This window comes from Schistocerca americana, chromosome 4, assembly GCF_021461395.2.
Source record: "Schistocerca americana isolate TAMUIC-IGC-003095 chromosome 4, iqSchAmer2.1, whole genome shotgun sequence".
Classification (NCBI taxonomy): domain Eukaryota; kingdom Metazoa; phylum Arthropoda; class Insecta; order Orthoptera; family Acrididae; genus Schistocerca; species Schistocerca americana.
Genome location: NC_060122.1, coordinates 313,690,290 through 313,834,468, shown reverse-complemented (window position 1 = coordinate 313,834,468; position 144,179 = coordinate 313,690,290). Strand labels below are relative to the sequence as shown.

At 40.1% G+C, this 144,179-nt stretch overlaps 2 protein-coding genes across 2 annotated transcripts; one reads left to right on the top strand and one right to left on the bottom strand.

The window, feature by feature from the left end:
* The first annotated feature begins 27,612 nt into the window (after window positions 1-27,612).
* Window positions 27,613-89,101, top strand: LOC124613444. The gene is made up of 5 exons (XM_047142146.1): window positions 27,613-27,648; window positions 37,675-37,794; window positions 48,052-48,329; window positions 63,025-63,207; window positions 88,870-89,101. The coding sequence occupies exons 1-5, from the start codon at window positions 27,613-27,615 to the stop codon at window positions 88,913-88,915; spliced, it is 663 nt and encodes a 220-aa protein (XP_046998102.1). The 3' UTR covers window positions 88,916-89,101.
* Window positions 89,102-93,321: 4,220 nt separating this feature from the next.
* On the bottom strand, window positions 93,322-119,928 carry LOC124613443 (vegetative cell wall protein gp1-like). Its single transcript, XM_047142145.1, has 3 exons — window positions 119,799-119,928; window positions 116,323-116,738; window positions 93,322-93,510 (listed from the first exon to the last, which is right to left on the bottom strand). Exons 1-3 carry the CDS (start codon window positions 119,926-119,928, stop codon window positions 93,322-93,324), a joined length of 735 nt encoding a protein of 244 aa, XP_046998101.1.
* Window positions 119,929-144,179: the final 24,251 nt, after the last annotated feature.

Below are 144,179 nucleotides of genomic sequence, written 5' to 3'. Positions count from 1 at the left end.
ATTCCGCTCTTAGGATTTGTAAATGATAATTTCGCTTCATTCCTATTAAAACCAACTTTAGCTTTGACAATCCAGATTATTCCCAGTATTAAACTTTCATTCAACTCCTTAATCACTAAACACCCCTGCCCAAAAGAAACATCATTTATCTGGAAAAAACAATAAACTTGTCTGGTAATTGTTTTACTACTTTCACAGTGGCAACTTTAGTTTTGACTCCAGTTAGAGGAGCAAAGTTCTCCCCATATTTCACTCTGCCTCTAAGCTCTTTTGATATTCCACAAATAGGACTTCAAGGGTCGACCAGGCAGTTACCCCTCCAATCATCAGGTTGTAGACAAATACACTGAAGAGCCAAAGAAACTGGTACAGGCATGCGGATTCAAATACAGAGATATGTAAACAGGCAGAATACGGCGCTGCAGTCGGCAACGCCTATATAAGACAACAAGTGTCTGGCGCGTTTGTTAGATCGGTTACTGCTGCTACAATGACAGGTTATCAAGATTTGAGTTTGAACGTGGTGTTACAGTCGGCGCACGAGTGATGGGATACAATATCTCCGAGGCAGCGACGAATTGGGGATTTTCCGGTTCGACCATTTCACGAGTGTACCGTGAATATCAGAAATACGGTAAAACATCCTATCTCCGACATCGCTGCGGTCGGAAAAAGATCGTGCAAGAAAGGGTCCAACGACGACTGAAGAGAATCGTTCAGCGTGGCAGAAGTGCAACCCTTCCGCAAATTGCTGCAGATTTCAATGCTGGGCCATCAGCAAGTGTCAGCTTGCGAACTATTCAAAGAAACATCATCTATGTGGGCTTTCGGAGCCGAAGGCTCACTCGTGTACCCTTGATGACTGCAAGATACAAAGCTTCACGCCTCACCTGGGCTTGTCAGTACCAACATTGGACTGTTGATGACCGGAAACATGTTGCCTGGTCGGACGAGTCTCGTTTCAAATTGTATTGAGCAGACGGACGTGTGCCGATATGGAGACAACCTCATGAATCCATGGACCCTGCATTTCAGCAGGGAACTGTTCAAGCTGGTGTAGGCTTTGTAAAGACGTGGGACGTGTGCATTTGGAGTGAAATAGGACGCCTGACACGTCTAGATACGACTCTGACAGGTGACACGTACGTAAGCATCCTGTCTAATCACGTGCATCCATTCCTGTTCATTGTACATTGCAACGGTTTTGGGCAATTCCAGCAGGACAGTGCGACATTCCACGCGCCCAGAATTGCTATAGAGTGGCTACAGGAACACTCTTCCGAACTTAAACAATTCCGATGGCCACCAAACTTCCCAGACACGAACATTATTGAGAATATCAGTGATACACTGTAACGTGCTTCGCCCTCTCGTACTCTTACGGATTTATGGATAGCCTTTCAGCATTCGTGGTGTCAGTTCCCTCCAGCACTACTTCAGACATTATTCGAGTCCATGGCACGTCGTGTTGGGGCGCTTCTGCATGATCGCGGGGTCCCTACACGATATTAGGCAGGTGTACCAGTTTCTTTGACTCTTCAGTGTATATGGACTCCCCTGTACATCATAGTTATCAATGTCTTTATCTTCATACAACAAATCCTCTTCTGTCTCTCTGAAACGCATATCTTATTCCTTATCTACAGACTCTCCACTTTTCACAGGCTGTAAGCTTTCCAAAACTATAAGTAATCTGCTGGCTCTTCATTAGCCTCAAAACTCATCCACATATCCTGAAAAAATTTCTTGCAAAAATCACTACCGTTGCAAATATTATCAAAATATCAGAAGAAACCATCAAAATCGTATCACTAATCACCTCACTTTGCTTACCAACATCAGAATAAGTGGACACTATTTCACTGATATTAACTGGTAGAAGCGGATCATTAAGTACTTCCCTATTCTTCACTAAACCATCTCAAGACTAACAATTGTACTCTTATCATCATCTTTCAACGTTCTTTCTTCTTTGATCGTGACATAAATCTTCCCATCAAATTCTTTATAAAACACAGTTTCATCATCAGTTTTCAACATCAGAACATAACCAACGGCATCATTACCTAAATCCTCATCAATAACATCACTATTCAGAGCACAAGCATCATCAACACCATCATTATCATCATAGCTACTGCCTATCATATCTTCTGCCCTCTCAAGTAGATGATTCTCAGCCTCAACACATTCACCCTCAACACAAATATGTTCACCATTCTCTCTATGTCTCTATATCATTCATTAACTTCACGAAACCAAACTTATTACAATTATCATGTCTAGGAGCTTCAGTCAGAACTCTGTTATTGCTACAAGATTCATCAAGTAAGTCCATGAAGACGTCGTTATCAAGATCAGTGTCATCCCTCTACTTCTTATTCTCTTCCTCATTCATTTCCCTTAATATATCTTCCCAAAATTTCCTGCTAAACTTCGTCTTATTTACTTGGAGTCAACTACTGTAATCTCTACCGTGTAACTCCTCTGAAGATTACATCTTACTCTCCTAACATTATGAGCCTGATTTTAGGATCTGTTTTTTCTCACCCCAAACCGACAAGCTCCCCATGCGAAGTTTAGTTTTCTGATTGATTCCATCTGTTAACAAAATTCTTCTCATCAAAGCTTTTGTCGTTACCCTCCCATTGATCTACTTCTTTACTCATGACACCCTTCATCAGCCCCACGCCTAACATTCATATTATTATTTCTAATGTCAGCATCCCTGCAATTGTCATTCCATTGGTTGTCCCTCCCATTCCTATTATCATGAGAAGTGTTCCTGTTATCGTTTATTCTGTCTCTGTCTCCATGATGATCATTGAGCCACCTCCCCCCCCCCTCCCCCCTACCCAATTGTGATAAAATCCATGTTCCTTTTGCCTATCCCTCTGTCCCTCATTTAGTTCCCATAACATATCTATTTAAGCAAAATATCTTAAAAAACTGTTCAACATAGTCATCCGGTACGTATATTAACCCACACTATACGTTATATAGCAGTTGCCTCTTTGATGCATTTATTTGTACTATTTCACCTGATAGTGTGTCTAAGTGTACAAGTTTTTTAAGTTACTGTTCACGAATACCTTTCATGCAAATGATAACTTCCTCGAGACATGGACAATTCAAGAATTCTGATTTGTTCCTAGCTTATTTAGTATAGGACCAAAATTTGTTCACAAATCATTTTTAAAATTCTGTGAAAGTCATATATGTATGTATACTTTAGTTAGCTCATAATGGTGCCTCCCCATCTAAAAATTTCCTCAAGAATTTAATTTTTAAGTTGTCCAACAAAATAGTCTCTACAGGGTCAAATAAAGTCCACAGGGTGAAGCTTGTTTTCCCTGGGAAAATTCTTTATGTTTATACTATTCCATGTACTACCATTGTTGCAACAAAAATTTCTGGTTCTAACATTTTTATTGATATCATCTATTTTTGCCGTAGCGTTTGAAATATTACTAACCCATGCACCAATATCACCGTTGACATCTGACAGTTCTTTATGAAGTATTCTGTTTGATTCACTCAGTTTCAAATTAATATTGTCGCTTTCATTTTTAATAATAGAATGTAAGGTTTTTAAGTTCCTATCATTTCTATCTATATCATTGATCAGATCATTACCTACCTTCTCAGTTTTATTTTCTGCAGAACTAATATGAAGTTTCATACTTACTATGTTCTCCGTTGACACTCATTTTAAAATTCACTTTCTAACACCTCAGTTATCTCTATAATTTTCTCTACCTGAACTTTGACATCATATAAATATTTTCTGATACTTTATTGTTCTAGACCTAGACTCTCTAAGTTTTTATCCAAATGGTCAAATTTGTTTCCTTGTTGATCCCACTTTTTGTCTAATATATAACTCTGTTTTTCAAGTTTTTCCAAATCTGACTGTGTAGCTTCTCACTTCGTTTCTCCAGTTCCTCCACAATGAGTCTCGCAAGGATATTAAGAAGGTTGCTACTATCGCCAACTATTTCCTCATGACTAAAAACTTGGTCAGAGGACGGATATTGTCTAAATCTACACCTACAGCTTCTCCTCTTAATTGTATATCACTATCATTCACTTGAACCTTCTCCTCATTATTTTGTATCAAAGTTACTGCCTCCTCCACTTCTTGGCTGTGGGCCCTACTGTCATCGCACATGATGAAAATATTATACGAAAACACACAAGAAAAGAAGAAACTCCCTAAACAAAACGTTGTTCATGACCTACAGAACTGCTGATGTTGAAGGAAAGATAAAAATATAGTAGCAAATATAACTCGGAAATCACGATGTTCAAGATCGCTGTAGCAATAGTACTGACAGTTCCACAGGCCAGTTTCCCTGTCCTTCTAATTTTTTGGTTCTAGAGTGTTTCAGCGTGCAGTCTAAAATTTTGCTTCCGAAATAAAATCATCTTTTAGTCTTGGTGTTAGAATGGTACTCCTGAAACTCACAAGCTAACTTCAGCACTCTGACTCAAATTCAATCACGATACCAGCTCCCAGTAACATATTGCTCTGTAGGTGCCTTGGTGGGGGTAATAATTCTCAAAAAAGTAAAAGTCTTTACGAATATTAGTCTTGAAGAAGGTAACGGAAATAAAAGTTCTTGTAGTCGAACGGGTATAATTCAAATTTCGAAGGAAAACATTGGCGTGAACTTAACTTGCTTCCTGTAGACTTCTTTAAGTGATGATGGGCCATAGAACACCATGGTTCTCCATTAACATGAATGGTCAAAAAGTAATTCAGGTGTACTCAGAGTTAGAACTCTGCATGTTGTTTATTTCTTGACTTGATGTAACGTCACAAAGTACAGTTCAAACTCTACATTGTGTTGCCACCCTAGAGGCATTTCTCGCGGGTCTTCCATACATTCACTGACAATCAGAACATTGTTACATTTAGTAATTTCGTTAATTATATTCACAGAAGTTCTTCAAAATTACAGAAGATGTTATCATTCTGCGGTTACAATTGGAATATATGAACTAGGATACATGGTCAAATACATATCTATGGTTCTCATGGAAAAATTAGTGAAATGATTCAGATACACAATGCGGATTACATTTTTGTTAACTGCACTGGAACTACATAATCCCAAGTATTCATACCATGTTTCCTGCTTCAAATACGTGTACAAATCATTTTTAGTGTGATTCAATATGTAATACAGGTGCCTAAATATACACTTTTTTTTACATTATCAGTGTAGTTCCTTATTGGGAATTACAGTAATTACGAAGTAATTAGGTATCGTTATGTTACACAATGGTATAGCAAGTTGACAGTATGACAAACAGAGTTGTTACAGGTTTTTAAAATTATAAAACACAGAAAAGCACTTCTCTTGCCATCCAATTATTTGTAAACGAATAGTGCTAACTGCAACTAGACGAATCGACAGAACATGTTCCTACTAATGAATAGATGTACTACTACCGAAATGAAACTGTTGAAAATCACACTTCAGAGCTCAAAAGCACTGCATGTTTCTTACCTAATAACGCAACAGTTAATCAAGTGATTTTAATTAGTTTCGAAATCGTATGAAAAATGGACTGTTACGGTTCAGACACCACACACCACAGGGACGGATGCTTCCCTGACCCGTCCGATAACTAGAAATATATCTGTACTGAGATCAAGGCAGGGTCTGTGCGTGGAACTTGCAACGACGCTACGGCCTACAATCCTCTCAGAGCAGACTGCACGTGAGTCAAGTGATCCATTTTTCTGCTGCAACTACACTACTTCTTCTCACAATAGGTTTCAGGAGTCATTTCGTGGTAAGGAAGACACCTTGCTGTGGTTGTTGTGGCCTTTAGTCCGAAAAATGGTTTTATGCTACGCTCCATGCCAATCTGTTCTCTGCAAGCCCCTTCATCTCAGCATAGCTGCACCCTACATCCATCTGAACCTGCTTTTTTGTAGTAAAGCACTAAGTTTTTGACGTCTAAGCTTCCGTCAATTACCAATTAGGCGAGCCACACTGAAATGTGTGACACAGTCCAACTCCCAATTAAAGAATTCTCAGTGCTGGCGTTTACTATCCGTGATAAACTCAAATCCGTGCAACGCTCGATAAAATTACTATTAAGTATTAACTGAAGCAAAAATATTCATGGTATGACTCGACTGTCTGAGTTATTACTCAGCTCGATGCGGATTTATTCCACGTCGCCAGCTCTACACATGAAAATCACAAATTTAACTGCACCAAAGACAAAACTATTCTAAGTGTTAGCTGATGCTGCCGCGAAAAACTGGTAATTACGTGAAACTGAAGGATCCAAACCACGGCGCAGAAAGGCACAGATCCTGCCTCAGAGTGCCTCGGCCAGTATAGCCTAGATCAAAGATAGCTGCCTGTTTTTGTAAGATCGGTTTCGCTCCCACTGGAATTCCCGAGCATGGACATCATTCAGAGCGTCAGAGAGATCACCAGCCTGAATTACAACTTTTGATTCAGGAATGCGATCTTACGGCTGGGGCTGTCAGTAGACGAGCACTGAAAAGTTGTTTGAAATGATATACTACAATAAAAAATAGATTAAGAAGTTCGCCCACAATCATAGTCAGTAAGATTGCACAACTCAAATGAAGACAGGATCTTCAGTTTTTTTAATTGTGCTTTGAATACTTACAATACATACATAAACGGCACATCCGTTTTATAGGAAACGATCTCCTTTTTCCATTACTGTCCATGCAGATTTATATCTCTGTGATTGAATTTAAATTTCTGTTGAAACTGAGAAAAATTCTGATTGATTAATTGAAATTAGCCATTTAACTTTAAAATGTTATAATCTAACTGTTGATTATGAAGTGTGTCTACGGTATCGACTACATGCTGCCATGATGTTCATGTAGCTATCTTGGGTAATTCATTATGCTGACTTTAATTAAACATCTGCTTGGATCGTGTCTCATTGGCTACATAACTACGTAAATAAACATATAAGTAGCTTACTCGATGCGTTTAGATGTGCTCTTTTATACGGTAGGTCAATCTCTTTGGAAGATCAATTATTACGCTTGCTATTAAAACTATTGTGATAGTTCGTTACATGTACATTCTTGGGTCATTGACTAATTAAATATATCATGTGGACAGTCGATATATATATATATATATATATATATATATATATATATATATATATATCAGCTACATCGAGTATCTAGTCTTTGTGCGCTCTGTAACTGCTCGCATGACGTCACATTTGGACTCATGCGAATTTGACAGTATGGCGTGAACCGGCCACAACTGCCTGTTACAGGACCGACCACCACCGCCCTCCGCCAAACATAGAATTGTGCTCTATCAAAACTATGGTTCGGGGGTTTTGCTACAGTACGTAAATGGCGTACTAAATTATGGAACTACCGGTAATATTGGTAGGGAAGGAAACATGAATGAATATGTAAGAGATTAAATGGCAGCCAACGATTTCGCTTACTTTTTTATTTATTTGGTTGTTTGTTTTGCACATAATTAGAGCCGCACATCATTGAGTATTAGTCCATTGTGTATCTTATATTGTTACAAAATGTAAATAACAATTTAAAAGTAATAAAAGTTGCCTGATGGATTAACTTCTGCCCTTTTATGTAACCAAAGCAGTTACCTTTGATGTAAGTCCTGTTTACACGCATAAACATAAAAATACATATAATTAATGTTATTTAGTACTCAATAGAACTTTCATCGTCGTGATCAAAGGCTATAATTTCCTGCTGTTATTGACAAATCCAGATCTCGTTTTTAAATAACAGCAAAAAAAAGTTAAAAGTGTTCAGAATGCAACCATATTTGCTACGCAAATGTAAGATCACTCGTTCCACACCATTACGGTCTATTATGCAAAAGATACATGGCACATGTAACTAACTAACTAACCGTAGCTTCGACGAAGTATTGAAGCGATGTCTCATACATTTTAATTTTGCAATTTTTTTCATTTTACCCTTTTGTTTTTGAGGAAATTGTGTTTATCAGCGCTATATGAAAAATCTGTATTGTTTCCTTTAATTTTATCACAATATCCTTTTATTTCACGTTACAAATCAACAGTTTTAGAATAAAATTGAATTAAAAATTGATTATTTCAATTTTGCTATAAATACTGTTTACTTTTTATGTAACAGACAGAAGGATAGCTAAGTAGAACAAAAACGTTCCGTAGGTTACACTCAGTTTCTAGACGGTTCACCACTTCCAGTTTCTAGGAGACGGTAGTAAGACACTGATCACATATTTTTAAAAAGCTATCGTTGTGAGTTAATGCCCGATAGGTACGCAGCACACCTAATGTACAGGTAACGTGGGTGTCACCTTATCTGACCAATGCTACTAGGAAAACTACGTAGGCTACTCGTACTTATACAGTAGCGTGAAATTCAAATCAACGGCCCTCTGGCCGAGACACCGCGCTGACAAGGAGACCACAAAACAATGGCATGTTTCTATTTTTTTTATATTTGTGGTAAGTGAAGATTAAAGTTCAAATATCTCTCGCCCAAAGTAATTCGATGTAACTGTCTAAAATTCTCTTGAAAATCAAGTTCTCAGTTTTTTTAGTGTCTTCAGTGCCCTGAATCAAGGTCGATTTTTCAGTGGCTAGCGTTACTTGGGTATAGAATGCATGCCTACGACAGGGGAGGTCCGGGAAAGTAGCAGTGGTAAATTTTCAAACAAAGGTACGAGCATTTACATGAAGCTTAAAATTCACAAATATGAGAAAATTATATTTGTGATATTATTTTAATGTAAACAATCTTTTATAAAAGCTCGGTAATTTAGAATTTATACACTGACAGGAAAGTAATCACGTCACCAAGAAGGAGTTGTGTGACAGAAACGAAAGTTGGTAGGCGTGTTTCTACAGCTGAAACGTGATGTCTGTTGAGATCTCGCACCAGTCGCGTAAGAGGGGTGCTAGTAGCGCCACTATGAGGATAAAAATCAGGTTTTCTGTAAATACACGCTGTAACGATCGTGAGCGTTAGTTACCTTTGAGACTGGACGTGGTCAGTTGATGTTAGTCAAGAGTGCTTTTGCGGTGACAAAGTCGCCATTATCAACACCTCATTGAGTTTGAGCGAGGTCGTGTAATAGGGTTATGAGATGGTAGGTGTTCCTTCTGCGATATTGCAGAAAGACTTGGCAGCAATGTAGTCGCTGTACATGACTGCCGGCAGCGGTGGACAAGAGAATATGCGGTCGCAAGAAGACCGGACCGTGGACGGCCACGTGGTACTAACGAGAGGGAAGACCATCTTGTTCCGCATATGGCTCTGGCTCATCGTACTGCACCAGCAACAGCAATATGAGAAGCAGTTGGCATCACACTGACACAACGAACTGTTACAGATCGGTTACTTGAAGGACAGCTCGCCCTGTACCATGCATTCCACCAAGCCCAGACCACAACCATTTGCGACTACAGTGGACTTAAGTGAGAGCTGATTAGACGGCTGGGTGGAGGTCTATTGTGTTTTCTGTTCAAGGCTAGTTCTGCCTCGGTGCTAGTGATGGTCGTGTATTAGTTATAAGGAGGACATTTGAGGGCCTACAGCTAACCAGTCTGTGTGCTAGACACACTGGACCTACACCAGGAGTTGTTCTCTTGGCTGTGATTTCGTATGGCAACAGGAACATACACCCTGGAGGCAAAACTGTACGTCGATCTGGCCATTCGACTTGTTGAGCTGCCATCCATGAACTGTATTCCAGGGGGTGTTTTCCAACAGGATAATGCTCGTTCACGTATTGAAGTTGTAACCGAACGTGCTCTACAGAGTGTCGACGCGTTGACTTGGCCTGCTCGATCATCAGATCTGTCTCCAATCAAGCACATATGCGACATCACCGGACGACGACTGCGTCATTCACGAACAGCATTAACCGTCCCTTTATTGACCGACCAAATGCAACAGCAATGCAACACCATTTCACAAACTGAATTCCTGCACCTGTCAATATAATGTACGCATGTCTGCATTCATCATTCTGACGATTACACTGGTTATTAATGTACTAGCCATTTCATATTTTCAATGGCTTATCTGGCTTATCTCACCCTTACATGAACCTGTGGTCTTGCAGTGTTAATCACTCAAATATGATTAGTTTTTGGTGCTGCACCTTTTTCTGTCAGTGTATCTGCAATTATAAGGGATTTTTTCGTGTGACATGTAATTGGAAATAAGAAGACGTGCGTTTTACTTAAAAATAACAATTAGATAACCATTAGTTAGCATATATTCAATGAATGTTGTGTTTAAATGTCATAAATATTCAGATTGAATCAAACAAAGAAATAAAATTAATGTCTGAAACGAGATTCGAAGCAGTGATTATGTCTCGAGCCCTACCAATTTTGCTCAATCTTCGTGTATTTTACTCTTCACGGAAATGCTCATAGATTATGTTCGTCCGTTTAAAAATTTTCTTCAGCCTAGAATCGTGCCCAGGGTCCCCACGTAGCAGGCGAGTATTATCTCAGAGCGTCACGCTACCTGTCGAAAGTACATGGTATTAAAAACGCATCCAAAACCTTGAAAATCGTTTTTCCCGAGAGTTTTCTGAGAAATGCATGGAATGGAAAAAACAATGAAATGCTTTGATCGACTGATACTTGAATGCTGAACTTCACGTGCCAAAGCCGGCCACTATGACCGAGCGGTTCTAGGTGCTTCAGTCCAGAACCGAGCTGCTGCTACGGTCGCAGGTTCGAATCCTGCCTCTGGCATAAATGTGTCTGATGTCCTTATGCTAGTCAGGTTTAAGCAGAAACTTCCTGGCAGATTAAAACTGTGTGCCCGACCGAGAGTCGAACTCGGGACCTTTGCCTTTCGCGGGCAAGTGCTCTACCATCTGAGCTACCGAAGCACGACTCACGCCCGCTACTCACAGCTTTACTTCTGCCTGTAGAGATGGTAGAGCACTTGCCCGCGAAAGGCGAAGGTTCCGAGTTCGAGTCTCGGTCGGGCACACAGTTTCAATCTGCCAGGAAGTTTCATATCAGCGCACACTCCGCTAGAGAGTGAAAATCTCATTCTGGAAACATCCCCCAGGCTGTGGCTAAGCCATGTCTCCGCTATATCCTTTCTTTCAGGAGTGCTAGTTCTGCAAGGTTCGCAGGAGAGCTTCTGTAAAGTTTGGAAGGTAGGAGACGAGATACTGGCAGAAGTAAAGCTGTGAGTAGCGGGCGTGAGTCGTGCTTCGGTAGCTCAGATGGTAGAGCACTTGCCCGCGAAAGGCAAAAGTCCCGAGTTCGAGTCTCGGTCGGGCACACAGTTTTAATCTGCCAGGAAGTTTCATATCAGCGCACACTCCGCTGCAGAGTGAAAATCTAATTCAGGTTTAAGTAGTTCTAGTCTAAGTCTAGGGGACTGGTGACCCCAGGGGTTAAGTCCCATAGTGCTTAGAGGCTTTTGTAACATTTTGAACGTATCATAAACATAAAATATTACAAACATCCGATTGCCGTGTAGTCGTTTTGTGATACGTGCAGACATGCTCTGTCTACATCCAAATTAACATCTCCATCTACACGTATACTACACAAGCCACCGTACGGTGCATGACCTAGGGTATTCTCTACCAATAACAGTCATTTATTTCTGTTCCTCTCGAAAACAGTGCGAGGGAAAAGCGACTGTCTACAGGTCTCCGTAATAGCACTAATTTCTCTCATCCTTGTGGTTCTTACGCGAAATCTACGCTGGTGGCAGTAGAATCGCTCGATTGTCAGCCTCAAATACCGCTTCTCTAAATGTCCGCAATAGTCCCTCGCGAAAAGAGCGTCGTTTTTGCTTCAGGAATTCTTGTTTTGAGTTCACGAAGCATTTTCGTTATACTTGCGCTCTGATCAAACCTACCGGTAACAAATCGAGTAGCACGCTCTCAATTGCTTGGATATCTTCCTTTCATCCGACTTGTTGGGGATCCCCAACACTCGAGCAGTACTCAGGAATGGGCCACACTAATGTTCTATACGCCGTCTACTAGATTTGCTAAACTTTATTAAAATTCTCCCAATAAAATGAAGTCGAGCATTCCAATTTGGTGTTTTGGAATCCTGAAAAAAAAGCACCTGCCAATCAGAAGAGAAAGCATTACATTATTTATTGACGCCTCCCGTACCTTCTGCTGTGAACTGCACGGTGGCTTTAGGTGCGCATGTGCAAGTGATTAGATTTTTATGTCGATCAGCTTAGCTAAACCAAGAGGATATGGATGCGAAACATGGATGATAAACGATTTAGATTAAAAGAAAATAGAAGCTTTCGAAATGTGATGCCACAGAAGAATGCTGAAGATTCGGTGGGTCGATCAGATACCTAATGAGGAAGTACCGAATAGAATTGAGGAGGCAAGAAATTTATGGCACAACTTGACCAAATTAAGGGAACTCTTACGGGAATCGTCACCTTAGTTTGCGCGAGTAATGAGTGGATGGGCAAATATCTATTAGGTACATTAAGTATGTAGACTGTGGACAGTTGGGAATGTGGGTCTCATAGGGGGCGTGCAAGGGATAAGTAACTGCAGTCGCGCTACTCATCTGTGTCCTCGGTCGCTCAGATGGATGGAGCGTCTTCCATGTAAGCAGGAGATCCTGGGTTCGAGTCCCGGTTGGGGCACACATTTTCAGCTGTCCACATCGAGGTATACAAACAACACCTGTCGCCAGCTGAGGATTTCAATTAATTATCATTTATTCTAGAGAAGTTGCACGGTCATCAATGGTACCTGTTCTTTCGAGAATAATTACTATCTTCATGTACAGTTAAAGGCTACCCAGCCATTGACCTTCGTCTGTGCGAATGCGCACAGGTTGCCCGAACTCTTACGGGAATTGTCACCTTTTGGGCGCAAGTAATGAGTCGATGGGCAAATATCTATTAGGAACATTATGTATGTAGATTGTGGACAGCTGAATGTGGGTCTCACAGGGGTCGTGCAAGGGATAAATCCCTGCAGTCGAGCTATTCATCTGTGTCCTCGGTGGCCCAGATGGAGCCGACACGGTAGCTCAGCGTGTTCGGTCAGAGGGCTGCGTGCTCTCTGTAATTAAAAAAAAAAAACTGAGTAAAGGAATCAACGATCAACTTGAACAGATGTCTTGTGACGTCCGTCCAGACCAAACACAACGAACTATATCGAGAAAAAACAACGAGATGGATGGAGCATGTGCGATGTAAGCAGGAGATCCCGAGTTCGAGTCCCGGTCGGGGCACATATTTTCAGCTGTCCTCATCGAGGTATATCAACAACACCTGTCGGCAGCCGAGGGTTTCAATTAATTATCATTTATTTTAAATGAAGGGATCGGTTGGAAGGACACATTATTAGACATCAAGCGATCACCAATTTAGTATTGGAAGGACGTGTGGGAGGTAAATATCGCACAGGGAGAGCAAGAGATGAAAACAGTAAGCATATTCAGAAAGATGTAGGTTGCAATAGTTGTTCATAGATGAATAGGCTCGCAAAGGATAGAGTAGCATGGAGAGCTGCATCAAAAAAGTCTTCGGACTGAAGACCACAACAACTTTGGTGCCATTTAAGTTAGATGTTACCGACTGAGGTAGCGCAGTTGTCAGCAGTCTGGACTCGCACGAGGGAGGACGACTGTTGAAATCCCCGTCTGGCCATTCAGATTTAGGTTTTACATGTTTTTCCTAAATCGCTCCAGGCAAACCTTGTATAGTTCGCGTGAAAGGATACGGCAGATTTCCTTCGTCATCTTTTCCGTAATCCGAGATTGTGCTCCGTCTCTGTTGACCGAGCTGTTAAAAAAAATAAATAAATAAAAATGGTTCAAATGGCTCTGAGCCCTATGGGACTTAACATCTGAGGTCATCAGTCCTCTGGAACTAAGATCTACTTAAACCTAACTAACCTAAGGACATCACAGACATCCATGCCCAAGGCAGGATTCGAATCTGCGACCGTAGCAGTCGCGCAGTTCCGAACTGAAGCGCCTAGAACCGCTCGGCCACAGCGGCCGGATGACCGCGCTGTCCACAGGACGTTAAACACTAACCTTACTTCCTTCCTTCTCTAAATTGCATGTTTCTGTACGCCATAATACGTTCTCAGTGCACTGGAAACTATCGGTTTATTTCCCCAGACTGCAAAAAGAAACTAATTACTTGTATAATGACGATCAAATATCTCTTTCGTCGACAACTGGCTGGAACGGCAAGTGTCGACTGTCGACCACCTTTCTTCCTGATCAGATTTGTCAATAAAAGCAAGCTCCGTCCGATCATTATTTCTGTCGTTGCAGTGAGAGAATTCCTCATATACGAGGGTAATCCCAAAAGTAAAGTCTCCTATTTTCTTATAAATACATAGACTTGTTTATTTCTACAATCGTTTAGATTAGTTTACAGCTTGAACATTTAGCTATTTTCCGACATAATTACCATTTCCGTCGACGTATTTTTGTAGACGCCGTGGCAATTTTTGTATGCCCATGTCATACCAGCTCGCCGCCACGCTGTTCAGAAAATTATGAACCTCTTCTTTCACCTCGTCGTCGGTGGTGAATCGCTTTCCGGCCAGATGTTCTTTTAACCTAAGGAACAGGCGCTAGTCACCGGGCGCCAAGCTAGGACTATAGGGTGGGTGCGTTATTTTGTTCCACTGAAACTGTTGCAGGAGAACAACGGTTTGCCGAGCGATGTGTGGGTGAGCGTTGTCATGAAGAATTTGTGTACGCCGTTGCTCAACATTCCTCTTCTCCGGTTCTGAATTGCCCGTTTGAGTTTTTTTTAGTGTCTCACAGTACCTGTCAGCATTAATTGTGGTCCCAGTGGGCATAAAGTCGACCAACAATACCCCTTTCCGATCCCAATAAACAGTTGTCACGAATTTGCCGGCAGACTGTGTTTGTTTGAATTTCTGCGGCTTTGGCGAAGAAGGATGCCGCCACTGGCGTGATTGTTGCTTGATCTCAGGTGCGAAGTGGTATGTCCAGGTTTCGTCACCCGTGACAATTGAGTCCAGAAAGTTGTCCTGTTCGGCTCCAAGGTGGTGAAGAAATGCGCGGGAAGCATCAACTCGTTGCAGCAATGTGGTCCTCAGTCAGCTTGCGTGGCACCCATCTTGCGCACACCTTCCGGTAGTTCAATGTTTCCGTTAAAATTCTGTGAACGGTGCTTCGGGAAACCTCAGGAACCAACGTGCAGAGATCATCCAGGGTGATCCGCCGATCTTCACACATGCTTTGCTCAACCTTAAACACTGTCTCCTCAGTAACTGACGGTCTCCCGCTCCTTTGTTCGTCGTGAATTTCGGCGCAACCAGCTACAAACTCTCTCCACCACTTACGAACATTTTTGACATCCATGCACGACTTACCATACACTTCCGTCAATTAGCGATGGATTTCAATCGGCAATCCAACGGGAGCTCCATTCTCAACGGCTGCCAAGCCGAGACTGAGCGCCGCAGCGCGGCGTGCGCATGTTTACACACAGCGCGTGAAGCACTCTTCATGACAGTGTGACCAGACCAACTGCCACACAAACAGAGTTCTGTACTTATAAAAAAGTAGTAGACCTTACGTTTGGGATTACCCTCTTATTACGTGTCAGATACGTCAGCAATTAGATAAAGACGAAAATAAGAAGAGATTATTTTCTTATCATGCCATACTTTTCTGAGATAAGAGCCCGCATTGTCAATATAATGAAATCTCTCGTATTGCAGAAGAAGCTAGGTTGTCGGAGGTAGCTGTGACAATGCGGATAAGCGAACGTCAAGCGAAGGGTAAGGTATGTTTTCGTACTCAGCAAAAAGCTAGAAAGTCGATAGTGTCTAGTAGTAACCAAGTTCAAGTTACAAAAATGGACAGAAACCTCGATTTGCAGAGAAGGTGGTTGCTGGCCTCTGACGCTTTCATATTGTTGGTTGGAACTTGACTTATTCTCGCCTTTGTGTAAATAACTCTTTTCCTCTCACATGAAATTTTAATCACTTCAGTTATTCATGACATACTTGTTTTTCTGACGGATTTCCTTCACAATATTTAGGGACGTTAATTTCTAATGTTGACACAAATTTGAACGGAATATATTAAATTTCATAATAACATCTCTCTATATATACACTCCTGGAAATTGAAATAAGAACACCGTGAATTCATTGTCCCAGGAAGGGGAAACTTTATTGACACATTCCTGGGGTCAGATACATCACATGATCACACTGACAGAACCACAGGCACATAGACACAGGCAACAGAGCATGCACAATGTCGGCACTAGTACAGTGTATATCCACCTTTCGCAGCAATGCAGGCTGCTATTCTCCCATGGAGACGATCGTAGAGATGCTGGATGTAGTCCTGTGGAACGGCTTGCCATCCCATTTCCACCTGGCGCCTCAGTTGGACCAGCGTTCGTGCTGGACGTGCAGACCGCGTGAGACGACGCTTCATCCAGTCCCAAACATGCTCAATGGGGGACAGATCCGGAGATCTTGCTGGCCAGGGTAGTTGACCTACACCTTCTAGAGCACGTTGGGTGGCACGGGATACATGCGGACGTGCGTTGTCCTGTTGGAACAGCAAGTTCCCTTGCCGGTCTAGGAATGGTAGAACGATGGGTTCGATGACGGTTTGGATGTACCGTGCACTATTCAGTGTCCCCTCGACGATCACCAGTGGTGTACGGCCAGTGTAGGAGATCGCTCCCCACACCATGATGTCGGGTGTTGGCCCTGTGTGCCTCGGTCGTATGCAGTCCTGATTGTGGCGCTCACCTGCACGGCGCCAAACCCGCATACGACCATCATTGGCACCAAGGCAGAAGCGACTCTCATCGCTGAAGACGACACGTCTCCATTCGTCCCTCCATTCACGCCTGTCGCGACACCACTGGAGGCAGGCTGCACGATGTTGGGGCGTGAGCGGAAGACGGCCTAACGGTGTGCGGGACCGTAGCCCAGCTTCATGGAGACGGTTGCGAATGGTCCTCGCCGATACCCCAGGAGCAACAGTGTCCCTAATTTGCTGGGAAGTGGCGGTGTGGTCCCCTACGGCACTGCGTAGGATCCTACGGTCTTGGCGTGCATCCGTGCGTCGCTGCGGTCCGGTCCCAGGTCGACGGGCACGTGCACCTTCCGCCGACCACTGGCGACAACATCGGTGTACTGTGGAGACTTCACGCCCCACGTGTTGAGCAATTCGGTGGTACGTTCACCCGGCCTCCCGCATGCCCACTATACGCCCTCGCTCAAAGTCCGTCAACTGCACATACGGTTGACGTCCACGCTGTCGCGGCATGCTACCAGTGTTAAAGACTGCGATGGAGCTCCGTATGCCACGGCAAACTGGCTGACACTGACGGCGGCGGTGCACAAATGCTGCGCAGCTAGCGCCATTCGACGGCCAACACCGCGGTTCCTGGTGTGTCCGCTGTGCCGTGCGTGTGATCATTGCTTGTACAGCCCTCTCGCAGTGTCCGGAGCAAGTATGGTGGGTCTGACACACCGGTGTCAATGTGTTCTTTTTTCCATTTCCAGGAGTGTATATCTCTTCCCATACCACCTACCTTGACTTATACATAAAACAGTGTAATCTGTTCTTATTAACAAGCCTTATTGTTTTAAGCTGTAAGATGCTACACTGTTTATTGCCATTAATTATGCGTCTTGGTCAGATAGTCCATATGGTACCCACTCCAGGTACAAGAAGTCACTCTCGCTCTGCCAACGGCCTTGTCAAAGAGGGGAGTGGAAAGAGTTTCAGGGCACTCTCTTGCCCTTGGGGTGGGAAACTGCCCCAAAAAGGCACTAATCACGCCGTGGGGCTGAAGAAGACAGTGGATACAGCTGCGTAAAAGTCATGAAGATCTCTCAATTTGCAAAGGATTGCGGATTAGTTTCTCCACTCGGATCTTGGTACGGATCTGCCAAGGGAGCGGCGACCGTGAGAAAAAGATGGAATAACCAACAAACGATTGTCTTTCTATGAATCACAACATGAAATGTCAGAGGTTTCAAAGTTGTAGCAAAACTAGACACAAATCTAGAGACAGTGGGACTAAGTCAAGTGAAATGGAAAGAAAATAAGGATTTCTGATTAGATGAATAACGGATGATACCAACAGTAGCAGAAAACGATAGGCTTCGTTATGAATATGAACGTAAAGCAGAGAGTGAGCTACTGAGAACAGTTCAGTGATAGTGTTGTTCTCATCAGATTCGACTGCAAACCAATGCCGACAACGATAGCTCAGACATACATGTCGACTTCGCAAGCAGAATATGAAGAAATACAGAAAGTATATGAGGATACTGAATGCGTGATTCAATATGCAAAGGAAGATGAAAATCTAATAATTATGGGGGACTGGAATCCGGCCTTAGGAGAAAAGGTAGAAGAAAAGGTAATGGGAGAATATGGGCTTGGAAGTAGGAGTAAGAGAGCAGAAAGACTGAATTCTGTAATAAATTTCTGGTGCTAATAGCGAATGCTCTGTTCAGGAATCACAAGAAGAGGTGGTATACTTGGAAAAAGTCTGGAGACATGGGAAGATTCCAGACGGATTACGTATGTTCAGAGATTCCGAAATCAGATACTAGACTGTAAGGCATACCCAAAACCCAATATAGACTCAAATTATAATTCAGTAATGATGAAGAGTAGACTGAATTTTGAGAGGACACTGTGGAAGATACAGTGCGGAGGTAAGTGGAATGCCGAAGTACTGGGGAATGATGAAGTGGGTTTGAAGTTCACGACGGATGTGGACGGTGCGTTAAGGAACATCACAGCAGACAGTACAGTTGAAGAGACAACAATAAACAGATCAATCACAGATGTTCGACAGACAAACATAGGCACAAGAAAGGTGACACCAATGAATCCTTGGGTAAAAGAAGAAATGATTCAACTGACTGACGAAAGGAGAAAGTACAAAAATATTCAGGGAGTGACAGGAATACTGTAATATAAATCGAACAGGCATGATGAATAGAAAGTGCAGGGCAGTCAAGGCGAAATGGCTGCAGGAAAAATCTGCTGAAATCGAGAAAGAAATGATCGCCAGGACTGACTCAACACATAGAGAAATCAAATCAAAACAGCCTTCGGTGAAATTAAAAGCAACGGTTGTAATATGAAGAGTGCAATGGGAATTCCACTGTTAAATGTAGAGGAAAGTGCAGGTAGATAGAAAGAGTACATTGGAGGTATCAGTGAGTGGCAGGACTTGTCTGGCGACTTGATAGAAGAAGAAACTGGAGACGATAAGAATGGGGGTTGCAGTATGAGAGTCAGAATTTAAAAGAGCTCTGAAAGACTTGAGATCAAATAAAGCAAAGGGGAAATTGCAACCAAACGCCTATTCACGTAAGTGTGTAGAAACTGCAGACTTTCGGAAAATATCATCCACTCAATTCAAAATGGCAGATAGGTGCGAAAACAATCACACAATCTGCTTAACGGCTACAGAAGACTGGAAAAGAAAACTGAGGATCTGTAACGTAATGCTCAGTTTGGCTTTAAGAAAAATGGGCTGCTTATGAAGGAACGGATCCAAAGGAACGGTTCACAAAAGTGAAAGAAAGGACTGAGGAGTGACTTCTAAGGAACGATTGTTCACCGTTCACTTCAGACGCGGTTGGTCTTGTTCCCAGAATGGTCGTTCATCATTCACCGCAGCTATTCTCATTCCTCGTTCTAGTTTCTCCGTTTCTCGTTCCCGCCTTGGTCTCGTTCGGCAGGTCTCGTTCTTTTCCCTCTTTCCAGTTCCATAGCTGCTGTTTAAATCTCGTCTTGTGGTTCTTTGCATACCATACGAAGCGTCTACGACCTCTTGTTTATAACTTTTTTAATTATATAACATACATAAAAATTAAATAGTATGTCATAAACATTTTTCGGCCGACACAGAGAGAAATCTGGTTCTCTCTTTTGTCATTTTGTTCGACTGTAGAACACATACCTACCACAAGACAACTTAATTTTTTGTTCGTAGATTTTCTTAAGTTTCATCAGCTTGATTTAATGACTAGTTTCTTAGATGCTTTTAATCATTTTTTAAAAATGGGGTGGAAAAAGTTTACGTAAAGCTTGCGATTTTCGCAACGCTTCCAAAAGTAATACGTGACTGTTATGGAGCTTCTTATTTTTCAAGTTTGGCTGTTTCCTTATGCTATCCCCTAACACAAAAATATTAGTTGAAAGTGGTTTCAGCTCATAGGAAAAGGGGAAAAGTTTCCTGTCCATTTGAACAATCGTAAAATGATATAAAATAGAATTGACTTGTTATCTCAAAAATTACTGTTCAGAGGTAGTTTTTCAATAAAAATTTTTCTTACGTTAAGCTTTGTTATTGATACTGTATTTTTGAGTTAACTTTAAAAACACAATCTTTAAATTTAGAATTTACTAAGGATGTAAGGCAAATGTGACAAGAAAATCAAATTTTCTTTTAAAAATATTCTTGGATAAACCTTTTTTTTTTGTCTTGGAACCTTATCGGGATACTCAGACTCTGTGGCTCATTCCTTGTAAGTTGCCGGCCGGTGTGGCTGAGCAGTTCTGGGCGCTACAGTCTGGAATCGCGTGACTGCTACGGTCGCAGGTTCGAATCCTGCCTCGGGAATGGATGTGTGTGACGTCCTTAGGTTATTTAGGTTTAAGTAGTTCTAAGTTCTAGGGGACTGATGACCTTAGAACTACAATCCCATAGTGCTCAGAGTCATTTTTTTTTCTTGTAAGTTATTTATTACAGTGTTCCATGAGTTCGACACCTGTGTTAGCTGGATAATTTACAACTAGGTGTAGAGCGTTTTGCATGTCACCTTGAAGAATTTGTCTTAAAGAAATTGTCTCTCAAATCAAATCTGCTTAAATATCCTCTTATTTTATTGGAAACGAACTTTTCAGTACTATTAATCATAATTTTTGGTATTTGATCGATACCTACTTGAATTCTTATATATTTTTGGCTGCTGGTTCTGATTCACGATTCAATGCAGTGATTCAAAGGATTAAGGCGACTTAACGGTGGGCAGAAACCATAAATGATTTTTCAATTTTTATAAAGCGAAACACTATCAACGACCTAATATATACTCTGAGCGAGTACAGAGAGACATTTGACGTTTAATATAATATTAAATGATAAGTGAGGTTGATTCCCTGCATGAACTTTGCTCTCTCCTGATAAAAAACTGGTTATCTTTTTCGATGTCGTCAAGGTTTTGAGAAAACTTGACGTTCCGATGTCTCCCAGCATATTTAAGTAGTTGCCGTCTTAAGTATGCATTTTCTCAGCTCCTGGGTCAGAATTCGTGACTTTTTCCGAACAAATCACTTCCTGTTCAGCTGGGATGGAACTTTGATGCGCACTTAATTTACACTCCGCTGACCGTAAAATGGATGTACCGTGTTAATGTTGGATTCACGGATGGCAGTTGACTACCAGTTATTTCACGCTAGAATGCCCGCACAAATATATGTTATTTTCTGTAAAAGAACTGAAAATTAAGGCGCTCAGTTTGCTACGACTATAAGCTTCCCTGCAAAGTGAATGACGATTGAGATGGCCCGTGCTCGTTATAAACAAGTTCTGTAATCCATACTTCCGTTCAACCTGTTCTATGCTTTCTGTACTTCTGGCCATTGGCCCATCATGTCACCCGACTAATGTGAATCATCTACAGTTCCTCCCCCCGCCTCCCCCCTTCTCACATGTAGAATCTAGCGGTGTAAAGCCCATGTAGCATGCTCCATTAGAAAAAAGAAATGGTGAACGAGTAAAAATCAAGTTTCCAAAAGGAATGATTTCCAGTGAACTAGTTGCTTGAATGAACAAGTTTTCCCATCTCTTTCAGGCATCAGAAGAGGCAGTTCTGACTTGGCACTTGTTTAATGGAAGCAAGATTGAAGAAAACCCAAGATACGCTGATAGGATTTGTCGTCTAGAAAAAGCGTTGAGCAACGTTTTGTTGGAAGATGATCGATATTCTAAGAAAAATAAGAGTAAGATACAGGGAAAGGCGAATGGTATACAGTATGTACAAGAACTAAGAGGGAAAAATGAGATTGGAAGATCATGAAAGAACGAAGTACTTGGATAAAAAAGGTGTAAGACACGGATGCAATCCTTCGCCCCCACTGTAAACTCTCTACATCGAAGAAGCAATGACGGAACTAAAAGAAAGATTTACAAGTGCAAGTAGAAATCAGGGTGAAAGAAAAACAGTGACAGGATTCGCTGATGACGATGCTGTCCTCAGTGAAAGTGAAGAAGATTACTGGATCTTCTGATTGGAATGAAGTGTCTAATGAGTACAGAATTTGGACTGAGGGTAAACTGGAAAAAGACAAAAGTAACGAGAGGTAGCAGAAATGAGAATAGTGAGAAACTTAACATCAAATTAGCGATCACAAAGTAGACAAAGTTAAGTAATTCTGGTACCTTGGAAGCAAAATAACCCGTGATGGACGAAACACGGAGGGCACAAAAAGCAGACTAGCACAGTCAACAAACATAGGCCTCAATTTGGGGAAGAAACTTCTGAGAATGTACATTTGGAGTACAATACTGCATGGTAGTGAGACGTGGACTGTGGGGAAAACGGAACAGAAGAGAATCGAAGCATTTGAGATATGGTGCTACAGAAGAATGTTGAAAGACGAGGATTGAGGGTTTTCTCCGCAGGATCGGCGAAGAAAGGAACACATGGAAAACACTGACAAGAAGAAGGGATGCATAATAGGACATGTGTTAAGGTATCGGGAAATAACCTCCATGATACTAGAGTGCAGGCCTACTGTAGAGGGTAAAAACTTGTAAGTGGGCTGTTTAGGTTTTTATGTTGGTAACGTCACGTAGCGCTCTGTATGAAAATCACTGGCTGACTATGTAAGTAGGCTGTTTAGGTTTTTATGTTGGTAACGTCATTTAGCGCTCTGTATGAAAATCACTGGCTGTGCTGTGTGCAGTCTGTGGGTGGTTAGCATTGTTGGAATATTCGCTATTGTGGTGTTGGGCAGTTGGATGTGAACAGCGCGTAGCGTTGTGCAGTTGGAGGTGAGCCGCCGGCAGTGGTGAATGTGGGGAGAGAGATGGCAGAATTTTGAGAGCGGACGATCTTGACGTGTGTCCATCAGAAAGAGTAAATCTGTAATCCTGGATATCATGAACTTATATATTTATATAATGACTTTTGAACATTTTTAACGTAAATACGTTGTTTGTTCTCTATCAAAATCTTTCATTTGCTAAGTATGCCTATCAGTAGTTAGTGCCTTCAGTAGTTAGAATCTTTTATTCAGCTGGCAGTATCGGCGCTCGCTGTATTGCAGTAGTTTGAGTAACGAAGATTTTTGTGAGCTAAGTGATTCATGAAAGGCATAGGTTATTGTTAGTCAGGGCCATTCTTTTGTAGGGATTATTGAAAGTCAGACTGCGTTGCGCTAAAAAAAGTATTGTGTGTCAGTTTAGTGATGATCAGAATAAGTAAAGAGAGAAATGTCTGAGTACGTTCAGTTTCGCTCAGCTGTTTGAAAATCAAATAACGTAAGAGGTTTATCAGCACAGTAATTCATAAATTTTCTAATGGGAGGTTTCAAACTGTAGAGGAAGACAGAGATTGAAATACACCCAACAAATAGTTGAGGACGTAGGTTGCAACTGCTGCTCTGAGATGAAGAAGTTGGCGCAGGAGAGCAACTAGTGGCAGGCTGCATCAAACCAGTCAGAAGACTGATGAATAAAAAACACATTAATTATTTCAGTCTGAGCACTGTATATAAAACCGTTATCAATCGTCGTCCTGCTATGTTAATGGCTGCGAGCTGGAAAATTTCACATGAACCCCGGTTGTAACAGCCAAACAATTATTCTGCTCCATTTTTCCTATCAGATTCTTTTAAGAAATCTACACTGAAATCTCCAAAAACTACTGTCTCTTCTTGTTTGTCAGTTTTCTCAATAACGCATCTATATTTCTCATAAATGGTTGAAAGTTTCCTAAAGTGGATCTCTAGACTGTTACAATTACAAAACACTAATTGTAAGTATACAGTGTTCGGCCAGAAAATTAGGATCGCCGACCTATTTTACCGATATAAACCTGTCCAGGCGATAGCGTGCCACCTGACGAGGACAGACTGCTAGTCATACACGTGCATCGTGCACGTAGTACCAGAGAGCGTGCTGTCCGTGTGTAGAATGGTTAAGGCGCGCAGTCTGAGTCTGGCCGAGAGCAGATTGTGATGGCCCGGTGGCTCGGCTCGAGCATTTCGGAAACTGCACGACATGTCGGGTGTTCGAGGTGTGCTGTGGTGAATATCTTCAACAGGTCACGAAACCAAGGTAAAACAAGGCCCAAACGTCGTGAAGTTGAGGGGCCATCGCTCATTACAGATGTTGTAGGTTGGGACAGACAGGACAGGAGGCGAACTGTGGTGGAACTAATATCAGGCTTTAATGCTGGGCTGAATACGTGTGTATCTGATCACACAGTGCTCCGAACATTCCTTACGATGGGCCTCCGCAGCCGACGAGACATGTGCCACTGTTAACACCACGACATCGGCAACTACGAGTGAAATGGGAATATGACAATCGACACTGGAAGCTGGCGCAGTGGCAGATCGTTGCATGGTATGATGAATACCTAGACCTTCTTCATCTTACCGATGGGAGGGCGCGAATCCGTCGTCTTCCAGGGGAACATATCCTTGACACCTGCACTACAGGACGCAGACAAGGTGGCGGCGGCTCCATTATACTCTGGGGAACATTCACATGGGCATCCATGAGTCCAGTGGACCTCGTGCAAGGCTCAGTGAGGGCCAAGGAGTATCGTACACTGGTTCAGACCACTTAAACCCCTCCCTGAGGTCATGTTTCCCTACGGCAGTAGAATTTTTCTATAAGATAAATCACAATGTCACAAAGTCAGGAGTGTGGTGGAATGGTTCAAAGAATACGGTGGCGAGTTCCAATTGATGTGCCGCCTCCCCCTCCCCCCCCCCCCCCCCAACTCACAATTGTGAACCCGATCGAACACATCTGGGATGTAATTGAATGTGGCTTCAGAGCTCATCGACCCTTTCCCCGGAATTCGCAGGAATTACGTGACTTGTGTGTGCAGATGGTGTGCGAACTCGCTCCAGCGATCTACCATGGCCTCGTTGCTTCCATGCCATGACGCGCCGCCGCGGTTATCCGTGCCAGAAATGGACATATCGGCTATTAGGTAGGTGGTCATAATGTTCTGATTGGTCAGTGTAAATAGCTCAAAGTCTGGTTGGTGTCCAAAAACTGTGCTCGAGATCGAGGTATAAAACCTCTCCCAGCCAAAGTTCCTCTAATTGAGCTACCCGTGCCTTACCCATACTTCGAAGTAAACCCCAGGAACTAACCTGGCATCAAATGTTTTATACTCTTTAGCAGAGGGAAAGATGCCTGTTAAGTATTTTTTGACAAGTTAAATCCTTGTGTCAGACATCGTCTGGAATACCTATTTTTAAAGAAGTGATCTCTCATTCAAATAATCCCAGCTTACCACATGGAATAAACCAGAACTTTTTCAATCTGACACTTTTTATTAACACACAAAGTGCACAGAAAAGTACGCAAATGATATCTACTTCAAAACAATAATCTTGGATAGTAATATTTCGGTGGAGGAACTGTTTCCAATCTTTGTAGCAGTGCTGAAGAGACCCTACTGTAGCCCGGCTTGCTGCTTACGCCCCTTTGCGCTTAGCAAGTATTACAAGATGTCTTTTCGTATGGTTTTTCATCTCGAGAACCATGAAGTTCAGTGTGAAGTCAGCACTGATACTGCACGCAGTGGGAACTGTTGTCTCGTAAACTAAATAAAATAGCGTGGAAATATCAATATAACAACTGAAGTAATTCAAATAATTGTTACATTATGAATAACAATGACAAACAACATTCAACACTCAATAATCATTCAAATTATAATAAAAATTACAACAAGTAAAATGTCAAGAATGATGACGTACGCCGTCCGTTGTGGCCGAGCGGTTCTAGGCGCTTCAGTCTGGAACCGCGCGACCGCTACGGTCGCAGTTTCGAATCCTGCCTCGGGCATGGATGTGTGTGATGTCCTTAGGTTAGTTAGGTTTAAGTAGTTCTAAGTTCTAGTGGACTGATGACCTCAGATGTTAAGTCCCATAGTGCTCAGAGCCACTTGAGCCACTTGATGAGGTACTTCCAAAAGTCACACAGCTGTGTGAAAGTGCTTTATCATTAACCACAGGTTTCACGTCAGTATATACGTATCTTCAGGTTTATCATGGCTATATTTCCATAATACAGATGGTCAATTGCGGAGTCCCAGTTTTTGGGAAATTATCCACGTTAGAAGTCAAACCACAATACTGGTGTGTTATAATAAAATTGAGTACACGCAAAAGATGCTTGTAAAAACAAAGCATGGCTATTAAATGAGCCAGGCCGGATGGTACAACGTAGGATGTATTACGAGATTCGGTAGACACCAACTGTATAAAACTATTGAAGTAAAACCTAAAATCCCGTGCGTATTGCTAACAGGCCGATGTGGCGTATACAACCCATGGAAGCTAGCAAGACTGTATACGGTGGAAGTAAGTACATTACACGAGATTTTAAGGTTTACTTCACTGGTTGTATACAGTTGGCATCTACCGGATCTCGTAATGCATCTACTGTGGTGGTGTCACGCCTGGCTCATTTAGCAGTCATGTTTTGAGTATTTTTAGAAGTATCCTTTGGGTGTACTCAATTTTATTATGACAACCCACGATTGTGATTTGAATGTAAACGAGGATAACTTCTCGAAAGCTGGAACTCCGTAATTGTCCATCTTTATTACGGAAATATAGCCTTTATAAACGTCGAGATGTGTTCTATCCTGGTGTGTAGCCGTAGTTGCGAATAAAGAACCTTCATACAGCTTTTGAAATACCTCATCATTCTTGACTTTTTTAACTGTGTAATTTCCTTGAGATCCACAAAACACTGCATTTCAGTTCATGTCACATATATTTAACTGTATAAATCAGTACTCTAGACCATGATTTCCCAATTTTTTTTTCTGACTGAACGCTTTGAGAATCCTGGTACTTCGATGCAACACGTTGGTTATTTTGAAGGTTGATCAAAATTTTTAAAGTTGAGCAAAACTTGTTCATTGAGTGATTATTTCAATTTTAAATCATATCTAATGACACAGAAAATGTAACAAAACTTCAAACAATTATTAGTATCGTTAAAATGTCGACAAAACATGCAATGTTATTAGCAGTTTTTCGCCAAGTGTTTATTCACCTCCGGCGAAAAACCAATGATCACGTGCTCTAGACGCAGTTATTCCATATAATCAAATTCAATTTACGAACCTAGAACTATTTTCGTAAATTCCCTGCTCATCATACGGCATCAGGTATTTCGATAAGAGCTGTCAAAAGTGTTGCGCAAGGATTTTTCTGATAGCAACATTATCTGGTAGGTCCCTTGATAAACTCTTGGCTAGTCATAAGTATTTAAACAGCTGGCTCAATACATTCGGAATCACACAGGCTAATATGGGGCCGCCGAGAGGTGTGAAGACTGTCTTTCTGGTAAGTGTGGTTGATCTGATTTTATTAGATAAATATGGCTGTGTTTACATTTATAGTTACGTTGCAATCTCTGTTGACATCTAAGCTACTAGGTACGGAAAATTTCAGAGTTACACTAATATTCGACAAGGAATAATTCTAGCCATTTTTAAACCAATAATCGTAACAATAATCTAAACTGGTGTATGGGAAATTATGATGAGATGATAGGGTGGTCCAATATATGTTAGCATCATGTTTGTGTGCAATAGTAACTTAGTTTCTGTGTAAGTTGCTACTCAAAGCACCAAGCAAGGACAAACCGATCAGTTTGTTGATTAGACATGTCGATTTTGTTAGATACTTCTCGTAAGTCTGCCATCCAACGTTCGGAAATCGGTGTCGAGCCCTCGATCCTCATCTGATCGATGTCAAACTGTCAAACTATTCTTTTGTTCTACAGTTTTATTTCTGACATATGAAATGTTGGTGCGAATGTGACATTATTACAATTCAAGATCGTCAAGATTTTCTGCTTCTTTTCAAACCGTTGATTTCACCCACATGGTTGTAAAAAAAAAATATAATTTTTGCTGTAAGTTTCCTTTTTAGAAATTACATCTAAAGTTGCTAACATTTACTGACAGCAGGGACCAATTTTTATTCATGGTGAGGTAAGTATTATGGGAAGATAGTTTTCTTGAGCCAATTCCACGAAACGTGAGGTGCATATACTGCATCATTTGATTTTACACACATCTTAGGAAAGAGCCTGTTGAAATAACTGAACTAACTCAATCGTAGCACAAGTCGAAAAACCTCATTCAAAATGGTATATTAATGAATACCAGAAAATCAAAATATCAATTTCTTTTCAAATACGTTGCTTACAAAAATTCCCAAGTCCTATTCCTCAGATCAAATATTATCTTTTGATATGCGTAACAATGATACTCCATTTAACTTTTAGTTTGATAACATAACAGTATATTTCGTTTCTTTATGTCTGTCAATCTCTTAAAAATTTGGTTCACGTGCATAATCAAGCGGCACATTGTGATGGACTCCCTTTTATGTTATGAATTAGTGAACCAAAACATTAACTGACCATCACCCTGAACTAAGGAAATATTAATCAATAGCTGAGATGCGAGTAATGTCGTAATCGTCACATATGCTTGTAACACTTGTATCTGTCAGCGTGTTTATGTGACACAGACGTTATGTTAGGAACATATAAAATGTGCCATTTGCTAAATTTTTCTGATTTTGAACACTGAATTTTTGGTTTTTAGTTATTCACTTGGAGAACGGATTTTTTAAAATATCTGTCAGATGTAATATGACTGCACTGAAATGTTTGTGTGAGAATCTATAGCTTGCAAACTTTAATCTTGATTCTTCAAATTCCCAAATCTTTATCTTGAAACAGTGTTCTGAATTATTTCCTACTTTCAAGAAGTATTGAACTTCATGTATTATGCACAATGTTATCTTCATGGTGATGGGCAACTCCGTCAGTCTTTTATTGATGTAGATTCATAGGCTAAATGAATAAATGTAATAGGATACCTATAATTACTATTTCTTTTGTTTTATGGCAATAACTGTTAGCATACGGTGTTAACATTGCTTGTATTTTGTCTCATCACATTACACACTATGATACAATAATAAGCTCGATAATTTTGTTATTCAATAGTTACCTCCATCTTGCATATTATGTCTAAAATTGTTTATTGTCTTACTATTTCTACAGCTCTCCCACATCGTTCACCAACTTTGACTCCTACATCCACCACTCTCGACGTCCTAGCCGCTCTGTTGAGTAATGATCTACGTTGCCGTCTCCTCCAACTGTTCAGCGTCCCACGTCGCTCACTATGTGCTTGTCCCCAGTGGCATCACATAGTGTCTCGTGATTTGCCGATGATTGAAATACTCTTCGAAACAATTCCCTTTTCTTATCAGTGCTTTATTGTCACCAAACTGTTATATGAACATGGGGCTGAGATTAGAGTGAATTTAAATATTCAGTGAACTTCTAATTATTTGGCAATCAATAAAAATGGGAGACGACATAACGAAAATATTCTTAAATAACCTTTCCCTTAATTAAAAAAAAAGTTCATGGTTTTTGAACTTCCATAATATAATTGAGAACGTGAAAACTGAATCACTTTAACTTGAAAGAAAAATCTGTAAAACCATAACTACTGTCCACATTTCCCTGACTCATTCTAAAGACTAACAATTGTGGGAAATCTAACTAACCCACCTATACAATTGGTGCCTTACGCATTATGCCTTTATAACTGTAAAAGTGTTTGAAGTTGGCTGACTTAGAAGCCAACACCAATTAAAATTTCTTTTCGTAAACTCATTAACATTTATATACTCATTATGAAATTGGTGTTGGCTGTTGAAACGTAGTTACTTATTAGATGACTTGTACTTCTAAGAATGAAATAAATATCCATTACTGCTATTAGACAGCGAAACTCCATTTTCTATCATGTTCTTCCTAATGAAAGGAAAATAAAATATCCTTGTTCTTCGTCTCATTGTTGTGGTACTGATGGTGCGTTAACACTGTAAATAATGTGACTAGCCGTCTCTGAAGTGACATTGCTACCTTGTCCATCCATATTTTGTTCATGCACATTTCCCTTCTTGTAACCTTGTTTCGTCATCTTAGTTACTTGTAATTTCTTTTCGACGACGTAATATTTGGATTTCAGCATTCCCTTTCCTTATACAGGGTGCGTAAAAACGAACTGACCAAAAGTGTACTGCACAAAGACCATCAATCAAAGGAATTTGAATACAGAAACTAGTTGCATATTTTCGGCGCTACAGGAAGGTAACTGAAATCTGACATATGCTCGTCTTTATTCAAAATGAAATGTATTTCATATAAACTGAATACGAAAACAAAATGTTTGTACAAAGTGTACAACTTTGCTTCCGCCATTTTTTCCCCAACATTTGAGGCTTTAATGAAACAAATTGGTTGCACATGTGTCATTCAAAGTATTTTCCATCGCTGGCCACTACTTTCTCCCATCTTTCTGGCAGTGTACGAATCCCGCGTCGAAAAAATTGTTCATCTTTTGAAGCGATCCACGAATCGATCCAATTTGTGACTTCTTCATGAAATCGGAAGTGTTGGTCAGCCAGACCATGCGCCATTGTTCTAAACAGGTGATAGTCATAGGGAGCAATGTCTCGAGAATACGGCGGATGGGGTAGGACTTCCAATTTTAACGTTTCCAAGTACGTTTTGACCTCTTTTGGAACGTGGGGTCAAGCGTTGTAGTGCTGCAAAATCACTTTATCGTGCCTCTCGCTGTATTGTGGCCGTTTGTCTATTAATGCTCTGCTCAAACGCATTAATTGCGTTCGATAACGAGCACCTGTGATTGTTCCACTTGGTTTTTAACACCTGATATTACACAAACCGAGCTGGTCCCTCCAAATCCAGAGCATAACCTTGGAGCCGTGAATAATCGGTTTGGTCGCCGACGTGGAAGCATGGCCGGGATATCCCCATCTTTTTTTGCGTTTAGGGTTATCGTAATAAAGCCATTTTTCATACCCGGTCACAATGCGATGCAGAAATCCCTTCCGTTTTTGCCTCTTAAGCAACTGTTCACAAACACACAAACGCCGTTCAACGTCTCTTGGTTTCAGCTCACACGGGACCCAAGTTCTTCTTTCTGAATCATGCCCATAACCTTGAGACGTTTTGAAATAGCTTTCTGTGTCACTCCCACTAATCGTGCCAATTCTTCTTGAGTTTGACGTCAGTCTACATTCAGCAATGTCTCCAATTCTGCATCTTCGAAAACATTCTCTGTTCCATCACTATGCCGGTCTACAACGTTAAAATCATAGTTCGTGAAGCATTGAAACAACTCAGCACACGTTATTTCACTAATAGCGTCCTTACCATACGTACTTGAGAGCATTCGATGAGACTCAGCCGCCGTTTTCTCCATATTGAAACAAAACAGTAACACCTCCTAAGCCGTGGCGAGCTGGCGCCAGTCTTATTTTGTTCATGTGTCGTTGAGATTGACTGTGGTTGAGGTAAGCTATCTTTGCTTTTCGCGTGTCGTATCTTGCGGCTTCGCAGGCGAAGCGGGTTGGTTGTTAGCCTTCGACGGGTAACCCTCGAGATCTCGTGACATTAGCGGGGAGACGAGTGTCAACGGCTGCCGAAAGAGCGTGGTGACCGTTACACGTTATGGTGTGAAATTGGTTGGGCGTTTTGGCGACATGGGCAGCTTGGAGATACAAGTTCTGTGACTTCGCTGGCAACAAAATTTGAAGAGAAGCGGTGAAGCTGTGGAACCCGCTCCCTCATATTGTGTACCTGATGTAGAGTAAGTCGTTGTAATTGTTTGTTCACCGACGCACTCAGAGATTTTAAACTTTATTATTATTGTGAGACTTTCATAGTCGAACCTTAAGACGGCATGGAAGAGTTCAGTTGGCCTAGTTAAATGGTGCCCATTTTTTGAAAATTTTCTCAGAAGTTTTACTAGTGCTTTGTGCCTCTTGCAATCAAATGATTTTATGTTGCTCTTTTTAAAGCCTGCACTCCGTTAATACAGTTGTTCATGTGTAAGTGAGTCAAAGGTTCTGCCGAGTGTTTCTATGTTTCAGAGATATTGGAATGTCTTTGTGATCTGGGCAGAAACTTTTAACTGTGCCACCGCCTTGGCGGGGAGTGAAATGTCATCCGAAGTCTAGGCCTGGCAGTGCTTAAGAACCTGGCCACTACCGGAGGTGTTCACATATCCCATTCCGAAGTTTATTATTTATCTTCCTTCCGTCTAGGCGGGTTAAGCTTGTAGATTTATAATATATTATACGTAGCCTGTTTTTATATGAACTTGTTTTCTTAGATATTAAGGACTGGCAACTGGCTAAATCTTAAACTGTAGAGCATCTGCTGAGTTCCTTGTGCAGCTTTTTCTAGTAACTTTTTATTAATATGTCTGAGCACGTAAAAATTTATTTTTTAACGATCAATGTCTCTTTTGTAGTTTTTTTTATTGAAGTGAGTCTATCATGTTATGTAATGGCATCTTAGTTTGGCACTAGTGTTCAAGTGTTATTAAGTCACCCTTTCCCTGTAACTGTTTCACTGTATCTATTTGGAGGGAAGTCCTATATGGGAGTTTGAAGTTCTCAAGTTTGTCAGTAACCCTGTTTTCTTATTTATTGGCGACTCCATAGTGTCCTGTGCACTACGACTAGATAATGGGTATACTTCGAAGGAGAGACAGCATTGGTCGTATATTTTTGTTTATTATCGCAAAATCTATGTGATCGCCGTAAGCTTATTGACACCAGTGCTTACTAATTTAAGTTATATATTACAGCACTGAAGATGGTCACTAAGTGACCGAAAATCGATTTTGCGATAATAAACAAAAATATACGACCAATGCTGTCTCTCCTTCGAAGTATACCTGTTTTCTTAATTTGCAATTGTTTGTTAGAGTACTGAGTACGTTGGGTTTCTAACTGTATTTGCAAAGTTTTATCTAGTGGCTCGTTCACAATTTGTAATTGTCAGCTTTTTTAAAGGGGTAATGACAATAAACTGTCTTAATTATAAATTGTGACTACCAACCATGATTCCACTCCGCTTTCTATTTTATGGTATTTAAGATATGATGTGTAAGTGTGGTACGATTAAGGAATCACGTATCACCTCCCGCAAATGATGAGAATTAGGCTCGTAAACTGACATTTTCAATAAAGAACAACTTTATGATGCAGACAAAAGTCGACTAGTGTTTGGATGAGGTTATGTTGACAGAGGTCCAAGCTAACTGCACGACATCTGCGGTCTGTTTCTTTCGACCGCTACTTACCGTTGTCGCCACCTATCGGCAATCGGCGGAAGCAAAGTTGTACACCTTGTACTAATCAATAGTCACGATGAGAACAAGAGAAACTTATGGCATCACATACAAGTGCACCGTACTTAGCTGACGTACTGTACAGCACTTAGAAATGAAAACAATCAAATGTCCATGTTGCATGCTTCAATATGTCCTGAAGGGTCGACAGAAGCGTCCGATCCCACGCGTCGGCTTTGACCCGTGACGTAAGGGTGTTGTCGTGTGTGACGTCATGACGGCGCGGAGATTGGTTTGAGTGTGGCTGTCTCCGGTTCTGTTTTATCTTATTTTATTTACTTTTCTGATCTGTTCGTTCTATCTCGTAAGATTTTTTTAAAATTTAAAAACACTTATTACTTATTTTAATTATCTGTTTCCTCGAATTTCTGTTTTAGTTTATTATATTTATCTTTCTGATCTGTTCGTTCTATCCCGTGAGATTTTTTTTTTTAAAGACAAAAAACACTAATCAGCTACTGAAGCATCTTTATCTTCTATGGGTTGCAGGGGTTACGACCCCTGGGGAGGTGGGTGGGTATTCACACATGGCTGTCTTCACTTACACGTTGTAGCTACGCAAGGCGTCTAAATTTGTTTATATTTAGTTTGCTCCCCACCCAAAACACCCCATTTCCCGCGCGTGTCCCGTTAGTGTCATTAGTCTTCTTGTGGAAAGTGTGTGTGTTTGTTTTTGTTTCCGCCATATTTGTGACGTCATGGGTCAAAGCAGACGGGTGGGATCGGACGCTTCCGTATTTCCGTCCTGAAAAGGACACCACTTAATTAACATCAGTATATTGTACCAAATGTTCAAATTTACCACCGTTTTCACGTCTAGCGCCGTAAATATTCAACTGCGACCCCTAGTTGCTGTGCTCAAATTTCTTCGTTTGATGCTGCCGTTCTGCCCTACACTCTTGGTTAAATTGTTTTTCCGCAGACTATAATTTTTTTAGTTCCATCCTTTCTCTTTCACTTTTCTTCGGCATACGCTGTAAATCGACTTTGAAGATATTCCACTCACCTTGGTGTTTAAAAACTGCCAGATCACTGTTTCAGATAATACATACATGCAATAAGTTCTCCAATTCAAGGCTTTCGAAATGATAAACAGATAACATAGCCACACAGCCAAGAGAAACCGTCGAGAGAAACTTATGCGAAACGGATCTCGGGAATGCAGGCATTAATTATATCTAACATCTACTTATTTTCGTTTTGTTCAGTACTTTGTACGAGTATCTACATCAGCATCTGTACTCCCCGATGGTACCGTTATCTCTTCCTGCCTTTGTCTACATCTACATCTACATCTACATAGGTACCCCGCAAACCACCGTACGGTGCGTGGTGGAGAGTACCCTGTACCACTACTAGTCCTTTCCTTTCCTTTCCTGTTCCACTCGCAAACAGAGCGAGGGGCAATACGACTGTCTATATGACTCTGTATGAGCCCTAATTTCTCGATATTATCTTCGTGGTCCTTATGCGCAATGTACGAGGGTTGTAAGTAAGGTTCCCAATGAGCTACATCCTCGAGGGAAGATGCTGGGCTAAATCCGACAACAGTGCAGTGCGCAGTGATTCCCCCACTCTCGAGCCCTCCCGTCCGCGATTCACTACGTCGCTCAGTCTTGGCTTCGCAGCTGTCAGAGATAGAAGTGTCGATCGCCGCTCCCGCGAAGTGCGAGGTTCGAACAGTAATCCGGTTTCTACACGCAAGGAAGTTACCGCCGATGGAGATTCATTGGCGACTGACTGAGTTTTATGGTGCAGAGTGCATGTCATTCAGCACGTCCGCAAATGGTACAGGACTTTTCCTGAGGGTCGCTCGTAAGTTCAGATGAAGAACGGAGTGGAAGACCGCCGGTTTCGGCTGAGATGGCTCAGAAGATTGGAAGGTCACTGTCCGTGAACTTGTTGAACGCATTCCTGAAGCTTCCAATGGAACAATTGAAAGAACTTTAACAGAAACGTTGGGTTATCGCAAAGCGTGTGCTCGCTGGGTCCTCCGGATGCTGACTGACGGACACAAGGTGCAACGCTTTGACTGTGCTCACAAGTTTCTTCAACGAGGAGAAGTTGTTGGACTCTATCATCATGGGAGATGAAACGTGGGTGTTTCATTACATCCCCAAAACAAAAGAACAATCTCGTCAGTGATATCACTCCGGTTCACCGCCACCAAAGAAATTCAAACAAACGCAGTCGGCAGTAAAGGTTATGGCGACTGTGTTTAGGGATAGGAAGGGGGTACTCCTCATCGATTTCATGGAACCTGCGCCGACAATAAACTCAGAGAGATATTGTGAAGCATTGGCCAAACTCCGGCGAGCAATTCAGAATCTCCAGAGAGGACGACTGACTGAGAGAGTAGTGCTTCTTTACGAAAACACTCGACCCCACGTCGCTCATCAAACACAGGAGCTTTTGAAGAAATTTGGATGGACTGTTATGCCCCATTCCCCGTACAGCCCTGACTTAGCCCCCAGCATTTATCACTTCTTCTCCAAGCTAAATGAACACTTAGGAGACAAACGCTTCAAGAGCGACGATGAAGTCTGAGCCGAGGTCACACACTTCCTCAACAGGTTGGCGGGAGATTTTTTCTATTTAAGAATACAAATGCTGGAGCACCGTCTACAAAAGTGTGTCGAAAAAATGTTTTCTATTTGTAAAAAATACGGGAATCTTACTTTTGGTACAACCCTCGTATGTTAGCTGCAGTAGAATCTATTGGCAGTTGGCTTCATGTGCTGGCTCTCAAAATTTTCTCAATAGTGTTTCACAAATAGAATGTCGCTTTCCCCCCTGGGATTCGCGAAGCATATCCGTAACAGTTACATGTGGTTCGAACCTACCGATAACTGATCTAGCAGCCCGCCTCTGAACTGCTTCGATGTGACCTGGTACTAACCCGAAACACTTGAGAAGTACTCAAGAATAGGTCGCACGAGTGTCCTGTATGCGGCCTCCTTTACAAGTGAACCACTCTTTCCTGCAGTTCTCCCAATAAACCGAAGTCGACCATTCGCCTTCCCTACCACAGTTCTCACATGCTCGATCCATTTCATACCGTTTTACGTTACGCCCAGATATTTAAACGACTTGACTGTGTCAAGCAGGCCACTAGTAATACTGTAACCGAACATTACAGGTTTCTTATTCCCATTCATCCGCATATTGTATTTTTCCACATTTAGAGCTAGCTGCCATCCATCACACCAACTAGAAATTTTGCCTAAGTCGTCTTGTGCCTTCCTACAGTCACTCAACTTTGGCACCTTGCCGTACACCACAGCTTCATCAGCAAATAACCGCAGATTGCTTTCCTGTTAAAAAAAAAAGTTCAAATGGCTCTGAGCACTATGGGACTTAACATCTGAGGTCATCAGTCCCCTATAACTTAGAACTACTTAAACCTAACTAACCTAAGGACATCACACACATCCATGCCCGAAGCAGGATTCGAACCTGCGACCATAGCAGTCGCGCTTGGTTGCGGACTGAAGGGCCAGGAACCGCCAGGCCACAGCGGCCGGCTATTAATACCATGTACTCAGCACGATGGAAGATTGCGCAACATCTCGTACTTCATACAAATATTTTCCGCCAGAAGCATTTCCTGACTCAGCACCTGAAGAGACATTTCGACAGTGCGAGCGGGCAGCACGGCTATGGTGGCTGGCATCGATGCTCCGGTGTGGCCACCAAGCTTTCAAGGGCTTCGCACCAGGCGACCTGCGAGGTAACGCAGGCGCCAAGCGAGACTCGTCCGTGTTGCTGTAGCTTTAGAGCTACATTCCGTAAGATTCTCCCAATAAATCTCAGTGTGACATCCGCTTTTCCTGCTATTTGTTTTATATGATCTCTCTAATGCAGCGCAAAGAAATTTCAGGATACCAGACAACGATAATGTAATTATTTCGTGTATAATCAGTATTAAATGTAGCTACAAGCACAGGCCATATACAAGCTAGGAAACGTTTTTCCCAATGAACAGTAATAAAACGCTACCGGAACCACATGTTAAACATAATTTCGGATAATGATCTGTGAGCCACACTGAAATTTCTGTGGGTTGTTATGAAAAGCTGTGTAGAGCTGGTACCGTTCTGTGTTGCAGCTGCTGAGTGCCGCCCTCGTCAGTCCGGCCGTCGGTATAGCGCCGCGGCGGTTCCCAGTCACTAGGCGGGCAGTCTGCACGGCGCCTGGTGAAGTCATCTGCACCACCAACTGCACACGGGTCTCTATTATTCCATCTCACTGTTTGCGATTCTGCTGTTTCTGACGGTGTGGTGGTGGGTAGTCTGTTATTGCCCGTTGTGGCAAATCTGTACATGAGACACTTTGATGCAAATGTAGTAGGATCTGCAGAGTCAAACTAAAAGAGTTTCTATCGATGATTGGACGACACGTCTGAATTGTAGCCTCATGGAACGAGAAATCTGGCCAAGTATGAGTATCACTCGCACACTGAGGCTTCCTTACAAACTTAAACACACATACACACACACACACACACACACACACACACACACACACACACACACACACATACATACATACAAGCACACATGATAAGAAGGGCTAATTTCAATAGTGGTACAGGCCCATTTTTGTTCATTTTGAGATACAGAGTCCTAAAGCGCTGAAAAATCTGCAGTTGAGATACCATAAATATTCAAGCATATGACATTTTGCTAGAGATGAACCTTTCTTTCCGTTTGTTTGGATCATTAATTTCAGAAGCGTTTTAGGCAGAAATGTGGAGGTAATGGACTTGTACCACTATTGAAATAAGCCCTTCATATATAGTTCATCCATCCCGGCAATCTAGAATCTCAGTGATTTTGGCTCGTTATCGATATCGGTACTGGCGAGATACTGATCCCGGGAATTCCAAGACCGTATAAAAAAAAAAATTCCTCAGACTAGCCCCGACATCCAAAAGGAAGCGAGCAGTTTATGTATGTAAAGAGAGGCAGTTTAATAAATTATTCTTTATACACTTATTAAAACATGATTACAACTTACGTGTTATGTTTCCGTGGAGTGATGTTCGTCTATCATGTTTTTGACGGTAGAGAATGTAATGTATGTTCAAATGGGAAAATATAGTTTTCTGTGATATAATTAAAATCAGGAGAAAGAAAACTGGCGTTCTACGGATCGGAGCGTGGAATGTCAGATCCCTTAATCGAGGAGGTAGGTTAGAAAATTTAAAAAGGGAAATGGATAGGTTAAAGTTACATATAGTGGGAATTAGTGAAGTTCGGTGGCAGGAGGAACAAGACTTTTGGTCAGGCGAATACAGGGTTATAAATACAAAGTCAAATAGGGGTAATGCAGGAGTAGGTTTAATAATGAATAAAAAAATAGGAATGCGGGTAAGCTACTACAAACAGCATAGTGAACACATTATTGTGGCCAAGATAGACACGAAGCCCACGCCTACTACAGTAGTACAAGTTTATATGTCAACTAGCTCTGCGGATGACGAAGAAATTGAAGAAATGTATGACGAAATAAAAGAAATTATTCAGATAGTGAAGGGAGACGAAAATGTAATAGTCGTGGGTGACTGGAATTCGGTAGTAGGAAAAGGGAGAGAAGGAAACGTAGTAGGTGAATATGGATTGGGGCTAAGAAATGAAAGAGGAAGCCGCCTGGTAGAATTTTGCACAGAGCACAACTTAATCATAGCTAACGCTAGGTTCAAGAATCATAAAAGAAGGTTGTATACATGGAAGAAGCCTGGAGATACTGAAAGATTTCAGATAGATTATATAATGCTAAGACAGAGATTTAGGAACCAGGTTTTAAATTGTAAGACATTTCCAGGGTCAGATGTGGACTCTGACCACAATCTATTGGTTATGAACTGTAGATTAAAACTGAACAAACTGCAAAAAGGTGGGAATTTAAGGAGATGGAACCTGGATAAACTGACTAAACCAGAGGTTGTGCAGAGTTTTAGGGAGAGCATAACGGAACAATTGACAGGAATGGGGGAAAGAAATACAGTAGAAGAAGAATGGGTAGCTTTGAGTGATGAAGTAGTGAGGGCAACTGAGGATCAAGTGGGTAAAAAGTCGAGGTCTAGTAGAAATCCTTGGGTAACAGAAGAAATATTGAATTTAATTGATGAAAGGAGAAAATATAAAAACGCAGTAAATGAAACAGGCAAAAAGGAATACAAACGTCTCAAAAATGAGATCGACAGGAAGTGCAAAATGGCTGAGCAGGGATGGCTAGAGGATAAATGTAAGGATGTAGAGGCTTATCTCACTAGGGGTAAGATAGATACTGCCTACAGGAAAATTAAAGAGACCTTTGGAGAAAAGAGAACCACTTGTATGAATATTAAGAGCTCAGATGGAAACACAGTTCTAAGCAAAGAAGGGAAAGCAGAATGGTGGAAGTAGTATATAGAGGGTCTATACAAGGGCGATGTACTTGAGGACAATATTATGGAAATGGAAGAGGATGTAGATGAAGAGGAAATGGGAGATACGATACTGCGTGAAGAGTTTGAAAGAGCACTGAAAGACCTGTGTCGAAACAAGGTCCCTGGAGTAGACAACATTCCATTAGAACTACTGACGGCCTTGGGAGAGCCAGTCCTGACAAAACTCTACCATCTGGTGAGCAAGATGTATGAGACAGGCGAAATACCTTCAGACTTCAAGAAGAATATAATAATTCCAATCCCAAAGAAAGCAGGTGTTGACAGATGTGAAAATTATGAACTATCAGTTTAATAAGTCACAGCTGCAAAATACTAACGCGAATTCTTTACAGACGTATGGAAAAACTAGTAGAAGCCGACCTCGGGGAAGATCAGTTTGGATTCCGTAGAAATATTGGAACACGTGAGGCAATACTGACCCTACGACTTATCTTAGAGGCTAGATTAAGGAAAGGCAAACCTACGTTTCTAGCATTTGTAGACTTAGAGAAAGCTTTTGACAATGTTGACTGGAATACTCTCTTTCAAATTCTGAAGGTGGCAGGTGTAAAATACAGGGAGCGAAAGGCTATTTACAATTTGTACAGAAACCAGATGGCAGTTATAAGAGTTGAGGGGCATGAAAGGGAAGCAGTGGTGGGGAAGGGAGTGAGACAGGGTTGTAGCCTCTCCCCGATGTTATTCAATCTGTATATTGAGCAAGCAGTGAAGGAAACAAAAGAAAAATTCGGAGTAGGTATTAAAATCCATGGAGAAGAAATAAAAACTTTAAGGTTCGCCGATGACATTGTAATTCTGTCAGAGACAGCAAAGGACTTGGAAGAGCAGTTGAACGGAATGGATAGTGTCTTGAAAGGAGGGTGTAAGATGAACATCAACAAAAGCAAAACGAGGATAATGGAATATAGTCGAATTAAGTCGGGTGATACTGAGGGTATTAGATTAGGAAATGAGACACTTAAAGTAGTAAAGGAGTTTTGATATTTGGGGAGCAGAATAACTGATGATTGTCGAAGTAGAGAGGATATAAAATGTAGACTGGCAATGGGAAGGAAAGCGTTTCTGAAGAAGAGAAATTTGTTAACATCGAGTATAGATTTAAGTGTCAGGAAGTCATTTCTGAAAGTATTTGTATCGAGTGTAGCCATGTATGGAAGTGAAACGTGGACGATAAATAGTTTAGACAAGAAGAGAATAGAAGCTTTTGAAATGCGGTGCTACAGAAGAATGCTGAAGATTAGATGGGTAGATCACATAACTAATGAGGAGATGTTGAATAGAACTGGGGAGAAGAGAAGTTTGTGGCACAACTTGACTAGAAGAAGGGATCGGTTGGTAGGACATGTTCTGAGGCATCAAGGGGTCACTAATTTAGTATTGGAGGGCAGCGTGTAGGGTAAAAATCGTAGAGGGAGACCAAGAGATGAATACACCAAGCAGATTCAGAAGGTTGTAGGTTGCAGTAGGTACTGGGAGATGAAGAAGCTTGCACAGGATAGAGTAGCATGGAAAGCTGCATCGAACCAGTCTCAGGACTGAAGACAACAACAATAACATAATTAAAATGTAACAACTTTCAGCTTTTTATTTAACTTTTACTGTGAAACGTAGCTTCTTGTCGGCTTTTATGATTCTAGATCAACAGGAAGCACCCTGTAGATTCTGATGAGTGACTTTTCAAGTATCAAAATATGTGACACAAATAGCCGTATCTTTCAATTGAAGTGACTTAGAAACTTAAAATTTGTACGCCTCCAAGGGACCATGGACCTTAATATGTGACATAAATCTGAACCTGATACGTCTACTTGTTCCTGAGAAAATGGGTTCTCAACGATCGGACAGACGACAGACAGACAGACCGACAATAAAGCGATCCCGTAAGGGTTCAGTTTTTACAGATTGAGACACGAACCCTAAATCCTTGACGAGTTTTCGGAGGGGAGAAATTCTATCCACCTCGACTGAACTTGAGAAAGGGACCCACCTTTAAGCGAGGTGTTGGTGGAGAGTAGAACGTACGGGATACATGATGTCCCAGGAGGAATGGTCAGTATTCAAGTGATATGACAAGAAACGAAAAAGTGTGGTAAACATCGGTTCTAAAATGCATATATTAAGAGCTGTGAGCACTTCTTCATCTTTGATACTCTTAAACAAATCTATTCTAATGCAGGTTCTCCGCTTTCAATGGTTCAAATGGCTGTGAGCACTATGGGACTTAACATCTCTGGTCATCAGTCCCCTAGAACTTAGAACTACTTAAACCTAACTAACCTAAGGACATCACACACACCCATGCCCGAGGCAGGATTCGAACCTGCGACCGTAGCAGTCGCGCGGTTCCGGACTGAGCGCCTGAACCGCTAGACCACCGCGGCCGGCGTTCTCCGCTTTCCACATTTTTGGACGAGGTAGTATGGACCAATATGAGAAACAATTGTCTAGTAAAAATGAGCTCTAAAATGCATACAGTAAGAGCTATGAGCACTTATTCAGTAGCAAAGACGACAAAATGTTCATAGCTCTTAAGATATACACTTTAGCACCCATGTTTACTGGGCATATTTTTTTCTAATTAAGATCCACACTACCACCTCTCAAAATATGGAAAGCAAAGAACATGCGGTAGAAGAGATCTGTTTCGCAGTATCGGAATGAAGAAATGCTTATAGCTTTTAAGATCTACATTTTGGAGCCCATGTGTACCGGACATTTTTGCTTAGAATGATCGTTCCTATCATATCCCTGAATACTGGCCATCACTTCAGCGGCACCCTGTGTAGAAAAACCATGTACACTCATCTGGCTATCACCATGTGTCAAAAGAAATTCTGTGCTCTCATCCGTAGTGCTCGAACCCTCTCAGACAAAGAAATTCTCTCCGAAGAATTACGACACCCACGTCTAGTGTTCTGATGAAAGCGTACTCACATCGACAAACCGAGTGGGCGTTACAGCCAGAATTAACAAAGCCATGGCCCGGCACACACTTTTAATCTACCTGCATGTTTCAGTCAGCGTACACTCCGCTGCAGAGTGGACCCTGTGTCTAAGCCATTTCTCTGCAGTATCGTTTCTTCCAGGAGTGCTAGAGGCATGGCGGAGAAATGCTGTGAAGTTTGCAAAGTAGTACAGAGTTTCTGGATGTGACAGAGCGAGGCGGATAGCGCCTTGGATGGCTCAGCTGAAGAGCACATTCTTGCGAAAGGCAAAGATCTTACTTTCGGCACACGGTCTTAATCTGCCAGGAAGTTTAAGAACTAACGACACCTGAGAAAATGAGAAGCCAAGAATCTGCTTGATGCTGGCCGAATCTCAAAGATGGCTAGAGTCTTCCGGAAACATGGTATCCAGTGCATTTCACTCCCGTCATCGAAGAGCAAAAGTATTCTTCATGATGGTAAAGACGATCTACGGCCCCGAAAGCCGGGTGTGTACCGCATTAGTAGCGAATGAAGAGGGGTGCAAGGGACATCAACGACAATTCCGACTCAAACAACCAAGTAAATTAACTGTCTCCGGACACTAGCTCAAACACAGTCACGAAATAAAATACCAGGTAAGCTGTATCTGGGTGAAAATGGCAAGTTATTAAAGACTCGAAATAAATATGTCGGATAACCTAATAAACTGGGCCGTAGGTTTCAGTTAAAAAAAAAAAAAAAGGAAATGATAATATGGTGTCAGTGGCCGGGAGGTCCCAGGATGGATGTTCGGCCGCCAAGTGCAAGTCTTATTGAGTGCGACGCCACACTGGGCGACTTCCGCGTCGACAGTGGGGATGAAACGATGATGACAGCACAACACCCAGTCCCTGAGGGGAGAAAATCTCCCACCCCAGCCGGGAATCCAATGCGGGCCCCCGTGCGTGGCATTCCAACGCCCTGACCATGCAGCTAATGGGGCGGACTTCAGTTTCAACAAACCTTGGGTTTCGGCACTCAGTTACGAAAGTCCGCGCCGATCATCTTACACACCAGTGGCAGTAAACGTTGAGAATTGGCGCATTTCACAGAATAACAGAGCGGACTCTGAAAACAAATGAGCATCGAAGGAAGTAGCAGGTGCCGGGAATCGAGCTCCGCTATAAATAGCGGTACGATAACAAGAGTACTTCACAGCCTTTTTGTAGTTCAGGCAGCGAGTGTGCGTAGTAATATAGCTCTCAGCAGTTAAAGGAAATGGCTGAGTTCGATCGTCGAAATACTGTCTGTAGAATGAAAGAAGAAAAAGCTCTCCTGGACACCGGTGATAACAGCATTAACCAATCACGCCGAGAAAACCTGAGAGATCATATGGATCATAGGTTATTTGTGCACTATATTTGTGTACTTCAACTTTCAATTGAGTTTCTGCGGTCAAACCGATTTCAGATTTGCAGCACAGCTTTTATAAGATTTAAAGATGGCTGCAAAGCTGAAATTGGTTATTTATTCAAATAAACTAAAAAGTGAACAAAGTAGCAAAGTCTACAGCTTATTTTGATATCTTCGCCAACGGACTCTTACAAGTTCAAAGTGAACTCATTTCGTATATCACGTTATAACCATAATTTTTTCTAGTTAATTAACAAACGTTATACCACATGATCATAAAAAAATCAGTAAGCAAATATCTACTATAGTACGTACTGTTAAGGGAGATGAAATATTTCAGCGTTGTCCATAATTCGGCCAAGGGGAGGCTTGCTGTAGGTCCTTTAGGTCGAAGTGTAATTTCTTGGTTTACAGTACTATAGAAACAAAGATGTAGCTTTCTGAACCTCATCTTGAGATGAGACGGAAAAGTCAAGAAAACTGTTCAAGGGAATAACAAATACTTCAAAAAGTTGCAGTTTTATGAGTTATATGCAGTACACAGTCACGTGTTCTACAGTATCCACAATGGATAACCTTAATCTCAAAAATTAAGGTTTATTGCAGCCAATACGTGTTCATGCACAAATGACCTCCGCTTATAACAAAATGGGAACATGTGAACAACCGACCAGATGTGGCCCCCTGATATCGGGTACAATACATAGTAACATTTGTACAGACACGCTGATATCGGGTCCTATAATCGTAATTGCCAAGGACCAATACGGATATTGAGATTTGTCGGATCTGATATCAGGGGGCCCTCGAGGACACACATTACCGTTCAAGGGACCCAAAATAGATGGCTACCATTGAGCTGTGTTCACACGTTTCTATTTCATCACAGGTGTACTGCTGGGAGCTGTGGTACATGCACAGCGGCGCAGTGGTTAGAATTAATGGCTGAGGTGCCGCGGGACGCCATTTCAAGTCCGACCATTAGCAGTTATTTGTTATTTCGTATTTATCGGTTCTGGAAGATTCTCGAAACACAGGGTGATAACAATTAAACTTTAGCTGCTTTAGTAGACGAAAAACTATTTACCGTTTGGGTACCGACATTTATAGGAATGGTGTTCAATCTGTGCGCTACATGATTTGTGTTGTTTTTAGTTTGTTGCAGACATTGGTCGGGGCAAGGTGAGCAGAGTTTTACCTGTAAAGCTGTTTTACCAAAGCAACAGCAATAGTGCTGCTGCTCCTTGCGAGTATTGATACATTAAAGGAATAAGGAGAAGTCTTCTTTCCGCACTGGTGTTGAAGAACATGATTCGGAAATTGGAATCAACTGTCGGCTTGGGATTGGTATCGCGAGAGGCCGACGGCTAACTGCATCACAAATTGTTGAAGTTACTGTTGCCATGGCTGAGAACGGTGGACGCAATGTGCGATCTTCAAAAAATGCACCGGTTTAACATTCCGTAGTACATCGTTCGAAAAGTGCTCCGAACAGTTGTGAAATGGTACCTCTAGTGCGGATGGTCGCAACGTTTGTAACCTGGAACGTAAACATGGCACGTAATTAACAAATTTTACTCTCTCATGTGGAAATTAAAATGGTTTCTTTCAGCGGTTTATTCGCTATATCTCTTCAGTATGTCCTTAACAATGTTTCCACAAAGTTTCATTGTCCTGTGATCACTCGTTTGTCGTGAGGGCCCTGAAGTAACGAAAGTTTAATTATAACCACCCTGTATCTTATATCTGTAATGTTTGTATGTTTGGAGTATTCGATGTTTGCATAAATAGCAATCGGGAACATTTTATGTTGGTGTAAATAGCTTCCACTGCTAACTGTTAAATTTCATTGACGATTTGGTTTACGGATTAGGACTTGAGCCCACGCTATCTAACTTTTTGTGCATGAAAAATATCAGCTTTTCGTTTATTTACATCATGAAAAAATGTCACAAACTGGTTAATACATTTATTCCTTTTGGTGCATTGACATTAACTAATTTCATGCGTGCGTGGTATCGAACATTGTTCTGTCTCGCATGTTGATACCCATTGTAACATGACTATATCATGTAAATAAGGATACCGGAGATCCAGAAAACGCAGGACATGTACTATGTCTTAATCTTCTGCTTGTCATCAGGGAGAAAATTTTTAAAAAAATCTTGAATGTTCTACATTGTGAACAGTTTTATTGTTGTTATCATTATTGTCATTAGTACTGAAATAAACGTTCTGGTTCATGTTCACGGTGACCTGAAAACAAGCAAAAACGTGACACGTTTGACTACAGTATACTCCTCCGGTCAGCTATTGTGCAGTTTGCATGTTGTTAGGCCCACTGAAGGAGTGGAGTTATATGTGACGCTGTGAACAATGAACTGTTGGAAGATAGCTGTCTCCAAATGTGTGTTGCACGCAGGTCCATTCGCTCGGCAACTGCTTAAGATGGAGCAAAATTCACTGACGGCAGAAATTCGTGTCGGGTTTGAAACCGATTGTCATTCACCAGGCACGCCGCTCATCTAGATTCCCTGTCAGTTAGAATCTCTTTTCGACCAGTGTTTTTAAGCTGTATTACACCATTCCTTGTGCGTCTTGATAAACTAACATATCAGGCAATTTGATTCTGGTGTTGTCATAGACACGTCCAAACAAGATAACTCCATTCTGTCACTGCTTTATGCCGATCCATCTCGCAGCGCTGATTATGTACGGGTATAACCGACTTTAAATACACGCCCTTTCACTGCTATGAGTGGTGGAGGGTTGGGCGACCGACTAGCAGTACTCCAAAGAGGACGGCGTGCTGTTTTCTAGTGGCTGACTACTTTTTTGTCCCTTTGAGCTTACTACTGAAATCTTGATTGTATTGTTATACTGACAAACTGGAGTGAGAGTTGGAGTCGGAGGGGGGTGGGGGAGGTGGTCGCCAAATACATTAATCGCCAAGGCCCAATTTATTTATTTCTCTTTTGAGCCATCAGTCCTCTGACCAGTTTGATGTGGCCCTGTCACGAATTCCTCTCCTGTTCTAACCTCTTCATCTCTCAGATCTCTCAGCAGCACTTGCAATCTACGTACTCGGTTATTTGACGGAAGTATTGCAACCTCTGTCTTCTCCTACAGTTTTTGCCCTCTACAGCTCCCTCTAGCACCATAGAGGTTATTCCTTGATGTCTTAATATGTGCCCGATCATCCTTGACCTTCTTCTTTTGAGTGTTTTCCATTCAGTGTTTTCGTTTCCTACTCATTCCTTACCCCGTCAATGTACTTAATTTTCAACTCTCATCTGTACCACCACATCTCAGATGCTTAGATTCTCTTTTGTTTCCAGTTTTCCCATAGCGCATGGTTCACACCATACAGTGGTGACCTCCAAACATTCATTTTCAGAAATTTGTTCCCCAAGGCCATCAGGAACACAAACACTTGTAGCTGACACTGCTTCCAATTTGGATGAAGCAGTAACAGGTTCCGTTCGGGATATGATTGAAGTCACCTCCCAAAATATCGCATGAACTGCTCTACGGTAGCAAAAGAAAATCCATATCGTTGTAACAGAAAGAATATTGAAATGCGATCACCTCTGCAACAGTTCCGTTACGTAGATGTTTGGAGTAAGTATATGCATAAGATTACGCAATAACTGCCGGAACTTTTTTTTAAATTTATTACGTTTCCTGAGTGTATGTTGCACTGTTTGCACAGGTAGTGTTGTGTTTAGGCGATGGTACAGGTGGGTACATTCCTACGGTGGTGGCAACATGTGAATCCAACACGAGGTGCAGCACGGAGCAGGCCGATTGCGTTGCAAAAGAGGATTCTGACTGCCACCCGCCCGCCGACTTCGCGTGCCACGACGTCGGGTTCTTCCCTGACCCCTACGACTGCCAGAGGTTTCACGTCTGCACTGAAGTCAACGCAGATTCTGAATCTTTTTCGTGCTCTGGCGCTACGGCGTACAATCCTCTGACAGCAGACTGCAGGTGAGCCAAGACAAAAATACGACTTCTTCTCACATTGTGTTCCAGGACTCATTTCGTGGCAAAAAAAGACACTTGGTCTTGGTTGTTGTGGTCATCAGTCCGCAGACTGGTTTGACGCAAATCCCCAGGTAGTATGTCTCTGCAAACCTCTTCATTTTTGCATAGATAGTGTAATCTTCTGAACCTACTTACTGTAGTAAATCCTTGGTCTCCCATTGCAATTTTTACCCCCTCCCCCAAATACACTCCATTACCAATCTGCCGACTCTGTGATTCTTTGGGATGTATTTTATGAAACAATTCCTTCTTTCAATCTATTTACGTTATAAATGTTGAAACGTCCCCTTAGAAAAATTTATGAATGACTGTGCTGGTAAACCCCTTACGTTATTTGATTTTCAAACAGCTGAGCAGGACTGAACGTACTCAGACATTTCTCTCTTTACTTATTCTGATCAACACTAAAGTGACACACAATATTTTTGGCGCAACGCAATCTGACTTTCAAAAACCCCTACAAATGAATGGCCCTGACTAACATTAACCTATACGTTTCACAAATCACTTACCTCACAAAAATCTTCGTTACTCGAACTACTGCAATACAGCGAGCGCCAATACTCCCAGCTAAATAAAAGATTCAAACTACTGAAGGCACTAAGATTTTGATAGAGAACAAACAATGTATTTACCTTAATAGTATTCAAAAGTCACAATATCTATATCAGTCCATGATATCCAATATTACAAATTTACTGTCTCTGTCCAGATCAGACGCTCTCAAAATTTTGCCATCTCTCTCCCCACATCCACCACTGCTGCCGGCTCACCTCCAACTGCGCAACGGTACGCGCTGTTAACAGCCAACTGCCCAACACTACAATGGCGAATTCCAACAATGCAAACCAACCACAGCCTTCACACAGCACAGTCAGTGATTTTCATATAGAGCGCTACATGGCGTTACCAACATAAAAACCTAAACAGCCTACGTACAATGTCGTTTTTCCGCTATTCGATTTAATACCTCCTCTTTCGTTATCCGGCTAAGCACCGAATCTACGACCTTCTCGTGTAGCATATTTCTAACGCTGCTTTTCGATTCTTGTTGGAACTGATTGTCGTCTACATTTTAGTTTAGCACAAGGCTACAGTTCGGACAAATTCCTTCAGAAAAGACTTCCTAAGACTTATTGTTTTTAGTGTTAATAAATTTCTATTCATCAAAACGCTTTCCTTTCTGTTGTTAGTGTACACTATACCGGGAGTCCCTAAAAACACCAACAAATTTTAGGGACAGGTTCAAAACAAGAAAAAAATATGTGATAAACAATGGCCTAAAGCACATATTTTAAGAGATATGAGCATTTGTTCATCTTCTGAACTAGGAAACACATCTCTTCTACTGAGAGCACTTTGCTTTACGTGTTTGGAAGGAGGTGGTAGGGACCAAAACAAGAAAAGGAATCGAGTGAACATGGGTTCTAAATGCATACCGTAAGAGCTATGAGCACTTGGTCGGTGGAAGAGATGTGTTTCACACTAGCGACGATCAACAAGTGCTCACAGCTCTAAAGTATGCATGTTTACAGACTTTTTGTTTTGTTTTGGTGAATGCGTCCTTCTCCCAAAATACAGAAAGCAAAAACCTTGCAGTAGAATAAATCTGTGTCATAGTATCGAAGATGAACAAGTGCTCATATCTCTTAAGTTGTGCATGTTGGAGCCCATATTTAGTAGACATGTTTTACTTTTTTCTATATAATATATCTGTTCCTAATGTTTGTCGGTGTTTCTTTGGGACACCCTATGTATCAAATGACAGTGTGTCCGAGAATCGTCATACCTATCGGTTAAAACACTTTACTGTATACTGGATCGTTTTTTCTAGATATTTTTTTTTTATTTTTGTATAAAGTACCAGTCCCCAAAGTTTGTCGTTGCTCCTTTAGGACAACCTGTATATCTTAATGACAGACCTGTATATGACAATGCCAGTGTGTCCCAGAAGCCTCCGTACCTCTAGGTCAAAACACTTTACTGTATACTAGATTTCTTACATTTAATAGCTATCGATCTAACGAATCTATAGGTGCACCATCGTGCCTTAAGCAAAGATCACTCCATGTTCTCCTTGACATCCTGAGGAAAATCTCAGAAGGTGTGCTTCGAAGGGCATTCTCAAGACTTTTGTAGAATTCTACATTTGTCTTGTATAACGGTTAACGGCGTAGGATATAATTATTCCCAAAATGAGCTGGCTGCCATAGTGATTTAAGTTACTCGAGGTGACGACTTCAATGGCTCTACAGATGTTGTTGGAGTTATCGAGATAATTGGGATTCCAAACACTGGCAGACAATCGAGATTTAGATTTTTGTGATTTCTCTGAATAATTTTGCCAATGTCGAAATTGTTCCTTTGAGAAAGAAAATCCAATTGCCTCCCGAATTCTTTTGCAAAACGAGCTTGTGTTCCATGGTGTCATCGCTGGCGAGATTTTAAACCGAAAGGTCTGACTACAAGTCAGGAAGGAGTTCGTAAACATGATGTTAGGATAATAGTGTACACGGATGTACCAGAGATGAGAGATGCTCCACGAACGTAAATGTGAACCTTTGAAAGAAAAATGAATTGCTCGTGAAATATTGTTCGGAAAATTTAGAGAGTTAGTTCAAATGGTTCAAATGGCTCTGAGCACTATGGGACTCAACTGCTGAGGTCATAAGTCCCCTAGAACGTAGAACTACTTAAACCTAACTAACCTAAAGACAACACACACATCCATGCCCGAGGCAGGATTCGAACCTGCGACCGTAGCGGTCGCGCGGTTCCAGACTGAAGCGCCAGAACCGCTCGGCCACCAGCGGCCGGCTTAGAGAGTTAGTATTCGAGGAAGGTTGTGTGACAGTTCCCCTGACTCCATTGTACGAGTATGTCTCAGCTGGCGATCGTGAGAATTCGCTAAGACTGGTCAAGGGCTGGAAGTAGATAATTTGATAAAAGACACTTCCACCTTGCTCTGTAAAAACGCTTGTTAACTTCATATACAGGTGACTTTGAAGTCGGTAAACCAAGAGGATATGATTGGCTTCAATTGTATAAACTTTGGGTAGTTTAAGCTAGGTGTTACCATAAGCCGTCGAAACTGCCTGGTGCACTGGAAACTGTTGCTGTATGTCTCTGAGCAGGAACATCATGCAGTTCTATAGTCACAATCAAAGTAGCTTTCAGCGACTACTAGTCAAATCGGAACTATGGAACAGCTTTCGTTCTGATCATATTTATCAATAAAAGCAAGTTTCGTGAGCTCATTACTGATGGCATTCCGGCGTGAGAGATTCTCAGTTATTAGAGGTGAAGGAGATTAGTGTTTAACATCCCGTAGACATCGAGGTCATTGTAGACCGAGCAAAAGCTTGAATTAGGGAAGGATGGATTAGGAAAGCGGCCAGGCCCTTTCGAAAGAACCATTCCGGAATTTGCCTTAAGCGATTTAGGGAAATACGAGAAAGCTAAGTCTGGACGGCTGGACGTAGGTTTGAGGCATCGACCTCTTGATTGCGAGTCCAGAGTGCTAACCATTGCTTCACTTCACTCTGTCTCAATGATTAAGTATGAGCTGAGTAGTAAACTCTAGATAAAGGCGCAGTGACGAATAGTAGGAAGAAGTTATTTACCAAACAAGCGTCACTCCATTGAATAACAAGAGGCGGCATTGTTGGTATGTTGTATCGCTATCGCTCAAACTGCACAAGAATCTGGCGTCTTGGATATAGTTGTGACGATAAGGATAAGAAATATCAAGGGACGGCGAAGAAAATATTCGTACTGACCAAAAAGTTAGCGAATCTAAAGTGGCTACTACGGACCAAGTTTGAGTTACAGGAGTGGAAAGAAGTCTCAATTTACGGGGAATGCGATTACCGGCGGCTGACGCTTTCACGTTGCTGGTTTCTAAAACGTCTGCAAGAATTAGCCATTACACTTCGTAGCCAGAAGCACACATAGCGTTTTATTTCCAACACCTCTTATCCGACAAAGTCATGTCTACGAAGCTGCAATTGCCGTGCTGTGCAGAGGTACGATGCAATGATGCTTTCACGTCTGAAGGAACGTTGCTTCCTATTTCTTCACAAAACGAGCACTGAAACGCATCGGCCTATACCGGGATTGCTACTTACAATAAAATGTCCCGTCTGTACGGGAATAACACTAAATGGATGTACGAGTGCAGGTATGACACATGGAAGGCGACATGGGGAAGTTTGAGTCTGGTCGTGAACCGTCCTCGGATAGCCAAAGTGGGTTGGGCGACGGGTCGCAAATAGGGGAAATCTGGGTTAGAGTCCCGGTCTAGCAGAAATTTTCACTGTTGTCATTCCGTTATACAGCTAGAGGTGATCCATATTCGCAACTGTGAGTACATTTCATAAATATCGTAAATTTGACTGAGAGTCTTGGTAGAGTTGTGCGATCATTATAAACAAGTGCCATCATTATAACAAAAAAACTATAAGATACTTTAAAAAATCTGGATGATCATAGAAAAACAAGTACTAAGTATTTTAAGTCCCTTTTATTTTATTCCTTAGCAAGGGCTTTGCCGCAGTGGATACACCGGTTCCCGTGAGTTCACGGAAGTTAAGCGCTCTTGGGCGTGGTCGGCACTTGGATGGGTGACCATCCAGCCGCCATGCGCTGTTGCCATTTTTCTGGGTGCACTCAGCCTCGTGATTCCAATTGGGGAGCTACTCGACCGAATAGTAGCGGCTTCGGTCAAGAATACCATCATAACGACCGGGAGAGCGGTGTGCTGACCCTGCGCTCCTCCTATCCGCATCCTCCTCGGAGGATGACACGGCGGTCGGATGGTCCTGGTAGGCCACTCGTGGCCTGACGACGGAGTGTGTATTATTTTATTCCTTATTACGCGTTTCGGGCTCTGCCAATCTTCAGACGACTATTTTAAATACGTGTTAAATATAACTTTGGCAAGTATGTCAAAAACCATCATGAAGACCATAGAGTTAAACAAGATAACAGTAGTAAGTAGATGCGATGATCTGACACGTTGTGCAATGTACGCTCAGTTGCGTATTTTTATTCTTACACAAGCAGGCGTGCCTCGATGTCCAGACTTGTGTTATTTACTCAGATTTTCAGCTGGCTTCTCATAATTGTTCATTTTGCAGAGTAATAATTTTTAACCTCTTGTTTCGCCCAGCAGAAGAAAATATTATTTTATAAATGTGTTTGGACAACGAGGTACGCAACTGTTCGTACTGCGCACATCACGTCAGGTTATAGTATCTAGTAACTGCTGCTATTATGTTTAACTTTATGGTTTTCTTGGCCGTTTTTTACGTACTTGTCAAAGTTATATTTTTATTAAAACTAAATCATGACCCCAGCATGCAACATCTTCAAAGTCGCATGATGTTTACTACATTCTTGGATACGCAAATGATTAGAGTTTCAGTGCAACCAGAGTAAGTACATAGGTGTAAGGCATCAGTATTATGTATGGTGCGGTTCTTACTCAGAAATCACATTCGATTGTTTTCTGTTGTGAGGTCGCGTTATGCCTCTTGAAAACGCTGAAACTCCTACAAGTACGTATCGGAATTCCAAAGCTGTAGGGTAGTGGCTTATCAACACTGTGATTCGCTGTTCGCATCAGTATGGATTCCAAGACTGTCATGTTGTTGTGATGGGTACGTCCAAACACTATAACTCCTTCTTCTTATTTTATCATGTCTCCACGTCGACCGATGTTACTGCGCTGATTCCGTACGGCGAACTGGTATAGACACACACACCTCCCTACCATAACTTGGGGCCGTTGTTTAGGCTCACCTGAACGGCTGGTACCAGTTACACTGTACCTCAGATCTTCAAAGCACCTAAATGCTCTTTTAGAGCGGGTGACTCATCTGTTTCCGATGATGAAATTCTTTTGGTGTTGGTAGCGTGTGCTTAAACGGAATGGGATTAGTCGCAGGTTACAAATTTTGAGCTGTCCGATGTAGTGAGCGTGCGTAGTTCAGTCGATAGCTATTGCACACGAAAGACTTGTGTCGCATTTTATGGAAATTGGTCTCTTGTTTAAGTCGCCATGTTCGAATGGAATCTCAGTTCAGCTTCACAAAGAGCACTATTCGGCCGTAGCCTCTTGCGTTTATCGCGGATCTGTCCCTCAGAGCAAAGTCCCAACTGACTAGACAGGTGACTGATGACTCCTATACACAAAAAAAGGTAAAAGCACAGACCGGCAAAATTGTAGACCAATATCTCTATGATCTGTTTTGCTGCAGAATTCTTGAGCATGTTCTGAGTTTGAGAGCAGTAAATTTATTTGAGACTGAGAAGCACCTTTCCACAGTTCAACATGGATTTAGAAAATAATCGCTCGTGCGAAACTCAGCTTCCTCTTTTCTTACGCGATATACCGCGAACCATGGATGAAGGATAACAAGCGGGTTCTATATTCCTATGTTTCCTTAAAACCTTTAATACTGTGCTCACTGCATATAGTTGACGAAGGTCCCAGCACATGGTATAGGTTCTCAGATATGTGAGTGGCCTGATGCGTTTTTATGAAATAGACTGCAGTACGTTGTTCTGGACGGCGAGTGTTCGTCAGAGATAAAGAGTGTCGTCAGGAGTGCCCCAGGGAAGTGCGTTAAGACCGCTTTTCCTCTCTGTACACACAAGCGATCTGACTGATACTGTGTGGAGGAATCTGCAACTGTTTGCTGATGACTCTGTTGGCACTGAGTGTCTACAAGAGGATACAGGATCACTTACACAGAATCCCTATTTGGTGTGATGGATGGCAGCTTGCTCTAAATGTGGAAAAATGCAAGTTAATTCAGTTGAGTAGGAGAGACAATCCTGCAATATTCAGATACGGTATTAGTGGTATGCTGCTTGACACAGTCACGTCGATTAAATATCTGGGCAGAACATAGCAAAACGATATGAGATAGAGTGAGCACGTAAGGACTGTAGTACGGAAGGAATGGACGACTAAGGTTTTTTGGGAGAATTCTAGGAAAGTGTAGCTGATCTATAAAGGAGACCGCACGTAAAAAAACTAGTGCAACCCATTCGTGAATGCTGCTCGAGTGTTTGGAATTCGGATAAGGCCGAATTAAAGGAAGACATCGAATCAGTTCAGAGTCTGCTCCTAGATTTGTTCCCGGTAGGTTTACTCAACACTTGAATATTACAGAGATGGTCCGTGAACTCATGTGGGATTTCCTGGAGGGAATCGGCATTTGTGGCTGTCTGCAGGACTATTCTTCTGTCATCAACCTATATTTTGCTTAAGGACTGTGAGAACAAGGTAAGAAAAGTTAGGGCTCGCACAGAGGCGCACAGATATTCGTTTATCCACCGCTTCATTTGCGAGGAAAATGAATAGGTAGTAGTGGTACAAAGTACTATCCGCCATGCTCCGTATTGTGGCTTGCAGAGTATGTATACAGATGTAGATCTTCTTGTGACTCCAATGGATAATGAAATACGGTGTGTTATATCTCGCTGGGAACACCTTTCGATTCATACATACTATAGTATTATATTTCTAGTCGAAAAGTGGGCGACATTTGTATACAGATGTAGAATTTTGTGTGACTCCGTTGGCTAACGATATACTTTGTGTAACATCTCGTCGGAATCGCATTATGTCTTCTTTCATTTCATTTGATAAGATTACATATTTCGCTCAAAAATGGGCGACATTACAGAAAACATCTAAGAAAAAGCCTTCTTACAGGAGCCTGTTTTGGAAATTTTCTCGGTATATACCACTAATGAACACTCGTGAACAATTTAGTATGCACAGCCGGAAGATGCGCTCCTTCTATAATTATTGACGGATATACATTGTTTCCTGGTTACTTGTTTTAAGGCAATACTCGTCATCATTGTCATCAACCATTTTACGTGGTCTGTTGGGTAAAAGTCTCCACTAGACTTCTCTCCTCAACACAGTCTTCACTCATGTGCGTCCATGTTGTTACAGCATATCTACAATGTCATCTATACATTTAGTCATCGTGTCGGTCTTTTATTAATCTTTGGAATCCAGCAAAGAGCTTCGCTACTTCTTCCATTATCTATTTCCCCGATTGTTGGTCCTGCTCTCTTTCAATTCATTTTTATTTCGGTCATTGCTGTACTTTGCAATCCAGTACGATTACCGATTAATTTGTTTTTCGATCTTTCCTGGTAATTACCAAAATTCCCGTTTCCATTGATCCATGGTTTTCGAATGGTTTCCGTATTAAAAGACCATAGCTCGCTGCCAAAAATAAAATCTGGTTGCAGAAGAGTTACTCTACTGAGAATGCCATTTACATGTTCATTCGCCATATTTTATAAGCAATAAATAATAAGACGGCGCAGGTCGGTATTTTTTGCGACCAATCTAACGTATTTGTCTGTGTGAATCACACTATTCTCCTAGATAAACTGAAGTTTTATACGGTTAATAGTATAGTCAATAAAAAGAAAATGTCATAACTAACAAAAATAATGCAGAAAGTTGTACTTCGTAATTAAACCAATATAGTCCGGGGACGCAATTCTGATTGGGAAGCAATCACCTATGAGGTTCCCCAAGACTAAATCTTAGGTCCACTATTATTCCTCATATGTGTAATCGAACTTCCATCCAGCATACAACAAGCAGAATTAGTTATTTTTGCAGGTGATACTAACACTGTAATCAATCGAGGAATGCCTACAGAAACATAAGAAATGGTAAACAACGCTCTTAAAAGTATCACTGAGTGATTTTCTGCGGGTGGTCTCACTCTTAATTTTAAAAAGACACAGCATATTCATTTTTGCACATCTAGGGGAATTACACCAACGATAAGTGTGATAAAATATGATAAGGAAATAAGAAATAGGATGGAAACTTCAAAATTCATATGTGAGAATTTAAACTGGAAATGGCACGTTTTAGAACTCTAAAACAACTTAGTTCAGCCACATTTACACTTAGAATCATTGCAAAACTTGGGGAGAGAAAATCAGTATGTTGGTATATACTGCATATCAATAAAGTCATATGAAATAATGTTCTGGGGTAACTCATCTTTAAGAAAGGAAGTATTTGTCGCTCAAAAACGTTCTGTAAGAGTAATATATGGTGCTCACCCGCGATCATCTTGTAGACATCTACTTAAGTAGTTGGGCCTTCTGACTACAGCTTCATCGTATATTCATTCCTTCATGAATTTGGTTGTAAATAATCCACTACGACGGTACAGTTCAAAAGGAACAATGATATATGTAATTACAGTACCAGAAGGAAAACTAACATTCATTACTCCACATTAAGATTGTCTTTAACACAAGAAGGGGTTCGAAATGCCGAAAGAAAAATTTTGATCATTTACCAGCGATATAGAAGTGTAAAAGCAGAGTAAAATTTGAAAACAAACTGAGAATGTTTGTCCTTGACAGCTCCTTCTGTTCGGTAGAAAAATTTCTCTTACTGTAGTGTGTAAAAGGTGTTGGGTAGGAAGCAGTAACTTGCATCTGTATATCTTCTTTCGTTTTTGTACGGAACTTCAGAAATGTTCAGCATGCATCCATATCTACAGATTAATTTGCAATGCGAATGTGAAATGACTCGTCTCACATGATTACGATTTTCGTGGACTAAGATCCATGGAACATGAAACTAATTAATTGACTTACAAGCTTTTCAGACTTTTTCTGACCAGCCTGTATACACTACGAGGACTGATAACAACGCCAAACACAAACAAATCTAATGCGCCCTGTTAGTCATTCTACCTGCCACAAGGAACTGCAACTCTAATCGTTTCACACCCGTCAATGGTGTGTACATGTACGAGGTCACATTGACGTCTGACCATGTCTTCTGGATGCTTCGCTTTCTTTGTCAGGGAGTGAATACATATAAAGGTTTATTATTTTATTCAGGACTGTAATTTTTAGCAAATTTGGCATATATTTTTCAGAATAAAATTCACTCATCAGTTTCAAATATATTTTATTACGCTTTACCAGTTTCATAGGTGACCATCCAGTCTGCCGAGCGCTATTGGCAAGCGGGGTGCACTCAGCCCTTGTGAGGCAAACTGAGAAGCTACTTGACTGAGAAGTAGCGGCTCCGATCTCGGAAACTGACATACGGCCGGGAGAGCGTTGTGCTGGCCACATGCCCCACCCAGTGACGCCTGTGGTCTGAGGATGACACGGCGGTCGGTCGGTACCATAGGGTCTTCATGACCTGTTCGTGAGGAGTTTAGCTTAGTTTTACCAGTTTCGACTTACTGATTCTTTATCTCCAGAAATTTAGTATTGGTTTAGCACATGTTATTCAGTTGCTTTTGCTAAATGTTTTGAATATCAATTTTCTTCTACTCTTTGCGATATTACAGCACCCTTACTTTAATTTTGTATTCCTTTCTAAAAATATGTACCGAATTTGAAAATGACAATGTCTTAAAATGTTACTACTTCTATAATTTTGTTTGTTACTGAGCAGGAACTGCACTCTTAAGAATCCCTTGCTGTTAGTTGACGTTTTTGGATTCAGCTGTTGGTTGCTAGACGGATATTATCATAAAATATGAGTGGAGAATTCCGGGCAGCCCGAATACTTGGTTCGGGCCTCGACGACCACTGTGCTAGGCCGAGCTTCGAAAATATATTGTCCCCCTTATATACGATGATTACTGACCTTTTCTTGTTAAAAACTACTGTGCCAATTTACTGGATAGGCAGCAGACCTGGATACTAGACTTTGCTAGTTCGGCGAAATCTCGTTGTCTCACGGCCGGCGATTTCAGTAAAACGAGGCCAGGCGTTGTCAGGAAGCGTCAGCTAACATTCCGTTCATGACAAAAATTTTTGCCATGACTTGATTTTTCAACCATAGACTTTTGTTACAAAGAATTTAAAACAACCTTTATCTATTGATTAAGTTGTTCAAATGTTGTTATTGTGGTGTTCAGCGTATAGACTGGTTTGATGCAGCTCTCCATGCTACTCTGTCCTGTTCAAGCCTCTTCATCTCCGAGTAATTACTGCAACCTAAGTCCTTCTGAATCTGTTTACTGTATTCATCTCTTGGTCTCTATGATTTTTAACCCATACGCTTCCTTCCAGTACTAAATTGGTGATCCCATTATGCCCCAGAATGTGTTCTACCAACCGATCCCTTTTTCTAGTCAGGTTTTATCACAAATTTCTCTTCTCCCCAATTCTATTTAGTACCTCCTCATTAGTTGCGTCATCTACCCATCTCATCTTCAGCATTTTTCTGTAGCAGAACATATCAAAGGCTTCTACTCTTTTCTTGTTTAGACTGCTCATTGTCCATGTTTCACTTCTACACATGGCTACACTCCGTACAAATACTTTCAGCAATGACTTCCTGACAATTAAGCCTATACTCGATGTTAACAAATTTCTCTTCTTCAGAAACGCTTTTCCTGCCATTGCCATCCTACACTTTATATCTTCTTTACTTCGACCATCATCAATTACTTTGCATCCAAAATAACAAAACCCATCCACTACTTTAAGTATCTCATTTCCTAATCTAATTCCTCAACATCACCTAATTTAATACGACTACATTACATTATCCTCGTTTTGCTTTTGTTGATGTTCACGCTGTATCCTACTTTCAAGACACTGGCCATTACGCTCAACTGCTCTTCTAAGTACTTTCCTGTCTCTGAAAGAATTACAATGTCATCAACAAACCTCAAAGTTTTTATTTCTTCTCTCTGGACTTTAACTCCTACTCCTAATGTTTCATTTGTTTTCTTTACTGCTTGCTCAGTATACAGATGGAATAACATCGGGTATAGGCTACAGCCCTGTCTCAGTCCCCCCTCCACCACTGCTTCCCTTTTGTGCCAATCTACTCTTATAACTGCCATCTGGTTTCTGTTCAAGTTGTAAACAGCCTTTCGCTCCCAGTGTTTTACCGCTGTCACCTTTAAAATTTGAAAGACAGTATTCCAGTCAACATTGTCAAAACTTTCTCTAAGTCTATGTTACAAACGTATGTTTGCCTTTCATTAACCTGTCTTCCATGAGACATCGTAGGGTCAATATTGTCTCGCATATACCTACCTTTCTTCGGAACCCAAACTGATCTTCCCCGTCGTCGGCTCCTACCATTTTTTCCATTCTTCCGTAAGGGATTCGTGTTAGTATTTTGCAGCCATGACCTATTAAACTGATAGGACGGTAGTTTACACACCTGTCAGCACCTGCTTTCTTTGAAATTTGAATTATTGTATTTTTCTTGAAGTGTGATGGAATTTCACCTGTCTCATACGTCTTGCTCACCAGATGGAAGAGTTTTGTCATGGCTTGCTCTCCCAAGGCTATCAGTAGCTCTAACGGAATGTTGTCTACTTGCAAGACCTTGTTTCGACGTAAGTCTTTCAGTGCTGAGTCAAATTCTTCACGCAGTATCACATCGCCCTTCGCATTTTCATCTACGTCCTCTTCCATTTCCATAATATTGCCCTCAAATACATCTCCCTTGTACAGATTCTCTATGTACTCCTTCCACCTTTTTGTTTTGCCTTCTTTGCGTAGTACTGGTTTTCCATCTGAGCTCTTGATATTCATACAGGTGGTTTTCTTTCTTCCAAAGGTCTCTTTAATTTTCCTGTAAGCAGCATCTATCTTAAGCCTAGTGATACTTGCTTCTACATTCTTACATTCGTCCTCTTTCCATTCCTGTTTAGTCATTTTTCACTTCCTGTCGATCTCATTTTTTAGGCGTTTGTATTCCATTTCCCCTGTTTCAGTTATTGCATTTTTACATTTTCTCCTTTCATCGATTAAATTCAATATCTCTTGTGTCACCCTAGGATTTCTACTAGCCCTCGTCTTTCTACCCACTAGATCCTCTGGTGCCTTCACTATTTCATCTCTCAAAGCTACCTGTTCTTCTTGTACTGCATTCCTTTCCCATATTCTTCTCAATCGTTCCCGAATATACCTTCTGAAAGTCTGTACAACGTCTAGATCTTTCAATTTATCCATATACAATATTCTCAAATTTCTTTCTTTTTGTAGTTTCTTCAGTTTTAATCTGCAGTTGATAACGAATACATTGTGGCCAGAGCCCACCTCTGCCCCTGCAAATGTCTTACAATTTTAAACCTAATTTCTGAACCTCTGTCTTACCAATCTGAAACATTCCGGTGTCTCCAGGCCTCTTCCACGTATACAACCTTCTTTCATGATTCTTAAACCAAGTGTTAGCGATGATTAACTTACGCTCTGGACAAAATTCTAGAAGGCGGCTTCCTCTTTCATTCCATATTCACCTACTACTTTTCTTTCTCTTCCTTTTCCTGCTATCGAATTCCAGTCTTCCATGACTATTAAATTTTCGTTTCCATTAACTATCTGAACGATTTCTTTTATCTCTTCATACATTTCTTCACTCTCTTCATCATCTTCTTCACCATGGTTCATGGGGATGGGGGTGGGGGGGAGGCTATTCATGTAAACTGTACATTTACGCCTCCTTTCCGTGAAGTATGTAAACATGTTCTACTGTGGTAGGAGTGGGCTTCGTGTCTATCTTGGTTACAATAATGCGTTCAATATGCTTTTCGTAGCAACTTATTCGCGTTTCTATTTTTTGGTTGATTATTGAACCTGCTCTCGCATCACCCATATTTGATCTTGTAACTGTAACCCTATATTCAACTGACCAGGAGTGTTGTTCCTCCTGCCACCGAACTTCACTTTTTCCCACATTATCTAACTTTAACCTGTCCATTTTCCTTTTTAAATTTTCTAACCCACCTGCACAATGAAGGGATCTTACATTCCACGCTCCGATCCGCTGAACGCCAGTTCTTTTTCTCCTGATGACGACATCCCGAGAAGTCCCCGACCGGAGATCCGAATGGGGGAATAATTTACCTCCGGAATATTATACCCAAGAGGACGTCATCATCATTTAACCATGCAGTAAAGCTGCATGTCCTCGGGAAGAATTAATTCTGTAGTTTCCCCTTGCTTTCAGTCGTTACAGTACCACAACAGCAAGGCCGTTTTGGTTGATGTTACAAGGCCAGATCAGTCAATCATCCAGACTGTAGCCCCTGCAGCTATTGAAAAGGCTACTGCCCTCTTCAGTTCCACACGTTTCTCTGGCCTCTCAACAGATACTCCTCCGTTGTGGTTGCAACTACGGTACGGCTATCTGTATCGCTGAGGCACGCAAGCCTCCCCACCAACGGCAAGGTCCATAGTTCATAGGATGGCTGTTCATATAAGCTGTACATATACGCCTCCTTTCCGTGAAGTATGTTCAAGAAATTGACTAGAATCGTCATGCAGAAAAAGCATTCACTTTTTATCAGTGAATCATTGAAACCAACTAGCTCCCTACAGAAGCGTATGTAGCGAAACAGTATGCCAACTTTTGGGCTACTTCAATTCAATCAACGCTTTGATTTGATAACGACGTAGTGATATCCATTTTAACAACATCAAAATCCTTGGCAAGTGTTACATATTTTGCAATATAATGTTGCATTTCTTACCATTTTCGCTTTACCTAAAGCTAACAGCTTTCTCACAACCTCTTTAGTTTTGCTTCTGATATTAATCCGTCTGCAAGACTTCTCAGACAAAACTCGCTTTATGTTGCCAGCCTGACGAAATCCGACCGAGTGTGCACGGAAGGCCCTGTTGTGCCTTGCTCTCAGCCGGGGCAGATTGGTATTGTTCCAGAGAACCCCGCCATCTACTACATTTGCGTGAAGCAGGAAGACGAAATCGTCCCGGAAATGTACAGATGTCCTGGCAGCCAGATCTTTGACACTGCCGTTGCTGCGTAAGTATCCATAGCAGTTTTAACAAAAATGGAACAAATACATTTCACATGAAGTTTGGCGTTAAACACATCTTTTGCATACTGTCGAAGAACCTACAATTTGCAATGTAATTATTCGACCATTTACTTGTAGCTTTCACTACACTGTCAAAATCGCTGTTTTTTACCTTGCTGGTATAAAGGATTTTACAGACGGAGAATAGCCCGTTTTAAGTATAAGAATTTTTTTGATGATACATCCGAGAACTATCTAGGAAAACCAAGCGTTATCTACCACAGATTTAAAATCATCCCTAAAGTTTCCTTAACGACAGTTTCTCGTAATAATAGGTGTGGTGTTTGCCACTCAATATGCTTTGCTAACAGATTCATTCGTATGTTATTACACGTTCTCCAATCTGTATCTACATCTAAATGTGCATGAACACTCAGAAATTCACGATTAAGTGTTTGGCTGAGGGTTTCATGGAACCACCTTCAGACTAATTGTCCACAGTTCTGCTCCGGAAAAACCGCGCAGGTACAACGAACAATTAAATTAACCCGCCTGAGCTTTGATTTCTCTTATTGTAGTATGATGATGTAATCACCTTGTAGGTGGGTGTCAACAAAATATTTTGGCATCCGGAAATTTCGTGAAAAGATCTCGCCGCAACGGAAAACTTCTTATTAATGATTACCCCTATTTCGCGTTAATACAAAAATAGATGCACTTCTTTTAATTTCGAAGTGTCCTCTATCAATACTATTCGATACGGATGCCACACCCTGCAGCAGTACTCCAGGAGCGGACGAACAAGTGTAGTGTAGGCATTATGCGCGTCTACCCAATTTAACTACTAACGTGTTTTCTATAATTCTGTCTGTCTGTCTTTCTCTCTCCCTCCATCCTTCCTTCCCCTAGGTGAAAATAAGAAGATAGGGAAATATAGCATTACACACCACATGGTCATTACTTTCTACTACCCACCCAGACACTTTATAATAGGTGTTCCTTCCCTTTCCATGCAATTTATGGGCAGACGGGTGGCAAGGCCAACGTCTTAAGAAAAATGTTGCAAAGTGCAGGACAACCTCCAGATGATTAGGACAAGGAGGAAGATTTCGATCTGCGTTCTGAAACAACGAAATGTTGTATAACGTTACGGAAGAAAACGATAGGTCCGATATTGTTTGATTAACCGGTCGTCCCTTGGCTCGATCGATTGTATAATCTTGTGGGGTAGAAGATACCACACTTATGAAGCGCAGTTAATCTACGAGGGAGAGCACTAAGAGAACACTCGTCCCGCTGCTCCGTTGCTATTGTGCGATTGCTGGTCATATGGTTTTAAGTGCCTCCCAAAAATTATAGTTATGTTGTTAAGTTTTTGACTGCTTTCAGATACATGCCCTACAGTTTTCGTATACATCGACATGCCTGCGCCGCGGTTTCGTTGCATGCCATCAAAGGGTCCAAAACGAAATGGCGCACGCCATTGATGAAGAGGAGTGTCGTGTGGTGATCAGTTTTCTGATATTCTGAGAGGGAGAACGCCGCAACAAGACCAAAGTGAAATGATGGATTTTACTGTGAAAAAGCATAGTTATATGACACAAGCGTTAGGAGGCGTAGGCGTTTATAATCTGGTCAAACAATTTGGGATGACGAGAAACGAAGAGTCATACCAACTCTTGTGAATCACAAGAAATTTGGAGGCCTGCTGCTCGAAGTTCTGCGTATTACAATCAAGGCGACAGTGTAAAAAGTGAAACGCAGTCATGAATCAGTTTTCAACATCTCGCACGGGGTTTTGAACATGAAAAGGGTCGCCGCTCGCTAGAGTATGCGGTTTCCAATAGAAAAAGCGCGCCGAACTGAGGCACGAGCGTAAACGTGGCAACATTGTCACAACAATCCAGATTACTTCTTTAGCTGGCTATTCACCATGGCTACAGAGAGGAGGTAGCGTAGAGATTAGCACCCTGAACTCACATTCGTGAGCACAACGGTTCAAACCCCGCCCGGCCATCCTGATTTGGAATAAAAAGTTCTCGAGTTTTCAGCCGATTCAAGTGATTAAAATTACACGAGCCTTCCGCCAAGCACTCCTTGGTCATTGCCAACCACTTTTCCATCGCCAAGGCGTGCTTGGCCGAAAGCTTGTGTAATGTTAATCATATGACGCGGCTGGAAACCGGAGAACTTTTTATTCAATGTTACCGCCAAGAGACTCTGTATTCTTGGACCCTGATTTCCTTACATCACTTAAGGCTATTGCCGCGATGGTTCCTTTGAAAGGGCACAGCCGATTTCCTTCCTCATTCTTCGTTAATCAGAGCTTGAGATCCGTCTGTAACTACCTTGTTACCGAAGGGACACGAGATGGTGTCTTTGAAGAGATCACGGGTGATTTCCTTCCCCATCGTTTCATAAGCCGAGCTTGTGCTTCGTGTCTAAAGACTGCGCCCTCAGCGGGTCTTTAAACTCTAATCTTCCTTACTTCTTTTCAACGGGACGTTCCTTCCTTCTTTTAATCACCATGTATGAGTGCTGGACGAAACACCGTGACAAGGAGACAAAGAAACCAACCAAAAAAGTAGAACGACGTGGATTCATCACTACTCTCACTGGGCAATCTGAAATTCAGTATTTTTTGGGACTGTCATGATTGACGCTAACACATTATGCTTGTAAGGGCCACATCGTCATACGAGCATGCTTCCGCAGTCTCCTGACGAGGTTACAGGAGATCGTCAAAATGAAGTGCCGCGGAAGCTGTCTGAGGGGCTGTTTATACTGCATGACAACGCCCCACATGATAAAGTCACACGTGCTGCTTCTTTGGGGTATCAAATCTTATATCATCCCGCCCCCCTCCCTGATATTCTCCTGAGATGTCAAACTGTCACGTTCGCAGTTGGCATTAGGTGTCGTATGAAACATTTGATATGTAATATTTGTTTTTGAAGACTGTACCTACACACTGCAAAAACGCAGTTGCAAATATCTACCGAAAGACTGGCGAAAATATGCCTGACAACTCTTAGGACGGATACGCCGTGTATAAATACGAATATTTGAGCAATGTAGGAATGTGGCAGGTGCCAATCGCAATTTAACATCTACATCGCTAATGATGTAACATCCTGGACTGAAGATAGCTTCCCTCTCAATATACAGTTCGAAAACTATAAATATGTTAAGACTCTAGGCTGAAGATCAAGTTAGAGTTCAAGAAAGTGAGACTAAATTTTAAATGGATGGTCAAAGCAGTACCAGACAATTTCTGATTACACCTTTGAAATTGATTTTAACGCGAAAACTAAAGTAACAGGTGTCCTGCGAAAAGTTCCTGTACGATCAGGTATCGTCACCTATGGGAATGTTCTCACGAATATAAATTTTCGAATTCCTTGGGTATAAAATACTTGTAAGGCAGACAACTATTTAATTAATTAGACAGATACCTATCGGAAATAACGCGGAGCGGGTGCAACATCTGTCAAAGGAAAGGATAGAAAAGGAAATCAAGTGAATTTCAACAAGATGATTGTTCAATAGCAGTAACTGCGCAACTGTCCAGTAGTCGAACTCCACTGTCACATGATTAGTACAATGTTAATTAAGTCTGTTTTATTATAACAAGACAAAACCATAACATCCAGTTTAGGTACGACATTAGTCTGAATCTGTTATGGCTGAGACTTAGTGCGATACACAGTATAGTCACTCTCCAGAAATAATACTGTCCAGAGCTAAGTCCGTTAAGGACGTCAGCGAGCTGTTACGGCTGCAACGACTGATGTACCTACTGAGTGATGACATCTGATGAAGATTGTAGAATGCTGATTCAAAGACAAGACAAGACTGCTGCTAACGCTCTGGAGCACTAGTATAAAATAGCCGCGCAGATTGATACTAGGAATCTGTGTGAATAGTTGCAGCTGCTGAGTGGTATCACACTTCCAGTCATTGGTTTCTCGGGCAGAGTGATGTCATCTATCTGCAGTATTACAGCACATGACGCAGACGTGCAAAACACTACATCTGCCTCTAGCACAGTCTGAGAAAGACTGTTAAAGTTCTCACTACTTTGGCTTTACCTTGATGAAGGCCAGACCCTCATGTGACAGGGGTTGTGACATGTGGCACACATCCCGCCACGTCCAAGGGGTAGAGACGAAGCTTCTTCTTTTTCGGATGCTGCTGTCGTTGCTGAATGAGGTCCACCTCCATCCTGGCCTTCGCACCATCACAGCTGGGTTCTGAGTCTATCAGTTCTGGTGGTGGCAGGGCATCTGTGCTGGTAGGCTGCTCTGATTCTGTGGTTTCCCCTTCGTTTACAAGGTAGAAGAGTCCCCACCTGAAACAGGCCTGTAATTCCTGGAATGAGACAAAGTATCAAGTCGTGGTTGGAACTGATCCACATGTTTGTGTCATATATCCTCTCCTGCCATCAGTGTGACATACATCACACTACACAGGCGACAGACCACAGCCCCAGTATACCACTTCTCCTTCCATACCATATCTTAGAGTAGGACACATTGGCAACCACCTCAAAAGCATTCTTCCGAAGCCACTGGTAATGGTGCTACTCCAAGGATGAGGTGCAGTAAGAAAAATAATGGTCTTCATTTTCCGTCTATTAAGCATGTTCATGGTAGATGTGTCCTTATGGGAAAAACTACTGTAAAGAGAAGCAATCACCATCAAGCCCGTCTCTTAATTGTATTCAGCAGTGAGTTTTATTTTGAGCCTTGAAAGTCCAAACGAAGTGTTCCAGGAACCATTTTGACTCTGGACGAAATGGCATGCTACGAATATGCTGAATTCCTTGAGTAGTGCAGAGAAACTCAAATTTTTAAGCAGTGAACTGGGCGCCATTATCTGTAACATTAGCTGTTGGGAGACATTTCGCTCTGAAGACCTGTTTCGGGATGCAGACCGTTTGGGATTCCCTGTCCTGCTCAGCCTTTCGACGTAAGGATAGATAGTGTGCGCATCCACAACAATAAGCCAATCAGTTCCCAGAAGTAGTCCAGTGTAGAGGATATGGAGTCGAATCCAGCGTTTCATTTCCTGTGACTAAGGAAAGTTAGATTTTAGTGATGAGTGTGGTGCCGGCCATAGAGTTATGTACATGGATATGTTTTGCCGCATTATGAACCGTGAAACCCAGTTGCTGAAAAATATTAACTCCCATTATTTTGGTCGGTGTTTGTGATGGCGTCAGCAGCAGCATTGCCAGCAAATGTTTGTTTTTATATAGGGTAATCACTATACTATGACCTTTCGTTTTGATCGGCTGATCAGTATAACTCGCAGCCTTGAAATTCGACCAGCCGTGGAGAGCCAATAAAGTTATTAGTAGCACTATTTATTGTCTCAATTTGAAATCGCGCATTTCGTCAATTGAATCAACATCGTCGAAAACCGCTTTAGTACCTAGAGAAATGATAATACGAATACTGTCTTCGACGTCATCTTCTATGCAGCCATCCATCTATCTAGTCACCCATGCAAGTAGAGTACATGACAGGGTGACGTTGGTTCTGTAGAAAAACCACTGACTTTTTCCTCTCTTTTCGACAATGTAAACACTTCATATTTTTGTCATAACATCACAGTCTATCATGAGTAACGAAGCACCGAATACGAAACTTCGCTTTGGATGGCTAATTTCCAACAAATTTCAACTTGTTGACCTTTGGAAAGATGGAACTACCCCATACAGTTTGGTGGGTTCTACCTTCTGTCTATCATCACAAGTGAGAGATTTGTTGGCACTATGAAAGTCTGTCTTAAGAACCTCGTTACTCCGCGAGGGAAAGCCTACTCTGTTTCCTTTGTTTGTTGAAAATCTAAATAACAGACAAAGATTTTTCCAGCTTGCCTAACGTCTTTTCGCATCCCTGCGTCTAGTGCATTAACAGTAAGCACATTCCTAAACAGTGTATCGGCATAAGCAACATTACTGCCGTGATTTCCCTGCTTTAACTTATAATCCCTAGTGAAACGTTGGAGTATAGCTACCCATTCCCCGAAATATGCCCTATGAAACTTGCGGCGTACGCTGCCAATAGAATCTTACTTTCAAAATATTCAGTCATTTGTCCTTCACTTCGGCATAAACCAACACATATGAGTTTTCTCACAGAAACAGTTGTTGCACCAATTCATAGATACGAGTACCAGCATTGGATATTAAAAAATGCACATTAGGTTACGTCACCTGTTATGCAGTGTGTCGTGAAGTGTTGCCCGTCTGGCAATGTAGCTGGACCAAGTTTCCTTTGCAGCACCATATGTGTGGTATGCTGGTGGCGTGTGCTATACTTACTCTTTTTCCGTCGGCCCCAATCATCTAGCCTTCATAGTAGCTTGTCATAGATAGAACTAATGCTTCCTCCCCTGTGTTGTCTATAGCGATAACAGAGCTCGCTTCTTCATCAGTGTCATGTTTGGCTGTCCCTAACAGCTTAGGGGTGAGTTGTGGCTGCTGGTGACAAATACTGATCAAAAATTTTCCTTCATCACCTAAAATTCTTAGATCGTTAATGGCATGTAGATTTCCTTTGTGAGCATGCAGTTGACAAAATCGTCTCGATTGATGACCGAGACTCGTATCATTGATAATGACACGGTAAAAATGTGGATAACAACATCTTCAATGGTAAACAATTGCCCAGAGCAAACTTTGTCATGTGTGGTTCTTGGAACAGCTTAATCAATGTGGAGCTCTGATCTTCCACAGCCATTCATTCCTTGTGATGCATAAAGAAGTCCCACCCAAGAATAACATCATGATTGTATATGTTAAAATGACAAATTCTAAGGGCTGTGTTCTTTCAATGATAGCTATATTTGCAATAGATGTTCCTGTCAGCTGGACTGTTTCCCATTTGCGACCTTCAACACAGACGCTTTCGTATCATGGAACATGGTCTTCATTAGCTGGCGACAGTAAGCATTCGAAATTAGAGAAAAAGAAGCACTGAGTCTACTAGCGCCCAGACAGACGTCTATGAAATTTCCTGTCGTCTTGGTATCTGTTTTATATGGGTGATTCGTGTCAGTCCCATCTCCACAGACTGTGGCCTAGCTAAGATTTTTTGAAGTCTACTGGTAAGCGAGTGGCTAGTACCTCTGTATGGTGACGAGGGGAACGACTGCAATCAGCAATAATCATCTGCTGTCGACCAGTGTGAATAGGTCTGTTTTGATGTTTGATGTCTTGCAGGTTAAACAGTTGTTGAATACTAGTTTTCTTTCTCTGCAGTAATGCACAGTGTGGCCAGCATATCCAGAGTGAAAACTGGATTGACACGTTCTCCTCTGGCCTTAATGTATCTGTACTTGGTGGAAAAAATGGTTACGCCTGCTTGGTCGGATGCTGGGTTCTTGTTAGACAGTGTCCGAGTTGGCCGAGTCCATTCTTCAGGGCGCATTTCAGTCATGGTGGGCGAGATGACAAAGAGTGATCCACCTGTTCTTCAATACTCTCTTGTTTCCTGACTGTGGGATTGACGTTAATGGCCACTATCTCTTGTGTACTTGGTCCAGGAGCTCTGGCTGGCATAAAGTGCTGTGTCCTTTCTCTTTCAACCTAGCTTATGAGTGAAGCGAGGTCATGGTTGTCTTCCACAATTTCCACATGAACCACACTGGGTAGTCAGTCATACCTCATTCATCAGGTCTTTTCCGTTGCATTTCCTCGATACCCTGGCACCAGTTGATGAATTCTTCTGTTGTTAGGATATCATATACCAGAGAAAGCTTCTGCAACTCATTTCATCAAATGGCAGATGTCAGGTTCTTTCTTTTTCAGATTAAAAACGTTGCAAAAGACCAAAACATTCTATTTGTGTGCAAGTGTCGTTTCACCATGACGCTAGGCCCCATTCTTTAGCTGTTTTTCTGATAAGCTGACTTGCTGTTGACTGTCACGAAATTTTTTCTTGAGTTGAATGAAAACTCTACATCATGAAATTCATTACTAAAAGTCTTTTCATTCCTTTATATCTTACCTTAATACTATCACCTTCAAAAAATTGATAATTCCAGCCACTAATTAATTTCATGTATCTGTCTTGTAAAATAATCTTAAATCTATTATCAAGCTCTATATAAATGTTTTCTTCGTGTGTAGTATTCAAACATTCAAAACCAGTACTGCAACATATTAAAATTGTTAGTGCTGCTGAGCTTCTTCAGTAGAAACTCCATTTATATAGCGAAAATTTTTATTAATATAAAATTTAAACCATACACTCAAAATTTATGAAATTATTTGATCAGATAATATCCATATGGCAATGTATCCATTTTATTTTCTAAAACATATTTTTTATTTTCATGTGGCCTAAGTGACTTTTTATTTATTTTGAGTGAGTAAATTTCATGTTTAATGCTTCATATTAAATTCACAGCTTTGTGTTGTTCTCTGTTGTGAAACAGACAATCTTTATAATCTTCAATACATATTTTATGTTTAACAACACATTTATTAACTTCTTTATATTTTTTATCTTTTTTGTCACCAACATTGTAAGCATAAATTTTTGCCCTTAAACCACAAAACTACTGCTTTGTTTGTCCTCTACATTATATCTTCATTTTCCTAAACATTCTTGTTTACTTGGGAAATGTGTATATTATCTGGTGGAAAGTTACTAGAATGAAATTTGTAAATCATCAATTTCATATATTCATAAAAATCTTGTCAATATATATATATATATATATATATATATATATATATATATATATATATATATATATATATCGCTAGCTGTAGCGTAATAGCAAAACTGAATATCTTCACTGAATTTTGGTTCATAAACTTATAGTGAAAATCATATATTAGTTATTTAGATAAATTAAGGGTACTCATTACAGTATTTGTATGTTTTGTTGAACATAATTTCTGTTTTATTCATATGGATTACAGCAAGATTATCATTAAATATTGTTCTCCTTTTGAAGTTTAGCTTTGATACAAGGTTATTACACTTATCTCTACCTGAAACTAATTTTAAATCTACTCTATTTCTTATGTTCTCCATTACCTAAAGAAAAATAGAATTATTTACTAACTTACACAAACATTTTTCGAAATCATTCTTTGCTTCCATTCTCATATCTGTGTTAAAATCTGCATATTTGTTTAAACAGTCAGATTGTTTAAATTGTAAAACTCTGTGTTTATTTGTTATCCTCAGTCCTAGAGACACATACGGTTTAAGATTTCTATAGAGAACTACATAATTATGCTTGTCTTCTGGAGTAGCATTTTCACTACATGATGGTAAAACTTTATCTAAATTATGCAATTCTTTTTGTTATTCTAGATTTACTTCAAATAGATATCTAATTTTAGAAGTATTTTTGTAAAATTGAAAATATTTGGTTCATCCCATTCAAGTCAACCATATGGTAAATATTGATTCATGGCATAACCATATGAATTATTTGCATTTAATATGCTAAATAATTTGACATTTTTTTACATCATATTCTTTCATACATTCATTGTTTGCTTTAACATGTCATTTACAACATTGCAATGTACCGCCTCTTGTACCTTATCAACCATTAAAACATATCACAATTGTGTAATAAATCAAGTGGTTGATCTGGTATTTTTAACATCACATCAAACGATAAACCTTGTGCTGTGCAATACCAAGATGGACCTAAATCGTAAGGTCTTATACATATTATCCTAAAATTCTCAAGTGTATCAGCCAATAACAAAACAACAGTTTTATGATATAGATCATGATATTCAGCAAGATTTTTCATATTAAATTTTTGCCATACTAATTTTACGTTTTTGTAATCTTCATCCCTTATTTCACGTTTAGTTTATTGTAAAATTCTTCTCTTCGTGAAATCTGTGTTCCTTCAGATTTTCTCCAGCTGTTCATGTAATCATATTGACAGACACTTTGTGTATTGTATACTGTGTATTAAACCAGGGACCTAGAAGTGACGGAGAGGATTCGTTCCGCCATAGCCCTCAGTGGTTCACAACCCCACAACAGGCCACAGCAGTCCACCTACCTCACCACTGCCCCACACTAAACCCAGGGTTATTGTGCCATTCGGCCCCTAGGCCCCCCCCCTCTAATCCCAGGAAGTCTCATACCAGATGAGTATAACACTAAAATGTTTGTATGGTAGAGTAATTATGGTGTACACATATGTGGAGACAATGCATGTGCAGCAATCGCCAACATAGTGTAACTGAGGTGGAATAAGGGAAACCAGCCTGCATTTGCTGAGGTAGATGGAAAACCATCTTTCAAACCATTCACAGACTGGCCTGCACATTGCACCTCGACACTAATCTGGCAGTCAGATCTTTGATGGGGACCAGCATGCCATGCCTCTCATGAAGAAGCTTGTTATTCTGTGCAGCTAGCCGGTTGGACTTGAGAGTCACCTTTCTTGATTACTGGATTGAATAGAATTTGTGGAAACAAGTTTTTAAATATTTTCCGTTAATTTCTTTTTAAAATTTAATAAAAGTCTTTCAAGGCTTGAAGATATAAATTTACACATCTCAATAAACCTCATATTCAAATTTTCTGTCTTATTTCCAAAGCTAATGTATCTGTCCTCATTGTTTGTTATTAAATGATATCCATTCTATCATAACCAAGTTCTTTTACAAACCAATGAGAATCATATCATGAGAGACTGTGTAAACAAATTGGAAGAAAAACTTGAATATTTTAGGTTTATATTACAATTCAAACATAACAGATCTATAGATTTTTCATAATGATATCTACATAATGAGCATATATTAGAACTTGTATGTCTTGTTTGTTCTTCAGACATTAATCATCTCATTACTTCAAAATTTCAGAATAAGTTCTTACAATTTCTTCATTTTTCATACATTTAATAATTTTTCTTTAAAATTGAAGTGCATCAAACACTTATCAGAAATAAGTTTTACTCCTTCATGTTTTGTAATTTGACTCAAATCAAACATACATAAATTTCTGATAAAACAGTAGTTTGAGTTACCTCTATTCTTAAAATAAAGGAGATTAACATGTTTTTTCTTTTTCATTTTGTTATTTTCCATCAAATGAATAAATATTAATAGTTACATTAAATATATTCTTTTTCTTATATTATCAGCCTCTGCAGGAAATTCAAAATTCTCAAATATTTGATTAAGACAAAGAGCAACATTTTTATATTTTGTGGTTCTATCCACATTTTTATTTACTGGGTATAAATCTAATTTGACAGACCACAGAAAAGCTTTTTGATTATTATTTTTTACAATAACATCGACTTCCTCATTTTTCATTGTTTCTGGTGACTCAGCATAAGACAAGCCCTTAATGGAATGCATCTATTAATTCCTAATTGCAAGAAAATAGTTCTATTTAATTACCACTATTTCCTTGTGTTTGAAAATTAGACATTTGTGATTAAATATTTTGTTTACCACTCTTAAATTTTTAAGTAATTCTCTCTTTTTCTTTAATTCTACAGTTTTGAGTTCGAAATCTAAATTCCAAAATATTCCCACATGCATGCATTCTGTACACAAATAAGTTTAAAATTTAATTTCAACCATTGATATATTTTTTAGAGAATATTTCATAGTTTTCATAATTTTTGGTTTTGAAACATTTAAGAAGCAAGTTTAAATTGTTCTTGAAATTTATAGTTAGTGGTCTGTAGCAAATACTTTAGCAGCTGGTTAGTCTCTACTTGTTCTTCTGCTTCTTAAATTCTGAAATACTTCAGTAGAAAAAGAAACTATTTTTTTCTGGTGGTTTACTTTCATTATTTTGAAAATTGTAAAAATCATATCCAACTTTAGAATAAAATAATAGTTTCCAAAGATTTCTACTCTGATGTCTATTAAGAAATGTAATTAGATCAGCTTTATTTAATTTAATACATCGAATTAAATTATTACTTCTATAATAACCACAAAGTGAGGAAGTCGTGAATTGGTCTATTTTAGTCTCTTACTTAATATAAAGATTTTTGTTAAGGGCTTTTAAAAAGACTCAACCAAATTACTTATTTTGTATATTCTTAAGTACGTTTTGTCCATTTACTTGTATGTTTGTCTGTACACAATGGATTTGGGTAAAGTAATCTAAATATTTATGACAATCAACACCTTCTTTGGTGTGTTGCTGGTCTCAGTCTGTTGTTCATCATTTGTACAGAATCATTTTTTCCACAAACAGAAGGAATTCTTTTACACTTGTAAAGTCTTATTGGGTATTCCTTTATACATTGCCTACACATTGTTCTATAACCATATTTTGTGTGTTTCTGTGGAGTAATATTGTGAGTTGACTTCCCAGTTTTTCAGTATTTACATGACTTCCATTAATATAGCAAATTTTTTACGAAATTTAAAAATGTATTTGTTCTCGATTTTGCAATGTATTTTTAAGAGGAACTGGAACGATCTATCTTAATTTTAGCAAATAGAAGGAACAATGTTTCTAAAACCATTAAACATATTGCTCTGAAATTTGGACTGCATGTTCAGTGAATATTTCTCTACAAAGTTATAATGCCATGTTAAGAAATATTTATTGGTTTTTGTTTCAGAATTTTTTTAAACAGATGCTTATTTTTTCTCTAAAATTTTGCACTTTTTCATCTATAACCCTTGAATTATACAATATGTTTTTACAATTTCTTATAAAAATGAAGGTAAATAAGTAAACAATATTGTGTATAAATTTCATTGATATACTGTTAGCAGTTTTTGAGAAAATGTTCCTCAAAAATGAAAATTTTAAAATTATGGAAAATGGCATCCGAAGTTTTTTAATACATTCCTGTCCCATATGAAGGATTATCCGCATATTCTTCTTTTTGCAGTGTTAGTTTCCTTCTCACTGGTCTTTTCTTCCCTTTTGCTGCATGTTGTTGGCTTTTGTCTCTTCTTCCTGCAACTCTTAGTCTTTCTTCATCCAGTAGGCACATTGTGGAAATGGTGTTGTGTCCAGGTTGGAAACCTAAACGTTTCAGCACATCATATTTCATAATGTTTCCTTCACTGTATGTTGCCACTGCATCATACACTCCAAAATGCAATGTTTTTATCTGTACAAACACTCTTTTGGGAATTCAAATCCAAATTAAGTTACTTACACTTTCATTTAGATTTTGTGTTTTCCTGTGTAAACACTTTTCCAATAAACCTGGCTGTGATAAATCTCTGAATATGGGCTGAATTACATCTATTACAGCATTTGGTAAACTGTTTTTATGGGCATATTCCTTTCCTGATTGATACTTACACCTTGAGTCATCACCTGTGGGGCACAGTGCATGTTGTGGGTGCACATTCGTTGATGGAGAAAAAAAAATGATGCCCATACTGCTCTCCTCATATGCTCAATGCTTCCTGTATTTTAACTAATTGCACACCCATAATACCTCTGCAATCTATAAATTGCTTCATTTGTCAATCTTCCTTGGAGGAGTCTTACCATCACTAAGCTTCTGGGATCTTCATGTCTGGTTTATTTTGTGCAAGCAAGCCCCCATGCACTTCTGCACATGTCCAATGAACTCCTGTTTTTTAATGTGAATTTAATTGCCATAATGTTTGAGTTCCTCTACAGCTTTATATCCCTTAGAATCACCATCTCCTAGTTAGTTCGTGTATCATACATTATACCACTCCTTTGATCTGGAAAATGTTAATTTCACTCCCTCTACTTCTATTGCTCGACTCGTGGCATGAAAGTTTGCTTCACAACTTTTAATACGTTCGTCCTTGGTATTGCCCTTACATCTAAAATGTTTTGAGAGAATAGCAACATGAATTACTTTGCAGCTGTGTCCACTGGTAGCTGTCACAACTCAATTTAGAGATTTATGACCTCTACATGGCCATAATCGATCTAAACCAGCAATTAAATCTCTACAATTCCCTTTATCTGTCACAGTTTCTCCAACTGCTTTCTTCATTGTTGCTTGAAAAATATCTCCAGCAGAAGATCCCACCAACTCATTATAAAATCCAAACTTGGTTGGTAGTTTTGGCAAGTTCATAATTCCACATAACACTGTCCCTGCAGCACTGCCCTTGCCAATGCAACGCAAGCCATACATTAGCCTAACATTTATATCATACACCTTCTGTCCACTATTACTATTATGAGGAATACTGTTAGAATTAGAAAACGAAACTTCTGGATCACATTTGTTACGCTTCAATAACATTTTACATGCAAAAACAAATGTGTGAAGTTATTTTCAATTCCAGTCCTCTTTCTTTGCAAACTTGGCATAATGCGTTATGTTTCAAAATATTAGAGAGCAAGAGAATGTTACTTATTTCATTCACATAATTACTGTCACTTTCATAGTTTTCAAAGTTTTCTTTGCTGTCACAAAATTTCTTACTGGAAGAATTTCTATCACATTTATTTGGAGTAGTCGGTGAAGCAGTCTGGGCAGCACCTCCCTTCGAAACAACAAAAGATTTCTTCTTCTACTCATTGAGCCTTTTCTTAAACACTCGACTGCTGTAACGGGGCATATTGATATCCACAAACCAAATACGTAAAACAGGTATGAGCAAAATTCGTCAAATACGCAAAATTGAACAGCTAAACAACACAAACCAAACTCCACAAGTCAACACACACGGTATAGAGTTTAAGTTTACCGGTAGGAACAGTTACTTGTCACAGAGATAAAGCCATACAACGTTGGAAAACAAAACACTGTCTAATTCCGCAAAGATACCCTTTTGCCAGCCAGCGAGCGGCTCTGTCAGAGGTGACACACCAAGTCGCTTCAACTGTTTATGTGGTGCGTCAACTTTGCAGCAATAAAAAACACAGAATTCGTTAGAGGGGTGGAGCTTGATTTGTGTTATTCAGAAGATTCCAATAATTTGATAATGAAAAAAGCCCAAAAAAGATTAATTTTGTCATTTTCTTTGTTCTGGCTCGCCTTAATACAATTGTTACCTCAGGAATTAATGTTCATTTACTGCAATCAGTACCAAGTAGTGACAAATCTCTTGTACCAGCTCTAACTCCATTAAAGCACTCAATGCAGAATTCGTTCCACTAGGCATTCCTGGAAATTTTCAAGTTGTAACTCTTTGTGTTTTACATTTAAAATCGCATTCATTTATCTCCACATAGGAAAGTTCATTATCGAATAAATGTGTTCACTTTTAGTAAGCATTGACTACACCATTTAATAAATAATTTTTTAGATAATCCTATACTAGATATCCTGAAATTGAGGATATTCTGAAATTAATTGCAATTTATATGTATTGTATCATCAACAAATAACAAAACTTCACCACAATGTCTTTGATATACTCCATCTATTTTTTATAAATCTTGATGTAAGAATGGTAACCAGTTAGTTATTAAACTTCCTGGCAGATTAAAACTGTGTGCCCGACCGAGACTCGAACTCGGGACCTTTGCCTTTCGTGGGGCAAGTGCTCTACCATCTGAGCTACCGAAGCATGACTCACGCCCAGTACTCACAGCTTTACTTCTGCCAGTATCTTGTCTCCTACCTTCCAAACTTTACAGAAGCTCTCCTGCGAAACTTGCGGAACTAGCACTCCTGAAAGAAAAGATACTGCGGAGACATGGCTTAGCCACAGCCTTAGGGGATGTTCCCAGAATGAGATTTTCACTCTGCAGCGGAGTGTGCGCTGATATGAAACTTCCTGGCAGATTGAAACTGTGTGCCCGACCGAGACTCGAACTCAGGACCCGAGTTCTAGTCTCGGTCGGGCACACAGTTTTAATCTGCCAGGAAGTTTCATATCAGCGCACACTCCTCTGCAGAGTGAAAATCTTATTCCAGTTAGTTATTAATTATGATTTCACATCTTTACCTATCGAAATCCACTTCTGATAAAAATATATAAACATCCATCTGTAAGTAGTAAGTGATCAACATGGTTCCATGATTCAGTCCATTCAGATGACATACTGGTACAGTTTTTGGTATAATTCATTGTGTTGATGTTATTGCAGCATACGAGCTGTGAATAGCATTAATAGCACCTTGAGTAAATACTAATTTTGAATCATTATGGCAAGAATACATTATTGCTTCATAGTCATCACTGTGTTCTAGACCTAATGAATGACCAATTTCATGAACTAGAACTTCAGATAGACTTGATTTAGCTTATGGCATGTTCCCATCGATCTCCAAATACCACAACTATTTGTTATCTATATGTATTTCCACTGGATCATTTCTCATATCTGTAAAAAATTCACCACCAGCATTACCTTTTCCATGTAGGTGTTCTGAACAATGGCGACAACATATCTCACAACTATGTACTCGTTTTTTATTTGTTATTTAAATATTGTTATCCTTATGAAAACCGAATGTCAATATACTTCTGCTATAATTGAAATGTTGCCTTTGTTATATGGAATACTGTCCTGGTTGCATATTTGTAATGCCATTTTATATGTTTGTCATTCCATTTATACATATTGGTTCTATAGTCAGTATTTATATCTCATACATCACTTATAGGTTTATTTATAAAGTATGGAGTCTCCTCACTTAACTAAGCATTTATTTCAAGGTTGTGTGTGTCCTGAAACATCATTAATGCTTATCTCAATACAACATAAATCGGTTCAGGTTTTTCCCCTGTTGCTGGAATATTCAAAAAATCATTTAAACGTGTTATTGCTGTCTCCTATCGTCTCCAGTTACTATTTTGACAAACAATAAATGTATAAGTTTCTTGATTTATATATAATTAAAAATGTTATATCTCATAAAAATTATTTTTATTAAATGGAGTCAGTCGCAGAGCTCTTCAACAACAAGCTTACATATAATAAAAAGGAAGTGTTTATGATCATTGATGACAAAAGAAATCCATGGTATTAGCCAAAAGATGTAGCTGAGACATTACAATAAAATTAAATAAATGAAACATTTAAAAACAGTGATGATGAAGATAACATATTTTAAAATTCAGAAAAATTGGGACAGGTTAAAATGAAATGAAAAATCAACTATTTTTATCAATGAAGTAGACCTCTATTCTTTAATTTTAAAATCACAAAAGGGAGAAGTCAAACAATTCAAAAAATAGGCTATGTATGAAATACTGCTATCATTTCATAAAGATGGAGAGTATAAAAGAAAAGAAATGTATTAAAGCGTAGTTGCTCACTTAGAAAATTTAAATAATGCTAAAGATGAAGGAATCAGAATGAGAGATGACATATAGAACATTTAATTGAATTGGTTGATAATGTTGTAGAAATAGTACAAGAGAGAAACAGAGGAACAGGTACACTATTACCTTCTGATGATCCTCAAATAGTCCATCAGAATTTGAGAGCAACTTTTATTCATTTCAAAATATTTGATATAAGCTTTGGGCATAATTGTTTTGTCATTATAGTGCATAGAAGAAGTTTGAAAAGGCAAATGTATAGAACTGAGGATAAGCAACCATATTGTGAAGAAATGTTTAAACTTAATTATGATCCCAGTTCAGTGAATTTATTTGGAAGAATGAAAGTAACTTCAAGAATTGTTTGATTCCACAATTACTTCAATATATTGCATGAGTAAACGCAAGAATAATTGATGAATGCCATAATAAATCCTCATTACTTATAACAATTTCTCATCCTGCAAATTTTTTAACAATACTTCTACACACTGGACAAGAACAACTATCTACTAACCATTTACCAAAACATTCTTTATGAAATGAATGATTATTTTGTTTTTACATGTTGATTATTTTGATCTGTTAAGGATATAGAACAATATTCATCTGTAGTATATTATATTACATAAGGTTTTCTTTATTTTTCTTATCAATTATTCATATAAATTTCGAAAGTTTAAAACATTATCCCAGTTAACTTTATTCTAAATCCCATTATAAAATCGTGAGTCATTATTTGTTCAACTGTCATATTATCCCATTTTAACTTGTTTTGAAATTCTCTTATAAATTCTTCAGAAATGTTTTGTGACACTTGTATAGTCTGTCAGTCAAATTTGTTATGAAATTATCTCATAAAATTTTCTAACAACTGTTTCCATCTGATATTGGATACCATTCTATTTTGTCTTCAAATTCTCATATAAAATATGCAGATACTGTTTGCTTGAGTGATACAGTACACCAGCCTAATGTGTCCTGAAATTTTTATATGAAGTTTTCAAACAATTTTTATCACTTTGATATTCCTTCCTAGTTTATTTTGTATTGTAATATCTGCTACAAAATTTTGTTAGTTTTTGATATCTTTATATATGGCGGCAATTTAGTTTGTCCTGAAATTCTTTTGTAAATCTTCACAAATTTTTTAATATGTTAATATATAAGTCCAGTCTAATTTATCTTTAATTTCTCTCTTGAATTATGTTCAATCAAATCAAGGAAATGAATTTTTCTTTATTATGTAATTAACACAATTTTCTCCAAATATTTCATGTGTTAAATACAATTCATATAATCGTACAAAATTTAAATTTTTTGACATAATGTGAATCATTCATGTATGTAGTTCTTCCTTAGCATTTCATTCATTCACATCATAGTTACTGTTGTTATTGCTAATATTCTATTATTGTTACTGCTAATAAGATCAACAAGTTGGTGCTTTGTCATTTTAGAATAACTTTCTTTTCCTTGTTGTTTTGCTCTAGCTTCTAATGTGCTTACTTTTAGCCTCTCCATTTATTTTTGTGAACAAAAATATAAAACTATCCGATTCCAAAAAATGGATATTTTTGTTAAGAAATGTAAATGTTTTTTAAATGGAGCCAGTTCCAGATACAGCTAATAATGAATCATCATTATTGTTATTCAGGAGAAAAACTATCATGTAAAGTTAGGTTTTGATCCAAACATATTTGGATTTCTTTAGTTGAAAAGAAAAATGTTTTTTAATATTTCTTTATGGTATTCCAGAGGAAGTATCATCTGAAGAACTTACAATGTTCAAAATTGTAGTGTCAACTAATGATATTTTATACTTCATTTATGAAGTTTTTCAGGTGGTCAAAATTTGTGCACTGACAATGATGTAGATTTTCATGATCATTAAATAAATTATGAGAATGTTGTACAGAAAAATTATATCATATTTGTTGCAAAAACATCACATTGAATGACTACCCATTTCTTGAAGAAAAACTGACCACAAATTTAAGTTGTTGCTTGCCTGATTTTATAGCATACATAAACAAAAAATATTTCTCTTCCATTTAGACTGTAAAAATAATTCACATTCTCAGTTGTTAATTGATCTTTGAATGTGGATAATCATCATCAGGGTAACAATCAGATATAAAATATGAAATTGTTAATTTTCTTATTCATATGGTATTTTGTTAATGACAGGAAAATAAATTTATTAAATGGAATGAATTCCAACCACATCAACTTCAGAAAAATATTAGGATTGTTCAAACAGTAACTGATGGAGAGACTAATCCATGCTTTAAAGCTAAGGATGTTGTACAAACTTTAGAATATAATCAAATACATAGGGCATTTATGTATATTGAAGCAGATAACAAAAAAATTTTGAAAATTCATGACCAGCCATCTTGGCTACTCTGTCTTATAATGAAAATAATAACACATTCATTAATAAACCTTATGCAAGAGGGCGAGTGCCAATACCCCCTTAACACACAATGAAAGATAATCACTGTATTTAACAATGGATCTTGTCTGACGTCTTTAACCTTTCAACTGCTCTGGATGTGTTAATGCATGCACCTTTGTACCTGTCCCTGTGGGCTCTGAATCTGTTTATGTGCACCACCAGGTCTTCTACCTACACATAGAGACACTCAGAATACCAGGTGGAAGGACTGGTGGCACATGTAAACACGTTCAGAGCACACAGGGACAGGTACATAGGCACATGCGTTAACACGTCCAGAACAGTTAAAGGGTTCATTTTATGGTCTAAAAAAGCAGAACCCAAACAGTACAGAACAGCATAAAAATGAATACAGAAATGTGAGTTGGTGTTGGGTTGGGTTGTTTGGGGGAGGAGACCAGACAGCAAGGTCATCAGTCTCAACAGATTAGGGAAGGGTGTAGAAGGAAGTTGGCTGTACCCCTTTCAAAAGAACTATCCTGGCATATGCCTGGAGTGATTTAGGGAAATCACAAATACGAAGGGGAGTATTTAAACCCTTAAGTTTTAATGAAAAACATATTTATGTATACTTAATTTTTATTAAAAAATAAAAAATATAATAATGATAATTTTACATTGAATGAAGGCAATTCCAAACACATCCACCCTGATGAATTAATTTCTGAATGGATAATAAAAAGAAGTTCTTGTGATAATTGACATAAAGGATAATTAGTGGTTTAAAGCTAAAGATGCTACTGAAATATTTTAATATGAGAAACCTCAAAATTCTTTGAAATCACATATAGATGAAGAAAATGTGATATATTTTTCTGATTTTAAAAAGGTCCTTTTAAAATGTACATTCTCAAACAATATTTATCAGTGCATCTGGACAATACAAGCTGAGGTTTAGATGAAATATACCTCTTGTTGAAAAATTTACTAAATGGGCAACTAAAGAAGTTTTAGCTTCAGGTAGAAAACACTGTCAAAATGAACTTCAATGAACAATTGAAAACTTACTAGAACAAATTGAAGCTTTAGAAACTGATAAAGAAATGGCTGCTTGTGTGATGAATAAAAGGAGAGAAGAAATCACAAAATTAAAAAGACAAGGGGAAGTGCTTGTAGAACAAAGGATTGAATTTCAACCACATGTAACTTTACCAATGAAAGATATTAATTTGAGAAATATGTTTGCTATTCTAGGATTATTTGATTGTGAATATGAGTAACACACCTTCAAATGGTGAAGATATAATAAGAATAGAATACAATCCTTACTCAGTCAACTTGCATAATAAAATGAAATAGGAGTTGAAATAAAATATTAAATTTTACAGAAATTACTTTTAATTTATTAATGGATATACTGAGCATCAACTTTTACAAGACATAAGAAATCTTGTACAAAATTATTTTATTTTTATTAATGCAACTATTATTGAATTATCAAATCCCAAACATTTAACAAAAAGTTTATCACATTTCTATTTCAAAACTGATTCAACAAGTTATACATCAGGATATTTTGTTTTCTGTAATTCTTAGTCAAAAAATTTGCTTCAATATCTTCCAATTTATATGTATCTAGATCAGAATGAATTACATCTTTAATTTCAAACATTTCTGTTAACCGACTTGTTGTGCATCCTTTTTCAAAAATTCTTTTAATTTTACTAATTCCAACTTAATCTTCTATTTTAAATTATGCTTTATCCTGAGATACTTCTATTGGTTTCATTTTTTATTACTGTATGTTTTGTAATATTTAGAAACTAAATCTATTCGTTTATAATTACCTTGTGGAACAAATTTTTTCCACATTTGTTCTTCGAATGTTCTGTTAAATGTTTCTACTACAGATGCTTTTAATTCTGTAAAATTGGGTAGTGATTAATATTATATTTTTTCATCATTTCTGCAAAGTCTTGATTACAAAATTCCTTATCATTATCTCTTTTTACATTTCTTGTTGTCCGTTTTTTAAATATTTTTTCAAAAGCATCAGTTTTTTTCTGCAAGGTTTACAGGAGAGCTTCAGTGAAGTCTGGAAAGTAGGAGACGAGGTACTGGCGGAATTAAAGCTGTGAGGACGGGGCGTCAGTCATGCTTGGGTAGCTCGGATGGTAGAGCACATGCCCACAAAAGGCAAAGGTCCTGAGTTCGAGTCTCGATCCGGCACACAGTTTTAATCTGCCAGGAAGTTTCATATCAGCGCACACTCCGCTGCAGAGTGAAAATGTCATTCTAGAAACATCCTCCAGGCTGTGGCTAAGCCATGTCTCAGCAATATCCTTTCTTCCAGGAGTGCTAGTTCTGCAAGGTTCGCAGGAGAGCTTCTGTGAAGTTTGGAAAGTAGGAGACGAAGTACTGGTGGAATGAAATATGTGAGGACGAGGCGTGAGTCGTGCTTGGGTAGCTCAGATGGTAAAGCACTTGCCCGCAAAAGGCAAAGGCCTCGAGTTTGAGTCTCGATCCGGCACACAGTTTTAATCAGCCAGGAAGTTTGTGATATCAGCGCACATACCACTGCACAGTGAAAATCTCATTCAGACCTCCTGTCTAAAGGTTTACTCTGCATTACTTACGTTGTTGTCCACCTCGATAGATGAGTGGCGCCGACACAGTAGATCAGCATGTTTGGTCAGAGGGTGAGCTGCCCTCTGTGATAAAAAAAATTGTGAGTGTATGGATCAACAAAGAACTACAGCGTGTGTCATGGGACGTCCACCCCGAACAAATACAACGAACAAAATGAGAGTTAAAAAAAAAGTGGTCAGCACGACAGAATGCTATGCAAAGAGGCGTAGGTTCGATTCCCGGCGGAGTCAGAGATTTTTTCCAGTCAGGCACTGAGTGTTGTGTTGTCCTCATCATAATTTCATTCCCATCGACACGCAAGTCGCCGAAATGGCGTCAACTAAAAATACCTGCAGCAGGCGACCGGTCTACCCGACACGAGGCCCTAGCCACATGATATTTCATTTTCACTACGTTGCTGTTACTGCACTTAACGCTGCCATAGCCACAAGTAAGGAGACATCAAACAGATCTGTATCATCACACTTTGGCGCTGCAGTTAGCATATTTATATATCTTTCTTTGGTTTTAAGAATCTGTTCTCTATAAGCAAGGATACTATTGTACACTGCAATCTTGTCGTCCAGAATAAGTAAGTACCAGGAATAACCCCCTATTGCTGTTATGGAGTTGGTTTGCTTGCATACAGCAGCTATAGAGCCTTGTCGCAGGTCCACATACGATCAGGCAACAGCTACGAAAAGGATGTTGACCGTAGAGACTAGGATCAATTTTCAACAATTTCTTATTAGAAATACGATACTTTAGTACGATAACGATGTGTGGCAATATTTATATTCACTTGTACTGATCTGTCTGTGAACTCTAGTCTGGTAATGAATCCATTGAATAGTGAGCAACTGGTAGAATGTGTAGCTGGGCTTTTCCAGGCTGCGACTGATACTGTCGAACAACCACTGAGGCGCCCTCTCTGTGTCTGGCTGTGTTCCGTATCTGCTGGCGGACACAGCACCTTTCATTGGCTACTGAATGTCATTAAAAGGTACTTCTTTCCAACGAAACAGAAATGTTGCTTCTGTTCCAGTAAATGTGTCTTTGATTTACTGAAACACTTTCGAAATATTAAGGGTAATACGCTGATATGTCAAAACATTATGAGCACTGCCCATCGTGACGTTAAATGCCGCCTGGTTGTGTTGCGTGCACGTGACACAGTCACAAAAGTACGTAAACAGGGCAGACACGGACTGGGGAGTGCTCTAGCGGAAATATGGTATGAAAATGGGGAAATCCAATGTGATAAGCGATACCGACAAAGGGCAGATTTTTATTACACACAGTCTGTGAACGGGTGTGCCGAAAACGGCAAAGATGGTTGAACGTTCGTGTGCTATTATGAGCATCTAGGGTAATAGGTAGAGGGACAGTGAAAATACCACTAGGCGTTAAATGATTGGACATCCGTGACTCTTCACAGAACGTGCGGTTCGGAGGCTTGACTGCTCTGTAAAGTAGGGTAGATAGTGATCTGTGGCATCTCTGCCGAAACAGTACAAAACTGGTGTACGCACAAGTGTTTCGGAGCGCACAGTTCATCGTACATTATTGAAGATGGAACCACTACTACGTGTTCACGTGTTGACCCAACGACAGCGTCAATTACTGTTGCAGTGGGCGCGATATCGTCGGGATTCGACCGTTGATCAGTGAAAACGTGTCGGCTCTTTGTGTGAATGACATATTTGCTACAGTAAGTCAATGGTCCGAATCCCGTTACTGTGGTGCACGGAGGCTCGAAACGTGCAGCACGCCGTGGACGAAGCGTGGTGAGAGGGGTATTAACTATGGCAGATATTCTCCTGCGCTTGCATGGCACCTGTGATAATCATCGAAGACATACATGCTGACAGCTGCGAATCATCTCCATCCCTACATGCTTGATGTCTTCCCCGACGACAGTGTCATCTTTCAGCTGTATAATTGTCCTTGTCTAGAAAGCAGAAACGGGCTACAGTGGTTTGAGGGGTATTAACATGAAGTCACGTTGATGTCCCAGCGACCAAATTCGCCTAATGAACATCCTACTCAACACATGTGGATCTTCTTGGGACGTCATCACCGCGTATACAAATCGCGAATTACATGACCTGTGCGTAGACATGTAATGCCACATACCTCCACGAACCTACTGACAAACTATCGGATCCCTGATACACAGAATCAGTGACGTATTTCAATCCAAAGACGGACAAACAAGCTATTAAGCAGGTGTTCATAATGTTCTGACTCATTAGTGTGTTGAGTTGCGCTCTACCAAAACTACGGTCCGGTAGTTTTGTTACAAATGACGTAGTAGATGGTAGGATTACCGGTACTACTGATAGAACTGGGAGGCAAAGAAACATAAACCAACGTTTAAGAGAGAAAATGGGAGCCGACGACGTCTGTTTGTATTTTTGTATGTTTAGTAATTTGTTCTCCACATAATTAGTACCGCACATTACCCAGAGATAGTCCTCTGTGTATTATATATCCGTATTGAATATAAATTGCGGTTTATAAGTGGTAAAAATTTGTTGATCGCGTAACTTCTGCCCTTTTATGTAACCAAACCAATAACGTGCGAAGCAAGTGTAGTTTAAATGAACTAACGTAAAAGATTTATATAATTATTGTTGCTATTTTGTTCTCAATACAACATTTTTCACATGAACAAAGACAGCAGTTTACTGTTGTTATAAATGGAAAAATTGTTTATGACGAACAGAAACTTATTTCATACAAGTTCGAAGTGCTGAAGTGATATCTAATATATTTTTGTTTTGCTACTTTTTAGTTTACCTTTTTATTGAGGAAATTGCATTTTCTAGCGCTATATGATAAATTTATATTATTTTCTTTGTTTTTATTAGAACATCCCTCTTTTCAAGTTACAAGTAAACAATTTTCAAATAAAACTTGAATTAAATATAGAAAATTTCAGTGTGCCGTAAATACTGTTTATTCTGAATTAACAGACAGGAGGATAACTGTAGAACAAAAATGTTCCATTGTTTACCCAGCCCTTTATATATGCTCACTCAGTTTCTAGACAATTCACCGCTTCCAGTTTTTAGGGGAATCTAGTGAGACGCTGATCGCATATGTAAAGAAAGCGATCGTTATGAAGTACACCCGATTTGTATGCAGCACAGCCAACGGACTGGTAATGTAGGAACGATATTAAATGACCAAAAAAGAGAACTACCACAGTCTACACCTACTTGTGAAATCTGTGGTAGCCTACGATAGTTTTACAACTCTAGCAATATGACTTGGATTCCGATATGCATAGATGTAAGTTGAGATCAGTGATGAGGTAACAGCTAAAACTCGGACTTATGTAGAAACAGACACGAGCGCTATTCAGGATGTATGATTAAACGAACAGGCCTCCAAGTTTCCTGTGTCGTCATTGAAGTTTTTCTTTTGCAGCTGTGTTGAGACCACATCCACAACCATGGCGATTATGGGAATCTAACCGGTAGCTACGATATCACGAAGCAGCCACAACCCTGATTCGGAGCAGTCATCGTGTTCAGATGAAGTACGACAGTCGAGTGGATTGGCACCGTGTGCGATGTTGGTTTATCTCACATCCTGTGTCCACTGAGAGTGTGTCTTCACTTTTGCCCAATCAAGGGCCGTAATTATTTATTTTAGCTAAAATCGTTAATTTATCAAAGTATATTATTTAAAGTATACGAAATAAATTATTTCATTATTTTTATGTCTGTGTAGGATATGTTTACAAATATTGCCGTTAAACATCGGAAACCAAAACATTATGCCTTGCTTCATTTTCTCTTACTGAAGATGGACGATGTTAGTGGAAACAGAAGACTAGGGAACCTCCTGCAAGAACGTAGTTAACTAATTGAAAAATGAAAAAATGCATGGCTGACGTCGTGTTTAAATGGAAATGGTGGATGCTGGAAGTAATAAAATCAGCGCACACTCACTTCAGAGTGAAAATTCATTGTGGAAATAACTCTCCAGGCTGCGGCTAAGCCTTGTCTGCACAATATCCTTTCTTCCAGGAATTCTGGTCTGGCAAGGTATGCACGACAACTTCTTTGAAGTTTGGAAGGCAAGACACTGGCGGAAGTGAAGCTGTAAGGGGGAGTCGTGAGTCATTTCGGGATAGTTAAGTCGGTAGAGCACTTGTCCGTGAAAGACAAAGGTCCCAGGTCCGAGTCCCTATTCGGATCACAGTTTTAATCTGACAGGAATTTCGAGTCACTGGTAGTCTATATTACCTAAGTTTCCAGCTGTCCATAGCTAAACAGAAATCCTTATCTGATATTGTGAGGTAGTGATGAAGTAGCCATTGAAATCACGTAAAAATGGTTCAAGAGAAACTACATATACTAAATTTTCCTTTGCATCACACACCCAAAATGACAACAGTCCAGTAAAATTGTTTTCTTTCCTCAGCACGCAGCATAGCTCAGAATTCACAGTTCTTCCAACTCATGGTTAAACATGAACCGGATCAATCAGATATCAATCAGACATTGAGTTTAATGTCCTACGCACCACACTGTTTTTACTACAAGCGGCACACAAAAACTTGGTAAACTGGAGCGGGACGAGACATTACTTGTCTAATTTTCACCGAAGGCTCAAATTTGTTTAGTGAAAATCAAGTGCGCCCACGGTAACTTAAAAGTTCCGTCTCAGTTGGACCGAATCTTCTTTTGTTATAGATGATGAGAATGATTCAGGTCTGGTATGCGGGCCACATCTACCGCTTCCATCTGTTGAGGGAATCGGAGTGTTCACGTGTAGACTCAATGTCAGTGACAAGATCAGAGGTTTCTCTCCGTTTTGCGATTGATGTCACTGTCGAGAGGCTCCGCTCAGTTCGTGTGTGCTCATACGTGTTGAGGTGAATAATTTCTGTGTTGTTTCTCCTTGCTTTTCTGTTCTGCGTGTTCTTCGGTCTATTTGACATTAATAATGCCAAATTGGGGTGTCGCTTTACGTGTAAACTACATTCAGATAAATATTAATAATTTTCTCAAATATCCAGAGACATATTACCTGTGGGTTCAGCTCTTTAGAAGATCTCATGGCGACAACGCTAAAGCTGCTACTGTCTGTAGCATAATTTTAAAGATCGCCAGGCCGGATTATTGAAACTCACACAGATGAAGATCCTAAAGTGGACTGCAAGGCGTACACTGTACCTTTTGCATTACAGCCGTTCATACTGCTGCTCCATTCTCTACTCAATAGGCTTCATGAAAAAAAAATTGCTTTGTATAATCGCAGGCGCTTCACTTAGTTGCTAATATCACTGCTAGTGTGTAATTTAGGACCCGTTAAACACAAGATTATTTTGTTCAGGCACTTATTTGGAACATATCACCAAAGTTTATTGTTCAGTTTATTTTCTTCTAAGAACAGTTGTTGCAGTTTGCTACGCAGCTCGTAAGCTAACGTATGACATATTTTATCTTAGTTAAGTAATGTTACATCGCATTTTCACTGAACTAGTTTCTTTCCTTTTATTCATAAATCTAATATTAACCATTTTCATCTCTGAAAACGGAGGTACTCTGGAGATGTACTAGTTTAAAATCTTTTATCCTACAAAAATTAAAATTTCACTGCACCACATACTTATCTTTGTAACAGAAGAAAAGGGGTTTCTGAAATAAATAATAAAAATTTTGTAAAAACTCGAAAATGTATGGTTAACACACTAGATAGACTTCATCTACGTAGAAAAAAGTGGAGCAAAGGAAAGAAACAGAAAAAGGCCGTAGAGAAGTGAAATTAAATCGGTGCCATGCCTGCATTTTGGTTAGGTGTGACGATTAATCTCAAGCGACTATATAACTGTGCATGTGTCAGGTAATGGGAATTGTGACGTTTTCTTGTTACTTCACATCTGCGTGCAAAAGTGTTAAACACTATTGATGACTGTGACTAGGCTGACCAGACGTCCTAGTTTTGCCAGGACAGTACTGGATTTCACATAAATGTCCTCGCGTCCGGAGAAGATCTTTCGGGACACACAGTTGTCCCGGTTTTTAATCGAGAATCAAAATGCGTCCAATATGTTTCTCATTTAACTAAATATTTGTGAAAAAACATGTTTTCTAGACGTTGAAAGTTATAGAAATACATATTTTCACAATACCCTCCTACAAGGCCTACAACATTTTGTTGAACTCGTCTTATGCCTAAGGAAATTGTAAGAGGTATGTTGAAAAGAAAAGCAGATATTACTTACCCCCGCCTCGAATTTGCCTTCCCGCCACTTTATTTACAAGTAAAACCAAAACCGAAGCCGGTATAAACGAGTATCACTTGAACCATTTCTCCTAACGGGACCGTAACCATGTGGGAAAAGGAAGCATTGCGGTGGGTACTAGCAGTGCTTATTGAATATCGTTTGGTATATACGCATGCTTGCCCTAAGAGTCAGCGCTCAAACGAGATCGTAAATTTTACTATGAAATGTATAATTTGGGTCCGATTACTGACTAGTAATATCACACAGTTTTTAGAGTTGAAAAATTGTACCCAAGGACATAGTTGGTGACTAAACACTGCAGAAAATACATCCAAGCTATTAAAATGAAAAAGTATGTATCAGTCTTTTTTATTTCTGAAGAAATTTTCAGTTATCTGTAATGTCCATACACGTTCCTTTCCAATTGACAAAATGAAGATATATTCTTGCTATGGGTTTTTCAGCTGCTACGCCATCATAGACCTATAATCTACTGTTATCTGAAACTTTCTGGCAGATTAAAACTGTGTGCACAGTTTTAATCTGCCAGGAAGTTTCATATCAGCGTACACTCCGCTGCAGAGTGAAAATCGCATTCTACTATTATTTGTTTAGCATTATCACGGTAACTGACAAGAAAGGTAAGCGTAAATGTAGTAATGAAGTCAAGTATAAACACAAGTCTCCCGGTTTTTTCTCTTTGAGATCTGGTCATCCTAACTGTGATGCAGAAAATGCATTTAACGCCCAGTTCAAATGTTGAAATTTGTATGAATTCCTAAGGGACCAAAGTACTGAGGTCATCGGTCCCGAGCCCGCCGCTGTGGCCGAGCGATTCTAGGGGCTTTAGTCCTCATATAGAACGTTTATTTCAGTGGTAATGACAGTAATAACAACAACAATAAAACTCTTCACAATGTAGGACATTTAACATGTTTCTTAATTTTCTCCCTGATGACAAGCAGAAGGTTAAGACATAACACATGGCCGGCTGGTGTGGCCGAGCGGTTCTAGGCGCTTCAGTCTGGAACCGCGCGACCGCTACAGTCGCAGGTTCGAATCCGGCCTCGGGCATGGATGTATGTGATGTCCTTAGGTTAGTTAGGTTTAAGTAGTTCTGAGTTCTAGGGGCTGATGCCCTCAGATGTTAAGTCCCATAGGGCTCAAAGACATTTGAACCATTTCATCGGTCCCTAGACTTACACGCTACGTAAACTACCCTAAACTAACTTATCCTAAGAACAACACACACACCCGTGCCCGAGGGAGGACTCGAACCTCCGGAGGGAGGGCTTATGCAATACTATTGAAAATTAGATTAGAAGTTGTCTGATAGAAAATATTGAATAATGGCGTGTACTGTGTCAAGAGCAGTCATAATTCATAGTTTCACTCTTGTCGTGGCCGTAGGAAGCATGTTCCTATCGTACCCACACTTCGCTACCTTGCCATTCAGTTTTCGTAAATGAGTGTTAATTTAAGAGGGGTAGTGTCATGACAGAACGGGCAAACATGTACCACGTTGCTACCGCTTCTCAACAGCGACATCATGTGGAAACGCGAGATCGCTCCCGAAGGCATGAACGCACCTGCATGTGTAATGTCGGGAATGAGTATTCCAGCATACTGTTCGGGTCGGGCTAGATACCCTCTCCCTCAATGCCGACGGCTGGCTTGGAGGACGGCCGCCGCATGTCGTAGGCGGCGAGTGGCATCTGGCGGCCTCTAGCGGAACTTCTTTGTAGCTTGCGATTCTTGTTTTTGATTCCCGCGTTGATGCGTCGAGACTTCTTTTCCGCTGCACAGCCAAGCCAGGTGGCTACGTTGTCCTTGCCGGAGAGTGCGCAATGTGGCAGTTCCTGCTTGCTTTTGTTCCATTTGTGATTGGCGTGGTTATCACACAGCGATAAAACATAACGCACTGGACTATTTTGGGACTGTTCTATAGAATGGGCACGTGAAATACCGCTTTAAAAATAATTTAGTTTGTTATGGGGAACAAACCTGCACTTCCCTTCGATTGTCAAAATTCATATGAAACCTTCAGTTGTAATTTCTGTTGCACAATACGCTACGGTCAATGACCACTGTCAAGCATAGCTGCCATAAACGGCGGGAAAGTTATACCATAATTTTTGTCTAGAAGCAAGTCCACACTGACAGCTAGTAATACACTGACCTGTTGATAAGTGGTTATAAGTGTATACTAGTGTGATATGTGATGGAGTGTGCATTGAAGGAAAAGCAGAGCAGAAAGAAGTGAAATGAAACTGGGTGGGAAGGTGGTGGGTGGGAGAATGTGAAGGATGGAATAGACTATTTTCATGTAATTTATTCAGTTATTTTACATAGTGTTTGGTTCCCAATATTTCTTTGGTCAGTTAGAAACTGTTGTGTTAATGCTCCGTGTATAAGGAAATTTTCTTGGAAGGGGTGGAGGTGGCTGTCTTTACTGAGTCTTATGATATTCATATACTTTTCAATGTTGCTTGATCTATGATATTCTTGTCTTAGATGATCTGCGAATGTTGAATAGTTTGTGCCATATTTAAACGCTCTGATGTGTTCTTTATATCTTGTGTCCAATTCCCTGCTAGTCATTCCTACATATATCCTTCCACAACCTCTACTGCTGAACTGACAGATACCAGATCATTGGTATCTGTCTGGTTTTGATTTCAGTTTTTAGATGTACTTTTGTACTGAATTGTTTGTTTTATAATAAATGCTTATGCCTTCTTCTCTTAGAATGTATTACTCATTTTATGTGTCAGTCTGTTGTGGTAGGTCATTGTATATCAATTTTTGTGGTAGTGCAGGTTGTATGTGGTTTGGTTAGTTGCTTCATTATTTGTGCTTTTATTTTTCTGTATAGTTTATCTACCATTGTTTCTTTGTATCCATTTTAATGCTATTTGTTTTCTAATCTCTGGCTCTTTCAGATAATCAGAAGTGCATAGGGGAATCCTGTTCAGTCTGTTTTACGTGTATCTGACTGCATACTGCCGGTGGTTTGAAGATACATTTAAGACAGAGTCACCTCTGGGTTTTCTATATACGCCAAATGCGTGTTTGTTACTCTCTTTTCTTACAGTTACATCTATCAAGTCGAGTGAATTTTCTTGCTCTTCTTCTATTGTCAAATTTAGGTTTTTGTGTTCTCTCCTTATGTCTTTGTGAAGTTGCCCTGATTCTTTATTGAGTTCATCTGTCATACATATTATGCCATCCATGTACCTGCACCAGTAGAAGATGATGTAGCTTTTCTTTGTTATTATGTCTCCCAATATTAATTTTATTTATATGACCCATGAAAATGTTGGCTAGTGTTCCTGAAAGAAGTGAACCCATGGGTAATCCTTCCTCTAGTATATGGTTTTCTGGATTGAATTCAAAATAAATATGTTGTGCTATTAGATGTAACGATTTTGTTTCATGTGTGTGTGTGGATGAGGTAGCAGGTTAAGTGATTTCAGGTTTTCTTCAGTTATTTTTATGGTTTTGTCAACTCAGGTAAAACTGTAGATATTTTCTACATCAAAGGAGAGCAGTGTTGCTGTTCCAGGGATTTTAATGTCTTTTGTATCTTCTACTAGCTGAGAGGTTCTATCATTTTCTAGTTTACTGTATTGAGCAAGGTGTGACTGCATTTCTTTTGGTAGTTTGTATGAAGGACATGCTCTGAAATTCACTATTTTCTTTGGTTGATGTATCATATTGGAGGCCTGAGAAATTTTTGTACAAGTTCCTGTTTCTCTCTGTCTGCACATGTGTACTCCATGCATCTGAGTGTGTTTTTAACAAGTGTTTGAAATCTCTGAGTTGGATTTGATTTAACTTTTTAATGTTGTTTTTGTTGATGAATTATACTACTTCTTCAATCTATTGATTTGTTTTCATGAGGGCAACACTGGTACCTTCATCAGATTTTGTTATAATGATATTTTTTGCTTGCAGTTTTTTATTAGAGTTTTTTTGTTTAATCACAATAACTTTTGAATTTTTTGTTTTTTTTGTTTTAATTTGTGATATGTTGCACATTTTTTCTTTTATTAACTCCATAGATAGCCCTTTATCTACATTACTTTCTTTATTTTTTTATATAGTGAGAAAATATTCAGATTCAATATGAGATCTTCTGTCTGTGGTTCATTTGCTGGTGGGTCAATGTTGGGTTTTAGACCCTTTTTTAAGATATATTATTCGTTTTCATTTGGAGTTATATCTGTAAGAGTAAGCACCTTTGGATAGAAATGATGTGTGTGAAAGTATTGATTGCTATGGGATTCTGTGTAGTGCAATTTGAGATTTCCAATTTTGCTTCTTATGCTTTAGTCGCATTTTATTTGTAGTTCTTCGTGTTCAGCAGTCGACTTTTCCATGATGGAAAGGAAAATAGCCGGATTATTAAATTTTAGTGCTATCTGAAGTTGAATTTTGTTTAATTCTTGGTTTAGTGTCCGTTTTTTGCATATAGTGATTTAATTTTGCCTTCTATCCAGGCACTTTTAGTGGCCTGTCTGACAACTTTTTCTGCTTTTGTACTGTTTTTAACCTTTACATTTATATATTTTGACATAAGATAATTATGTTTACATTGGTTATTAAATTGATGGTTTCAACTGTTTTATACAGATTAAAATGAATCTTCTCAAACACAGGGAAAATAGAAATTCTTGGCAAGGTGTCATTAAATAGTTCATTTGTGTGGCCATATTGTCAGTAGTTACTTTACAGTTCCTTAGGTTATTTTTGTTCTGTCATTCACCTATGAGAAAACATGTGCTTTTTCACCAGATACATTTCGCTTTTTTGAGATAAGGCATCATCAGTGCTCTGTAGTTAAATATATTTCTAATTTTATTTCCTTTCAAGATTTAATTTAATCTCATTTAATATAATCTCGTTAATAAAATGTTCCATTCTACTTATGATGATTTCCAGTTGGTTTCTCTCCTACATCGGAAAATTTCGTCTGCTACCACATCTTTGGCGTTTTGCCTCATTGGATGCTTATACTTGTAATCTAATTTTTAGTTTCTCTGCATAACTATGCATTTCTTATGTTTTACACAGTACATTGCTACACACACTACTGTTTTCTGTTTATTATTATACTTCCAAGTGTGTACTGTGGTATGTGATTTGTAGTATTGCCAACATGACATTTCCATTAGTTTGTCATTGACTTATGCTGTTTTCTAGTTAATTTTTTATGTATAATTCTATTTAATTTTGTGACCCCGTATTTGTATACTGTGTAAGAGCAGTGGGACAGTAGAGGTTGATTATATTTCTTTTTCTCTTTAGATATTTGAGGGAGATACAATTATGAGTGATTATAGTGTATAGTTGTACTATGTGTGATGGTGAGTGTGTTGGAGGGGAAGGTGAGGAACAAGAAGTGAAATAAAATTAAGAGGGAAGGTGGTGGAAGGGAGTGTGTGAAGGACAAAATAGGCACTTCCCTTTTTAATGCAATCTCTTCAATTATTTTAGGTAGTTTCTGGTTCCCAATATTTATTTGGTTATTAAGCAACTGCTTATTTACTGTCAGTGCTTTGTGTATGTGGAAATTTTCTTGGAAAGGGAAGAGGTGTCTATCTTTACTGATTCTTATGATGATTGTAGCTTTTTCAATATTTCTTGCTCTATGGTATTCTTGTTTTAGATGATCTGCAAATGTTGAATGGTTTGTACAACACTGAAATGTTCCAACATGTTCTTTATTTCTTGTGCCCAGTGTCCTGCCAGTCATTCCACTGTATATTATTTGCTATTTCTGCAACACAGCTGATAGTTATGTATTGTTGGCGTCTCTCTACTTTTGGTTAAGATTTGAGATGTGCTTTTGTATTGAGTTGTTTGTTTTGTAAGTGGTGTTTATGTCTCTCTTTTTAACACGTTAAATGTCTTATGTGTGACTTTGTTGTGGTAGGTCACTACATGCCATCATTTCTGTAGTAATGCAGGTTATATTTGTTTGGTTAACGTTTTTTATTATTTCTGTCTTTACTTTTCTATTCAGTTTGTCTGCCATCGTTTCTTTGTGTCCATTTTTAATGCTGTTTGTTTTATAATGTCTAGCTCTCTCAGGTAATCAGAAGTGCTTAGGGGAATCCCATTCAGCCTGTTTAACATGTATTAACATTGCAGCTTGTTTCTGATTCTGTAGACAGCTTGAGGTTGTATTTAAGAGAGTATCACTAGGCGTGGGCTTTCTGTATATGTCAAATGTGTGTTTGTAGCTGTCCTTTGTTATGGTTATCACAAGAAAGTTGAGTAACTTTTCTTGTTCTTGTTCTATTGTGAACTTTCTGTGTTTGAGTACACTGTTTACACCTATGCTTAGTTGCTGTGTTCTATTTTTAGGTTCTCCCATCATGCATATTACGTCATCCATGTACCTGCGTCAGTAGATGATGTTGTAGAATTTTTTTTGCTATTATGTCCTGGAATATTAATTGTACTATACGATTCCTGAAAATTTTAGCTAATTTTCCTGAAACCTCTGTTGACCTCTCTTACCAGTTTAAGAGTATTCCTTTTAATCTGTGTAAAAGAGCCTAAACCGAATATCTTTAATAGTCAATGTAAACATAATGACCATATGCCATAATACATAGTTTTGAAGATGAAAAATAGTCCGAAAGCAGCAAAAGTTGCCAGACAGGGCGCTACAAATGCCTGATTGAGATAAAAAATTAAATCATGGCTTACACAAAATCAGACGCTAAACAAGAATTGTGCGAAATTCATCTTCAGATAGCACAAAAATTTTCGCCTCCATCATGAAAAAAGGCGAATGCTGCTCATGCAAAGCTATAAAAAATGCGACTAAAACCTAATAAGCAAACTGAAAACGTCAAATTGCACCACACAAAACCCCATAACAACAAACACTTTCACACACATATCTATTGAAGGGTGATCAATATTGCATACATAACATTAAATGAAAACGAATAACACCTCTTATAAAAACCGAGCGAGGTGGCGCAGTGGTTAGCACACTGCACCCGCATTCGGGAGGATGACGGTTCAATCCCGTCTCCGGCCATCCTGATTTAGGTTTTCCGTGATTTCCCTAAATCGCTTCAGGCAAATGCCAGGATGGTTCCTGTGAAAGGGCACGGCCGATTTCCTTCCCCATCCTTTCCTCACCCGAGTTCGCACTCCGTCTCTAATGACCTCGTTGTCGACGGGACGTTAAACACTAATCTCCTCCTCCTCCTCCCTCCTCTTATAAAAGGTCTAAAACAGAATGTTGACTCACCAGCAAATAAACCACAGATAGAAGATCTCATTAGAGAATCTTAATATATTCTCACTATAGGATCAGGAAATGACAACAGTAATGTAAACATAGGGTTAACTAGGGACTTAATAAAAGAAGAAGTTAAAAATATAGAAACACAAAGTGAAAAAGAAAACAATAAATATTATAAAAAATGTTAGTAACGATATTGTGTTGTTCACTTGAAAATACAAGAGTACATAAAACATAAAAATTCATCAGAAAAGGCAACATAAAAAAGTCAAGATTTTAAACACATATGAAAAAATCATTCAGAACATTTACAGGCAGAGAGAAACAGAGACTTGTACAAAAAATCCTCAACCCCCATCATGAGATGTCAACAAAAGATCCATAAAGAAAATTATCTTCTCCATTTTATAGTGTCTACAGCTCATAGCCTTGCTTCCTGAGCGCAGGGTCCCGAGTTCGATTCCCAGCAGAATCAGGGATTTTCATCTACCTTGAGATGAAAGGTTGTTGTGTCGTCCTCATCATCATCATTCATCCCCATTACAGTCAGACGAAGGCAACAGCAAACCACCTCCATTATTATCCCTGCCTAGATGTGGTGGTGCAGGTCCCCCATGTTGTTCCCCTATGCTCTGTCAAGAAGCATAGGACTCCATTTCCATTTTCCATTGTATTGTGAATTTCAGAGCAGCTCCTACATACATACTAGAAAAATAAAAACAGTTACATCTCTTAAAATAATGTAATTAGAAAATGAGAGAACAATAAGTAACACCACTGTGCCAGTAGTATATATAAGAGACATTAAAATCCCTGGCACAGTGAAGCTGCTCTCATTTGACGAAGAAAGTATGTACAGTTGCATCCGAGTTAACAAAACCACAAAAATTATTGAAAAAAACCAGAAAACACACAACCAGCTATATCATGAAACAATAAAATTGTTACTGTTAATAATACAGAAACTTATTTTAATTTGATTAAAGAATACTAGATACAAGAAGAAGTGTTACCCATGGGTTCACCTATTTCAAGAACTTTAGCCAACATATAAAAAATCATAAAAAGATTAGTAATCGAAGACATAACAACAAAGAAAAGCTACATCATCTACTGGTGCAGGTACGTGGATGACATAATATGCATGCTAGATGAATCTAAAACATGAGTAAAGTTACTACATAAAAGGATAAATAGTGTACAGAAAAACATAAGGTTTACAGTAGAAGAAGGACAAGCAAACTCACTGAACTTTCTCGACATAACGATAAGAAAAGACAATAAACACACATTTGACATATACAGAAAACTCACAGTAAGTGATACTATTTTAAAATGAACCTCTGACACCTGCAGAGCGAAGCAGATACCAATTACCCAGTATCTATCAGCTCAGTAGCAAAAACTGTGAAAAAATACACATTGGAATGACTGTCAGGACATTTTACACAATGTATAAAGAACACATCAGAGCTTTTAAATATGGTAGAAACGATTCCACAAATGCAGATAATCTAAAACGAGAATGCTGTGGACAAAGCAATATTGAAAATGATACGAACTTTATAAAAATCAGTGAAGACAGACACCTCCTCCCTTCCTAAATAAGGTACCACATTCTCGAAGCATTAACACAAAATAAGCATTTCCTCAAGTACAAAATAAATTTTGGAAATTGGACAGGATATAAAAGAATTGAAGATATTGCATGAAAATGAAAAAAGAGTGTTCCATTCATAGCCCTCTCGCATCCATCACCCTCCCTCGCATTTTCATTTCACTTCTTGTTTCTCACTTTTTCCTCCAACTTACACTCCATCACACATCACACTACTATACACTTACGACCAATAATCGTGGTTCTTTCTCTCCCATCTAAAAGAAATTTCAACCACTGAATCTTCACTACTCCTACACAGCATATAAATGCACAGCAACATAATTAAATAGTGTTTCATGTACACAATTAACTAAAAGTGTATAGGTCAGTGACAATTATTACCAATGATATGTTGGTAACACAAACTACAATACACAGTTAGAAATAAAAAAATAAACAGTAACCTATCGTGTGCAAAAAATGTGCCATATAAGACACGATAAACGCATAGTTCTGCAGAGAAACAAAAAATTAGTCTAGAAGTACCAGTGTCTAATGAAGAAAAATGGTTCAAATGGCTGTGAGTACTATGAGACTTATGTTCTAAGGTCATCAGTCCCCTAGAACTTAGAACTACTTAAACCTAACTAACCTAAGGACATCACATACATCCATGCCTGAGGCAGGATTCGAACCTGCGACAGTAGCGGTCGCGCGGTTTCAGACTGGAGCGCCTAGAACCGCTCGGCCACCCTGGCCGGCTGAAGAAAAACACAGAAGATACGGTTGCAAGCGGAATTTCCCGATGCAGGAGAGAAATCAACTCGAAATCAAAGTAAGTAAAAAGCGACGTATTGTTAACGACCTTTTTCCTATACCGACAACCAATCGAACTGTAAATATCTTTAATTATAGACCACTGACGATACTTTAGCTCAGTAAAGTGAAACGCATCTGGTAAAAAAATACGCATTTTCTTGTAGCTGCAACGACAGAACGAAAATACCCTCAGTAATTGTAAAGCACTACAACAATATGGTCTCACAAATGAAGAAATTAATGATGCCTTATCCAGCATTTCCAGTTGGTCTCTATTACCAATTTAAGTAGATTTATTTAAATCTGTATAAAACAGTTGAAACCAACAGATTCGTTAACTAATGTAAACTGTAACCGCTCTTTAGATAGTAGTTGCATAGAAACGAGTATTAGACTAAATTCTGTAATATGAAATGACCTAAGAGCCAAAAAACAGAAGTAGTATTTCGAAGTAATAGTTAAAATTTTACAAACAGGATACTCGAAATAGAGTAACGCAAAGTAGTACAAAGGGAATTCAAGGAAGGCATAACAGAGCTGCGTTTTGTTTTGAATGTAATATATAAACCAATGTGCAGCAGTGTTAGGTCTCTTGAGATTTTGTTTTCAGCGGTGGAGTGGTGGAGAATAGATTATTTTGGGATAAATTCAGAGACAAAGTCAATTAGAGATGATTGGGTGTACTAACATTGATATTCAAGTGAATGGTGATTGTACGTGTTAAACGAAGCGCTACGATCGTATTCTTGCGATTGTGAAGAGATTTATTGACAATACGGAAACTTTTATGTTGAATTAGGACTTTATTCGCTGTATGCGAATTATTAAAGAGTATTGCAACCGAAAATAGTTTGGACATTATCACACTGGTATCTTTGCTGCTCGTTGTCAAGGTGATTCCACTAATAAACGAGAAGTTAAAAATAGGGCCCGTTAAAAGACTAAACTTGTGCTGAACAGACATTGAAAGGATTCAAAACCATAATTAATATCGTGTCGTAAGAATTGAGAAGCTTATACAGTGTAAAGCGCAGAGACATATTTATAATTTATTGGACATAAATGGCAAAGGACAGTTTCATGGGAAAGCATGTCTTTGGTGATAGGTACAGGAAGGAATGTAGTACTGACTGACTGTTATCATATGGAAACAATACACACTAGGATCAACTCTACTTTCATAGATCTCCCTGTGCCATCTCTCATTAATTTAAGAACTTAATTGTGTCAATAAAACAGAATAATCGAGACATTCCCAGTGTTTCCTAAATTCCATAATCGGCTGGTACATAGACAGTAATATCTGTGAACATTCAAGGGTTATTGAAGGAAGCCGATAAACCTTTTTACAAACAGATTTAATAGGATTCAACTAATGTGTACAGACCGCTAAAGTAACTAAACCAAATTACTCAGGGAAACAAATTAGTAAAAATAAACTGGAAGTCAATTGATATCTTTTTCCAGAGTAATAAAAAACAAAACTGTGTGTGGATCCATCGTGGCTGAAAGTGTATGAATTATTTCTGGAAAATGCGATCAACTTTCAACTGCTAGTTCACAGGACTAGATTCACAAGGTGATTCAGAGATGTTTTATGCCTCACCCACATGGTAGGGAATGGTTATATGGTTCTTAACTAGCCAGGACAATATATACACAAATTTTTAGGTCAGCTCTGCTGCTGGGAGGGGGGAGGGGGAGGGGGCGTACAGCGAAGTGATATCTGTGCACCATCGTCAGTGGGTGTGTGGGAATAAAACGTAATCGTCTTATGACAAAATATATAAATGTGAAGATCAAAAATAGTTCAAAAGCAACTGATGTTTACAGACAGGCCGCTAAAAGTGCCTGTCAAAAACACAAAATTAAATCACTGAATACCAAAGAACAGACACTAAATCAAGAATTATACCAAATTCACCTTCTGAAAGCACGAAAATCAAATAATACTGCCATTTTCGCTTCCATCATGGAAAAAGCTATAAACAAAATCCGTCTGCAGCATAAGAAGAAAATTAAAATTCTCTAATTGCACTACACAAAACCCAATAACAAGAAACACATTCACCATATGTATCCAAGGGTCATCAATTTCACAGGTGTAACACTAACTGAAAACGAATAAAAGCTCTTACATACAGGTCTAAACACGATGTTGACTCACCAGCAAGTGAATTACAGATAGAAGATTTCGTTGCAGAATCTGAGTAAACAAAAAAATTACAACAGTAATGTAAATCAGGTCTAACTGGGGATTAATAAAAGAATAAATTAAAAATGTAGCATCACAAATAAAAAAACAAAACAATAAATTCAAAGATTATTGCAGTTCACAAAACTTGAAAGTTCAAATGAAAAACTACAAGCAGAAACTATCATTATAACAAAATCTGAGAAATGCAGTTGTGTTGTCCTCATGAAAACAAATGAGCATCTACAAAACAGAAGAATTCATCAGCAAAAACAACATGAAAAAGTTAATGGGAAACCCAAGTAACAGATTTCAAACATATGTTAAAAACACACTCAGTGTGTGTGTGTGTGGTTTGAGGTTTTCAGGCGCTAAACAGCGTGCTCATCAGCGCCCAACAAAAAGAGAAATGGCGACTTTTACAAAAAAATCTGCCAGCCCCAATATGAGATAGCTACCAACAGTCCATAAAGAATATTATCCTGTCCAACTAATTATGAAGTTCTGAGCAGCTTCGACAGACCTGCTAGGAAACAAATGCAGTTAGAAGTAACTCAGTACTATAAATTAGAAAATGACAGAAAAATAAGAAATACTTCTCAGCTGGTAGAACATATAAAAGACATTAAAAACCCCAGCACTGCAACACTGGTCTCATTTGATGAAGAAAGTATGTACAGTTGTATCTCTGTTTATGAAACCATAAAAATAATTGCTGGAAACTTGAAAACACATGACGAGTTACCTTATCCACACACAGATGAAACAATAAAACTGTTACAGCTAATTACACAACAAATTTATTTTGAATACAATCAAGAATACTACACAGATGAAAAAGAGTTACCTGTGGGTTGATATATTTCAAGGACATTAGCCAACATTTTTATGAATGGTATACAGAAACTAATATTGGAAGACAATAATAACAAAAAAATGCTACAGCAACTTCTACTGGTACACGTACATGGATGGCATAATATGTGTGACAGACGAACTCAATAATGGATCAAAGCAACTACACAAAGACATAAACAGAGTAGACAAAAACACAAAGTTGACAATAGAACAAGACCTAGAAAATTCACTCAACTTGGTCAACATTACCATAAGAAAAGACAGAAACAAACACACATTTGACATGTACAGAAAACCATCAAGTGACTCTGTCTTAAATGCAACCTCAAACCACCTGCAGAATCAGAAACAAGCTGCAGTCATATACATGTAAAACAGACTGCAACAAGATGACCCTATGCACTTCCCATTACCTGAAAGAGACAGCCATTACGAAACAAACAGCATTAAAAATCGACACAAAGAATCAATAGCAGACAAGGTAAACAGAAAAATAAAGACACAAATAATGAAGAAACTTACCAAAGTGCAATAACATATACAATCTGCACTAACACAAAAATTGGCATGCAGTGACCTACCACAACAAACTAACACATAAAGTGAGTAACATGTTCTACAAGAACAAGACATAAACATATCTTATAAAATGAACAACTCAATACAAAAGTACATCTCAACATTGGAATCGAAACAAGACAGATACCAAAGATTTGGTATCTATCAGCACAGTAGTAGAGATTGTGAAAAGATATATGGTGGAATGACTGGGACATCATTGGCCACAAAATATAAAGAACAAAACAGTGAATTTAAATATGGTACAAATCATTTGTAGATAATCGAAAACAAGAATACTATAGACCAAGCAATACTGAAAAAGACATGTACATCATGTCTGTAAAGACAGACACCTCCTTCCCTTCCAAGAAAATTTCCACATACCCAAAGCATTAACACAAAATAAACAGTTGCTCAATCGCCAAATAAATATCAGACAGCAGACAGTATGTAAACTAATTCAAAAAAGTACATGAAAGATGAAAGAGCATATTCTGTTAATCACCCTCTCCCACCCACCAATTTCCCTCCAAATTTCATTCCACATCTTGTACCTTACCTTCTTCTCGACCCCACACTCCATCACACATCATACTACTATGCACTTGTGCTCACTCTTGATGGCGTTTCCCTAACCCACCATAAAAATTCATCAGTTTTCTTTCACTACTTTTGCTCAGTATATAAATACACTGGACATAATTAAATCAATTAAAAAGAGTATGTAGGTTATAGCCAAACTGGTGGCGATGTTATTGTGGCAACACTTCAGAACACAAATCATGCTACGCATTTAGTAGTATAATAATAAACAATGACAGTGGTATGCAAGAATTGTACTGTGTGAAACATACAAAATGCATAGTTATGCAGAGAAACTAAAAACTACACTACACGTATCAGTGTCTAACAAAGCAAAACACTAAATATGTTGCAGACGGAATTTTCCGATGTAGGAGAGAAACCAACCGGAAATCGCCAAAAGTAAAAACCAACATATTATTAACGAACTGTTTTTCGATTTTAAAAAGAAATCAAATTGTAAATATCTTTAATTACAAAGCAGTGGTAATGCTTTATCTCAATAAAGCGTAATGTGTCTGGTGAAAAAGCCCTCTTACTTATGCTTGAATGGCAGAAACAAAAATCCCCCAAGGAATTGTAAAGTAACTACCGACAATATGGCCATATAAATGAACTATTTGATGTAGTTGCTCACTGTTACCATTTTAAGAAAGTTCATTTTCATCTGTATAAAGCAGACCAAAACAGTATGAAAGCAGCAAAGGCTGCCAGGCAGGGCACTAAAAGTGCCTGGATGAAACACAAAATTAAATCACTAGATACAAAAAAAAAAAAAGACAGTGAACCATGAATTGTAAGAAAATCACCTTCAGATAGCACTAAAATCAAATAATCCGGCTATTTTCAATTCCATCATAGAAACAGTCGAGTGTTGAAGATGAAGAGCTATAAATAAAATGCGACTAAAGCAGAAGAAGAAAATTGAAATCTCAAACTGTACCACAACAAACCCTATAACAACAAACACACACACACACACACACACACACACACACACACACACACACACACACACACACCATTTCTATTCTATGGTGGTTAAACTTACAGGTGTAACACTAAATGAAAACAAAAAAACAGCTGGTACGACTATATCTAAAACATAATGTTTATTCACCAGAAAATGAACCACAGATAAATCTCATTATAGAATCTAAATATATTCCAATAATAGAAGAAAAAACGATAAAAGTAATGTAAGTACAGAGCTAACTAGGTTAGGTTAGGTTAATGTTGTTTAACGTCCCATTGACAACGAGGTCATTAGAGACGGAGTGCAAGCTCGGGTTAGGGAAGGATGAGGAAGGAAATCGACCGTGCCCTTTCAAAGGAACCATCCCGGCATTTGCCTGAAACGATTGAGGGAAATCACGGAAAACCTAAATCAGGATGGCTGGAGACGGGACTGAACCGTCGTCCTCCCGAATGCGAGTCCAGTGTGCTAACCACTGCGCCACCTCGCTCGGTCTAGCTAACTAGAGAGTTAGTAAATGAATAAATTAAAAACAAAGCATGAAAAATTAAAGAAGTAAACAATAAATTCAAAGATTATGGTGATGTCACAAAACTTGAAAGTCTAAACAAAAAACATCATTGTAACAAAATCTAACAAATATAATTGTGTTGACCTTGTGCAAAGGAAAGAATACTGAGAAAAAAACACAAGAATTCATCCACAAATACATAATAAAAAAGTAAAAATAGAACCGAAACCAACAGATTTGAAACACATATTAAAAACTCACTCAGAACATTTACATGCAGAGAGAAACAGAGAACTGTCCAAAAAAGTCCTCAGCCACCAATATGTCAACCAAAGGCTGACAAAGAAAAGTCTCCTATGCATCCCATAGTGAATTTATGAGCAGCTCCTAGACAGCTACTAGCAAAAGAAATGCAGTCACACGTCACCCAATTTTTTAACTAGAAAATTGTAGAACAATATTACCTCTTAACTAGTGGAATATGTAAGAGATATTAAAATCTATGGCACAGCAACACTTTTCTCCTTTGAGGTAGAAAGTATGTACAGTTACATCCTGTGAACGAAAACACAAAAATTACTGAAGAAATCATGAAAACACACAACCATCCTCTTCATGAATACACAGCTGAAACAATAAAACTGTCACAGTTAATAAAAGAACTAAAATACTTTCAGTTAGATCAAGATTTTTACAAACTAGAAGAATAGTTATCCATGGGTTCACCTGTTTCAGGAGCATCAGCCAACAATTTCATGAATCATACAGAAAAATTAATATTTGAAGAAATAATAACAATGAAAAGCTGCATCATCTACTGGTACAGATACATGGATGGCATAATATGCACGGTAGATGAACTCAACAAAGGACCAGAGCACTATTCCTTCATTAGTTCTACACAGTATACAAATACACAGGAACATAATTAAATAGAATTACACATATACAAGTAGCTGAAAAAGTATATGTCAAAGACAACTAGTTTCAGTGTTATGTTGGCAACACGGAGACACACACCACACTACATGCTTCTAAGTATAAAAATAAACAGAAAACAGTGCTATGCGAAAAACTGTTCTTATAAAACATAAGAAATGCATTGTTCTGCAGAGAAACTAAAAATTAGACTAGAAATATCCGTGTCTAATGAAGGAAAACACCACAGATGTGGTAGCAGATGGCATTTACCGACGTAGGAGAGAAATCAAAAGATAAACACCGAAAAATAAAAAGAGACTTATTGGTAACGAACTTTTTTTTGGTTTAGAAAAGAAATCAAATTGTAAATATCTTTAATTATGGAGGACTGAAATACCTTACCTCAGGAAAGCAAAACGCGTCTTGTGAATGAAACACGCATTTTCTTATAGTTGAATGACAGAACGAAATTCTCCTAAGGAATTGCAAAGCAACTAGCTACAATTTGGCCAAATTTAGAATTTAATGACGCCTTGACGAGTAATTCCAGTTTGTCTCTATTACCAGTTTAAAAAGCTTGTAATTCCAGTTTGTCTCTATTACCAGTTTAAAAAGATTCGTTATAATCTTAATGAAACAGTTGAAACAGTCAGATTCAATAACCAATGTAAACATAATTATCGTATGTTAAACAACATAAATATAAAGATCAAAAACAGTTCAGAAGCAGCAAAAATTGCCAGACAGGCCGCTGAAAATGCCTGGCTGGTAATCGAAATTAAATCACTGTATACAAAAAAACACACTAAATCAAGAAATATACGAAATTCACCTTCAGATATCATCAAAATTAAATAATCCAGCTATTTTCACTTCCATTAACAAAAAATAACGTATGTTGCACATGCAGAGCTATAATGAAAATGTGGATAAGGCATAAGAAGAAAGTAAAAAAATCCCAAAATGTAACACACAAAACCCCACAACGACAAACATTCACACACCATTTCTAGCCAAAGGTGACCTATGTTACGGATATAACACTAACTGGAAACGAACAACAACTTTTAGAAAACGGTCTAAAGCAAAATGTTGACTCACCTGAAAGTGAACCACAGATAGAACTTATCATTGTAGAATATGAGTATATTCTGACAGTAGAAGAAAACATGACAAAGGTAATGAAAATGAAAGGCTGACTAGGGAGTTAATAAAAGAGGAATTTAAAAAGATAACAAGACAAATTAAGAAACAATAAATTAAAAATAACTGTTATGATGAATAACATAAAAATTAAAAAACTGCAAGCAGAAAAAACCATTATAACAACATCTGTCAAAGATAATAATGTTATCCTCATGAAAAAAAAGAATACATACACAAATCAGAAGAATTCATCAACAAAACCAACATTAAAAAGTTAAAATCAAACCAAACCAACAGATTTCAAACATGTTAAAAACACTCAGAAATTTAGAGTATAAATTTACAAAAAGAGAGAAACAGAGACTTGTACAAAGAAATCTTCAAGCCATCAGCGTAATATGTCAACTAATAGTCCATAAAGAAAATAGTGAATTTCAGAGCAGCTCTTACATATCTACTTGCAAAACAAATGCAGCCATACCTCACCCAATTTTACAACTTGAAAATAATAGAACAGTAAGAAATATCGCTCAGCTAGTAGAACATATAAAAGACATTAAAATCACTGGAACACCAACACTGTTCTCCTTTGATGTAGAATGTATGTATAGTTGAATCCAAGTTAACAAAACCATAAAAATAATTGAAGAAACCTGGAATCACACAACCAGATACCGCATCCACACACATATGAAGCAAAATCGTTACAGTTAATAGCACAACAAAATTGTTTGAATTCAATCAAGAATACTATATACCAAAGGAAGGATTAGCCATGGGTTCACCTGTTTCAGGAACGTTAGCCAACATTTTCATGGATCACATAGAAAAAATATTGGAAGACATAATAACAAAGAAAAGCTACATCATCTACTGGTACAGGTTTGTTACTGAAATAATATGCATGATAGATGAACCTAAAAAAGGGAATAGAGCAAATACATGAAGACATAAATAGAGTATATAAAAACATAAAATTGACAATTGAAGAAGAACAAGAAAACTCACTCAACTTTCTTGACATAAGTATGAGATAAAACAATAACAAAGACAAATTTGACATATACTGAAAATTCACAACAAGTGACATTAAGTTAAATACAACTTCAAACCACCTTTAGAATCAGAAACAGGTTGCAGTCAGATACGTGTCAAACAGAAATTAAGTAATGAGCGCTATCGACAGGGGATGTCAAAATTGATTCCATATTTTTAGATTTCCAGAAAGCTTTCAACACCGCTCCTCACAAGCGTGTTCGAGCCAAACGGCGTGCCTACGGAATATCGCCTCAGTTGTGTGACTGGATTCGTGATTTCTTGTCAGATAGGTCACAGTTGGCAATAACAGAACGGAAAGTCATCGAGTAAAACGGAAGTAATATCCGGCGTTCCCCAAGGAAGAGTTATAGGTCCTCTATCGTTACTGATCTATATTAACGACATAGGAGACAATCTGAATAGCCCTCTTAGTTTGTTTGCATATGATGCTGTCATTTACCGTCTTGTAAAGTTATCAGATGACCAAAACGGGTTGAAAAATGACGTAGATACGATACATGTATGGGGCGAAAAGCGGCAATTGACCCTGAATAAACAAAAGTGTTCAGTTATTCACATGAGTACTAAAAGGAATCCGCTAAATTTCGGTTACGTGGTAAGTCACACAAATCTGAAGGCTGTACATTAAACTAAATACTTAAGGATTATAATTACAAACAACCTAAATTGGAACGTTCACATACATAATGTTGTGAGTAGAGCAAACCAAAGACTGCGATTCATTGGCAGAACACTTAAAAGCTGCAACAGGTCCAATAAGGAGACTGCTTATACCACATTTGTCCCACCTATTCTGGAGTATTGCTGTGCATTGTGAGATCCACATCAGATAGGACTGATGGATGACATCAAAAAAAACACAAAGAAGGGCAGCTCGTTTTGTATTATCGCGAAATAGGGGAGATAGTGTCACAGACATGATACGTGAATTGGAGTGGCAATCATTAAAACAAAGGCGTTTTTCGTTGCGACGGGATCTTCTCATGAAATTTCAATCACCAGTTTTCTCCTCCGATTGCAAAGAGCTTCTGTTAGCGCCCACCTATATGGGGAGAAATGATCATTACGATAAAATAAGAGAAATAAGATATCAGAAAAATTTCAGTTGTCCTGTTTACCGCGCGCTGTTCGAGAGGGGAACGGTAGAGAGATAGCTTGAAGGTGATTCATTCAACCCTCTGCCAGGCAGTTTATTGTGAATAGCAGAGTAATCGTGTAGATGCAGAGATGCAGATGTAGACTGAATAGTAGCCTCCTAAATACTTCTGTTTAGCTGAAAGAGTTATCCCTTATAAAACAAATAGCATCGAAAACTGATACAAAGAAACAATGGTAGAGAAATTAAACAGGATAAATAAAGACATAAATAACGAAGAAACTAACCAAACCACATCAGCATATAAAACCTGTACTGATACAAGAAATGGCATACAATGATCTACCGCAACAAATTCACACATAAAATAGGTAACATGAAAAAGGCATAAACTTTTCTTACGAAACAAACAACTCAGAACAAAAGTACATCTGAAAACTCATATCAAACCAGTTACCAACATTCTGGTATGTATCAGTTCTGTTGCAGAGGTTCTGAAAAAATGTACATTGGAATCACTGGCAGGACATTGGACACAAGATATAAAGAACACATCAGAGCATTTAAATATTTTACAGTCCATTTATAATTTGCAGATAACCGAAAACAAGGATAATATAGACCAAGCTATACCGAAAAAGATATGAACATCACAAGATCCAGTAAAGACAGTCGCCTCCTTTCTTTCGAAGCAAATTTCGACATACACAAAGCATTAACACAAAATAAACAGTTGCTCAATGACCTAATAAATATTGGAAAACAGGCACTATATAAATTATTTGAAGAAATTACACGAAAAAGAAAAGAGCCTATTGCATACTTACCCTCTGCCACCCGCCACGCTCCCTCCCAGTTTCTTGCCCCTCACCATCTCCTCAAACTCCCATTCTATCACCAATCACACTACTATACACTCCACTCTTCATGGCTCCTCCCTACTCCACCTAAAAAAAAAGAGGCCATCACTGTTCCTTCACTACTCTTACTGAGTGTATAAATACATCGGAACATAAATAAAATTACACTCATACGATTAACTATAAAAACGTATGTAGGTGAAAGACAAACTAGGGGCAATGCTATGGTGGCATTTCTACAAAACATGAACCACGCTACACTCTTAGAAGTATAAAATAAATAGAAAACAGTGGTGTGTGAAAAGGTGTACTGTGTAAAACAAAACAAAAAAATGCGTAGTTCTGCAGAGAAACTAAAAATTAGACTACACGTATCCGTCTATAATGAAGCAAAACACCAAAGACGTGGTAGCAGACGGGATTTCCCGATGTAGGAGAGAAACCAAGCGGAAACCACAGTAAGTAAAAAACAACGTATTGTTAACGAACTGTTTTTGGACCTTCAAAAGAAATCGAATTGTAAATATCTTTACTAAAGAAGACTATTTGATGCTTTACATCAAGAAAGCGAAACGCGTCTGATGAAAAAACACACATTTTCTTGCAGTTGCAACGACAGAACGAAAATAACGGAATTGTGCAGCAACTATGGATAATATGGCTACAAAAATAAAGAATCAAATTATCCAGATTCAATAAAGAGAACGTTACAGAATACCTTTATTCAGTATTTGGTTTGCATGTAACTGAGGGTAACATTGCCAACTTTACGGCGCTTTCTCGTCGGAAAGATGTATCTGGCCATGTGGAAGCTTCCAGAGGTGTTGGCGGAGTAATAGTATCGCTGGAGTTTTAGGTTCCGATGCAGTTTCTCTGTTATTACTCCTCTTGCCTTAAAGAATGGGGCAGTTCTGTTTGCAGAGCGGAGGAAGATGCAAAGTAGTGCAAAGCTTCTTTATATCTTACAAGCAGCCTTCTTGGAGCTGAAGAGAATGACAGAAGGTGAGGTGGATGAGTTAGCTTTAAGTTCCCTCGATACGGAAACTGTCTAATCAAAACAACAGTTGCCCCTCACTTAACCAAGGCTATAGGTACGTGCACCTTCTGGTTTCTCGAGGAGCAGGCATTGTGACAGGACACTTACGGAAGCCGGTGTGAGTGTCCAAAAACAATGACGTAGCTGAGATCGATATCATGGAGCTAATTACTACAAGAGCCACAGAGACGATACCAGACTTTTCAGTGCTCCATCGTGTTATGTTACGCAGAAGGGGGTTTCAGCATCGGCGAATCGTCTCAGCAGCTGGTGTAACACCATCCCTTGGTGTTAGAGAGTGCAACGCAGTTTCGAAATTTGCCTCACGGTTCGTTTTGACATATTCCTCACCGTAGTACTAAAATCTCTGAGAGCCACGGGTCGTGATAAATAACGATCTGTTCTAAATTACTCTAACATTTGGTGAAATTATGCAAGTTGACTTAAAACCCTGAAACATTCTTCATTACTTCCTCTCGTATTTTACATTAATTTCCTTTGGACGTTTTAGCTCCAATAGAAATAGAACACATCAATTGACAACGACAGAAAATAAGGGATGTGTAAACCCTAACGCAACGTAACCTAAACATTATGCCTGTATAAGAGTAGAAGTCTAACAGCAGGACACTGAAATACAACCGCTCATCCTTGACCAGTTACTCTTCCCTGATGTTACCTGTAGTGCACCTAGGACTACGTTGCCCTTCACAGTATGAACTCTCACAGTGAATTACTCTAAGACAATCGCACTCTGAGAGGGCTTGGTACACCAGTAAATGAATAGCAGGCAAAGCTGGAGAATTTCTTAATATATTGTCGAGGCCTAATGTCCTCCAGTTCTGCAGGCGTGCGTTAGTTACATCAATTACACGAAACTGCTAGCACTTATATCAGAATTCACATAGCCCACATGACTGCAGCCTCTTCCTCTCGAAACTGTCTTACCGAAATGAAAGTAAAAGCTACCCAAGCATAATTTTACCATTCTCAGCTGCCATAACTCTGTTATACTGTGCAGCATACGATTATGCTTTTTGCCCCAAGGGACTTGAAAATACCAGGATAATTTAGGATACGCTGACAATTAATAACGCTCTATTCTCCAAGACACACAAATAAGTTACTGCCACAGGAACAGCCAAGTGGTCATGAGCGACGTTAAAATCACAAGAGTGAGACGATGAACACTGGGACAGTCAAAGCGTCTTATTATCGATACAAATTGAAGCGACGGCGTCCCGCCTAGAATAAGATTGCTGATTACCTACCATCGTGTAAGTGTGCTGTCGTGTATCAAAATACTTTGTCAACACCAAACAACTTGACTTTCTATATGACTATGTGACTAGACGTTGTTGACTCAATATGAGCAAAAACAAAGTTCATATGCCATAATTATGGAGCTGACGTTCGCAGCACGTCCGAGCTACCGGGACTACAGCCGCCTTCTCCTCTAACAATACCCATCGACCTCACTGTTGCCCTCCTTGGGCATCAGTTGTGACAGAACTTACCCTTTAAGAATTATTAATGCTTCTAATATAGTACTAGCTTAAATCGATGGCTCCATTGAAGACACTCTTAGAACGTAATTTTTAGAACATTATACTGTCAGAATTTTTCATGCGAGAATTTATCCTTCCTCCTAACTTGGATAATCTATAACTTCGTCATGTAATATTTTTCCTCTTTCCTTCTCTTTGTTGAACTATTCCACCCGGTCCTAGCGAAGGAGTGTCCATCCCTGCAAACTACACAGTATTTTTATTTTAGTCACAGTTAGTACTCCTCCGTCAGCCTTCGAAACTTCTCAACGCTGCAGTTCTAATTCCTGTCATGCTGCCTTGAGTTTTTGTGGGCACCAGTGCCTTTCTCCTCGACAATGGCTGTTCGCAGTTGACGCTGGTTTACCTGAACTCGGATTATCAAGTTAAAATTAAAATATCCTGTCATTCTTCACTCATATTACCATGTGGTTTTTAGCAAACTAAGTTTAATAATATTTTACATGCATCTGCATATGATTCCACCTGATTGCCCCTCTAATTCGTTATTAACGCTGAAATGGTCATTCACAGTGGGATGCCATACTATGCTTAAGCGCAACGGAAGCGAGAACAGAAACTTCGGCAGCTTGGTCTGTGCGAGTGCTACGACGATTGCGTTGTCGCGGGTTGAAACTTCCCGTTTCCTGAAGCGTCGCAACAAGACGAGAAAACATCTATCGGGAAGACTGGTTCTTGTTAGGGTATCGCTTTCTGTACAGTTCCGCTACCTGGGTAGCATTTCGCTAACCATCAACAACAACAACAACAACAATAAAAGAAACGCTATGTCGATGCAGTTTGTGTGAAGGAAAGCCTTTACTGTATGCCTACTCTACACAACAGTATTTAAAAGGACTAAACTACTGTACTAAATGCACCCGTACATAAGAAAACTTTTGTGGCGGTGTTCGTAGCAACAAACACTTGGCTGAAGAAATGGCTTACGTAGTCACCGCCACACTTTTAATAGCGGGCCGACCGGTCCGCTGGAACAGTGAACAGAAAGATGAAAGCCCAAACACTCATATTAAATAAAAGTCGGTACTTATCTTTTACTACAGAAGATACAGAAACACAATAGTGAACTCGGTGTCTACAGAAATCTGTCCGAGTCGGAGCGGCTAGGTCAGCGTCGGCTGACGACAAACAACTCTGCTGCGATGAACACACAACTGACCAGCAAGTACACAATTCGGTGGCGAGTATACGACTGAGCGGCGAATACAGAACTGTCCTAGCGCTCGCGACTCCAGCGCTTAAGAAGCCAGAAGCCAGCGGTGGCGCGCGCAGACTTGCGGCGATTTCCTGTATCGCTGGCGCTGCTTATGCGGACGGCGTCCGTACTTTGATGCTGCCAACCTTTTGGCAGCGGGCTCGTTTGGCCTTACTGGCTAGGATACAACACTCCTCCCCCCCAAATCGCCGCACCGTCGTTGAATAATGACGTGGCGAGCGTCGACGGCGGGGGAGGGGTCCGGCCGCAGGCGTAGCAGAAGAGACCGGGGCGGAGACTGTTGTCGGTGGCAGTCCCCGGTCCGCACCCCAGCATTGGCTGCGAGGGGCCTCGGGAAACACCGACTGAAAACCGAGGTCAGGGCGCACGCCTGTGACCACGGGCGCAGCTGCTGGTACTGGACGCGACGGGGCGTCGGGACCCACGAAGAGAGGCAGCGCCTCCTGACGCTGCGTCGACGGCTGCTGAGTGGGCGCCGGACAAGGCGCTGCGGTGTCAGACTCCTTGGGGGTGCCCAAGGAAAGCGGCTGCAGGACAGGCTGCACAGCCACCGCTTGGGAAGGCGGCCCGGCTGAGGGGTCGACGTCCATCAGCTCCGAAGGCGGTGGCGACTGACGAGGGACCGCAGGCGCCGGAGCGACCACCTGGGGCGCTCCCGAATGAAGCTGCGCGGGAGGCATCAACGGGACGGGCTGTCGGCGTGGTAGCGGCGACGGCTGCTGCTGCTGCCCTGGGGGCGGCAGCGAAGTCGGAAGGCGCGGCTGGAACCCGCCGTGGGCCAAATCTGTGGACAAAGAACGAGCGGCAGAATCCGGGCGGCCAGCGCGGCGCAACTGGTTCTGATGCCTCCTGTGCACCCCATTAGCACCTTGAACAGTATAAAAACCTCGACCCTGGACACTTATCACGGTACCACGTTCCCAACGACGGCGACCGTGATAAACTCTGAAAAAAACGGCGTCGTTGCGCTGAAAGCGCGTGCGATGCTCAGAAGCGGCGGGTCGATCCGGGGGGTGCAACAACTGTAGTAGGGTGCGATGACGACGGCCGTGGAGAAGCTCCGCAGGCGAAGGGCCGTCGCGTGGTGTGGTCCGGTACGACGACAGGAACGTGATGAGGGCCTGCTGACGAGAGTGCGTAGCACGAAGGCGGTCCATATGATCCTTGAATGTGCGTACAAAACGTTCCGCTGCACCATTCGATTGAGGGTGGAACGGCGGAGTAAGAACATGGCGAATGCCATTGGCAGAACAAAAACTTTCAAATTCAGCAGAGGTAAATTGTGGACCATTGTCAGACACTAAAACTTCTGGAAGACCCTCAATACAAAAAATTGAAGTCAACGCCTGTATAGTTTGTGCAGACATTGTAGACTGCATGGGCACAACAAACGGAAAATTACTAAATGCATCGATCACGATGAGCCAACGAGAATTCCAATATGGACCAGCGAAATCAATATGTACTCGCTGCCAGGGACCGGCAGGGCGTGCCCACTCAAAATAGCGTTGAGGCGGAGCAGCTTGGTGTTCGGCACACGTCGAACAATCTGTAGACATCTGCGTAATCGGTTTATCAATGCCGATCCATGTACAATGACGGCGGGCAAGCTGCTTGGTGCGGACCACTCCCCAATGACCTTGATGCAACAAGTCGAGGACCATGGATTGGAGCACTTGGGGAACCACTACACGAAGCTGGTCATTCTCGGTGCGTAACAGCAAAACTCCGTGCGAAACAGACAACAGATGACGTTGCGGATAATAGCGACGAACCACAGGATCCGATATGTCCTTGGCCTTGGACGGCCAACCACGTTGAACAAAACGTAATAGTAAACTCAGATGAGGATCCGTAGCTGTCTCACGTGCCACCTGACGATAATCAATCGGAAAATCCCGGAGGGATTGATGCTCATCGGCGTCAATCTGATGGCAAGAGTCTTCGGAGGAATCGAAGACATCATCCGCAGCAATCGGCAATCTAGAAAGCGCGTCAGCGTTTGCATGCTGAGCCGTAGGGCGATACAGTATCTCATACTGGTATTGTGATAACAAAAGAGCCCAACGTTGTAGTCTCTGAGCTGTCCGCTGAGGAACTGGTTTAGACGGATGAAACAGTGACGTCAGAGGCTTGTGATCTGTTACTAAATAGAATGGTCTACCATAGAGGTAGTGATGGAACTTTGTGACACCGAACACAATAGCCAACGCTTCCTTGTCCAATTGGCTATAATTACACTGAGCTTGGTTGAGCAATTTAGATGCGAACGCAATAGGACGTTCGGTGTTACCGACTCGGTGAGACAACACAGCACCGAGGCCGAAAGAAGAGGCATCACAAGCTAACACCAGAGGCTTGTTAGGGTCGTAATGGACCAGACAACGATCATTCAATAAAGCCTCTTTAAGCTGCTGAAAGGCTGATTGGCAATCAGCTGACCACACAAACGGAACATTCTTACGGCGGAGACGATGCAACGGTGCAGCAATCTGTGATGCATTAGGTATAAACCTAATATAATACGTCAATTTGCCAAGAACTGCTTGCAATTCATGCAGATTGCGAGGGGCGGGCAAATCACGAATAGCTGCTAAATGTGACTGGGAGGGATGAATGCCTTGAGCATTAATAACATGTCCCAGATACTCCATCTCCGTAAGGAAAAATGAACATTTATCGACGTTGCAACGTAGGCCTGCCTGAGACAACACTTTAAACAAACACTCCAAATTACGGAAATGTTCAGCAGGCGTCCGACCGGACACAACAATATCGTCTAAATAGTTGCAACACGATGGCACATTAGCCAGAAGTTGAGACAAAAAACGCTGAAAAACAGCTGGAGCTGACGCACAACCAAAAGGCAAACGCAGAAAACGGAACAACCCCAACGACGTGTTTATGACAAAATACTGTTGTGATTGCTCGTCGAGGGGCAATTGCAAATATGCTTCCCGGAGATCAATTTTGGAAAAGAAACGAGCTTCCCCTAACTTGTCCATCAGCTCGTCCGGTCTAGGCAAAGGAAAAGAATCAATGACAGTCTGAGGATTAACTGTCGACTTAAAATCAGCACACAAACGTAACTTGCCAGACGGTTTCTTTATAATAACTAAGGGAGAAGCCCACTGGCTCGCTGAAACGGGTTGAATAACACCGTTGTTTTGCCAACGACGAAGTTCCTCTTCGACAGGCGCCCGGAGGGCGTGAGGCACTGGACGAGCACGACAAAATCGAGGCTGAGCATTATCTTTTAACGTAATATGAGCGGCAAAGTTCGCAGCACAACCTAGTTCGTCTTTAAATATGTCACTGTATCGTTTACACAAATCGGTTATGCTGTCTTGAGGAACAACAACAGAATTAATTTGCAACACATTGTCTTGGATAGACAGGCCAAACAAGTCAAAACAGTCCAATCCGAAAATGTTTACACTGTCTGTAGCGCGGAGCACTGTGAATGAAACTGTTTTTGTATTGCCACGGAATGTGGCTGGCACGCTACATACACCTAACACGGGAATTTGTTCTCCACTATAAGTAGCCAAAGAATGTTTTGCCGCTGAAAGTTTGGGGCGGCCGATAGCCGCATACGTAGCACTATTTATGAGAGTCACAGACGCACCAGTGTCTAATTGAAAATTGAAGGTCTTATCCTGGATGCGTAGCTGCACAAATAGTTTATTACACTGTCTCTGGATCGGTGCAGTGGAGGCGGAAGACACAAAATCAGCGCGTTTAGCGCGTGTTCGCTGCTTACGACAACTCGTGGGTTGGGCGGGTGGAACAACTCCCGCTTCACTTGCAGTGTGTACCTTACTTTTTACAGCGTTTGACTTACGCTTGGGTCGCATAGCAGAGGGCTGGGTGGGTGGCTTATTGCGAACAAGTTTATTACCCACACGAACCGTGGAAGAGTCTTTACACGCGACCTTCTGGGCGGGCTGGCTTTGAAGAACATGAATATCCATGGGCTGGGCAGCACTAGAATTGTTCTTGCGTTTACGCAAACAAACAGTCTGGATGTGTCCTTTCCTTTGACAAAAGTGACAAACCGCGTTTCTCAACGGGCAACGTTCACGAGGATGAGCAAGAACACACTTAGGGCAAGACTTAACTTTACCATTTTGCACACGCGGCTGACTAATGTGTTTAACATGACGCAGCCGGCTAGTGTTTACAGTCTGACTCTGCCGGTGGGGCCGCGGGCGTGACCTAACTTGCTTAGCACAGGCAATTTGAGAAATACATGGCTGATCTAACTCACACTCAGCATAGTCAAAAGTATCTTGGGCTTTAATGATGTTCATCACAGTCTCTAATGACGGGTCAGGCAACTTTAAGATAGCAGCACGAATACGAGAATCTGCAATGTTTTGAGTAATAGCGTCTCGTAGCATGACATCACTGTAGGAAGCTCCACACACACAATTAAATCGGCACTGACGGGTGAGGCCCCGTAAATCTGTTAACCACTGTTTATTAGATTGATGTGGCAGTTTCTTTAACCTGAAGAACTTGAATCTGGCTGCTGCCACATGAACTCGCGACTCGAAATACTCAGCAAGCTTGTTAACAACAACGTCATAGTCTAAAGCTTCTGGCTGGGATTCCGGGAACAACTTACAAAGGAGTCGATAGATTTCCACGCCTGCAGTGGAAATTAAATAAAGCTGCCGCTCAGTACCTGTGATTTTGTAGACTGTCATGTGCGCCTGCAACTGCGCGAAATATTCTCGCCATTCTTCTCTGGATTCATCAAAAGCCCGGAACGGTGGTGCTGCCTGTGCTTGTTGCTTTTGTGTTGGAGGATTAGCCGCTTGTTTGGCGATTGCTTCCACCAGACTTTGTATTTGCTGACTCTGTAACAAGATCAACTGTTGTAATTCGGCAGACATAGTGAACACAAATTAAACCAGCCCCCAAAAGTTTATCTCTATAATTAGTATAACAAGAACAAGTTGAACCAGCCCTGCACACGAGTTCGGAAGTCCTCGTCGCCAGTTTTGTGGCGGTGTTCGTAGCAACAAACACTTGGCTGAAGAAATGGCTTACGTAGTCACCGCCACACTTTTAATAGCGGGCCGACCGGTCCGCTGGAACAGTGAACAGAAAGATGAAAGCCCAAACACTCATATTAAATAAAAGTCGGTACTTATCTTTTACTACAGAAGATACAGAAACACAATAGTGAACTCGGTGTCTACAGAAATCTGTCCGAGTCGGAGCGGCTAGGTCAGCGTCGGCTGACGACAAACAACAACTCTGCTGCGATGAACACACAACTGACCAGCAAGTACACAATTCGGTGGCTAGTATACGACTGAGCGGCGAATACAGAACTGTCCTAGCGCTCGCGACTCCAGCGCTTAAGAAGCCAGAAGCCAGCGGTGGCGCGCGCAGACTTGCGGCGATTTCCTGTATCGCTGGCGCTGCTTATGCGGACGGCGTCCGTACTTTGATGCTGCCAACCTTTTGGCAGCGGGCTCGGTTGGCCTTACTGGCTAGGATACAACAAAAACAGTATTGAAATTACTGTTGTGCTAACTTACATTCCCCATAGACGAGTAGCATTTCTACCTTCTCTTCGTTGGCGTACATTCTACTCACACAACTCTTCAACTGACGATGGCTGACGGAATGACGGGTGTGCATTCTACTAATGTTTGCATTTGTCCTCTGCCAACGTCAGCACATGGATGAGTTGCATTACCCCGAGTACCTGCACTAAGCGCTGGGAGCGTCAACGTCAATTTTGTGTTACAATTAATAACGTTGAGTTTCAGTGAATGGTACACTGTGATACATTTTTGATTAAGCCTTTAGGACAGGAAATGAATTACCGAATAAAAAATACAGGGTGCCATTTAAAAAAGTTATATCGCTGTTCGTATCTTTGTAAAAAAAAAACAAAGCTACAGCGAAGGCAATCATGCTGATTGATGTCCCCCTGACGGCTAAAGAACACTTGCTAGAAACATTTGGTCCGCAGCTCGTGGTCGTGTGGTAGCGTTCTCGCTTCCCACGCCCGGGTTCCCGGGTTCTATTCCCGGCGGGGTCAGGGATTTTCTCTCGTGATGACTGGGTGTTGTGTGCTGTCCTTAGGTTAGTTAGGCTTAAGTAGTTCCAAGTTCTTCCCCTAGATGTTAAGCCTCATAGTGCTCAGAGCCATTTGAACCATTTTTTAAGAAACATTTGGTAATATGCATCTGGACAAACAGTTATTTAGGGCGGCCAAGTTAAATGGGACACCCTGTATATAAGTCACAAACGTGATCAATACGGGGCACAAATTTTGGTTTTTCGGCTTGAAATTTTGAATTTTGAAAATAGACTTGTGATAACGTTCAATTCGCACACGTTAAGGAGGAGGTACAGACATCTGACTCGGATAAACTCCGGTTCAGTCTGTGTGAAAGCGGCGGTGAGCTCTGAACTAGCACACAACATCGTAACTCAGCGCCGCCCGCCGTGCAACGCGTTCAGCTCGAGTTATAATAATCCAACCCAAGTCAGCCCGTTTCATAAATCGAGTTGACCCTAAGCTAGTTCAAACCGAGTGGGCGGAAAAAGCTAAACTAACGTTCGACGTCATTTGCAACGTTCACGTCTGCTCGGGTTGTAACTTCTCTTGACATTTAGTAGCCAAACAGAGTTGGAATAAAAATTCGTCTTGCGTTGCATTGTGGTTGATGGCCGACTGCTTCAGCACATTTTGTAAGATACAGAACAAATGGTTTGTACATTGTGTCAGTGATGGTACTTGCTGTTAACTGTAAATAACGTAAATGTAAAAGTCCACAGTAATATGATTTTATTCCTATTATTTCCGTAAGCTGGCTTCTCCGATCTCAGTTTCCCTACTTCAAATTGTTCAGTGGAGCATCCCTTATGTCCTGTTAAATTTTTGTACACTTTTACTGAAACACCTTGTGTAGCTGCTAACTTGCTGTTAACAGACTGGTGCTGCGATATACCGGCCAGTATGAAAAAGGTAAGTGTATCTTCTCTCCTATCTGCGTCAACAGTACTGGTTTTAGCCTATACTATTCACATCTGATGGGAGGTATTTCGTCAATAAGTTGCACTAATATTGCGGAAGTTCTGATTCCAATTTCTTTTTCGGAAACTTATCCTCTCACAGCGTCGTACTTCTTCTTTGCTGCTTTGTTATTGGGATTTAGTTCTTTTGCTGTAAGGTGATCTTACTACACGATATAATGCGAACACATTCCAGTTTAAACTGTCTGGAAAATTGTCATTATTGCTCCATTTTGCAAGGTTTTAGTGAACTAGAAATGAAGAAGAAGATAGTTCTTTGATGAACCTGAGGCCTGCTTCATTTGTTTTTAGAATGGAAGTTCAGTAGGAGATTTCAAAATCATTGTGCAATTGATCTTCCTATTTCCGATGGCAATGCAAGATATTTTAGCTATGTGCAGTGAATGATTTCAGTTTATGAATTAAAGCCTTTTAGACTAGAGCTGCTTTCTGCCTGTTCCCTAATTGAATTCAAAAGAATCCTGTAGTGATGGGACGTAGTTGTTCGGTAGTTAAGGCGATGGACTCTCATTCTTGACGGCAGCAGTTCAAAACTCTTTCCGGCCATCCTAATTTAAGTTTCTGTGTTTTCCCTGACTCGCTCAAGATGAGTTCTGGGATGGTTCAGTTAAAAAGGACACACTATTTCTGTCATCATCCGGCATCAACCCGAACTCGTCCTGCATCTCCAATGAAATAACCTGTCTCCTATAAATGTGCGACGTCATATTCTGTGGGCTTCCATTAAAATAGCTGAGGGAAAGTCCTCGACATTTCGACAAATTATTGGTGTCATTTCTAACTTCTTCAAGCAGTCTCTTTTTCATTAAAGTTAATGAGGCTGAATGAACTCCTTTCAGACTTCAATTTCCCATAGAAATCAAAATGGTCAATGGAAATCGAAACCGGCACCTCCGCGTCTGTAACGAGCAACAAAGTTATGGTTTGTTCATCGGGACAGGGACATAAACAGTAAGGACGACAACAGAAATGTAAAAATTCTTGTGTGTAATCTTCAGAATAATTGGCAGGACACATAACGCAAATGTGAAACAGTAACTGTCAGTTTTTCATTTCAGATCTTCACGTATCGGAACGAATCGCAAGCTCAGAAGCCACTTCAATGTGGAATATTGAAGAAAAGATGGTACGCAGAAGAAAGTTTCTTAGTAGCGTCTTTTGACTCGTTATTCACAAAAAAATTATGTAAGCATGTCGGAATTCCTTAGAATGACATGGATGAGATAAGAAGCTTTCCACGAAATAATTTAAGCACTTAAAGGAAACAACACGTACTGCGTTCGGTGGGCTCGATCGTTTCCTCAGCTCTGAATTCCATGGCGCAAGTGGCGTACATGTATTCGTCAAAGACCTTACTTGTGTGAAGATCTGTAATTTCTATATCTTATGAGGAAATTTCGATAGTAAAAAGCAGCGATAAAAATGGCAACCAATAAGCTCCGACTCTAGTTAGGAAACCTTAATTACGTTATTTATGTCTGGTAACACTTAAGGAGCGATAAATGTCATTATCTCGCACCAGCTGGCAGCAACGTACGACTCATTACATAGTGATGAGAAATGCGTTGAGATGTGGCAATCCACAAACGTCACGTCAAAGGTAGAAAGTATGGTAGATACGTATCAACAGCCTCTTGCCCAAGCCAACCGATGTCTGTGTGAATATGATGTCTAATAGGGGGATCCGGCTCTTTGTTTGACGCTGTTATCAGTGAAAAACGTGAGAACACTCGGTAATGTGAAAACGAGTCCAACATTCGTATGAACATTTACGTTTCCCGACAAATTGGCGAGAAGGTGAAGCTATTTTGAGTAAGCACGCAAGTGAACTTTATTACGGAACAATCTAAAGCGTAGCCTATGAGAAAGATTTCAACAGATAAATATTTAAGCACTTACTTTAGCCGCACGGCGTAGAGGCGTGGTCTTTGACGTCTTGTCACGGTCCGCGCGGCTCCCCCCGTCGGAGGTTCGAGTCCTCCCTCGGGCATGGGTGTGTGTGTGTGTGTGTGTGTGTCGTCCTTAAACTAATTTAGTTTAAGTTAGTTTAAGTAGTGTGTAAGCTTACGGACCGATGACCTTAGCAGTTTTGTCCCAAAAGACCTTAACACAAATTACAAAAAATCGAATAACATTGTGGTGGAGGGAGAGGGGAGGGGGAGAAAGAGAGAGAGAGAGAGAGAGAGAGAGAGAGGGAGAGAGAGTGAGAGAGGTAGATTGAGAGAGAGACCGAAGAGAGGGGGGTATGGGGTCGAAAGAATAAGACAGGATAGTGGGAAATGGCGGCTGTGATCAAATTATGTTGCGTTACAGAGTGTGAAGAAGTTCGCAGAGCGTATCTATTGATTGTGGTGATGTTGCCTGGTTATTTTTCATAGGGAACACAAAAACACTGATTTTTCTTCTTCATTAATTATAACCATTGCATGGTTTGCGTAAAAACCAACAATTCGTGCTCTATGAGTAGCTCCATCCGCACTTCTGGCTGTGATACTCCTAGTTCGTGGACCTATGTCCTTTGGTTGCCATTCCCAAGTAATTCATTCAGTTTGTTCCTCTATGAGCCGTTCCGTTCCGGCTCAAGAGTTAATGAACAGTCTGCAGATGCAATATGGTTAGTTGTATTTTAATTTTTGTTATGTGTTTGTTAAGTAGTATGCAGCAGCATTATCAGTTCTGTCAATTTAACATTAATGGAATAAGTAAGAAGGAGGACGGCGAGGCGGTGGGAGTGCAGGGAGGGAGATGAACTACATGTAGCACGAAATATTTTCGTCTTGTGGAAAAATAAAGTTACTTGATGACAATCCATACACAATGTTATGACGAGGAAAAACCGAATGTCTCAGTAATGTTCTGTTTGGGAGTACAGAACTGTCAGTGGAAATCATAACTTCATGAAAAAGCTTCTGGGGATAATTTGTAAACTAACAATTGACCTGACGATTGTTTTGATATCCAGCGACATAAAACTTACAGAGCATGTGGCATTTAGGCACCACTAGAATTCTTGTATGTGGAGAAAATTCTACTTTTCAAGTTTCATAAATGAACGAAGCTGCGTAACGTGGCCGAAATCTGCAGAAAAATACCAAAAGGGGTGATGAAATATGAATATCATCAAACATGTTTGTACGAAACTTTCAGGCGACTTAATAACAAGTTCTGCAAAGAATAAGAGTCACCACATAGACTTGGTTTCCAATTCAATACGAACAGAAAAAATAAATTACCTAACATAGAAACGTCATTATCTCTTAATCGAATGAACTTACAGTCAGAAAACACTGAACAGTTTTGCTCCTGATAAGATCCATCAATCAATAGCAAGAAGTTGGCTGTCGAAAAGTTCGTTGACCACGATGGCACCAAAGTGGAAGATGAGAAAATGAGGGCCGTAATAATCAATTCTGTTTCTTTTTTTTCAAGTTTAATTTCAGAGTTTTACGGACTTCTGTGAAAGTCGACAATACTTCAGCCGAGACTGTACTTTTGCTTATTTAGATTACTATTGGTCAGTTCAGGCTATACAGGGTGGTCCACTGATCGTGACCGGGCCAAATGTTTCACGAAATAAGTGTCAAACGAAAAAACTACAAAGAACGAAACTCGTCTAGCTTGAAGGGGGAAACCAGATGGCGCTATGGTTGGCCCGCTAGATGGCGCTGCCATGGGTCAAACGGATATCAGCTGTGTTTTTTTTTTAAACAGGAACCCACATTTTTTATTACATATTCGTGTAGTACGTAAATAAATATGAATATTTTAGTTGGACCACTTTTTTCGCTTTTTGATAGATGGCACTGTAATAGTCACAAACATATGGCTTACAATTTTAGACGGACGTAGGTATGTTTGAACATTTTATTTCGGTTGTTCCAATGTGATACATGTACCTTTGTGAACTTACCATTTCTGAGAACGCATGCTGTTACAGCTTGATTACCTGTAAATACCACATTAATGCAATAAATGTTCAAAATGATGTCCGTCAACCTCAATGCATTTGAATATACGTGTAACGACATTCCTCTCAACAGCGAGTAGTTCGCCTTCCGTAATGTTCGCACTTGCATTGACAATGCGCTGACGCCTGTTGTCAGGCGTTGTTGGTGGATCATGATAGCAAATAACCTTCAACTTTCCCCACAGAAAGAAATCCGGGGACGTCAGATACCGTGAACGTGCGGGCCATGGTATGGCGCTTCGACGACCAATCCACCTGTCACGAAACATGCTATTCAATACCGCTTCAACCGCACGCGAGCTATGTGCCGGACATCCATTATGTTGGAAGTACATCACCATTCTGTCATGCAGTGAAACATCTTGTAGTAACATCGGTAGAACATTGCGTAGGAAATCAGCATACATTGCATCATTTAGATTGTCATTGATAAAACGGGGGCCAATTATCCTTCCTCCCATAATGGCGCACCTACATTAACCCGCCAAGGTCGCTGATGTTCCACTTGTCGCAGCCATCGTGGATTTTCCGTTGCCCAATAGTGCATATTATGTCGGTTTACGTTACCGCTGTTGGTGAATGACGCTTCGTCGCTAAATAGAACGCGTGCAAAAAATCTATCATCGTCCCGTAATTTCTCTTGTGCCCAGTGGCACGACGTTCGAGGTCGTCGCCATGCAATTCCTGGTGCATAGAAATATGGTACGGGTGCAATCGTTGTTGATGTAGTATTCTCAACACCGACGTTTTTGAGATTCCAGATTCTCGCGCAATTGGTCTGCTACTGATATGCGGATCAGCCGCCACAGCTGCTAAAACACCTACTTGGGCATCATCATTTGTTGCAGGTCGTACTTGACGTTTCACATGTGGCTGAACACTTGCTGTTTCCTTAAATAACGTAACTATCCGGCGAACAATCCGGACACTTGGATGTTGTCGTCCTGGATACCGAGCAGCATACATAGCACACGCCCGTTGGGCATTTTGATCACAATAGCCATACATCAACACGATATCGAACTTTTCCGCAATTGGTAAACGGTCCATTTTAACACAGGTAATATATCACGAAGCAAATACCGTCTGCACTGGAGGAATATTAGGTGATACCGCGTACTTATACGTTTGTGACTATTAGAGCACCATCTATCACAAAGCGAAAAAAGTGGTCCAACTAAAACATTCATATTTCTTTACGTGCTACACGAATATGCAATAAAAAATGGAGGTTCCTATTTTAAAAAAAAACAGTTGATATCCGTTGATATCCACAGCTTCATCTAGCGGGGCGACCATAGAGCCATCTGGTTTCCCCCTTCAAGCTAGACAAGTTTCGTTCTTTGAAATTTTTTCATTTGATGCTTATTTCGTGAGATATTTGGCCCGGTCACTATCAGTGGACCACCCTGTATAGTGATTTTCAATCGTACAAGTTCACGAATATACTCCGTCCATCCAAAAAATTCCGAGACTTATTTTATATCCGGCGAATACGGGACGTCAGCATAGTAACCAAGCCGGCTGCTTGAAGAAACAATTGTAAACAACAGATGTGAAGTCGACCAGTCAGTAGTAAGCAGGCATTGTTAAGTAGTTTACGTGCGACAGTAATGTCAACGATGTTGTATCACAAATCGCAACTGAGCAACATCTCTGAACCAAGAGTTCAAGACATTCTTTAAAATGTTCCGAAGAAGAGAAAAGTGTGTGACAAGTTTGTCCCACGGACCTTAAAACCCAAGCACAAGCAAAGGGTCGAGGCCGCAACTGTATAGAAATTCAAAACGCAGGCAATTCTTCTCTGAAAAAACTCGTCACAGGTGACGAGACTTGGCGTTGTCAGTACGAACCACAAACAACAAACTGCAAAAATTCACACGAAGGGTCAACGACATACGCTGTGTAACCAACATTCAAAGAAATGTGATGAACGAGTTGAACAACATCGCAAAGAAGGACTTTTCTAACAATTTCACATGGTTCTATGAACGTATTACACGTTGTGTTCAAATGGTACGAGACTATATAGAAAACATGAAGTATTAAAACCACCATATTGACGTTTATCTATCTTTTATTAATCCGGTCTCCAAACTTTTTGAACTCACAACGTATGTCATATGACATACAAACAAAAACCTGGGCACCTAATTATGTAATGTGTCATGCAGTCAATAAACAAGTATGGATCAATACTGCAGAAAAAAGGGTTCATGTAGATGTTTGTTGGTCGGTATAAACTACCTGTCATTTTGCTTTCTTTCAGACTCAAAAATAGCTTATCAGTTCCTCTAAAAGACGACATACAATTTTACGTAACATCCGAACAACAGTGATTCTCGGAATTTTCACTTTCATAAAGTTTGAGCATAGGTGAAACTCACCGTAAGTGAAAAGAGGCCCCAGAATTTGTGCGGAATTGAATTCAACATCTACGGCATTGCGAACTACACATGTTTCGAAAGTAAAGGACCTGTAGAAGAGATCTATGTCCTAACTTATTGTAATGACATTTGGTTTGTGCAGACTGGATTGTGCTTAGATGCAAGGCAATTTATTAGGGCACAGCATAAATATGTTTTGTTTCGTTACCTGGTGTGTTGTTACGTGATATAGGTAAACCCAGTAACATGTACAAGAACAGATATCGTGTGAAAAAATAATTAAGACGAACTTTCCGCAGCTTCTATATTTTGATCCAAAAATTTTTTATCTAGTAAAATTTCAAAACGAACGTATCTAGCCAGCCAAGTGAAGTAGGGGAATTACGCTGTTGAATGAAGGGCGACGTTAACTTACATGAAGAAACACGAGATAAAAATACTGAAATGAGGATTGCAGAAATCTGTCAGTAATACGACTTGGGAGCTATACTGCAAGACACATAGAAAGCGAATCATTTTGACTGAAATTATAGCAAAACAAATTGTGTCTTTCTGTGGAAAAATGTGTACTGCAGTGAAGAAGTTCGTTGCTGTAGCGCTTACCACTTCAGTCTCGTCTGCTTCGACCACAGATACATTTACCGTAAATAAATTTAGAGTTACTTACAACTTCACTCGTATTCCGAAACAAGATTTGCACTACTTTTCTAAGTGAGATAGCTGTGTTCTTTTAGAAACGATTTGTATTGTCACCGTTTATAGCGGAAGTTGAGGAGGTACTAGGAATGAGTGGGTACGAAAATAGCCGAATGCGTCGTATAGGTCCACGAACTCAAGATGGCGATCCAAGATTCTTGATCTAGAGATAAAGAACACAGCCTCTGTGGTCACAAACCAAGATGGATGACTTAGCACAGCCTCTGTGACGTCACATTTAAAGGTGGCGATCAAAGATGGCTGACCTGAGGAGCACACCTTTGAGACTGTCTCCGTCAGTGTCACTTAAATTCAAGACAACAGGCTGGAAGATGCGAGCACAGCCTCAATAGGATAAGAGGATAAAAGGACAAGAACAAACGTCAGTGTCGCTTAAATCCAAGATGGAGAACCTGGATATGTGAGCGCAGTCCAAAGTGTTGTACAGATACACTTGTGCTCAGTTTAAAATGGCGATAGCCCTACTATCCTAAGTTTAATCATTTACGGTAGGATAGCGTAGGAACAATTGCATCTTTATTTAACATCAAACAATCTACCTCAATTCCTATGATGTTGCAGCTTACCACTCTTAGTCTGGAGCTGACTTGCCCGAAGTTTAAACATTTATAGTAGGAATGTTTACATCTTTATTAAAACAAAATTGTGGGAGAGCCCCAAACACTGCTGCCTCAGTGTGTCACCGCCACCACGTCCTGCACCATGTCACTCATGGCTGCTCTCATGTCAGAGAGAGCCCCACTGGACTGTACTGTCACCACCAGTTGGTCTCTCCAGCACTGGGAGTGCTACTGAACTTCATACTCGCTCGCCACCAAAGCTACCGGTACCTTGTCGCTCCAAGAGTGATGTGCAGTGACCGACACTTCACCACTACATCGCACATAATGTCAGAACTGTCTCTACGAGTCCACCTATACAGCGCTGGCTGCTTCGCATGTTTCAGGTAATAGACATTCACCTTCATGATTCTAATCACTATCCCTCTTGCACTCACAATATATTTGTGATGCTGTACACATGTAAGAAAATTGTAATCCTATCGATTTCAACCTGTGTGGGTCACTATTTATAGCAGACCTACTTCTTACCATAACATGAAACTACAATTAGACATACTATCAATAAAATCGCTCAGATATGCCAATTTGGTATCAAACTGTATAGACTTGCCAGCTGCTTATAGGAGACCTACTTTCCACAACCGGAAAATCTACTTAGTAGACGAAAATTTTTTTTCCTGTGCTGGTGTCATTCATTCATCAAGGAAAACATTTAGACATGTTATTTCGGAAGAAGCCTCCCCAACCTGCAGCACTATTTATATTAAATCCACAAAATTGACTTCCAGGAATGCGGAGTCCTAGTTTCAAGGTTACTTCATACGCACAACCGACAGGTTTGGTACGAAGTCAATGCAAGACAGTTCGTCAAATAAATAAAGATCTCAAACCTTCTGATGAGCTAACCAAAGAGTACAATGATTCGAAAGTAATGGAGCTCAGTCAGCGAATAAAGAAAATCGTAATTTATAAGCTGTCCTCTTGGCCCATCACCTGCTTAAAAGTCAATAAAGATACGCAGTCGGTGTGGCAGAGCTGGTAGGTTTAGAAGTCATCTCTTCAGCCCACAGTGGGCTGTACCGCAGTGGCAGGTACCACACAGAGAAGATTCAAACAGTAGCTCCCCCACCGCTGACAGTAACACATCAGTGACACACAATTTTGCAAGTTATGTATGCAGCATTGCGAAAATAATATATATACTTACAATAAAGAACGATTTCAGTAACCAATGAGCAGACATATTGTTAACATCCCACCATGAAGCATGAAACTGCATCTCCACCACCATGTAAATATTGTCTGTGTACCTGTGGATGTGTGTGAAGTGTACTGTGTGTGTATGATTTAACTCATTTTTTCACTTCCAGATTATTTTGTGAAGTATCTCCTGACGAGGACTCCTCAACTTATCTTTCACCTTAAGTTCAAACCAGAGTAAACATGTCAGCATTGGAATGATGTTTGATCCTGAATTCAAGTCATCTGTCCTTTTTTGAAACGCGCTTTCTGTCCTTTTTTGAAACGCGCTTTCTGTCCTTTTTTTGAAAACTGCTTTAATGTATCACTGAAGTGATACTATCCCCTACAGAGTGGTGCCGGCTGAGCAATAACTGAATTGCCCAAAGTACTCGAACACCCACAGTGGTATTACCCAATCACAAGATCAACTTAGGTGACTTCCCACGGACAACAAAACTCTTCAAAGAAACAGAATCCACTGACATACAGGAACAGAGCTTCAAGAATTTAATGTACAGTAGCTACGCCGTACAACATGCGCTCGGCCAGAGATTGAGCTGGCAGCCATATGTTAATAGTTTCTACAAAGCTTTATGGACCAATGTACTAGACCTATCACAGTTAACTCCCAGTTCACGAAAGAGAACGTAGCCCAATAATTCGATGTGTGTTGCACATAAGTACACATAGAACTATATATGAGTTTTACAGCACCTGATGCAGGCTTTTAGAATTACGTTTTCATTTGAGTGTGTGCATATACCCAGCTATATGTAAAAATAAATGAACTGTATGTATGTCATCTGTGTTCTTTTTTATAACTATCCCATTAATACTATTATAGTTTGTACTCTTCACCGTAAGTTGTTGAATGAAACATCCTCTCCACAAGAAATTTGTCGTAGCTGATTGGTCTGAGAATACTGCAGATAAACAGAATAAGAATAGATCACTACTGCCCGACAGTATCAGATTAAAAATTGTCAGTCCACTGGACTGCAGCAAGACATTTTCTTCATTTCTAGCTAATGCATCCCGATGGCATTCACTTCGAAAATATAAATGTATTTTCAAAAATACTATTCCAGTCCAAATACAAACGCTGAGGAGATAGTTTCAAACATTTATGATATTATATACGTCTACGTTTACAAAAAAGATGGTAACCGGCCGTCTGAAGGAGTAAAACCGAGTATTGTGTTCATATTTGATTATGTGGTGCTGTATAATCAAGATAAAATACGAAAATACTTCTCCTTCAGGCGACATAGAAGGGTTATTATGTCTCTTGCCTTTCCCAGACATATTATAGAATGCCAGAGCAACTGATAAATAACTCAAACCTTGTTATTCCCTTAAAACAGGATAATATGAATCTCAAACGCGTTGACCAGGTGCATGTAGGAAACGGCCTGATATTTGAAAATTTACACTTTATACAGGTATTGCTAGAATCATTCACAGTACAGCTTTTTGTTTGTTGATAAAACAAGGCAACTGAACGAAGGCAATAGCGGTCAAACTTTCAAAAGGTTTTTAAAAGATGATGACATGTGTATATAGCAAAACAACAGCGAAAATATGTCTTTATGCATCACGCTGGGGACAAATTTGCATGCACTTCTACACACAGTCAGTCCGCCAGGGGAATACAGACCATTTATATATTGGTATAAAAATTCAAACACTCCATGATAGTATTAAACGTTATGCTTTGACAAATAAGGCATTCAACAAAAATATCAGGGAAGCATATTTTCATTCTCAAGCCATTTTTTCGTTAATCAATGAGGTGAATGCAAGAGTTGATGTAGTCTGCACTTGTCTGGTGATTGGAAATTTTGATGTGATACAATGTATCTAATGAACAATTTTATATGACTGACGTAACACTGTCTTTGAAAATGTCGAAATGTGTAAAATGTTTTTGGAAATAACAAAAGTGTGATCAAGGCATAACAAAAGCTAATGAATGAGAGTGTATATAAGTTGCATACTGCTCCAAAGTCTGCTTAATATATAAAAACATGTTGACAGAAAATAAAGTCATTGAGGCTGCCCGGTGTGGCCGAGTGGTTCTAAGCGCTTCAGTCTGGAACCGCGCGACCGTTACATTCGCAGGTTCGAATCCTGCCTCGGGCATGGACGTGTGTGATGTCCTTAGGTTAGTTAGGTTTAAGTAGTTCTAAGTTCTAGGGGACTGATGACCTCAGATGTTAAGTCCCATAGAGCTCAGAGCCATTTGAACCATTCTTTTTTTTTAGTCATTGAATTGTGCAAGGCTGTCTGTAGAAAATTATGAGTGCTCAAGTTACTGCATTTCGAAAGAAGCCTTTAGGCCTGTTACAGAATGTATCTAATGATCCTAGAATGTAAATGACTCTGAAGATGGTGTTGGTAATTTTGTTCAGAAGTACAGGGGTTGCCGGATAGATAAAATGTATGGAATAAGCGAGAAGAAATTGTATATGCTGGCACTCAACTTAGAACTTTAACCAATAATGCAGTACTTGTTGATGATAGAGAATTAAAAAAAAAGGTCTTGATTGCTAAATGTAATATTCTGAAAAACTACAAGGCTAGACATGTATCCACCGAAAGATATAGAAATGTTTGGTCAAATATTAAGAATGACAAGTATACAAGAAAGCCAATGGAGTAGGAGTAAACAGCCTCAATAGTCAAAATATAAAAACATTATTAAAATGGCGTTAATGAGCACTGTTACCATTCACAACAAGAAAATAACAAGCGATCACCAAAGTTCATCTACTTTGGTGACTTCAACCAGCACACAAGATATTCTCTCATAGGTGCGGTACGATTCGAATTTTGGAGGAGTTGTGACAAGCAAATCTTATAATTATGAGCCAACACTTATGGGAGAACAAAGGCTTCAAATATACACTGATCACAGACGTACTATCGATATAAAGCCGTCCAGGCGATAGCAGCGACTTCTTGCGAGTAACAACTGCTAACGAGACACTCGCATTTTGTATGCAGTACTAGTGAGCGTGCCCTTCGTGTGTAGAATGGGGAAGGCGCGCGACCTATCTCAGTCTGACCGATATCAAATTGTGACTGCCCAGAAGCTCGGCATGGGCATTTCGGAAACTGCACGACTTGTCGGGTGTTCGAGGAGTACTGCAGTGAGGGTTTTCACCAAGGTGAAACCACATATACACGTCGGGGGTTGGGTGACCACACCTCATTACAGATATCGGAAATCGTAGGATGGGCAGACTGGTAAAACAGGACAGGCGGCAAACTGTGGCGGAACTAACGTCAGACTTTAATGCGGGACAGAGTAAAAGTGTGTCTGAACACACAGCGCACCGAACACTCCTAACCATGGGCTTTTGCAGCCGACGACCCATGCATGTGCCAATGTGAACACCACAACATCGGCAACTACGACTGAAACGGCACTTGATCAGCGGCACTGGACATTAGCGTAGCGGCAGTGCGGTACTTGGTCTGATGAATGCTGAAAGCTTCTTCATCATGCCGATGAGAGGGCGCGAATCCGTCGTCTTCCAGGGCAACAGCTCCTTGACATCTTTACTGTGGGACAGAGACAAGCTGGCGGCGTTTCTATTATACTCTGCGCTGGGGAACATACACTTAGGCTTCCATGGGTCCAATGCAGCTTGTACAAAGTACCGCCTCATGTTACAAGGCTTGGAATGTGATGGAGTGGTTCGAGGAACACAATGGCGTGCTCTAACTGATGTGCTGTGCTGTGCTGCCTCCCCCCCCCCCCCCGCCTCCCCCCCTTCAACTCACCAGATCTAGGATGAGACTTAACGTGGTGTCAGAGCTCATAGCCCCCTCCCCGGAATTAACGGGAATTAAGTCACTTGTGCGTGCAGATGCGGTGCGAACTCCCTCCACCGACTTGCCAAGGCCTCATTGCTTCTATGCCACGACGAGTCGCTGCTGTTATCTGTGCCACAGGTGGACATACCGGCTACTAAGTACACTGGCTGGTCAGTATATTTTCATGGTCTTTGATACATACTCAAAATTTGCCTGGACATTACTGTGAAAACAAGGATGGAGAAGATAATTGCACATGTATGTGATCAGTTGATGGAGATGAGAATCAGGCACATTCAGACAGTGTTAAAACAGATCATGGTGGGAAATTTTATAGCAGATGGTAATGGAACAGTCGGGAATACACCACTACACAGATGAAGGCAAGTATCATGGAACGTTTTAACTGGTATATAATAGCACAAATGTGGATGCGTATTTACCTTTCTGGTTCTTATAAACAGACTGGTATCCTTCTATAAATATTTAACAAGTACAGTAAGTGTGCACTGAACAATAAAAATGAAACCAACTGACTTTTGTAATAGTGAGCTTCTATATATTGTATACAGTCCTATTAAAATGGTAGAGCCACACAAACAGATGTTTAATGTAGGTGATTTAGTATGTATTTAAGGTATAAATCTATCTTTGAGAAATAATACCTACCACACTAGTCAACGAAGGTATTTACAGTTACCAAAGGTCAGCGAACAAAGGATAGCAGCAGTAGTGAATTAGTTGGTAAGTTTTACACACAGGAATTACAGAGAAGCAGTGAGTTGAACGACTTACTCGAAGAGTGTGTCATTAAGTTACGGGTGAATAAGGCTCTTGTTCAATGACTTTCTGCCCTTCATCACATACAGTTGTATGGATGCCAATGATTTACTGTATAACAAGGCACGAAAACCTCAAACAACTCAGTAGCATAACATGCATAATAGATAGTGCATTAACACAGGCAGTGATATTCCGACAAGTTACCTATAGGACTTCACATCCCCACAAATAACTATTGTAGCCTGGGTACGAAGCTTGAGAAACAACAAACATCTGGCGAAAATGGACTCGGTCTATCAGACAAGGCCTACAGAAAGCACGATGTCATGTACGTAGCAAGTTAGGATCTCTCAGGACATCACTTTAGCCGACACACCTGTGGAAATGCTTTCAAGAAGGGATACCAGTATTGCCGGGATATCAAAGTTATGTCAACAAAACTTAAATCAGACATAAAGTTCAGTTTTAGCCGAGTAACGAATGCAGCTCATCATCCGCTGAAGCCGAAGAAGAAATAGCGAACGAAGGCCAAGTCAGGGTGTTTGAAAAAATCCATTCAGCTGTCACTGGTGGCAGCTGAAATAGCCTCAAAACGAAAACTGACTAAAACGCCTAAAGTCCTACCATTATCAACACATGGGTGCAATCCTTCATTTCATAATTCCAATTCTGACGGGACTCTTTAGCTGGCAGCATGTCAGCTGCCGCCAGAATAGTAAGAAATGTGGAAAACGCGCAACAGCAGCTCGACGAAGCGAAGAGACCTAGTAGGTCCATGGGCTCTGTGACTAATGGGTAAGGACTGTATTTAAAAGCAGGAAAGGACTTGGATCGTTCATTAAAAAAGTTACTGGCTATACTGCCCAACATAATGCTTACGAGTACTGATCTGATTAAGTTCATCAGAAAGTTCTTTATTCCAAGTTTTCGTGAGTGTGTATACGGATTACACTTCCTAACACTATGTGGAAATCTAAGGAATGTGGAATTATAAATTTAGACATTGAGGGAGGATGTGGAACTCACTGGTCGGCATATGTTAAGAGAAGAAACTGAAATAGCACCGACTATTTCGATTTATTTGGTGACTTTTAGCTACCAGAAGAATTACACCGCTACTTTACTAGTAATCATTTTTTCCAAATTTTCAATGCTTCCAAATAAATTCATACCTTTGTGGACGCCTATGTCTCATGTTCCTCCTGGAAGCTGACAGCTACAAGGACAAGAAGATATAAAAACAATAATCAAGCTCATCAGTTTGTATGTTGAGCTTGAAGAGTGATGTCGTACAATTTGACTTTAAAACATCGATCATCAGTAACAGGCGTGAATTACTTTCCACAAGTAGATTTAAACAAAGGGTACTGAAGTATTGCGTTGATAGGGTTAGATCATAAAAACTATTCCTAATATCACAGTATCAAACTGCAGTCTACACCTGGTAAATGGTACAGTTGTGCAAACAGCCCATGGCGCATGCGACATCACTGATTTAAACGTATATTTCAAATGGATTGTAGGACGTTTCGAGTTACATGTGAATGCCAATGTTCTTAAAACGAAAATAAGAATGACCAAGGAGGTTATAGAGTTTACACAGGAAAATTCAGTAGGACAACTAAGACGTTTCCCTAAGTATCAAATTCTGCAAAGGGATCAGAATAAATTTTATACGTTAGCTCATTCGGAGGATATAGTACTGGGTGGCACAGTTCGCCAAAGTGCAATATTGTGAAGAATCAATATTTCAATGATTCAATGAAAAATTGACACAATCAACAGATTCTACGCTACACATAGTCCAGAACATAAAATTGTTGAGAAGCTCAGGAACGCCATTTACCTCCCAGTGAATGTTGAGACATTAGATCACTTTGAGTTGAATTTCACTTTGAGTTGAACTTTGTGGACCAAAATGATCGTCATCATTTTTCTCGGCGAAGAAACCATGGTATGGCTGAATATGAAGCAGGAGGAGCCTAATATATAAAAGGAGCCCATTTAGCCAACAGCATGTCACTTTACAACTAAAAAAATGACGTGTTAACGCTAAAGAATCATGATTTTCTTCAATCACTAGGCTTGAACCACGCAAGATTGACGTCGTCACTCAACATTACCGCCCTATTCAAATATGATGAACCAATCACTCATCAGAAATACTTCTCGGATAAACTTTTTGCTTTACTGACATTCGACAACAGCGAAAAAATCCGGATTGTGATCCAGTACCAGGATACTCTGAAAATTCCAAGCAACAGTTTCCTTAATTTGGAGGTGAAATCGGTGAGAGTATGGAGGTCCTACAGCAAAATCCCATCTTACACCTAATGCATTCACTTTCCTGTTTCAGGAAATAATACACGAGCTGCATGAGTTTTAAGTTTACTACACACACAGGGTAAAGGTCTTACATCAACCTTAAAGACATATGTTTCAGCCTCAAAATTGGGCTTGAACTGTTCAAAATGTGCATGATTGTTTACGGAGAAAGTGGTATCAGTAGACAAATACAGAAGATTTAGTGCATGCATACCTCTTGAGATGCTGATGTGTTATTTTGAAGACATGAAATGCATTTCAGTTAATGTCAAGCAGAAACTTACTTTAGTATGAAGTGAAATGTGCAGTGATGGCTATATCCAACGAGTACGTGGCAATCCGGAAGAGAACAAGATCTACTGTAGAAATTAATTTGGAAAATACTCCATCCCAGCAACTGACAAGAAATATTTGAAATGTCTAAAAATACTTAAAGTTGGCATTCAGCCACCTTTAAATTTTAAATCATGGGAGATGTTTTAATATTCCCTACTTCCAAGCATATCCTCACGATCATGGACTATTAAAACATCAGTTCAATTAGAAAAACCACAATTGATCACACTTGCATTTCAAAATGATAGGATAGCAAAGCAGAAACACGATTTGAGTTAATGCTACAGTTATACTTCTAACAAACACAACAATTTCCATTAATTCAGCGTTCTACAAGAATAGCAACATACAACAGGATTGGGTTAGCAACGTCTGCAGGGTGTTATTCAATATACACTCCTGGAAATGGAAAAAAGAACACATTGACACCGGTGTGTCAGACCCACCATACTTGCTCCGGACACTGCGAGAGGGCTGTACAAGCAATGATCACACGCACGGCACAGCGGACACACCAGGAACCGCGGTGTTGGCCGTCGAATGGCGCTAGCTGCGCAGCATTTGTGCACCGCCGCCGTCAGTGTCAGCCAGTTTGCCGTGGCATACGGAGCTCCATCGCAGTCTTTAACACTGGTAGCATGCCGCGACAGCGTGGACGTGAACCGTATGTGCAGTTGATGGACTTTGAGCGAGGGCGTATAGTGGGCATGCGGGAGGCCGGGTGGACGTACCGCCGAATTGCTCAACACGTGGGGCGTGAGGTCTCCACAGTACATCGATGTTGTCGCCAGTGGTCGGCGGAAGGTGCACGTGCCCGTCGACCTGGGACCGGACCGCAGCGACGCACGGATGCACGCCAAGACCGTAGGATCCTACGCAGTGCCGTAAGGGAGCGCACCGCCACTTCCCGGCAAATTAGGGACACTGTTGCTCCTGGGGTATCGGCGAGGACCATTCGCAACCGTCTCCATGAAGCTGAGCTACGGTCCCGCACACCGTTAGACCGTCTTCCGCTCACGTCCCAACATCGTGCAGCCTGCCTCCAGTGGTGTCGCGACAGGCGTGAATGGAGGGACGAATGGAGACGTGTCGTCTTCAGCGATGAGAGTCGCTTCTGCCTTGGTGCCAATGATGGTCGTATGCGTGTTTGGCGCCGTGCAGGTGAGCGCCAAAATCAGGACTGCATACGACCGAGGCACACAGGGCCAACACCCGGCATCATGGTGTGGGGAGCGATCTCCTACACTGGCCGTACACCACTGGTGATCGTCGAGGGGACACTGAATAGTGCACGGTACATCCAAACCGTCATCGAACCCATCGTTCTACCATTCCTAGACCGGCAAGGGAACTTGCTGTTCCAACAGTACAATGCACGTCTGCATTTATCCCGTGCCACCCAACGTGCTCTAGAAGGTGTAAGTCAACTACCCTGACCAGCAAGATCTCCGGATCTGTCCCCCATTGAGCATGTTTGGGACTGGATGAAGCGTCGTCTCACGCGGTCTGCACGTCCAGCACGAACGCTGGTCCAACTGAGGCGCCAGGTGGAAATGGCATGGCAAGCCGTTCCACAGGACTACATCCAGCATCTCTACGATCGTCTCCATGGGAGAATAGCAGCCTGCATTGCTGGGAAAGGTGGATATACACTGTACTAGTGCCGACATTGTGCATGCTCTGTTGCCTGTGTCTATGTGCCTGTGGTTCTGTCAGTGTGATCATGTAATGTATCTGACCCCAGGAATGTGTCAATAAAGTTTCCCCTTCCTGGGACAATGAATTCACGGTGTTCTTATTTCAATTTCCAGGAGTGTATATTCAACGTTTCATCGAGCGTACTATGCAAGTGAAGAAAATAATTATTGTCTGCTAACTCCTAAGCAAATTTAAGATGTTAGCTATAATTGTCATTATAGAGTGCTCAAAACAGAACGAAAATGTGAAGGGTGGACCATACGACATCTATATTGAATTAGAAAGCTGTAACAACTTTCCAGCAAAAATAGCAGCATTGACATTAATAATAAAGACAGCATCATTAACTATTCGCCACTTACCGGAACTGGTTAGAGACGTGTAAAAATTAGTAGGGGCAGTATTATATTTAAACAATTTCATAATGGCATCTAAAACATTATAATCGATATCCAAGGCTTCCATGATCTACATGTACAGTTCGCATTTAAATACATTAACTTCATTGTCCCATGAACGATGGACGAGATAGCACAAAAATTCTGTATAAACGTTGCTTCGAGAAAACCTTTCAGAGACGTGAAATGTCTCAAAATGCGCAAAAGTGTCCTATCGTTAAGTTTAAATTTTCATGCAGTGAACTGGAACTATCACGGAGATATTTTTGAAGATATGGGGACATTACTTCAAAGTTTTGATCACACTGGCTCTATTGTTTACGTGAAAGATAGTGGCACATCGTTATGAATATATGATATTTAGAAGAAGCTGAAATTTGAAATATGTGTGTACCCAGTGCACACCCTTAGGCAGAAGACTAAGAAGACGTAGAATTGTCTTGTGTGTAGCGCAGATAATAAAACACTATAGTTAAATTGGGCGACATATAATTGATTTTAATTTTAAAAACAACCTCTTAGGTCTTATTATTTCACAAAAGCATCCTCAGTGCTCGGCCTCACTCCTCCAGAAGCTGCTGTGTTACAGGTCCTCTCCATGTAGAAGGTGCACTACTACTGCCCGAAACCAACATAAAACATCGTTCCTCTGGTCTTGAATATGCAGGGAGTCCTATGAGGAATGGTCAGTATCCAGTGATATGACAGGATTGTGCATTTGAAGGAAAAGCTTCACATGGACATATAACCCATTCCAAAATATTTACAAGATAGAACACATATAATGTACAGGATAGGGCAAACATTTCACGTACAGAATGAGGCAAATAAAAGTAGCCTGTAGAACAGAGTTCCAGGGTACAAAGAAACATAGCAGAAGAAAGGAAATACAATACCAACTTAGCTATAGCTGATGCTGAAAGTGACCACCATTCATCTTCTGGCACTTTTGGGCCATCAAGTTGCTGAAGGTGTATCGAAGCTGGACCACTGGAATTGCTGCAGTCTCGTCTAAAACGTTCTGCTGCAGTTCTTGAAGACAGTGGGGGTTTTATCACCGGTTAAATGAAAATCGTCATCTGCATCCATTAATACTATTCATTAATAATTAATACTATCCATGAACCAATGACCTTGCCGTTGGTGGGGAGACTTGCGTGCCTCAACGATACAGATAGCCGTACCGTAGGTGCAACCACAACGGAGGGGTATCTGTTGAGAGGCCAGACAAACGTGTGGTTCCTGAAGAGGGGCAGCAGCTTTTTCAGTAGTTGCAGGGGCAACAGTCTGGATGATTGACTGATCTGGCCATGTAACACTACCCAAAATGGCCTTGCTGTTCTGGTACTGCGAACGGCTGAAAGCAAGGGGAAACTACAGCCGTAATTTTTCCCGAGGGCATGCAGCTTTACTATATGATTAAATGATGATGGCGTCCTCTTGGGTAAAATATTCCGAAGGTAAAATAGTCCCCAATTCGGATCTCCGGACGGGGACTACTCAAGAGCAAGTCGTTATCAGGAGAAAGAAAACTGGCATTCTACGGATCGGAGCGTGGAATGTCAGATCTCTTAATCAGGCAGGTAGGTTAGAAAATTTAAAAAGGGAAATGGATTGGTTAAAGTTAGATATAGTGGGAATTAGTGAAGTTCGGTGGCAGGAGGAACAAGACTTTTGGTCAGGTGAATACCGGGTTATAAATACAAAATCAAATAGGGGTAATGCAGGAGTAGGTTTAATAATGAATAAAAAAATAGGAGTACGGGTAAGCTACTACAAACAGCATAGTGAACGCATTATTGTGACCAAGATAGACACGAAGCCCACGCCTACTACGGTAGTAGGAGTTCATTTGCCAACTAGCTCAGCAGATGACGAACAAATTGATGAAATGTACGATGAGGTAAAAGAATTTATTCAGGTAATGAAGGGAGACGAAAATTTAATAGTCATGGGTGACTGGATTTCGAGAGTAGGAAAAGGGAGAGAAGGAAACATAGTAGATGAATATGGGTTGGGGCTAAGAAATGAAAGAGGAAGCCGCCTGGTAGAATTTTGCGCGGAGCATAACTTTATCATAGCTAACACTTGGTTCAAGAATCATGAAAGAAGGTTGTATACATGGAAGAACCCTGGAGATACTAAAAGGTATCAGATTATATAACTGTAAGACAGAGATTTAGGAGCCAGGTTTTAAATTGTAAGACATTTCCAGGGGCAGATGTGGACTCTGACCACAATCTATTGGTTATGAACTGTAGATTAAAACTGAAGAAACTGCAAAAAGGTGGGAATTTAAGGAGATGGGACCTGGATAAACTGAAAGAACCAGAGGTTGTACAGAGTTTCAGGGAGAGCATAAGGGAACAATTGACAGGAATGGGGGAAAGAAATGCAGTAGAAGAAGAATGGGTAGCTTTGAGGGATGAAATAGTGAAGGCAGCAGAGGATCAAATAGGTAAAAAGACGAGGGCTAGTAGAAACCCTTGGGTAACAGAAGAAATATTGAATTTAATTGATGAAAGGAGAAAGTATAAAAATGCAGTAAATGAAGCAGGCAAAAAGGAATACAAACGTCTCAAAAATGATATTGACAGGAAGTGCAAAATGGCTAAGCAGGGATGGCTAGAGGACAAATGTAAGGATGTAGAGTCATACCTCACTAGGGGTAAGGTAGACACTGCCTACAGGAAAATTAAAGAGACCTTTGGAGAAAAGAGAGCCACTAGTATGAATATCAAGAGCTCAGATGGAAACCCAGTTATAAGCAAAGAAGGGAAAGCAGAAAGGTGGAAGGAGTATATAGAGGGTCTATACAAAGGCGATGTACTTGAGGACAATGTTATGGAAATGGAAGAGGATGTAGATGAAGATGAAATGGGAGATACGATACTGCGTGAAGAGTTTGACAGAGCACTGTAG

Excerpts from the sequence above, each read along its gene's own strand:
- LOC124613444 (XM_047142146.1), top strand. The coding sequence starts at position 27,613 with ATGGGGCCGCCGAGAGGTGTGAAGACTGTCTTTCTG. Across the intron at positions 37,795-48,051 it reads GCACCACCAACTGCACACGG|GTAGTGTTGTGTTTAGGCGA; the intron begins GTCTCTATTATT and ends CTGTTTGCACAG. Across the intron at positions 63,208-88,869 it reads TTTGACACTGCCGTTGCTGC|CTGTGTTGAGACCACATCCA; the intron begins GTAAGTATCCAT and ends TTTCTTTTGCAG.
- LOC124613443 (XM_047142145.1), bottom strand. The coding sequence starts at position 119,928 with ATGGATATTCATGTTCTTCAAAGCCAGCCCGCCCAGAAGGTCGCGTGT. Across the intron at positions 116,739-119,798 it reads CTCTGCTATGCGACCCAAGC|ATTTGGCCCACGGCGGGTTC; the intron begins GTAAGTCAAACG and ends CTTTGTCCACAG. Across the intron at positions 93,511-116,322 it reads CTGCGCCCGTGGTCACAGGC|GACAACGTAGCCACCTGGCT; the intron begins GTGCGCCCTGAC and ends CTCTCCGGCAAG.